The following is a 142,644-nucleotide window of genomic DNA, read 5'->3' on the forward strand; positions in this document are numbered from 1 at the left end:
GCCGCATCACGTCAAATTCGCACTCATACACGATGCATGTACACTCAATAAAGTCGGCACAATACTTTTTTTTCAATACCAAAAATAACCCAAAACTCACCATTTATGAAGAGGCTGTTACTTTCATTTTGGTCGTGAAATATTTGTGAGCAAAGACCAGTCCAATCACCGCGCTGATTACAACGATGGGAACGATCACACCAGCAGCAATCTTAATTGCGTCATTTCTTGGCAGATTCGTTGCTCCCACTGAAACAAAACCTCAACATTGAGAAGAAAGAAAAGAACGAGAACATGTTTAAAAAAGAAAGGTTTAATACCAATTGAAAAATGATCCCCCCCCAAAAAAAAAACAACTTAAAAAACCACACATCTTGGCTAGAAGCATACAGCAACTTTCGATTTCATTAGTGTCTACTGCATTTAATACGATTGATTAAGATCGCTTTGCTTTGATCCCTAGGCATCCATTTTTTTATATTTTTATTTTATCACGTTTAAATAGATAAATCAACCCAAAAATATTGTTAACAAATAAAATACAATAAAATCAAATTTAAGTCCATTTAAAAAGAGGCCCATTATTTGTACTTGTGTCAAAGGGCACCAGCTAGAAGCAACCGGTCTTTCTTTGATGTTGATTTGTGTTTGTGAATACCTTGAGGCTATGACCAACCAAATCCACTCAGAAAGAAGCTATTTTATGGCCGCCACAAAAACCAAGTAGAGACGCTTCGATCAATACCTTTATAAGTCTTTACAATGCATTGTCTGCGAGACCCAATTTTTACCATGAAGCAGGCAACTATACGCGTCAATATTTCTCATTGATACGTCATTGAATATAATTAGGGCATAATGTATGTCACCAAGGAGACGGTAAAGGCGATACATCACGTCTCAAATATTTTTAACAATAGAGTGAGCCACCTTCCCTTTCATGCAAAGAAATGCATCATTGGATTTTGCCCACATGCAGAATAGAGGCCAATTTTAAAAGCTGGGTTTGGGTGTTTTTTGTAACGCAAAACACAATGATCACTACAATAAACTTACACAGTTTGACGATGTTGGTAGTTACGGAGAAAGCTTCCCTGAAAATATTAATTGCTGAGGGGGATGTAGTTTTTGAGAAATGGGTAAAACAATGCCATGAAAATTTGTTTCACATGCTGAAGCAATTGTCGTCTTTAGAGACGAAAATTATTTTCGAGACTTGTTTTACTACATCACCTCAGTTATAGTAATAAAATGTCAGTTAATTATGACTTTTCCTTAAGAGTATAAGAAAAAAGATGTACAAACCTTTAGAAGTGGTAGTTGCAGACGTAGTTTGTGTATCTGGAGGATGAGAAGAAACTGTTTGTTGAGAAAGGCCGTGTGTGGTATCAGCAGCTTCAGTTCCTGGACTTGGTTCTGGACTATCAGTACTTTCGGTTCCTTGATTTGGTTCCGGACTTTCAGTAGCTTCGGTTCCTGGACTTGGTTCTGGACTATCAGTACTTTCGGTTCCTTGATTTGGTTCCGGACTTTCAGTAGCTTCGGTTCCTGGACTTGGTTCTGGACTATCAGTACTTTCGGTTCCTTGATTTGGTTCCGGACTTTCAGTAGCTTCGGTTCCTGGACTTGGTTCTGGACTATCAGTACTTTCGGTTCCTTGATTTGGTTCCGGACTTTCAGTAGCTTCGGTTCCTGGACTTGGTTCTTGGCTATCAGTAGCTTCGGTTCTTGTAGTTGGTTCCGGACTCTCTGTCTTTATGATGTCCGGCTCATATTCGCAGTTCATGCGTAGAAATTGTGCTGCAGCTAAACCTGCAGCCGAATAGAAATTAGTGCATGCGGGAAAGGGACCATTAATATTACAGCAATATTATAGGAAAATGGTTTGAAACCATTTGTTATCAAATACATATGGTTAGAAAGTAGTTTGAAAGTAGAATACAATGATCCACACAAACATGCCTCAAAATTGCACGGTTTTCCTTCTATTTTGCGAACTAACACGGTCGGTCATTTTGTAAGTGCTATCTCAGTTCACGATGTAAAGGACAACCGTGCAATTTCGATGCATTTTTGTGTGGATCATTATACTCGAATTGTAAATATCTTTCCAACCAAATGCATTTTATAACAAAACGGGTTTCAAACTTATGGTCCAATAAACTTTTGAGGTACTAGTCCTTCGGTCTTTTATGGTGTCAACGATAAGATTTGGTATACGTCGTTGGAAGGGAACTGGATTTGTTGTGAACACGAATAGTGGACCATTAGGAAGTTGCGACAGCAAAAAAAAACTGAACTACAACTCTGCTCTCTACATGGCAGTTAGTAGTGTTATGATAAGTGACCAACTCGGAGGAGCCCGGTATAATTTTGTTCCTCATAGTAAACGATAGGGCGTGTCGCTGCACGGAAATATTGTTACTCTGACTGTTTTTTTTTTTATTTTTTTTAGATAATGTTTCCTTTTTTCTTATTTTTATAACACGGGACCAACATTTAATACAGCTCTTGTGCTGATTTTTGTATTCTGTATAACGACCTTTGAATGACTAAATAAATAAATAAATAGTAAATAAACTTTTTATAAGAAGCAACTTGAGCTAGTTGGGCAACTTTTGAAACAAAACGATGAAAATGCTGTTAGTATTGTTCGTTTTTTTCATCAGTGTTTTTGACATTGACATTGTGTTAAATTTTTGTTAGTCTAATCTTTTTAAACTGGTTGTTTTTAAAGATTCAACTTTCTCAGCTTTCTGTATGAATCTAGTTTATTTTATTGAATTTTATTGTTGTTCTTTCCTAGCACCTTGAGGCGGATTATTTCTGCTATCGTTTTTGCGCTTTATAAATTTCCCTTTATTGTTATTTTTTGTTTATTTAAAAGCATAAAAACAACACCACAACAAACAAGCAGACAAATCTTTTAGACAGATAAATTGGAGGAGATATCAATTTGTTTGTACCTTGATCAGTTTCACATCGGTCCACGACAATATTCTCGCACGGAAAAACTTTGCTGATAAGCTCGTAAAGTTGTGGATCGGCCGCCTTCAGTGTCTCTCGCGTGCAGATGGTGTTATGAATATAGTCCGTAAAACTCCGACACACCTGGACGTTGAAGAATGCCTGGACACCTTCTGCAAAATACTCTGTCACCTTTGAGATGGCGTAGGTATCTTGCCACAGAGTGCTCGTCTTGGCCATGGTGTAAGCGCTCCCTAACTCAGTATCGAAGGTAGAGCTGATCTTTTGTAGCGAGATCAGATGGATTGCATGCGCGAATTCATGAATCAGGATATCCTCTTCAGACCATCGGTCCTCGAAAACTGTTCCACAAACGAGATTCTCTTCTGCGTTTGTTGTTATGGGAATGTTTGGCACACCACCCAACCCACGAGCCCGGTCATCAATGACATCACTGTCCATGTGGCTGTGTTCCGGTATTTCAGTTGTGCGTTCCGATTTAGCAATCACCCCAACCCGGCCGTACTGGTCAAACATGGAATCCCTAATGTCCTTACGATCCGCTAAGAGAAATCTTACTGTGTAGCAAGCACGAATCACGGCCGCATCCCCGCAATTATCAGATGATATGATGGGGATACCATAGGCGTGGGTGTACTTCTGGTAGAACGGGTCCAAGGGAAACTCGGCACGGATATCATCGGGTAGCGGGATGACCGTCTCGCAGGCCCAGGTGTCGAGAGAATTCCCCCGGCCGGTCTTAGCCTCGCGAGGCTCACGGTGGTGAACCCCGGGCTGCTGATACGCGATGTCCACATCTGAAATGGAATGAGAAACAGTCATTTTGTAAAAAAAAATATGTTTTGCTTGATTGAAAATGCAGTGAATGTTGTTACGGATATTGAGTCACGTTACACCCTACATCTTACCAAATATATGGCTGTGGTTGAATACAGAAAGGGGCACACACTCCACGGCAGTAATAACCAAACTTACTAAAAGAAAAACAATAGTAGATCTCGGAAATGAACCCATTCTGTAGCTTATGATACAAGATACCTCCGTTCAAATCATCATACATAATACAGATCCTGCACTGACGATCTCGCTGCTCGGCAACTGACTGCATTTATAACTTTTAAGGGCGCGGGGGGGGGGGGGGTTTCCTCTATGCCATTGCGCAGGTGCAAAAGAAGTAAATTTAATCGATACCATTATTTTCATACACATGGAAAAGCTATAAATGACAAACAAGATAGATGGAATTGTTTTTTTTTTATGATTCTGTGACCGATCTGTGACAGGCAAAATTAAAGCTATTGAACCACTGTTCAGACTTTCTTGGTGTTGGTCTTTATGGTATTTTTCTTTTCATGTTAGTTTTGGATCGTTGCTTCTACAACTACAGCGATGCATGGAGGTAAAGCTTTATTGGGAGTACATGACATGTTTTATGATATCGCACAGAATGGTGACAAGGCGCGGTCATCGAGTGTGTGTACAAGTTGGTTTCAATTCCTCATCCTTTGCTTGAAAGGTATCGGTACACAAGCACTTGTTTTATTTAAAGGGAATGTACACTATTGGTAATTGTCAAAGACCAGTCTTCTCACTTTGTGTATCTCATCATACGCATAACATAAACAAGCCTATGAAAATTTGGGCTCAATCGGTCATCGAAGTTGCGAGAAAATTATGAAAGAAAAAACACCCTTGTTGGACGAATTTGTGTGCTTTCAGATAAGAATAAAAACCTTCTAGCTGGAAGTCTTTTATTATTTTAGTGAGAAATAACCTCTTTCTCAAAAACTACATTACTTCAGAGGGAGTAGTTTCCCATCATGTTTTATACTATCAACAGCTATCAAATGCTCGTTACCAAGTCAGTTTTTAAGTTAATATTTGTTTTGAGAAATTACCAAAACGTGTACCTTCCCTTTAAATGCAAATGATATGCAGTTTTTTATATGGCTGATTTTCTGTATGTCAATTCATTTTTAGATTGCCATTTATGTCCCTAATTGACGGACTCCAGGGGTCATGTTCAAGTCCAAAGATCTTTGTGGAGAAAAGAAAACGTTACTTAGCGGAAATGAAGCCGAGCCAAATGCTGTTTGGAGACAGATATTTACTGGTAAGCATTTTTCCGCTATTAAGCAGAAAAAACAGGCGTAAGCAAAACATGTTTTGCAAAAACGATCAAAAAAAGATTGCCAAGCACGTGAGCACGTTCATAATATAACATTGATTTGTCAATTACTACTTACTAATAACATTGATGCGCCAATTACTGCTTACAACTTGTGCTGCAAATTAACGTTTTAGGCAGTGTTTATGGTCACGTTAAAGATACTGGACTCTAGTCTTCTCTTCAAACCGGTGGAAAGTTACTTCTCTCTCGAAAACTAACGTTTCTTCAGAGAGAACCGTTTCTCACAAAGTTTGTATGCCATCAACAGCTCCCCATTACTCGTTACCAAGTAAGGTGTTATGCTAAAAATTATTTTGAGAAATTACCAATAGAGCCAGTGCCTTTAAGCAGTGTCTATGGTTACGTTAATCAGTATTTATGATTACGCTTAGCGGTGTTTATGGTTACGTGAACATTGTTTATAGTTACGTTGAACAGTAATTATGGTTGCGTGAAACAGTGTTTACAATTACGTTAAGCAATGTTTATGGTTACGTGAAACAGTGTTTATAATTACGTTGAGCAGTGTTTATGGTTACGGGAAACAGTTTTATTATTACGTTATAGGATGACGTCAATGAATGGGGTTTGCTTTTACGCACGAGCTTTTTTTCTGTACCACAACAAACACCTACTTCGCCATCAATCTGTATCAATATTTAAAGAGACAACATAAAGATGACTCTTGAAATTTAAAGGATCATTATAGAATCAGTAAGAAAGAAAGAAATTAACTGAAACTACGTTCTAATGATAGTCGAAAACATCACTTGAAATATTTATGGCTGAAATTTCATATTTAATGAGAACTTAATATGGAAACTAAGTTCCCGTTTGAAGTTTATCGCTCATTCTTTTAAGTCGATGTGTCATGCTAAATGTATAATCGTTTTTTTTCCCCCACTATTTTCTCGTGACCCAATCGTGACCCGATCGATCTCAAACTTCTACAGGTTTGTCAGTTGATGTATATGGTGGATAACTATTAAAGGCACCTGCAAATAGATTTATTTTTTCCTTCAAACATTAGAGTATATGTTCCTGAACAATAAAATAATTTTTTGAGTAATTGTTTTTGACGATTTATATGTTTAAAAAATTAAATAAAGTTGTGCAGGGGGTGACTCCGCCTACCCCTTTTGTGACGTCAATCGAGGAAGACTTTGCCTCGATCGAACATCGAACCCACGTACGTGCAAGTACATTCAAGTCCTAGTCGTGGGTTCGTACGTTTTGAAAAAGTTTTTTTCTTGCATTTACCCGGCAATGTCGACCAGGTGTATTGCTGCTGGATGCAGCAAAGCAACTAAAGATGGTGTCAGTTTGCCAAGTTGTCCGGTCCGACGTCTTTTTCAGCGCTGTGCGCCAAACACTTCGAGCCGTCGTGCTTCGAGAATCCGGAATACACTACACATTTTGTCATGAAGAGAAAAGTTGACGCCATCCCAATAATTTTTCCAGCTAGTGGGGAAGTCGAAGAAGGTACATGAAAGACGTAACGAACCTAAAGGAGCATTTGCCTAACGTAAAAAAAATCAGGTATTTTTCAACTTTTAGGGCATGTTTTTAGCTTGCGCCAAGCGTCACTATGCTGTGTTGACACTGCATGCGATTCACCGCGCCTCGATTGACGTCACGAACAGCGCCCTTTCGGGTCGGGCTTTTTTAAAATTTGTAAATAACATGGAAAATAATTTTTGGAAACCTTAGTTAATTGTTTATTCATATTCCACTCATCAAAACACATATTTTAGTGACAAAAGCTTTATTTTGACAAAATACCATGTCCAGGTGACTTCAAAGTGCTTACATTGTCAGCAACTGTTTTGTTAGCAAAAAAACAATTCTCTAATGTTCCTTAAAAATTATTTCCAGCTTTAGTTATTAATCAATGTATACACGTGCTGTCAATACGACAACCGTTCACAGTGTATACTTTCAATGCCATTAAACGCAGTCTAGACGGCGCCGTTCTAGATGTCCTATTTATTATAGACTTGTGAACAAGTCTTTAAAATAATGTCATGCGGTGACAGTCGAGTCGCGGTGATAGAGCAAATGCAAAGGGCGCTATTGGTAATAACTATAAATATAATAGAGAGGCGTAACATCGTGAGAAACGGATCCCTCTGAAGTATAGTAGTTTTTGAGAAAGAAGTAATTCTTTCAATAAAATAACAATTAAATTGAACAAGAGACCTTATTTAAGGTCTCGAATTCAAGGCATCTGGAAGCACACAACTTGTGCGACAAGGGTGTTTTTTTTCTTCTTCCATTATTCTCTCGCAACTTCGACGACCAAAAATGAGTCCAAATTTTTACACGTTTGTTATTTTATGCATATGTTGAGGAGAATCGAAGACTGCTCTCGCGAGATCACTTTTCTCGCGAGAGGTTTCTGTCTACCGACTGCCAGTAGTCTTACAGGGGCCAACAATCTCGCGAGAAAATTGCCAGCGTTACGAGAAGCACGGAGATAGTCGGAACGCTATCATCGCAACAAAGTACGTGTAACAACTTGTTAACGAGTCTACCATTACATACAGGAACCATTAAGCCCAAGCCGTCAGCCATACGAGACGGGAAGAAAAATTGGTTTTGAAAAGGCTTATAATATAATAGCCCCTCCCAACACTTGATACCCTTTCCCAGTTGACACAATTTTGGTTGACACGCCGGTGTGTGACAGCAAACTATGTCACCCAAGCAGCGAAATGTGTAGCCTGAACGTCTCACGTCATTCTTCGAGGCCGTTATCCCTGCGGATAAAGACAGGGGCCCAGTCTACAAATTGTGTAGGTACTTCGTCTGATAGCGCCCTCTGTGGAATCAGCCTTTATGATTTTATCGTATGGGGGGGGGCACACAAGGCACATGCTCGAAAAAAGACCAGCGCGGAGGCGCTTTAACCCAAATCCGTTATTTATTATATGCAAATTATGCAAGTGACCTTTTAGCGCGCCATTATCCATTAGCAACCAAGAATCTGTGTGTATTGACGACGTGTATATGGATCACAGGGTGTGTCAGGAGATTCTGTCCCCCTTATGGCAAACTGTGTACAAACTACTTCTGATAGCGCCCTCTTCTGAATCATCCTCCTCAGCCCATGTTAATTTCCCATTGGGGGATCGGGACCGAATCTCCGGCGGACAGAATTTCCTGGGACAGGGGCATGCACGCGGTGTGTGATCTTTAAAGGCAGTGGACACCATTGGTAATTACTCAAAATAATTGTTGCCATATTAAACCTTTCTTGGTGACAAGTAATGGGGAGAGGTTGATGGTATAAAACATTGTGAGAAACAACTCCCTCGAAATCAACCATCTGAAAGCGCACAACTTCGTGTGACAAGGGTTTTTTTTTTCATAGTTATCTCGCAACTCCGACGACCGATCGAGCTCAAATTTTCACAGGTTTGTTATTTTATGCATATATTGAGATACACCAAGTGAGAAGACTGGTCTTTGACATTTACCAATAGTGTCCACTGTCTTTAAGGTGCTTCCGCCGCTCGCGCCGGTCTTTTTTCGTTTCTTGATGTCTCGGTCGTTCAACATCCGGGGGTGTCGCGTGCGCCTTGACTAAAGGCTAACATTGTCTTTAAGTATAGCGTGTACGGGCGGCCATGCTACACGAAGCATATACAGTTGAAACATTCCAGGCAGTCTCCACACAGGAAGTTTGTTGTAAATATTATCTTGTCGTGCTCACCAAGATGACCCACGCTAAGAGATGCCTCTTAAAGACAGTGGACACTATTGGTAATTGTCAAAGACCAGTCTTCCCACTTGGTGTACCTCAACATATACATAAAATAACAAACCTGTGAAAATTTGAGCTCGATTGGTCGTCGGGGTTGGGAGATAACAATGAAAGAAAAAACACCCTTGTCACACGAAATTATGTTCTTTCAGATGTTTGATTTTGAGACATGAGGTCTCGAAATCAAATACATGGAAAATTACTTCTTTCTCGAAAACTACGTTACTTCAGAGGGAACTTTTTTCTCACATATTGATAACTACGAAAGAAAAAAAACACCCTTGTCACACGAAGTTGTGTGCTTTCAGATGCTTGATTTCGAGACATCAAATTCTAAACTTGAGGTCTCGAAATCAAATTCGTGAAAAATTACTTCTTTCTCGAAAACTACGTTACTTCAGAGGGAGCCGTTTCCACACCTCTCCCCATTACTCGTTACCAAGTAAGGTTTTATGCTAACAATTATTTTGAGTAATTACCAATAGTGTCCACTGCCTTCAATGTGTGTGAGAAACGCCGCGCCGCGCCGTATCCGAATCGGTAACCAGCGGTCGTATAAGCGCGAGTCATGCAGGGTTTTCGGTACAATGTATAGCTGCCCAACGTACGAATCACACATCATTTGAACTTGGAAGAGTTCATTCATTGATGAGACTCGTTAGTTTTACTTTCCCTATAAAAGTACCCACTAAATACATCATAAAAAGGCTTAAATTGTAGCTGTATATTATTATTGCCCCACAAAATGAAACCGACTGTCGGTGAAGTATACAGACTCTGTCACACAGCAATACAGTCTTGGCTCTATCAGCCGAGATGACGAAGTATACAACAACTGACTGCTTCGAGTGCTATGGTTCTGTTTTCCCGAGGCGGCGGGATAACCAGGACATGTAGTAGGGCGGCAGCGGGGGCAGAACCAATCCTCCTCGGGCACCGAGTAATAGCAGTGAATATTTGTTTTATAACACACCCTAGCAGACTTTGCCATCCTCGTACACGTAACGTTCGTACGCGCATTTCAGATCGAGGTGGGTTCGTGATGACGCGCAAACCTTATAGACACGCAATTGGGCTATTGTTCCATCTACGCTAATTGGTCAGAAACTGTCGGTCAGCACATCCCCATTGGAGTAAGCTACAAGGTGTGCTCTCCGTCTTGGCAAACATTGGGTGCGTTCGTTTAGCTCCCCTGGGTCTACCCCGGTGCGTGGCAGTTTTTTTTTCTAGGACGAACGTGGGTAGTTATCTGTACACGTTCGTCCTGGAAAAAAAAACCGCCGCACGTCGGGGTTGACCCAGGGAAGCTAAACGAACGCACCCGTTGTACAAACCTTTTTGATAGCGCCCTCTTTTGAATCCTCCTCAAGCCCACGTTATTTTTCCGTAAAGGGACCGAATCTCCGGCGGACAGAGTCACCTGGGACACCGGCTTCATCTCTGCTAGCTAGTCTTATAGCAGTGCCGGTGTGGCAGATGTGTACACACTCTCGATGACCGCGGCGTGGTAATTGTCAACGACCAGGGCCCAATTTCACTGCTTACCGTTCGCACAGAATCGGCGCTTACGGAAGCAGGGAATTATGTGCTTACGGCAAGTGTATTTTACGGGTTAGCGGCGAATTTGGGCTTCTGCGCGTGCGTACGCCCCGTTACTATGCATTCTAGGCATACAAGGCTAGCGCAGAAATTCGGCGCTTGCACGTAAGCGGGGATTCGCGATCGTAAGCGCATAATTCGGCGGTAAGCAGAGCCATGAAATTGGGCCCAGTATTCTCACTTGGTTTATCCCGAAATGTGCATTAAATAACAAGCCTGTGAAAATTTGGACTGAATTTGTCATTGAAGTTGCAAGAAAATAACGAAAGGAAAACACTCTTGTTGTACAAAATAGTATGCTTTCAGATGGGAATAAAAGGCTTCTGGCCAGAAGCCTTTTGTTATTTTAGTGAGAAATTACCTCTTTCTCAAAAAACTACGTTACTTCAGAGAGAGTGGTTTCTCATATACTATCAAAACCTCTCCGTTGCTCGTTACCAATAGGTTGCATGCTAGTATATATTTTGAGTAATTACCAAACGTGTGCAGTGCCTTTAACACCAAAACATGTCACGTACTACCCTTGGAAGCTAAGCTCCATGCATAGAAGAGAAGCCTGAAAGATGTTATGAGAAAGGCGTTTCAAGAAGGCAAGAAACCAAACGTTCGAAATGGCCAACTTTACATCAATGGCCAAAAACATGTTCAAAAAACATGTTCCAAAGTAAATTCCCCAGTCTGACTTACTAATCCTACTTCTGTTGTAACCAACCGGTGGTCTTTAAACTTTACTTTTTCAACTTTGGTAGCAGTACTGTCTTTGCTAGATAGGTGTCAATCCATAAATCTATGTATTTATAGTTTCCGTTGCCCTCTTGTGTTTATGTTTAACTTCTGTATTCATAATTTAGTATCAGTGTTTGTAAACTGTTTTGTATCTTGTTTTTTGTGTTTTTTGTTCCATGTTATGTTTGTGAATGTTTATGTGTTCAGGTATAAGACAAAACATCATAATTATGTCTCCCTCATTTACTCAAAATGGTTTCTAATTATATTCAACATATTGAAAAAAGTGTAATGTTATGCTGCTTCAAGTTTTAAATGAATCAAACAAATACTAGCATAGATCCAGATCTAAATTTTGAAGCCCCTGATATTGGCTGTGATTATTATGACCAAGATCAATTCCTTGATAACTTCAGGAGTAACACTGATAGTAAGTTATTACATATTAACGCTCGGAGTTTACCCAAAAATATTTCAAATATTGTTAATTATCTAAATCTATTGGAAAACTGTTTCTCGGTTATTGGGATATCTGAAACGTGGCTAAAGGATATTCAGGATCCACTGATTCAAATTCAAAATTACACAATTGAAGGTATTTGTAGACAAAATAAAAGAGGTGGTGGGGTAGCACTTTATATAAAACAAGATCTTGGATATAGTATTCGTAACGATTTATCTGTCAATGATTCTGAAATTGAGTCTTGTTTTATTGAACTTGTTAATACTCACAGGGTAAATGTTATTATTGGAATTGTATACAAACCACCCTGTGCTTCATGTGAGAATTTTACAGATCAAGTCAATAAAATATTAGGTCATGTTAATGCTGAGAATAAAAAGTGTTATATTATGGGCGATTTCAATATCAATTTACTCCAGTATGATACTGATAATACTGTAAAAAACTTTATCAATGTTCTTTCTTCTCATTCGTTCTATCCCACCATAAGCAAACCAACAAGAATTACAAGTTATAGTTCAACCTTAATTGACAATATATTAACAAATGATTTTCTGAACCATTCTGCTGGTATTTTAGTAACCGACATAAGTGACCATTTACCTGTATTTCTTATTATTGATCAATTTAAAGAAAAAAATCAGGGTGAACGAAAATATGTCAGACGTGATTTTAACATGAATAACGTAAAATGCTTTAATGATGATCTAAATGAGACTGATTGGAATTTTTTAAAGTCTCCAAATGATATTCATGATATATACAATACTTTCCTAGAGCATGTACAAACATTGTATGACAAAAATTTCCCTGTTCAAGAAATCAAATGCCGTTATGATAAATATAAGTCTCCATGGCTATCGGATGGTATTTATAATTCCATAAGAAGGAAAAATTACCTGTATAAAAAATTTCTTAAAAACCCTACTTTACAAAATAAATCTTGTTATACTGTATACAAAAACAAGTTATATTCTTTAATTAGAATATCAAAGAAAATTACTTGAGTAAAAAATTCAACCAAGAAAAAGGCAATGTGAAAGGTACATGGAAGCTCATCAATTCATTATTAAATAAGAACAGGCAAAAAGCAAACCCCTCGTATTTTATTCAGGACGAAAAGAGAATAGATGATAACAAAGAAATTGCCGATTCATTTAGTGATTACTTTGTCAACATTGGCACCAGGCTTGCCAGTAACCTCCCATTGTGTAATACAGCGTTTGAATCTTTTCTGAATAACAGATGTTCACATTCTCTTTTCTTGACGCCCATTACGCAAGAGGAAATAGTGGATATTCTTAACAACATTCCTCATGGTAAAGCGTCTGGCTGTGACGGTTTAAATTCTTTTGTTATTAAACAGGCTAGTTACTCACTAGCGAAGCCATTAGCTGAGCTTTTCAATATGTCTTTAGCTTTAGGAATTTTTCCTGACGGGCTAAAAATAGGCAAAGTTACACCAATACATAAGAAGGGCAAGAAGCATGATATTAACAATTATAGGCCCATAACAGTAGTATCTATTTTCTCAAAAACTTATGAAAAGTTAATATATTCTAGATTAAACTCTTTTATAAGCAAAAACAATATTCTGTCTGAATCACAATTTGGATTCAGAGAAAATCGCTCAACTGACCTAGCAATTACGTATGTAGTTAATAAATTATCACAAGCTATTGATGATAAGAACATCTCTGTTGGTATATTTTTGGACTTGTCCAAGGCTTTCGACACGGTTAATCATGAAATCTTGCTTCGTAAATTAGAACACTACGGTATCCGTGGAATAGCATTGGACTTGTTCAAAAGTTACTTATCAAATAGAAAACAATTTGTTTCGTATAATGCTGTCAATTCTATTGATCAACTTATTTCTTGTGGTGTTCCTCAAGGTTCTGTGTTGGGTCCCTTACTTTTTATTATTTACATCAATGACATTTGTAACTCATCTGATATTATTTCATTTTGCTTATTTGCAGATGACACAAGTTTATTATACAGTCATAATAATGTAGATGCCGCGATTCAGAACCTTAATTTGGAACTTCAAAAAATAAGTACTTGGCTTTTAGCCAATAAGTTATGTATTAATGTCCTAAAATCTAATTATGTTATATTTTGTGCAAATCAATATAAATATACTCAATCTATTCCCTTAGTTCTAAATGGTATCAGTTTGAATCAAGTGAAAGTTACGAAATTCTTAGGTATATATATTGATGAACATCTAACTTGGAAATATCATATCAATGATGTATCAAGTAAATTATCAAAAAATGTGGGTATAATGAATCGTTTAAAGTTTTTCTTACCTAGTAATATTTTATTGACCATCTATAATTCTTTTGTTCTGCCGTATTTAAACTACTGCATTCTCATATGGGGTGGTTCTTCAACTCGGTGTGAGAGACTATTTACTTTGCAAAAGCGGGCTGTTCGCATAATTTCTAATGCTGGTTATCGTGATCATTCAGCCCCACTTTTTAAACAATTTAAACTTCTAAAATTAAATGATCTTTATTGCCTTAATTTAGGTAAATTTATGTATAAATACAACCATAATGCATTACCTTCTTGTTTTAACTCTTTCTTTACATTAACTTCAAATATTCATTCTTATGATACTCGAAGTACTCGTAACAAAAAACTTTATGTCCGTTTTAACAGAACATCATTGTTTAGAAATAGTCTTGTCCAACGTGGTACTACATATTGGAATAGTCTCAGCGATTCGTTAAAATCTTCACCTACTTTGTCAAATTTTGCTAAAAAAATTAAAGCACAGTTCTTTAATTCTTAGTTTTGAATGTAAAGTTATGATATATTTTCCGGATGATGTTTTGTCTTTGTACCTACATGTATCATGTTTCTATGTAAGTCAGTGTTGTGATAGTCTGTTGGTGTGTTTATTTGTTTGTTTGTTTCTTGTCTGTCCGTAGGTACGGGAACAAAAGCTTTTGCTTCACCCTATGCCTAAATGTTGTCCTGTCTGCGATTATTTATTCAACTTCCGTGTAAATTGTTATTGTTTTTATTTTATCTCTGGTTTGTCATTATATACTCATTATCATGTATCGTAACTTTAACGATATACACAAATGTAACTTAATGCATGGCAGCATTGAAATAAATGTGAATGAATGAATGAATATAGTTGTCGAAGCAACGATCCAAAACTAACGTGAAAGTAAAATGTCCATACAAGCCAACAAATAGTACTCTGAACAATAGCTCCCTAGCTTTAAATTCTTTGACGCATTTCCCAGGAGCCAGAAGCATAAAAATAACAATTCTATCCAGGCATCTTGTTTGTCATAATTTATAGGATGCTTTGGTTGGTGAAATAGTATCTATCAAATGTACTTCCTTTGCATCTGCGCAAAAGGGTTAGACCCCCCCCCATACAATTAATAATGCAATCGGTTACCAAGCAGTGAGATCAACAGTGCAGAGTCTATATGTATGATGATTTGAACGGAGGTATCTTGTATCATAAGCTACAGAATGGGTTCATTTCCGAGATCTGCTATTATTTTTCTTATAGTAAGTTTGGTTATTACTGCCGTGGAGTGTGTGCCCCTTTCTGTAATCAACCACAGCCATATGTTTGGTAAGATGTAGAGTATAACGTAACTCAATATCGTAAAACATTCCGGACCAACGAAAAAAAAACCAAAAAATAAAACGACTGATTTCTCATTCCATTTCAGATGTGGAAATCGCGTATCACCAACCCGGGGTTCATCACCGTGAGCCTCGCGGGGCTAGGACCGGACGGGGGAATTCTCTCGACACCTGGGCCTGCGAGACGGTCATCCCGCTACCCGATGATATCCGTGCCGAGTTTCCCTTGGACCCGTTCTACCAGAAGTACACCCACGCCTATGGTATCCCCATCATATCATCTGATAATTGCGGGGATGCGGCCGTGATCCGTGCTTGCTACACGGTACGATTTCTCTTAGCGGATCGTAAGGACATTAGGGATTCCATGTTTGACCAGTACGGCCGGGTTGGGGTGATTGCTCAATCTGAACGCACAACTGAAATACCGGAACATAGCCACCTGGACAGTGATTATTACGATAGCCGGGCTCGTGGGTTAGGCGGTATACCTAGCATTCCAATAACCACGAACGCAGAAGAGAATCTTTTGTGTCGTTTCTTACAAGATCTCTGGTATTTGGAGGATGTCCTTGTCCATGAATTCGCACACTCAATTCACCGCATCTCCCTGGACAAAATAGACCCATCTTTTTCCGAAACCTTGGCAAGTATCTACACCATGGCCAAAGAGGGCAATCTGTTTCCCAATACGTATGCCATCAGCAAGATAACAGAATATTTCGCAGAAGGGGTGCAGTCATTCTTCAACGTTCAGACGTGTACCTCGTTTCAGGACGGCGTACATAACCACATCTGTACGCGAGACGCATTGATGGACTACGATCCACGGCTGTACAATCTCATTGAACAGGTTTTCCCTTGCAAGAATGTTCTCGTGGATCGCTGTGAAACCAACCAGAGTAAGTAACATTTTCGATTTAATAAAGCAAACCCTTCATTATGGATCCTTAATAACACTGGAAATAGACCAGTCTTCTCACTTGGTGTACCTCAACATTATGCACAAAGTAACAAACGGAAGAAACAACAGCCTTGACATTCGACATTTTGGCTTTCGGATGCTTTATTTCGAGACCTCAAAATCTAATTCTGAAGTCTCGAAATCAAATTCAAATATTTTAGTGGAAATGTTTTCATTCTCGAAAACTACGTTACTTCTGAGGGAGCCGTTTCTAACACTGATAATACTCCCAAAAGCTCTCCATTGCTCGTTACCATGGTGATATTTTATGCTAACAATTATTTTGAGTAATTACCAATAGTGCCTTCAATGGTTGGGCATAGATTGGCTTGAGTCGTGTTTTATGCTGATGTAGGTAGAAAGAAACACTACAAGTAAAATATGAACATTTTAGCTGTGTTGCTGAAAACACACTTAAAGGCACACGTTGCCTTGGATCGGACGAGTTGGTCTACAAAAAGCGTTTGAAACCGTTGGTTATGAAATGCATATGTTTAGAAAGATGTTTTAAAGGCAGTGGACACTATTGGTAACTGTCAAAGACTAGCCTTTACAGTTGGTGTATCTCAACATATGCATAAAATAACAAACCTGTGAAAATTTGAGCTCAATCGGTCATCGAACTTGCGAGATAATAACGAAAGAAAAAATACCCTTGTCACAACAAGTTGTCTGCGTTTAGATAGTTGAGTTCGAGACCTCAAATTCTAAACTTGAGGTCTCGAAATTAAATTCATGGAAAATTACTTCTTTCTCGAAAACTATGGCACTTCAGAGGGAGCCATTTCTCACAATGTTTTATACCATCAACCTCTCCCCATTACTCGTCACCAAGAAAGGTTTTACGCTAATAATTATTGTGAGTAATTACCAATAGTGTCCACTGCCTTTAAAAGTAGAATATAACGATCCACACAAGTATCACTCAAAATTGCACGGTTTTCTTTTTACGTCGCGAACTATCACGGTCGGCCTTTTATGGGAAAAATTTTGACTCCCATAAGTAGCCGACCGTGTTATTGGACGAGGTAAAAGAAAACCACGCAATTTCGAGGCATATTTGTGTAGATCATTGTATTCTACTTTTACAACATCTTTCTAACCATATGCATTTTATAACAAACGGTTACAAAACGCTTTTCAAAGACCAACTTGACCGATCCAAGGCAACGTTTCCTTTAATACAAAAACTGTCATGTTATTGTCACAAGAATATCGAATCCATTCATGTTTGGCGAAATTCCAGCGGTCACAAACCGTATCTCTGACCGCAGCATTCGCGAACAAACCCTTTTAAGAAAGGTTTATTTTTTATAATCAAATAAAGTTTTTGTTTTTGTTTTTTTCATATTGGTATATGTTTAAATGAACAGTGTAGTAGCTGAAAGAGTCAAAGTACATCAACAAAAATATCAACAATTACACAATAAAAGGCAAATAGTGTAACAAATACATAACTATACATCTCAGGTTCCAACATGAATCGTTTCTCAGATTCAAATGTTTTGAGGCAACTAAAATGACAATTAATGTATGTTTTATTCACCGTTTGGTAATGACTTTTAAAATATCTCATTGACTCGTGATTTAAACAGCGCTTGCAGCCAACCAGGTAGTAAACATGAGCTGCGATGTCTCCGTCACTACCGAGGATCCAACCACACAAACTACGTCTGCCAGTACCACAGCTGAAGGTGTGTACAACTAAAGGTCTTGTCTTATTATAATGATAAATAAATGAACGTTTTAGATAGAGCATGCGTATCTATCAAAAAAGATACTCAAAGAGCTTAGTATACACTAAACTAAAGAGTTGAATCCAACACTTGCATGAGTTCGGTGAGTGACTACACTTTGAAAGTGTTGAATCCAGCATTTTATATTATATGTTAAATTCAGCATTTTAAAGTATTCGGTCAACAGTTTAACGATTAAAAAGCCGATCCAACAATTCAAAGGAATTTTTTTTGGGAAGTGTTGAAATAAAAAATTAATTGTTGAATTGACCCTTTTTGCGTTGGCGTTGGATCAAAATTTAAAATGTTAGATTTAACCAACAAAACGCTGGATCCAACACTTTCAAAGTGTAGTCACTCACCGAACTCGTGCAAGTGTTGGATTCAACTCTTTAGATTTAAGAGTGATACATATGATTTATTTTACAGATAGAAGGGTTATGAAGTTATGAATTCTGAGACTTTATAAAAGTGTTGCACCTTAAGAGGGTTTCAAGGTGCTACGGCGCATACAGCAGCCACAGCCAGGAACACTGGGTTCTACTACATGTGTTACAAAAGACATGGGACAAACGGCTTCACGTCCCATCCGAAGGACGAAGCAATGGTTAAGAGTGTCTTGCTTAAGGACCCACGTGCCACGGCTAGGGATTCAAACCCACACTCTGCTGATCAGAAACATGCACCAGAGGTTGAATTCGGTGCTCTTAACCGTTTGGCCACGACGCTTATACTCTAAAGGCAATCACAAACACAATTCAAAATTACCGAAGTACCAGTTGCTTCAAAAACATTTGGGTTGATCGAGTTTTTATTTTTTCAGGCTTTAAACACGATCAAGTTTAAAAAGAAACTAAAAGAGGATGACTACAACAAAGCGATCTTAATCACAATCGAAAAGCAATCTACTTTTAAAAATGATATAAAAGTGACAATTTAAAAACATTAAACAAAACATGAAATCATATCAAAACCACCAGATGACGGATCCAGGGGGGGGGGATGGGAAATAATTATTATCAAACAAACCGAAGATAGCAAAATCAAAAGCTGCTGCATGCTTGTAGCCAAAATGTTTTTTCTCTTTTGATTAAAGCCTCTAATTAAACTTTTCCTTTAACCTGTTCTCATTCTTTTCATTTCTTTCATTGTTGAGGTTTTGTTTCAGTGGAAGCAACGAATCTACCAAGAAATGACGCAATTAAGATTGTTGTTGGTGTGATTGTTCCCGTCGTTGCAATCGGCGCGGTGATTGGACTGGTCTTTGTCTACAAACATTTAATGACCAAAAATATTGTAACAGCCGCACAAAATTAATGGTGAGTTAAGGTTATTTTTGGAATTGAAGAAAAAGTATTTGTTATTGATGATTTGAAAAGTTATTGATGATCTCTGTGTATGTTCGTCGAGTGTACGTGTTTTTGTTTTTATTACTTGACGCGGCGTTATATGCCTACAAAATCAAACAAACTTTTGCACTATAATAATAGATGTTAAATTTGCATCGGGGACAAAGAATATTATCTTTGGTTTTTACCCATACACCGATGTGTACCCTTGGATTCTAGAGCAGTGTCTTACCAATTAGACTACCGAGGTTGCCCGGTAGCTAGAGGCAGTTCGAATCCTATGTTTTGGCAGCGGGACTTGTTTAACAAACAAAACAGGTTGTGGTGGCCTTCGTTTCATTCGTGTGAAAGGCCCCAGCCTCTGTGTAAATTGGGCCAGAACGCCAACTTGTTTACATGTATTTTTACCTCCAAAATCGCTTGAATGAACCAGTTGATTGGATGTCAACCAGCTGAATGGATGTCGGGGGAGGGGGGGGGGATTCAATTCGGAAAAACTTTTTATTAAGTTTATTGTTGAAATTGTAAAGCCAATGCCTTTGTGTTGATATTGCCTTTCGTACAACTTACGTAGATTGACATTTCTCAATGTGTTTAATTTCATGTCATTTTTTACACAGTGCACGAGTAAAACCTCCTCAAACGCCGTGTCCGAGTCGAGTGACTTCGGCTACAGTTATGGCTATGGCTTCAACACTATATTGATGAAGAATAGTCCTCTTTTCAATGATCCAGTGACGTAGGAGATTTTACCCCCCCCCCCAATACGGCGAACTGTGTATACACATTTCTTCCGATGAAGCCCCCATTTAAACCAACCTCCTTCAGTCTATGGCCCTTTTCGAAACCACGGCTTCGGCTTTGGATTCGGCTTCAGGCCCCGTCTCGCCTGAAGCCCTGAGCGCGACTTTTGGACGCTAGGTAGCAGCAGACTTACCAGGTAAATTTCCATTGTTTACGTAGTTCTAAGCTTGCGCACATGACCGAGAACAACGGATTTTACCTGGTACTTCTGCTGCCACCAAGCGTCACAAAGTCTCCCATTTCAAAACAACCGCAAGGCCAAGCTAGCCTGAGCCGAATCTGGAACCGAAGCGTGGTTTAGAAAAGCGCCTATGTTAATTTTACGCGAGTGACAGAATCTCTAGTATATTGGCCTATATAAACATTAGTCTTTTTGAGGTATTGAGTATACGCTTGCACAGACAAATCTACCCAAACCTAATCGTGTTTATAGTATTGTGTCCACCGTTCCTCAAAATGAGAAAAACAAAATCAGTTGTGCACACAAATGAAATAAATTGCATTAATAGCTGAAAGGAAACCTTATATGCTGAGTGGATAAGGGGAATGGCGTAAATGGTGGAAAGAGGCTTGGATTCATGAAAGGTGTTGCTTAATTAAAAAAAGAACCATTTATGTGTTTCAGGTTACACCAAAACTAAGCTCAAGTTTATAAAACATATTCATAAATACCCAAGACAGTTGATACATTCTAAATGGTCGAGAGGGCATCACGTGGGGGTATTTAATCGGATGATATAACACCAGTAAAAAGTGTTTAAACATGGGCGTGACACGCGAGCTTGCACCTGTGCTTATAAGACAGTTTATTCAATCCTATTGGTCGAGAGCAACGGCCGGGACAGTGCCACATCACGCGATACGCGCAACGCGCTCATCAATCTCCTTATAAGGAGTTTTCACAAGAGGGCCCTACCTATTATTTCATTGCTAGAGGGTTGAAAGAAATGATTGACAAAAAATGTATTTATGAATGGGAATAAAAGTGTGTTGAATCGGTTTTAAACTAGTGGTTTAAACCCGCAGAGGCCTGGTTCTTGATAATTTATCTCGACTTCGTCTCGGTAAAATTATCAAGTCCAGGCCTCGGTGCGGGTTTAAACCACTAGTTAAAAACCTCTTCACCACACATTGATTCCCTTATTGAAGGTGGACCGGGATCTCACCGCGAGTGAGCGTTTTACCTTATATACTAAGATGAGAAGGAAGGAACACACCCCCCTATCAAGACAGAAACAGTCACCACTAAAGTTAAAGGTAATGAGACAACATGGAAGCTACCTTGTAAATATTGAATATTGTAGAAGTTAAGATGTAAAGTAACTGGTAATTAATATTAATGAGAAGCGTCACCGTAGTTTTCTTGTTTTGTGTGTGTGTGTCGAGGGGGTTGGGTGGAATACTGAAGGTCCTACTTAGGTGAAGTCATGGGTATGTGACATTATGTAAAATAACGTTGTAATCAATTATTGTGTGACTGTAATTTTCAACATTTATATATAAATTTACACATTGTTTGATATGTTTTAATAAAACATGTAAGTGGCAGCTATCCGCTGTTGGTTACAATAATAAATAAATAAATCAAAATATCAAATATAAATTCAAAAATAAGAACAGTAACAGCTGAACAATGAGTTAAAGACAGTGGACACTATTGGTAATTACTCAAAATAATGATTAGCATAAAACCTTTCTTGGTGACGAGTAATGGGGACAGGTTGATGGTATAAAACATTGTGAGAAACGGCTCCCTCTGAAGTGCCATAGTTTCCGAGAAAGAAGTAATTTTCCACTAATTTGATTTCGAGACCTCAGATTTAGAACTTGAGGTCTCGAAATCAACCATTAAATGCACATATGTTCGTGTGACAAGGGTATTTTTTCTTTCAGTATTATCTCGCAACTTCGACGACCAATTTACCTCAAATTTCCACAGGTTTGTTATTTTATGCATATGTGAGATACAGCAAGTGAGAAGACTGGTCTTTGACAATTACCAATAGTGTCCAGTGTCTAATAAAGGGTATATGTACTTTTACCTAACAAAAAACACAATGTCCACAGATTTACATTAAAACTTACACAGTTTGAAGATTATAATAGTAGAAAGCTTCCCTTGAAATTTTACTTACTGAGGTGCTGTAGTTTTTGAGAAATGAGTAAAACAAATAATTTTCATCTCAGTTTTAGCATGTAAAAACGTATTAACCAGTTATGCTATGGTTTTGGTATAATATCATAACTGGTTAAGGGGATTTTACATGCTAAAATAATTTTCAACTGCGGGGCCAAGCTAGCCTGAGCCGAATCAAAAGCCGTGGTTTAGAGGGTATAAATCATAGGCTTCTTTTTGCTTTTGTTTAATGAGATGTCTCTTATTGTTTTCCTAATATTTTTTTTTAACGCATTTTTAGTTTTTGTTGCTGTGTGTTCTTGATGTTTTTAAAGCCTGAACGAATAAATAAATTAAATAGATAAACAAATAAATCACCGGGGGCAGATTTCATTGGGACACCGCCTCTCAGTCTGTTTAAAGGCAGCATTTTAGTCCCGTCCCTCGGAAGGTATCTATCCTCTCTTACTCCTAGACACTTATCAAACTCTCTCATTATCAACAGGCCATCGTATAAAGTAACCAACCAAAACTATTGCAACATGGACAATTTATTTAGTTACACAGCGAAATATAATAACACATCTTGCAATGCACTCCAGCATCTCTTTGGTAATGATCAATTACACAATATTTTAATTTCTAGCAATTTAGCAATTCTGCATCTCTTTGACCGTACGTAAATTTAGTTCACAACATCATTGTAGTATAGGTTTTCTCGGTCAAGTTCGGCAAATGAGCAGCCAATTTCATTTTCATGCGTTCGAATTAAAGCTATTTTGCCTCATCGGTTTTTACTGCGTTTCAAATTCAGAATTCGGTCATTCAATTCAGTTTTGAGGCATTCAAGTTCCTATTACACTCATTCTTTTTCATGACGCACAATCATCATTCAATTTAGCAAAGCTTGTTCGACTAGAGATTTTGCTGATTCAATCATTTTCAATTTCGTAAAGAGGCAATCAATTTCGCTCACCGAGAATTCAAATAAGTACGACTAAAGAAATACGAATAAACAGATAAACTGTATAAGGCAAACCGTTTCGTACCTTCACAGGTTCAAGATGGAATGCTCCCTTCAAAAAGGCGAAGTCGAGTTGAACAATCAATCTTTCAAAAAATGAAAATTTATTTTCTTTATTTTATGTTTCCAGTAGACTTTACCTTGGGCCCCATAAGGGTTGTTTTCTTCTTTATTTTTTTTGGGAGACCTTCAATGGTTAACTGACCAAGACCTGACATTTGAATGTGTTTGAATGGGTTTTTTCCGTGTTTTTTTAAAATGTTTTTCCAGTTTTTGTTTTTTGTAAATATTCACCAACCATCTGTTGGCGTGCCAGAAATCTTGTGTGTTCAAGAGTGCCAAAACATTAACCGCATGCCTTTAACATTCGTATAAGGTAACAACAAGTTAACCAAGCGTTTTTCAGACTGCACAAATATCAGAATTGACTGCCTCAAAATGAAATTGAATGACTAAACACACGCCTCAAAAACACTCATGCGAATTTGAATGCAGCTTCGATGAATTGTTAAATTGAATTATTATTTTGGTAAAACGAGTAACGTAAAAGTAGATTTGACTAGTCTTAAAATGAAATCGAATGACCTTTTTTTAGTAGCATTCGATTTCGTGCGAAATAGAATAGGCTGGTGGTTAAATTGGCTGCTCTTTTTCCGAAATTGACCGAAAAAACCTATATTAATAGATGTTAAATTTGCATCGGGGATAAAAAATATTCATTTGGGTTTTTACCCATACACCGATTTGTGTTAGAACTGTATGTATAGGTTTTCTCGGTCAATTTCGGCAAATGAGCAGTCAATTTAACCACCAAGCTATTCTATTTCGCGCGAAATCGAATGCTACTGAAAAGGGTCACTCGATTTCGTTTTTTGATTTGTCAAATGTAATGTTGCGTCATTCGATTTAACAAAATAATCATTCAATTTAACAATTCATCAAAGCAGCATTCAAATTCACAGACACCTCTTGAAGCGTGTGTGTCACGAAAAAGAATGACGATTCGCTAAGTTGAACAGAGTGCTAAAGGAATTCGACTCGACTTAAAACGAAATTGCATGGCCGAATTCTGAATTTGAAACGCAGTAACAACTGGAGAGGCAAAACAGCTTGAACTCGAACGCATGAAAATGAAATTGGCAGGCCATTTACCGAATTTGACCGAGCAAACCTATACTTACCCGAGTTCTGTGAAAGTTTACACATGCATATTACTAGGTTGGGATTCGAACCTAAGACCGTCGTAATTCTAGAGTAGTGTCATACCAAAAACTACCACCGAGGTTGCCCGGTAGCTAGAGGCATTGTAATAATTTCATGGTAGATTCACTGTATAAACAATAGCAACAAACAGCTGCAGTGTCCAGTTGAACTATCTAGTTGATGGATGACCATAAATAAATACTGATTTTTTCATTGGGTGAATAATCAATAATTTTATATAAAAAAACTACTGTATAGTAAACAGATTCACCCTAAGTATAGGAAATTCACCACAGGATCGCACAACAAATACTACAGCATTACGCTAAAAACCTGAATATAGACTTGATTCAAGTCCCGTTCTCGTGTGAGAGGTCCCATTTCGCGCCACCTAATGCAGCCTACTAGCAGACAAGCCGTACAGCAGTGCGCGCTCGCCATCAAATGAGGTCCTGAGAATGGGTGCGGGACAGGTTGGAGAATGCAGAGCATTAAAATAAAACAATAGTTTTCTGGCGATGGCACCGGATTGGGACTTGAGCCAAGTCTAACCTGAATAATCAGGTCGTGTATCATCTGTGACCGGTATCCAAGACCTGCTTGAACGAAAATGTCAAGTCGTGAACTTTGCTGAATTCCACTTAAAATGTTTTCGATGAATAAGGAAATCGAGTCATATGATTATAAATAGGTTTCAACTGTGTAAAAAAACCAATCATTTTGTATGCCCTTGTCCAGAGCTTTTCTGCGAGATTTGCGAAAAGCCCCGTTACGTAATCACTCTCAAAACGTCATAAGTAAATAAAGCCGCTTTGTTGCAGCGTGAATGTATAACAAAGCAAACTCCCACAAATGACGTCAGCGGCATTGTCCTTTGACGCCCGCTCTCAACGGCAGAAGTGTTTTTAGTTTTTCAAAAAACCTTTAGGTTGGAGCCTGATTTTTTAATCGATAATTATACGAAAAGTTCAGAAGTGTACACATATCAAAATTACATTAAAATGGTGAACAAGTGCATTATAAACAAGTAAAAATACAATTTCTGTTGAAAACATTGCGCTCAGGTAGCTGTTTGAAAATATATGAGTAATATTTTCTGCTGAAAGAGCACAATGGAATTGGGAACTATTTCAGAATGAAATAAAGTGTATAGGATTTGAGGCATTGCATGGTGAGGATCAATAATATATTTGTTTTGTTGATCGTGAGAAACGGCTAACCTTAAAGTAACGTAGTTTTTGAGAAATAAGCAATTTCTCACTTATTTTCTCAAATATTTGAATTGAATTCGAGACCTCAACTTCTGCGACAAGGGTGTTTTTTCTTCCATTTTTCTCTCGCAACGTCGACAACCATTTGAGCTCAAACTTATGCACAATGTTGAGATACACCAATTGAGAAGACTGGTCTATGACAATGACCACAGGTGTCCACTGCCTTTAAACACATTTTGTTCAAGTATAAACTGGTCAATAACAATACCCATGGAGAGCAAACGACAGATGGAGGGTATTAAATCGACGATATGTTTTATTGTTAAATACAAGTCTGTCATTTGCATAATAAATGAGTTGAGTGAGTGAACCGCTTACACTATTTGGAGATTTAGTCGACAATCTGTACAGACACCACGATGAAGGGAAACCTGTAAGTGTTACATTTTGTTGTTATATTATTTTTAATGTTTGAGCTAAAGTTTGGAATAATGTCCAAATTGAAGTTGTTACTTGATAGCGGGAGTCTGTGGTGTATCGAAGTCGGTACTACAGGCTCATGGGGGGCGGAGCTCTGCTGGCCCCCGCAAATAATCTCCCACGAAGGCCTGCGACGGAAATACATCATGGACACCACGTGAATGCCCAACTCTCAGTATAAAATGTGTATCAAATTATATTTATCAGAAAGTGATTTCACGTTTTGATGTCAAGTATTGTTTTTGTGGGTTGTTCGCTTTTTAGATATTCTATTTAATTTAATATACACATTCAACTACAACTTCCGAATTGTTACTGTTAGTAGAATATTATTGTAAATGGTGGACAGCATTTTGCAAAAACATTGAGCTTTGCGGCCTAATGAATTTGAACGATGTTATTTGACCAGTGAATGCTAAACTGTTGAAATATTATTACTCATTATGACTAATGAATGGTGACCACACGGAGTGATAATTTCCAAGCTAGATGTAATTTTTGTTTTTAAATTTATTTAAAGGTGGACACTATTGTTAATTACTCAAAATAATTATTACTCAAAATAATGATTAGCATACAATCTTACTTGGTAATGAGTAATGGGGAGAGGTTGATAGTATAAAACATTGTGAAAAACCGCTCCCTCTGAAGTGACGTAGTTTTCAGAAAGAAGTAATTTTCCGCGAATTTGATTTCGAGACCTCAAGTTTGGAATTATTTTGAGGTCATGAAATCAAGCATTTGAAAACATACGACTTCGTGTGACAAGGGTGTTTTTTCTTTCATTGTTATATATCTCGCAACTTCGATGACCAATTGAGCTCAAATTGTCCCAGGTTAGTTATTTTATGCATATGTTGAGATACAAAAAAGTGAGATGACTGGTCTTTGACAATTACCAAAAGTGTCCACTGGCTTTAATTAGCCATTAACAACTCGTTTTGTTTGTTCTATTCACCAGAAGCATCCGATTATTCTTCGGGCTTTGTATTGCGGGTACCTTTCTGATGTTTGCCTTGTACCTTCTTGTTTCTGTTGGCTCACCAAGAAAGCCTGTGGACGCCACCGCACTTATGTAAGTCACACTATTGAATTTTTTATTTTATTTAATAGGTGTTAAGTTTGCATCGGGGATAAAGAATATTTGTTTTAAAACCATACACCGATGTGTGTTAGCACTGTATGCTCAGTACTTTTTCCCGAGTACTTAAACAAAACATCACTGGCACATTTACTCCATTGGGATTCGAACCCACTGTTTGATTTAGTAAGAACAGTAATAACAAGAGTTTTTGTATTTGCGCCAAAATCCATCAAATTAAGAGGCTCCTGATTGCTACTCTGTGCTCATCAAGAAAGCGTCTGCACTGTAAGCCACATGGTACAAACATGTTTGATTTAATAAGAACAATAATAATAGAGTTGTTGTATTTGCGCCAAAATCCACCAAAAGGGCTCATAGCGCACAAGAGTGGATCCTCACAAAGTAAAAAAAAGAGGAAAATCAGACAAAGAACAATAATAACACATACAGCCCAACAATTTCCAAACAATTTTTTAGGGAAAGGTTTCATTTGAGTTTATTAACAGTTCTCTCCTTTCACATTTCTACGTTTATAGCTTACATGTAGATTCTGTTGCTGCTTCAACAAAAGAAAATTACATCAAAGATGGAAATGTTGCTGCAACAAAAGAAAACGACAATAAAGATAGAATTGCGGCTATAACAAAAGAAAATGACAATAAAGATGGAATTGCGGCTTCAACTGAAGAACAAAACAATAAAGACAGAAATGCTGCTTTAATTAAAGAAAAGAATACAAAAGATGGAAATGCTGTTTCAACAAAAGAACATGACAATAAAGACGGAAATTCTGCTTCAACAAAAGAAAACAACAATAAAGATGGAAATCCTGCTTTAACAAAAGAAAAGAACATCAAATATGAAAATGTTACGTCAACAAAAGAAAACGACAACAAAGATGGAAATGCTGCTTCAACAAAAGAAAATGACAATAAGGACAGTAATGCTGCATCAACAAAAGAAAATGACAACAAAGATGGAAATGCTGCTTCAACAAAAGAAAATGACAATCAAGACAAAAATGCTGCTTCAACAAAAGAACAAAATAACAAAGACGGAAATTCTACATGGCCGAAAAAAATAACGAATGAGCAGATATTCGTCACAAATGTGGAAAATTACCTCAAGGGTCTTACTGAAGGGAACCATTGTAAGACTTTCTTGCGGAAAGTTATTCAAAGGGCAAAATCAAGAACGAACGGATGGCAATCTTTTCAGAACCATTCGTTGCTCGACAGCCAGTTCATTCGTTATTTGGTAAGTGTATACAAACACTGCTCTTAAAGGTCGTGTGTTCGAATCCCGCCCGAGTAATATGCCTGTGATTTTTGGTTCACTGAGCTCTGGAAAGTACTGAGTATGCAGTGCTAACACACATCGGTGTATAATTATGGGGAAACCAACATCAATTTACTTCATCCCAGATGCAAATTTCCATCTAAACCACTACTTTAACAAGATGCAAATTTCCATCTAAACAACTACTTTAACAATGGTCTGTAAACAATTCCATTGAATCAGGAGAACAAAGGAAGGACGTACTCAGTTTGGTTTTACCGTTTTTAGTTTAACGAGAAAGAAGGTCACATATAAATAGTATAAAGTTAAAGGAACACGTTGCCTTGGATCGGTCGAGTTGGTCTTTAAAAAGCGTTCTGTAACCGTTTGTTATAAAATGCATATGGGTAGAAAGATGTTGTAAACGTAGAATACAATGATTTACACAAACATGCCTCGAAATTGCGTGGTTTTCTTTTTACCTCGTCAACTAACACGGTCGGCCATTATGAGAGTCAATTTTTTGACTCCCATAAATAGCCGACCGTGTTAGTTCGCGACCTAAAAGGAAAACCGTGCAATTTTGAGTGATACTTGTGTGGATCATTATATTCTACTTTTAAAACATCTTTCTTACCATATAATGCATTTCATAACAAACGTTTTCAAACGCTTTTTATAGACCAACTCGTCCGATCCAATGCAACGTGTTCCTTGAAAGGCACTGGACACTATTGGCAATTACTCAAAATAATTGTTAGCATAAAACTTACTTGGTAACGAGCAATGGGGAGCTATTGATAGTATGACACATTGTATAGTATAACAAGCATCTGAAAGCACACGACTTGGGCGACAAGGATGTTTTTCCCCCCAATTATTCGCTCGCAAGTTCGACGACAACATTTTCACAGGTTTGTTATTTTATGCATAATGTGGAGATACACAAAGTCAGTGGCAACTATACCAAAGGTGTCCAGTGCCATTAATTTAATCATGCAACAACCCCATCGGAATGTGTCAGTCTGATTTTAAATCATGGAAATAATAAGCCCCACATATTTATCGATCCATAATCGATCCATATCGATCAACATTAAATGCAATTTTTCCTATTTATATTTTGGTCCTAGCCGAGTGGCGTGTATTGGCCAGGCGGTCAAAGCGCACAGGACTCTAAGTCTAGTGTTTCTGTTCAGCAGAGTGTGGGTTCGGGTATTGACCCAGTTCCATGGCTCTGTTAAAAACCGTAAACAAATAGTCAGTTTCCGGAATCAGTTTGGGCCCAATTTCATAAAACTGCTATAAACACAAAAGTTTGCCTATATAGCATGAAATTTTAGCCTTGATAAATACAGAAATACCAACCAAATTTTCATGTGATTTTCAGGATAAGCAAACAACAGCTGAAAACCAGTAACAAGCAAATGGACATTTGGTCGGTAATCCTGTTTTTATCAAGGATGAAATTTCATGCTAAGCAAATTTCTGTGCTTAGCAGCTCTATGAAATTGGCCCCTGGTCTCGACATTTCGAACAACACACTCTGCTTGTCTGTAGGAGAACAAAGACAAACATTTTAAAAATAAAAAAAATGCTCTCCTTGTAATTTGTTGTTGACCCAAAACAGATATTTCGTTTTATATAACACCCAAGCAGATCATTGCCATTTGATTGGAGGATTGTCCATCACGTGATAGCAAATAAAAGTACCAATACACGCTGAGTCACTCACCGTGCTTTTTCGTTCCATCCGAAAAGTACCATTGCACGCTGCCAGCGTGCAATGGTACTTTTCGGATGGAACGAAAAAGCTGAGTAAAAACATCACTGCGTGCGTGTGTCTTTGGTAACGCAGCAGTGTTACTGCAAGGCATATTAGTAAACATTACTAGCATTCGGCTTCTACAATTAAAAATTGTAGGCCTACGCTTTGTTTGTTTTGAAAGTTGTATCTTTCAATCAAAATGACAAAGATCTACTTGGATGTTATATAAAACAAATAATGAATGTTTTTCATTCGTGCAATGGTGCGAAAATGTTCATTCGTTGAAAGCTGGAATGTTCCATTCAACTCGGCTCCGCTCCATCTTTCAACTCATGAACATATTCGCACCATTGCACTCATAAACATTCATTATGTGTATAATATTCGTCTCTGGAAGGAGCCGTTGTTGTGTTATCGATATTTTGAACACCGCCCTCTGCTTGTCTTCAGGAGAACACTAAAAAATCATTTAGAAACGGGAAAATGCTCACTCTGCAACTTGTTGTCGACCCTAAACCTGATATATTTCGTCATATTTTGATTTTATGAGACTATGTAAAACTAAAGGTTATTTAACCTCTGTGTGTGATTTTTCTGACAACCCATGTAGAAATGTCCAACATCGGTACGTATGAGAATGATGTCGGACCAACCTGCGAGGCATTTCGCTGCCGAAACACCCATCTTGGCCTGGAATAAACACTACAGCAAGGCAGAGTACCAGCGACTTACCAACTTTGGTGGTACCTTTGGATGGAAAGATATAAAGGAGATGAGTAAGTCGGCTTGTTTCGGCATAGTCTTGGCTCAAGACGACAGTGATGATAGTAGATAGTGTACTATACTACGCTCGGTGTAGTACACTATCCACTATCAGTCAATGTCGTCTTGGGCCAAGACTAGTTCAGGGAAAGCTTCGCTACGTTAAAGGGTTTTTGATACCGTTTGTTTTGGGCCATATTACATTAATCCCTACTCACTGTGTATGAAGATGTATTTAATATAATTTATCTTTCACAAGTTTCAGCTTCATAATTTTTTAGAAAAAAAAGTGAAAATCACAGAGCGATGTTTTTTTTTTAGGAATGTCGCGGAAATACGGTATTATTCTTTTATCAGTACTGGATAGCAGATAGATAATGTTGTCATTTTTCCATTCATCATGAATCTTGAATTCTGAAATGTTATACTCTCCTAAAAGCATTGCTGCTGTCCTGGAGAGGGTGGGCTGCAAAATCCATTTGTGCTCTTTGATTATGCTGTCAATATTGTGCTTAATATCAGATGTGGTGTTGTCAGTTTGTCCTGAGATTTGAAGCTCGATCCTTTCTTAGCTAGCAGTGCTTCTCTCTGGAACCCTTGCAGATTTGTTGCAGTGACTGCAGCCAATGGTAGACTGTTCCAAATCCGAACAGCTCTAAGGAAAGGGCTATAAAGGTAGCAGTCAACTGTTGCCTGTAGGTCAGACTGTTTGATTGGTCTGGTTGATTGGTCATGATGTCACCGTCATGCATTAAATTATCCTCTGGGCCCAAATTCATAGAGCTGCTTAGCACCAAAATTTGCTTAGCATGGCATTTTGCCTTGATAAAAACAAATTTCCACGTGATTTTCATGCTAAGCAAACAACAGCTGAATACCAGTACCACGTAATATGAAACAAATTGAAATGTTGTTGGTAATCCTGTTTTTATCAAGGAAGAAGTTTCATGCTAAGTAAACTGTTGTGCTTAGCAGCGCTATGAAATTGGGCCCAGTTTTTAATTTATTTATTTATTTGTCCATTACTAATGCAATGTTCAGCGCTCTAGAACATGTCAACATGATTATTATTATTATTATTATTATTATTTTTGGTTTTTGCAGGTATCGCTTCTGCCCTCGCTCTCTTAAACTCCTCCCACAACAGATACTTGTTTGACGATCGTATGGTGAAAGGTAGAATTCCTAACGACAAGAAATGCATCCGATGTGCGGTGGTTGGAAATGGTGGCATACTCAACGGTTCGATGATGGGCAAAGAAATCGATGCAAACGATTATGTGTTCAGGTAGGCTGCTTCAAAGGGAATGGCCACTATTGGTTATAACTCAAAATAATTGTTAGCAGAAAACTTAATTGGTAACGAGCATTAGAGAGAGCTGCTGATAGTATAAAGCATTGTGAGAAACGACTCCCTCTGAAGTAACGTATATATTTTTTTATAAAGAGGTAATTTCTCACTCAAATAATAAAATACTTCAGCTGAAGCCTTTTTGTTATGCATCTGAAAGCACACAAAGTAATACAAAAAGGGTGTTTTTTTCTTTCCGTATTGTTTTGCAAATTCGATGACCAATTGAGCCAAAGTTTTCACAGATTTGTTATTATGCATAATGTTGAGATACACCATGTGAGAAGACTGGTCTTTGACAATTACCAAAGGTGTCAATGCCTTAAAACGACAGTACAATGCGCATAGGTAACATAAAGGATAACTTTAAATAGTCATTTCAAGTTCTACTAACTCCATTTGAAAAAACACGCATTTTTCTGTTTTACATGTCAGGGTAAATACAGCTTTAACCAAAGGTCACGAGAACGATGTTGGTACCCGGACGTCTTTCTATTGTTTCACGCTTGTAACCTACTCCAATTCCATCGCTCAACGATTCAGAACCGGGTTCTACGGTGCACCAGCTGACGAGGTAAATGTCATAATGCAGTTCTGTATTCATTGTGTGTTTTGGTTGAGAGAACTTTTCTCTTGTAAGTTTTCTCTTTTTGAAACCACACATTTTAAAACAAAACAAAAAATAATCTTAAAGACACTGGACACTATTGGTAATTGTCAAAGACTAGTCTTCTCACTTGGTGTATCTTAACATATTTATACATAAAATATCAAATCTGTAAAAAAAAAACTGTAGAAAAAATACCCTTGTCACAAGAAGTTGTGTGCTTTCAGATGCTTGATTTCGAGACACCAGTTTGTACACAGTTCGCCGTGTTGGGGAACCAAATCTCTGGGATAGAACCTACTGTCGAACCGAACTTTAGTGTTTTTGAGCAAGACACTAATGGATCGAACATTAAGCCATGTGGCCATTGCACCAGAATGGGAACAGTGCATTTTCAAAATAGCAGAGCTCAGGGGCAATACTACAGTGGGTATAACAACTGCAGTTTATATAGCACACATCCATAAACCATGCTTCTGGGGGCTGAACAATAAACAAACAAACTATTAAAATCCATACAGTTATAACACCTCAGAGAAAATACAGTTAAAATGGAATTAAATGCAGTACCTGTACACAACAATCAATAATTGAAAATCAACAATCAATAATCGCCCCTTCTTCTTCGCCCTTGTCAACTGTAACCCGAAGTATTATTTTGATTATTCTTATTTAAAGGTAGTGGACACTATTGGTAATTACTCAAAATAATTGTTAGCATAAAACCTTACTCGGTGACGAGTAATGGGGAGAGGTTGATGGTATAAAACATTGTGAGAAACGGCTCCGTCTGAAGTGCCATTAGTTTTCGAGAAAGAGATAATTTGCCACGAATTTGATTTCGAGACCTCAGATTTAGAACTTGAGGTCTCGAAATCAACCATCTAATAAACGCACAAACCTTCGTGTGACAAAGGTGTTTTTTTCTTTCATTCATATCTCGCAAATTCGATGACCGATTGAGCTCAAATTTTCACAGGTTCGTTATTTTATGCATATGTTGAGATACACCAACTGTGAAGGCTGGTCTTTGACAATAACCAATAGTGTCCACTGCCTTTAATGTTGTTACATTTTTTTTGCAGGGTATACGATATGTGTTCTTTGCCAATAGTTTATGGACTTACAAATTTATCTCAGCTGTTTTGAACAAACGGCGGCCGCCCAGGGTTTCTTCACGCAAAGGATGGTAAGTATTATATGTGTCTTATAAGAAACCAGAGAAAGCCAATGGGGTTCGATCTTCGTTTGTTAAATAATTACAGATATCAATATAAACCAAAAAGTCGCATCCCCTTAAGGTGATCCCCTAGCTGCCGCTTCCCAGGTTGTATCGTAATTTGGGTGTGATCCCTGGCTACACGGCAGTTAACGGTTGTATGGCTTCTGACTGGCACCCCCGAACAAAGATATTGACAAAAATAGGGACATCGCCAATATAGGGCTAGATAGCTCAGTTGGTAGAGCGCCGGCACGTTAATCCGGAGATCGTTGGTTCGAATCCCACTCTAGGCAATTCTTTGTTCGACCCCAAAAATTAAATAATTTCATTATTATTTCAGATAAACACAGAATGCGAAAGAAAGAAGAAAAACGGAAATTCTGTTCGTGTAGATTCTGTCCCCCACAAGGCAAACTGTGCCCCTTTTCGAAATCACGGCTTTGGCTCTGGATTCGGCTTCAGGCTCCGTCCTCTCGTCTAAAGCCCTGAGCACGTACGCAAAGCACGCTCAACATTGTCAAAACAACTGCGGGCCAAGCTAGTAGGAGCCGAATCCAAAGCAGAATCAGTGGTTTCGAAAAGGGTTTATGTACAAACCTCTTTTGACAGCGCCCTCTTTTGAATCCTCTTCCTCCAAGCCATGCTAATTTCCTGTATGATGGACAAAATCTCAGGCAAACGGAATTCCCTTGGACACCGATAACTCCTCCAGTCCTCGAGAGATCTCAAGTGTCTTCTTAAGGATTCGTATTGTTCACAAAAGCGCAATCTTCTGTAAAAGATCTACCCTCACATTTTGTTCCCTTATTTCGTCCACATGTTTCCCCAGTGCTTTCCGAATGGTGCCAAGCGCTCCAACCACCACAGGAACTACCTTTCACGTTCACTTGCCGAATCCTGAATGGGTTAAACCATATGAATGCCCTTCTGTTTGTGTTTGTTGTTAATCTAGGCTTCTCTTCCCCCTTTTTTTTTTAAATTTAGATTAATCAAAAACTAATTTTAAAGGCACTGGACACTATTGGTCAATACTCAAAATAATTATAAGCAGAAGACTTTTCTTGGTAACGAGTAATGGAGAGCTGTTGATAATATCAAACATTGTGAGAAACGGCTCCCTCTGAAGTGACGTAGTTTTCGAGAAAGAAGTAATTTCTACGAATTTGATTTGGAGACCTCAGAATTAGACTTTGAGGTCACGAAATCAAGCATTTGAAAGCATACAACTTTGTGTGGCAGGGGTGCTTTTTCTCTCATTATTATATCGCAACTTCGACGACTATTTTGTTGTTTGTTGTTTTATGCATATTGAGATACTACAAGTGGGAAGACTGGTCTTTAAAAAGATCGCTACTACCTGTATAGAAAATATACAAATATTTTGTAAGTCATGAATTGAAACAAATGATCTACTTTTGCTTTCTCAATCTGTTTGAACTAATTTCAGGTGGATGATGCCTCCAAAGTTTCCAAAGCAACTAACAGCGAACAACATCAAGCTGGTTCACCCTGACTTCATGAGATATCTTAAACTAAGGTAGTATATCTTCACCGTTAAAATACACATCTCACATTCTGAGTCCCGGGTCGAAATTGGCCACATCTCACACTCTGAGACCCGGGTCGAAATTAAACACATCTCACACTCTGTGTCGAAATTGACCACATCTCACAATCTGAGACCCGGGTCGAAATTAAACACATCTCACACTCTGAGACCCGGGTCGAAATTGACCACATTCCACACTCTGAGACCCGGGCCGAAATTGACAACATCTCACACTCTGAGACCCGGTGTGGCGGTTTCAGATTTCCGCCGTTTTCAGTTTTCCGGGTGACGTAGCCGGAAATTTCGATACGTTGCTAACACGGTTTTAGCTTTCCGGCGTGTTCAGTTTTCCGGGTGACGTAGTCAGGCAAAAATACTGCCGCGAGTACCCTTGCGCCCTCTGTTGCTCTCTCAGTGACCCCCAAGTTGTTCTATTACTATTCTTTTCTGTTTAGTCACATTCTCTTGCCCTATCTTTACATGTATTCATGCGTACAACTTTAAGCAGGTCACACTGCTTGTATAAAAAACAAAGCCCATTTCTCATTTTAAAATTATATAAAGTTTTGTTTTGCATGTGTTACTTTACGGCTACCCTACATGCGAATTTGGCCCAGAAGCAAACATTTATAAATACCCAGCCTTTAAAGAAATAAACAGAGAAAACACTCCAACAAATGGCAAATCACGAGTTTGGTGTATCTATACAATTTAGAATAAAATAAAAAATAAATAAATAACTAAATAAATCAAATAAAAAACGGTAATAAATAAATAAACTAAACCAGAATAAAAATGTTTTTCACAGGTTTATTTATGATTTATTACTCACACATAAGAACACATCTGTAATTACACAGTATTGACTTATAATTGTAGATACAATGTATGTACTTTTTCAAAATGTCCACAGATTTACATTAAACTTACAGGGTTTGAAGATAATGATAGTGGAAAGCTTCCCTTCAAATCTTACTTGCTGAGGTGCTGTAGTTTTTGAGAAATGAGTAAAACAATGTCATGAAAATCCGTTTGTAAATGATTAAAATAATTTTCGTCTCATGAGACGAAAATTATTTTCATGACATTGTTTTACTCATTTCCCAAAAACTACAGCACCTCAGCACATAGTATTTTCAGGGAAGCTTTCTACTATCATAATCTTCAAACTGTGTAAGTTTAATGTAAATCTGTGGACATTGTGTTTTTTGTTAGGAAAAAGTACATATACCCCTTAAGGAAGCAAAGTTTTTTAGAAAACAATTACTCGATGAGATCTATAACAATATGTATAATAACTTTATAGATTGAAAAATCCACGAATATAATACAAATACAGTACATGTATATACCATAAAACCAACCCGTAAAAATTTCATTTCAAAATGTGGTGGCAGCATTCTTGATATAATTGCCGAAAATCTGGAGCAATTATCAACGCAGAAAGAATAACCTGCAACTAGAATACACAGTTTCTGACAGAAACACTTCTCATGAACTTTGTCTGATAAAAACTGATATCTTTTCTTTATGTTTTTCTGTGGCTCTTTTGGTTATGCAGTGACCATCAAGAGTATGACTGTCTTATCAGGAGAAATTGAATTAAACCCAGGCCAAATCATTCCTAATCACCGCAACACTTGGGATACACCAAGTGACAATTACCCAACCTGTCCAGTGCCTTTAAGTGACACAAATCGTGCACCAACATAACCTCGAAATTGTCGTACATGGCAGTGGCGCAGTACACAGGGAGGGATGCCATTTAGAAGCTGCTCTGCAAACTGTAAATAAACATAAACAACCATGTAAAAATGGAGATAAGTCTTTGGGCAGGTTCTCCAAGCTAGCTCTTTATTTATCTCTTACATTCTGACAAATTTTGCTGGCTAAGGGTAAAAGTTTTTATTTTGTTTAATAGAACAAAATCTGACACAAGTGGTGAAAATATATCGGTTTTAAACAAAATTAATGGAGAAGAAGAAAAGAAATTCACCCCCCTTCCCATTTGCCATTGCGATGACCGTAAACAGCAAGCGGCTGCTAGTGACTGATAGCACCTCATCATCCATCCCTCTTTCCCATCATTTCAATACATACACCAGCCTCTAACCCCAACTCCTCCCTTCCACTGTCACATCTTACTCATTACCTAACCCGCCCACTATTTATTTTGTATAGTATAAACACTCCCCTCAATTTTCGTCTTTTCTTTTCCATTATGACATCTTCCCTTACGTAACCAGTATATACAACACAACAGTAACCCTCACCATGGACCTCCATCTCCCCCTCTCCCTGACTACTTCTCCCTCCCCTTTGTTCATCTTTTCCCCTCCCCTTTCTCCTGATACTTGCTCTTCCCCTTCCCCCTCTAATAACATTTCTAACATGTAATCATATTCCCCGATGTATGCATGGTATGCATATAAATAACAAAATACACTTTTTGGTTGGTAAACTAAAAATACAATGTCGTTACAAGAAAATGCCTATACGAATCCTATACACTACTCTAGTACTGTAGTACTACAGAGTACATGTACAGTCAGTAACTAGCATAATAGTACCATAGAAATAGAGCATTGCTCTATAAAGTACAAGTTCCCAAACTACACACCACAGGGTTAAACTGCGTGGTGGTACATGAGGTAAACAAACAGTAACACTACCGCACGGAACATACCAACCAAGGCGGATTATTAATTATTCTATTGAGTACTTACTGGTCTGATCATACGTGTACCGTTTCGATTGGCAACGTACTAGCCTCTTCTGGTTTTCTGAAGCTCCTTCAGTATAAATACCGCTGGTTAAATATAGGATTATTTGCCTGGTTTTTACCCCAAAGTCTCCGAGACGATCCACGCGATCTCCACTTGATGTACTCACGGACGACGCCATGACAGCTACAAAACCGGAGAGTATCACGGACGGATTACTCAATACGGCACGTAAAATGGACTACTTTTGCTCGCTGTGCGCAGACATCGCATGACGTAATGCTACCGTATTTGGTCACCCGGAAAACTGAAAACGGCGGAAGTCTGAAACCGCCACACCGGGTCGAAATGGACCTCATCTCACACTCTGAGACCCGGTCGAAATTGACCACATCTCACACTTTTAGACCCGGGTCGAAATTGACCCGGATCCCAGGGGTCCTGACACATGTCTAGGTCAGGCTGACCAGGAAAAGTGTCAACAAGTGAGTTTTTGACCATGATTCAGCGTCAGTTCGACCCATTTTATTTTTAAGAGTAATACACATTGTGAGAAACGTAGTTTTGAGAAAGAGGTAATTCTCACTCAAATATATTCAAATCAAAATAAATAGACTTCAGGCCTGAAGCCCTTTTTAGGCATTTGAAAGCGTATCACATTATTTTGTAGCAAGGGTGTTTTTTATTTCGTTATTCTTTTGCAACTTCAATGACCAATGGAGTCAAAATATTCACAGATTTGTAATTGCATGCATATGTTGGGATACCCTTAGAGAGAATACTCGTCTTTGACAAATGCTTAAGGTGTCCAGTGGCTAAAATGAGGGGGGAGGGGTAGGGATACCACATAAATAACGGGGTTTTGTTTTAACTTTCAGTTGGGTAAACTCCCCGGCCAAATTTAGAAGCGTTCATACACCTTCAACGGGTGCCAGTATGCTGCTTCTGGCGTTACACACATGTGACGAGGTTTGTATCCTTTACATAACTTATTAATATTCTATTTATTGTGAATCTTGTGGAAACTTAAGCGGCAAGGTTTCAACATAGAAAAGAAGGATCAATTTTTATTTTATTTTTTATTTTTTATTTTCTTATAGATACAGTTGGAAAGTACGAATGATTTGTATGGTGTATAAGTTGGCAATCAAACCTTACTTGGTAACGAGTAATGGGGAGCTGTTGATGGCATAAAACATTGTGAGAAAGCAGAGTTTTCCTGGCCTCGGTGCATATAGGGCCTTTTCGAAATTACGATTTGGGGCTTGACGTATGTTTCTTCAGTGATTTAGAAAACGTGCGTTTTTCATTCAGGGTTTCTATCATGCGAATGAAGCTCAAATTCCATGCCGTGGTTTCGAAAAGGTCCATGGAATTGGGCCATCATGACAATGTTCGCAAGATCAAGATTTAGTCAAATTTTATTTCATAACGCTGTTGTAAAAAAGAAAAAGACAAAAAGAAGAAGTTTATTTCACAATCGAACAAATTTGACTGGACGTCTATAATCAGTCAAAATGTACATGTATTCTTGGGTCCACCCGCGATGACCGATAATAATATATAGCGCTATTCCAGAGAACATGAACATAGCGCTCTACAAAATGTAGCACTCATGTTTTGGGAAAATGGCGGGTCTTGGACGACAACTACCGAAACAACAACCACCATCATTATGCTATTTATTATTACCAGGTAAACGTGTATGGTTTTGGAGGAAGCGACGCCAAGTTTTCCGACCATTATTATGACAAGACCTTCTACAAACGGGTTCATTACGCCAACCACGACTTCAGGGCAGAGGACAAACTATGGCACCTTCTACACGAACGTGGTATTATTAACTTGTACACAAGAGCCTAAAGGCAGTGGACACTATTGGTAATTACTCAAAATAATTATTGGCATCAAACCTTACTTGGTAACGAGTAATGGGGAGCTGTTGATGGCATAAAACATTGTGAGAAACGGCTCCCTCTGAAGTAACGTAGTTTTCGAGAAAGAAGTAATATTCCACGAATTTGATTTCGAGACCTCGGAATTAGATTTTGAGGGTCTCGAAATCAAGCATCTGAAAGCACACAACTTGCGACAAGGGTGTTTTTCTCTTTCATTGTTATCTCGCAACTTAGACGACCAATTGAGCTCAAATTTTCACAGGTTTGTTATTTAAGCCTATGTTGAGATACACCAAGTGGGAAGAAGGGTCTTTGACAATTACAAATAGTGTCCAATGTCCAGCATAAAAATATTAACAAGTTTCAGGTTTGGTCATACATTTCAAAACTTTAGATGTACAATTTTTGTAGAAACAAAAGGTAGGTGTTTGGTTTAGACATGACTGAGGAAGCAAACTTCGTTATTTATAAAATGTATATTTATTTTTGTATATATTTTGTAAGTTAAGACAATTGAACAGTACAAAAAGTACAACTTCAATTACAGTTAGAAATGGCCGGCCATTTTCAGTGCAAATAAAAATGAGAATTCTTATCGAAAACTCACTTAAAACCAGACTATAATGGAATCGAGATCTTAATATCAAAACCATGCTGTGGATTTGAAAATACTCATAAGAAGAAGTTCAAACATAAAATCCCAAAATTTTCATTGACATAAATATTTTCTCTGGTAATATGGTGAACATTTCCTAAATAGATTCCCATCAAAATAAAACTCATTAAAATTAATTGTTTGTTTAGATCAGTAATGACTTATTTATCAAAACAATTCTGAGAAAACTGGGGTATTTTCTAGTGATCTTTATTCACGGATAGTTCGAAGATTTTAGTATCATAATAAAGCCCAATGTCTTCCAAAATTCGAAGATTCCCCTTGTTGCTAAGACCCGATGCTGAAAAAAGTGGTCGCAACAAGACATGTTGCAGAAAAATACTGGATCAACCTAGCCCGGGCAGTGTTTCACCCGTCAGCTCCTGAAGTGACGTCACGGTTTCAAGATGGCGACTATGTTTGCCAGAGAAAGTTAAAATCTCAAAATTCTTCTTGACACAAATACTTTCTCAGGTGATTAGGTGAACATTTCCTAAATAGATTCTCATCAAGTAATTGTAAGTTACCAAAGGCACAATTAATTTTGACACAGCTCCCTGTGTATACCTATAGGGCCTAGTAGTTTAATGGTAACAACATGGTATATTTTTCTGCAAATAAAATATTCTAATCATTATTTAAACTGCACTGTATTACGCAAAACTGTTGTTATGTAAAACATGTAATAAAATGACAATTACGAGCCAATAACACCATTTGTTTTTACTTGTTGCCATCTGACGAGTAGTTGAAGTATTTGTAAACAAAACCACTTCTTATCAGATACATCTACATTTATAGAGACATCACGTATGTTATCGGGTGCACCGTTTAATAAGTGAAGTGCTATTTTATTACACTGGAAATGTGTTTGATGTTGAATAATAGATAAGAAATAGACTTTGGCCATTACTTGACTGTCGACTCCGCCTTTAAGTTTGTTAGTATAATTTTCCACATACGCGAGGCTTGGTGTCTCAGTCGTGAGCTTGTATCTACGAGGCCAAACTCATTCATCCTGAACATGGAATTCGACGACGGCATCAGCAGAATGAAGAAAGGAACAAGTAAAACAACTCTGGCTCTAGTTGTGGTCGTCACATGTGTGGTGGTAACAGCAATCACCGTACCGTTGACTTACTTCCTCCACCCCGATAAGACCAGCCCGGGTTCCTCGGACTCTCAGAAGGGTGACTGCCCCACGGTGGCCCCCACGAGTGGACCATCGCAACCCCCGGTGATGGTGGAAGATCACGAGAGAGTCAACTGCTTCCCCGGGTGGGATGATTACTCCGAAGAAGAATGTCTCAAGAGGGGATGCATCTACTCCGAGCCAGCTATGGATAAAGACGCGCCAATCTGCTACTTCCCTAGTGATTATGGTGGATATCGTATGGTGGGCAAGGAGGAGGTCACGCTCTCCGGGTTAAGGGTCACCCTGGACCGCATCGCGTCGACACCCTCGCTGTTCGGAGGTGATATCGAAAGACTGCTTCTGGACGTGGAATTCCACTCCGAGTATCGACTTCGGATTAAGGTAATTAGATTCTTACTTCTGCACGCCTTACTGCCATGTCACGTGGGAGCAATGTACAGAGGCAACCAGTTCCAGACAATATCCACTCAAAAATGTCTTTCACATTTCTGCGAGTACACAGCTAGCAGATCATGTATATTGTGCTGCCAAAGTGTTTTCTGAGCATAACGTCCACGGTTGCGAAAACGTAACCATCCTCCCGACGACGGGAGGAGGGTAATTACGTTGTCGCAACTGAGAGACGTGCAGTATTGGTTGCCCCCAACTTGCCTGATAGCAATTGCCCTGTGTGACAATGCCCTTTAAGTCTTACCTCTAACTAATTAAACTTTTAATGAGTTTTGATAATCACATTCCAGTCATAGTAAGTAAGAAACAATGAATTTCGTTTGACAACCACCAAGGTATTATTGTGTATCAAAACCCACGCCATGTATTGGCGTGATTGTTACCATTGAGGTAGATTGTTTGTATTGCTTTGCTTTACATTTAAATTATTGCATTTTGGTCATGGCCTATTGAGAGACTTGGAATAGGCCCGGATCCATATGTTCTTCACGTAATCACATTATACAACCAAATCTTAAATAACGGCGAGCTAAGCCTGGTATACTTTATTGATCCTGCTATGTGTACATATTGACTTTGAGGATACTTTAAGGTCGAATTTATAATGACACCTATGGTCTATATAACGATATAAGTTAACAATGCAAAGGTATCCCGCTTGATCTTTGACCCCAAGATCTGGGACAGGTGGCGTAAAGTTGTGTTTGTCCTTCAACTGATAAGGTCCATGCAAAGAAACGATTTGTGAGTGGGGTTTACAGATATCACAGAAATCACCCGTATTCACTTAGCATGAAGGTCTAATTCTACCTCCATGCTTAAAGGAACACGTTGCCCCGGAACGGTCGATTGGTCTTTGACAAGCGTTTGGAGCTGTTTGTTATGAAATGCAAACGGTAAAATAGATAAGTTAAAAGTAGAATATAATGATCCACACAAATATGCCTTGAAATTGCACAGTTTTCCTTTTACGTAGCGAACTAAACACGGTCAGCCATTTTATGGAGTTAAAATTTTGATTGGCAGTCCGTGTTCCTTCGCTACGTTAAAAGGAAAACCGTGCAATTTAGGGGCTCGTTGTGCGGATTATTTGATTCTTCTTAACATTTGCATTTCATAAAAAACGGTTCCAAATGCTTTTCAAAGACCAACTCGACCGATCCAAGGCAACGCGTTCCCTTAATAAAGGCGCTGGACACCTTTGGTGATTTTCAAAGACCAGTATTCTCACTTTGCGGTGTATAACAAAATAATGCACAAAATACTAAACCTGTGAAAATTTGGGCTTAATATTGGTCATTAAATTTGCAAGAGAATAATGGTTATTCCGGATTTTACCTGAAAGTAAATACACTACGTAAATAGTATTAAATGTAGTGTTTATTTCCTTTGTACCATGACCACCTTATCAGATGCTCTAGTGACCTTCTCCATATTTTGCTATTGGATTAAAAGTTATCTTGAACTTTGCTGAATATTAGCATGCACTTGGCGAGTGTCTTTTACATTACCATGTGATCCTTGCCCTAATATCGAAGTCTTTTATAGCGCACGTATCTACCAAACAAGGTACTCAAGGCGCTGAGTATATGCAAACTTTCAGAAAGATAGGTAATTGCAGTGAGGAATTTTGAGACCCAATTATTTAGCACCTAGTGTTTACAAGGTGCTACGGCGCATACAGCAGCCAGGAACACCGGACGAACCCCTTCTCTTTTCGAAAAGTGCACTGGGTTCTTTTACATGCGTTACACAACACATGGGACCAACGGCTTTACGTCCCATCCGAAGGACGAAGCAATAGTTAAGTGTCTTGCTTAAGGACACAAGTGTCACGGCTTGGGATTCGAACCCACACTCTGCTGATTTATGGTGTGATGAAGTAGTTGTTGCTACGAAAGCTCATGAATATTGTTCAAGGTGCAATGTTCTACATTTTTAGGTTTCACATAGGCCTACGGCGTGGTTTAAGGTATGCGTTCTCTAGTGTTTACAAGGTGCTACGGCGCATACAGCAGCCAGGAACACCGGACGAACCCCTTCTCTTTTCGAAAAGTGCACTGGGTTCTTTTACATGCGTTACACAACACATGGGACCAACGGCTTTACGTCCCATCCGAAGGACGAAGCAATAGTTAAGTGTCTTGCTTAAGGACACAAGTGTCACGGCTTGGGATTCGAACCCACACTCTGCTGATTTATGGTGTGATGAAGTAGTTGTTGCTACGAAAGCTCATGAATATTGTTCAAGGTGCAATGTTCTACATTTTTAGGTTTCACATAGGCCTACGGCGTGGTTTAAGGTATGCGTTCTCGTTAAAGGTTATGGACACTATTGATAATTGCTCTAAATAATTATTAGCATAAAACCTTACTTGGTAACGAGTAATGGGGAGAGGTTGATGGTATAAAGCATTGTGAGAAACGGCTCCCTCTGTAGTGACGTAGTTTTCGAGAAAGAAGTAATTGTCCACGAATTTGATTTCGAGACCTCAGATTTAGAATTTGAGGTCTCGAAATCAACCATCTAAACGCACACAACCTCGTGTGACAAGTGTGTTTTTTCTTTCATTATTATCTAACACGAGGACCAATTGACCTAAAATTTTCACAGGTTTGTTATTTTATGCATATGTTGAGAGACACTAAGTGAGAAGACTGGTCTTTGACAATAACCAATAGTGTCCAGTGTCTTTAAAGGTAACACCAAAAATGAGCATTCTCGTTTACAGTAACATCAAAAGTGTGCGACCTCTTATTCTTCTCTGACTGTGATTTTTGATTTTGTTTGTTTACAGTTTTACGACCCAGCTAACTCACGCTTTGAGGTTCCCCTTGCCATCCCAAGACTGTCAGGTACCAAACCAGAGAACACCAAATACCACGTCACCTTCACCCAGAACCCGTTCACCCTAAAAGTCACCCGTAAGGACACCGGAACCGTCTTGTAAGTGCAATGGGAGACTTTCTGGGACGATAGAGGGCAGCAGACTTACCGGGTAAATCCATTGTTCTCAGAATTATGCGCATGTTCAGAACTACGTAAACAATGGAAATTTACCCGGTATGTCTGCTGCCACCTAGCGTTGGAAAGTCTCCTATTGAGAATATTGTTGTGACTTCTCCCCCTTTTATTTTGAGGGGGTGAGGTACAAGACTGTTTACAGCATCGTGTAGGCTATTGCAACCATGAACTTTCAAGAAGGAGCAGTTTGAAATTAGTGAGTAGGATTTCATAGGGGGGAAATCTGTTCCATCTGATCATTTTCACCCCGGAATGTTACGCCAAACTGAACCATCCCAAGTCATTTAGAGATTACCGTTACCATAAAGCTTACTATAACGCCACACCGAATATAAACAATTTATTGTGTCGATGATAGTTCAGGGCCCAAATTCATAAAGCTTGTAGTACCACAGAAAGGATTAGCACAAACAATTTTGCTATTTGTTAAGCAAAAATGGGTTATACCAGCCAGAACACCCGAAAATTTAAACTTGTATTGCAATTTTCGCAATTGTGGTTGAATAGCCGGAAACTTCCTCTAAAGCCTACATTATACATGTAGGTCGGGCAGCCAATGTACTGATGCAAATGTCCATACTTTGTTCAACATAATCATGCCTGCTATTAATAGAGTCTAGGCTGTAAAGCTATTTTCTTTACTTTTTGACCTCGGCAGGTGGGACACGTCTCTCGGACCCCTCATCTTCTCAGACCAGTTCCTTCAGATCACCACGAAGCTACCGTCCTCCAATATCTACGGCTTTGGAGAGAACGAACACCCTTCATTCAGACATGACATCAAATGGAAATCATGGGGAATGTTCTCCAGGGATCAACCGCCAGGTGTAAGTATAAGAATCAATTAAAAGAAATTTATAAAGCGCCAAATTTAAAAGTTTGCTCTAAGGCGCTGATGTATTGGCACTTAAGCGGGAGAAGCGTTATTGATGGTACACCTCCTGAAACAGGTGGACTTCCGGGAGTGTCTTGAATGTATGCAGTGAGGTGGTATCTCTGATGTATTCTGGAAGTTTGTTACAGATTCTGTGTCCGTATAGTATGGCCCATTTCGAAACCACGGCTTCGGCTTTGGATTCGGCTTCAGGCTCCGTCCTCTCGTCTGAAGCCCTGTGCGCGTAAGCGCAAAGCACGCACAATTGGCAAAACAACCGCGGAGCCAAGCTAACCCAAGCCATAGCCGTGGTTTCGAAAAGGGACTATGTTCACATTATGTATTTTCCAATGGACCTGTTCAAGGAAGTTGAGTAAATTTACAAAAGGCGTGGTCGGGACCGTACGAAAAATAGTCATGAGAACGAGGTTTACATCGTAGTGTGCTGGCCTGTATGCTTCGTTTTCGAAAGGACAAGGGCACCAATGCATTTTCTCTTTGCCCTATGAGGAAATCGTTAATTTCTATACTGGAGCATTTCAAGGGCACAGAGCTAATGACCAGAGGGCATGGAGGCAATCGCCTTCGTTGCCTCCGTGGAGTATCGGACCTGAAAATGTGGACTTGAAACACTGTGTGGACTTGCACACAGCCAAGCACACTAAGTGTGTTATGCCTGCCACCTTGGACCTCAAATTGTCCCTTTTTTGCAACAGCTATGATTGGTTTTGTACACGTTTTCTAACTATGGACCTTTCCCGAACCGTGGACCCTGTTTTCCTTATTTTGTTATAGGTTCCCGGTTTGAATGTGTACACCTACTCACACATAACCTTATACGGATCCAGTTTATGAAGTTCTGCGATTGTTGTTCTATCGTACCCTTTTTAAAGAATTCTCTTACGGGGTCCAGTGTGCAAAGTATTCCCTTGTGGGGTCCACTCCTAATAAAGGGTGCCCTTTACCAAGGAGAAAATGCCTTGGTGCCCTTACCCTTTCAAACAAGAAACATACAGGGCTGACATATCCATATTGACTTGTTCTTCTTTTAGTAGTTCTGCGTTGATCTGGGCCCAATTTCATAGAGCTGCTAAGCACAACAAATTTGCTTAGCATGAAATTTCTTCCTTGATAATATACCAGGATTACCAACCAAATTTCCATTTGTTGCATATTGCTTGTTACTTGTATTCAGCTAATGTTTGTTTATCTTGAAAATCACGTGGAAATTTGGTTGATAATCCTGTTTTTATCAAGGAAGAAATTTCATTCTAAGCAAATTGGTGTGCTTAGCAGCTCTACGAAATTGGGCCCTGTTCATTTCAGCGAAACCCTTCCGTTGTAAAGTTTCTACTTAAAGTAAATCTGGATTTGTAATCGTACCATTCCCACAGGGTGACGGCAACCTCTACGGAGTTCATCCATTCTACATGAATCTGGAAGAAGATCACAATGCACATGGAGTCTTTCTACTTAACAGTAACGCTATGGGTGAGTTGAAACTGTTTTATTATTTTTTAATTGGCTGATAAAACCATAGAGTAAGGACCACTTAAACCTTATAAACAATATAATAGGATATTTTAGTTTAAGTTATTTAAATACTTAAATAAGTCAAAGCTCCCGATATTTAATTCCAGGTAATAAATTAGTAAAAGTCTATAATAAAACCTTTTTTTTTGCGATTGGACACATTTTACAAACGTTGTCTTTATTTTGTTTATTTTATTGTTTTGTTATTGACTGTGTTTGGCAGATGTTGCATTGCAGCCAGCCCCTGCACTGACGTATCACACAACGGGTGGAATTCTAGATCTCTACATATTCCTTGGTCCAACACCTGAGAACGTGGTACAGCAGTACACTGAGGTAAGAGATTCCATTGTTTTGTGGAGGGAAAACTTTACCTTTAAGACAGTGAAAACTGTCTACCCCATATAATTTAGTCAAGTTGTGTTAAACGATGCAGACCCCCACGTAGTTGTAATTGCCATAAAACAATTTCATATGGGCTTAGGAATGGACAAACAAAAACCATTTGATCCATAAATATATCGAGTTATAAATATTGAATGGCTTCATAAATAATCTTTACCAGATATTTCACATCAAAGGTCTCGAAAATCAGTTGTTGTCAATGTATTTTTCTGGGTTTAACACTTAAAGTTCATTGTCAAAGACGATGACACTCTCGCCTGCTTGGTCAGCTTGGTATTTTGTCTTCTTCTTTTCCGTTTCTTTATATTATATATAATATTTAAATAAATAAAAATTGATTTCCATCAGTTTCTTCTTTTGAACTAACCACAATTTGTTCAAATATGTACTATTCTAAATGGCCCAACCTTTGAATGTTATTTAAGTGAAAGTGTGGTTCATTTCTATTCTCAGGACGGCTCATTGAGCTTATAAGTTTTGTATCATATACTTAAAGATCTGAACATTGGAGAATGTCCTCATGTTTTTCTTCTTTTTAGATTTATTTTCACTTTACCTAAAAAGATGACGATTGGGTGCGATTTGCGGTCGTAACCAATAATTGTTACGGTTGAATTGGCGATTGGTTAATCACTGGCCAATGACCGAAACTGTTTAGACTGTCAAAACGCAGCCAATGGTAAATGTTACACATCTTAAAAGCTATCGTCTCATTGGATTTACAGGCTATTGGACGACCTGTGATGCCGCCATATTGGTCGCTGGGTTTCCAGCTGTGTCGCTATGGCTACAATTCATTAGACAGAGTTAAAGAAGTAGTGGCGGGAATGAGACAATATGACATCCCACTGGTAGGTATAACATCAGGAAACTTTGAGTATTTGATTTGTTTAATAGTATTTGTCCATAAGACCATGTGACCTTTACAATAAGTGTGACGTGTGACATTGTATATTCTTGGGGCTTTCCACCACGCAAGATACTGCATGGTCATACGGGAAAGTTGACATTTTGTGCAATAATTTATGAATCCAAGGGTTATAAAAGTAACAGTCGAACAAGTTGTGAGATGTGACCCCTTTCGACATATCAAAACTTGTTAAAAATCAGACAGTTGACATAAAATGTAAGATTTTTTTGTTCTTCCATTGAGTCTTGTACAAATCATGCCTGCAGGAAGTCCAGGCTTTGTGGCTCAATATGTGATATGAGAGTTTTTCTGCACTTGTTTTGAGTGGACGTAATCCCCCAATGTAGGCCTACAATGTACACACTTTGTTTTTGTGTACTGTGATGGTTTCGTTTTAAATTGTGCATATTGTTTGTGAATAGAGGAAGCGAAAGTAACAAATAACATCCCATAAACATTTTTTTTAGAATTTACTTGATGATCGTCTATTTGACCTGTAACAGGATATACAGTATGGTGACATCGACTACATGGAGAGACAGATGGATTTCACTGTCAGCGCGGATAGATATGATGGCTTGGGAGAATTTGTGGACGAGTTGAAGAACAACGGAACACATTACATCATTATATTGGTAAGTTGTGTTTTAGAACAAACAAACTTATTTACTTTAAACAATATCCGTGAAATTTACGGCACTTTACCTGGCACCCTAGCTGCTAGGTATTGAAGTGCCGTAAATTTCACGGTGGGAGTTTTGCAAACTTACCCCTTCAAGGCACAATTTACAAAACTTCCACCGTGAAATTTACGGCACCTCACCTGGCAGCTAATTGGTGAAGGTAAAGTGCCGTAGATTTCACGGATTTTTATTGTTTTATGTTTTTTTTACATTGTCGATGATATTAAAAATAGTCGCTGACAGCACTAAGTCTGATACACTGTTTTATAAAGTCTTGTTGGGCGTACGACCTCAGGGTTAGGGGGGGGGGGGGGTCCAACGCCCCTCCAACATTCGGCCAAAACAGTAAAGGGGAAATTTGGGCACTGCAAGAACCCCAAAATGGACAGAGAAAGCAAACAGACTTGGTTTTCTGGTCTTTTATATTCTACTTAAAGACAGTGGACACTATTGGCAATATGCATAAAATAACAAACCTGTGGAAATTTTAGCTCAATCGGTCGTCAAAGTTGCGAGACAATAATGACAGAAAAAACATCGTCATACGATGTTGTGTGCTTTCTGATGCTTGTTTTCGAGACCTCAAATTGTAAACTTGAGGTCTCGAAATCAAATTTGTGGAAAATTACTTTTTTTCTCAAAAATTTCGTCACTTCAGAGGGAGCTGTTTCTCACAATGTTTTATACTAGCAACATCTCCCCATAACTCGTAATCAAGAAAGGTTTTATGATGATAATTATTTTGAGTAATTACCAATAGTGTCCACTACCTTTAAACTATTGTATTGTTTGTTCTTTTACATCCTTTAATTTCCAAATTTTTATAAAAACATTTTGTACCAATAAAATGGAATGAATTGAAATAAAACATAGGACCCAGCCATACCAGCGAACGAGACAGCGGGATCATATCCACCTTATGACCGGGGAGTTATCGATGACGTCTTCATTAAAACAGAGGATGGACAATCAATTCTCTTCGGAAAGGTAAACATTTAAAGTTCATATAACTGCGCTACAGCCGTCGATTTCACTTAACTCTTTCTAACTTAAGATTAATTTAGGACTTAGGACGAGTTAAGTTCCGTAACCATATACGTTAGAACGCATTGAACTCATTATAAAGTAAGGACGATTTACTCGTCCTAACTTGAGATAGGAATAATCATAGCATTTCGTGAAATCGGCTGCAGGGCCCAAGTTAATAAAGCTGCTTAAGCAGAAATATTGCTTAACAACTCTCTGCTAAAGCAAAATGAGCAGGATACCAATCACAAATGGTACTTTTGACTTTTGACATGATGGCTTGGCTGGTAACCTTATTCTGGTAAGCATACTTCTGTTGTGATTAGCATCTTTTTGGTGCTTGAGCAGCTAGCTTTATAAAATTGGGCTCATAATCGTATCTTGTCTCTTTTAACGTTTAAGATTAAGACTTGACTAGTTTGAATTTATTTACATTTTCAATTTATTTACTCTTTGACGTATATTTCATGTGTTTGTGCTGTTCTTTTAACTACTGTATTTTGATTGTTAAGCACCTTTGTACATGTTGTGGTGAAAATAATAAAAATGTTTTTGTTCTTTTTATTTTGTTTTAACTTGCATGATTTACATGGTGCAATCATGCTTAGATGCGCAAACAAAATGAGCTATGGTCGTTATGTATGCTGACGCATTTGTTATTGAGATAGATATGTACACTTGATTGATAATAAGTCATAATATTGTTTAACATTGGATCCTTCACTCGTCATTAATAAATATCTATCTATGTTACTTCTCTTCCAGGTGTGGCCAGACTTGCCGGATATTTTCGTCAACACGAGCAAGGAATGGGAATATCAAGTTGCAGTAAGATTAAATTTAGTTTTTTTTTCTTCTTCAAATTTTGGCTAACAAATAGGCACACATTAAAGGTATTAACACAGGGGTATTAATAGTAGAGCTGACAACATACTCAAAGATTCATTGTGTTATCAACCATATCAAATAACAAACCTGTAAAATAGTAGGCTTAAATTAAGCAACTCATTTGTTCTTCTTTTCTTTGTTTAGGTTTTTAGTACAGTTGACAGATGACATTTCACACAAACAAATGTTTATAATGAAATGAACAAAGATACTTGTATCTTTACCAATCCTGTAAAATACTTATAAGAGCTTTACTATTTTGCACTTTCAACATTAGTTGTTCTCTTACTTAGTTATTACTTTGTTGGTGCTTTTTGATTCATTGGTGCATTTTTTCTTTTTCTTATAGAATTACCGGGCACACGCCGCATTCCCGGACTACATGAAGAAAAGTACAAAAGACTGGTGGGCAAAGCTAATAGATGAATTCCACGACGAGGTTGCGTTTGATGGAATCTGGATTGTAAGTGTCGCTTTTTAGTTATTGACATTTTGAAAGTTCTAATTTTGAATCAAAATGCTGTTAAAGATCTGTAGTTGGTCCAATTATGCAGCTCTATGAAATTTGGCTTTGTCATGGAATAAACCGAATTCATTAGGCCCGGGGTCCTTACCCATTGTAGTGCGCTGACCAATCACAACCGCGAACACGCGTTCAGATCCAAATTTGGATGTGAACAAGTTCCCGCCCAATTTGGATTGTTGGGGTTTTGGCAGAGTACGCGGTCCCCACGTTGGGTGCTATTGATTGGCTATTAATGTGGTGGGTGGGGCTTCTTAGATACAGCGGGCACGGTCTTACCCCTCCCATCTGAAGACAAAATAAAAAACGTACAATGAGGTAACAACCTTTCCACCTGTCCACTTTCGGATAACTAAAAGGACCCCGGTGCCCCATTAGTTGGACTTTAGCGCCCTTCAGGATAATCCTTTAGACTTCACAACATTTTTCCAGGGATCTTTCAGGGAGTTTGAGCAAATTAAGAGGAAATAATCATTACAATGAAGTTATGAACTTTTATTTGTTATTTCACATTCTCGTATTTTTTTCGTATTTTCCCTCACAGGATATGAACGAACCAGCAAGTTTTGTTGAGGGGTCCACGTCAGGATGCTCCGACAATAAATACGACAATGCACCCTTCCATCCAAGTAAGTAACCACTGGAAGCTTGCAATGCAACTCGGCCCCAATTTCCAATAATGGTGCATTGTTTATTTGCGGTTTTCTTTTTAATGAAGAGAACTTTAACGTGTTTAAGTCTTTTATACCACGATGGGATTCATGTAGTCGCAAATTTAGAAGAAAAAGAAAGAAAACAAAGTGTCTAAAAGCAACGTTTTGTCAATGAAAACTTGCCAAAATTTGAAAATACAACCTATTTATTTTTAAAGGCAATGGACACTATTGGTAGTTAATCAAAATAATTTTCATCATAAAACCTTTATTTATTACGAGTAATGGGGGGAGGTTGATAGTATAAAACATTGTGAGAAACAGCTCCCTCTGAAGTGAGGTAGTTTTCGAGAAAGAAGTAATTTTCCACGAATTTGATTTCGAGACCTCAAGTTTAGAATTTGAGGATTCGAAATCAAGCATCAGAAAGCACACAACTTCGTGTGACAAGGGTGTTTTTTCTTTCATTATTATCTCGCAACTTCGATGACCAATTGAGCTCAAATTTTCACAGGTTTGTGATTTTATGCATATGTTGAGATACACGAACTGAGAAGACAAGTCTTTGACAACTACCAATAGTGTCCACTGTCTTTAAGAACAATTAAATTTCCATGGGGGAAAATGCAGTTGCCTATTTAAAAAAATTGCTGTAGATATGACAGTTGAAATACATGTTATCTTTGTTCAGTCTCAACACACAAATTTGCAGAAGAAAGAAACAGAACAGCCATTATTGCATTCATAATTGTTCATAAACATATGGCAGTTTAAGAGATATTGACTAGTATTTTCTCATGTTTTTTTTTGTTTTGTTCTTTTTTACCTCTAGATACAATCAGTAATATAAAACGGGTGTTAAGGTTTCCAGACATTAAAACAAACAAATAATGATTAAAATGGAAAACACATCATTGCACAACACACTGATAACTAAACAGGCGAACACATTTTTGATAACATTGTTTTCACGTTGTTGTGTTTCCCTGAATAGGAATTTACGGGGCCAGACTTGCCGATAAGACCGCCTGCATGAACGCTGTACAGCATGATACCGAACTCACACTAACTCAACATTACAACATGCATAGCCTGTTTGGATGGAGCCAGTCTCACCCTACGCTGGTGTAAGTGTGGACTCATTTGAGATATCTTTTGGAGAACAAGTACCCCCCCCCCCACAAAAAGAAGAAGAAAAAAGAGGGAAAACAAAAGGTCTCCACATACAAATTCTAAAGACAGGGGTGCCCACAAAGAAAATTGTATGTAAAGACTTGATGAGAAGCTATTACGTGCAGAGACATCGGAAAGAACAAAGGTGTGTCCATATTGATGCATTTTATGAGAATGTGTGATCACTGACTGCCCTTGGGAAGGGGCGTGGTAAGGGCCTTGTTTTTTAAGGAGTGTTTGGATGTCACTGTGCCAATTGAATGTTTGAAAAGTTAACGACCCCCTTTGTTTGTCTCTATAGACGATGTGACCTCTGACGTCACACGATAACCATAACATGTGTTTTGGCAACCAGCTAGAAAGTGTACACAATCTTACTATGACTACGCAACTCAGTGCCCGGCGAAACATGACGTATACAGTGTTTTGTCAACAGAGTAGAGGGCAGTTTGAATGCAAACATAGGCCACATCGTCTTTAGGCATACTAGTCGGTTTTCCTGGTCAAGTTAAGAAAATATTAATTCAATATAAGTTATAAATGTTCACGCATGTTTTCATAGTTTGACAATTATACATAGACACTCGCCCTTTTTTTATCTAATATGTGGACACAAATCTCGCAAAATATTTGATAGTAAAACGGCAATTCGACTGAAAAATGGAGAAACTGCAGTCTGGAATATCTATCAATGGAATAGAATGACTGAACGAACTAGCTGGTAAAATGAAATCACGTGTGAACGAAAACGAATTGTATGAATCAAGTTGCTCAAGAAGAAACCCCGAATTTTCAATAGGGAAGATCCTCTGACGTAAATGCGTTTTAATGAATTTAATTTTGTTGTGCATAAATTTGACTTGAAAATACTTTCAAAAGCAGAGGTTCGAAGTGAAGGAACTCGTTCAAAAACAAATGAGGATCCATACCTTTAACAAATACAATTTCTGTCCGACAGGGCCAATGAAGCAGCAACCGGCAAGCGGGGAATCGTGATCTCCAGGTCGACTTATCCAGGAAGCGGTAAATATGTCGGCCATTGGTTGGGAGACAACACTAGTATATGGCCACATATGCACAAATCTATCATTGGTAAGAAACAATTCCATGGGAACCATAACAGTGTCATTTTATGAGTGATTGGAGGTGGCTCGAGCCACTCACAACTATAAGGAGCACAAAATCAATTTGATTTGTATGATCTTCCCATCAACTCAGCAAACTCCCACAAAGGGATATAAACTCCCACAAAGGGATATAAACAGCAACAGCCAATCTCTCTCATACAAACATTGGTTTAAAGGGTCAATGTAACTTTTGTCGGACAAAAAACACAATGTCCACAGATGTACACTAAACCTACACAGTTTGAAGATAATGATAGTAGAAAGCTTCCCTGAAAATACTACGTGCTGAGGTGCTGTAGGTTGTGGGAAATGAGTAAAACAATGTCATGAAAATTATTTAATCATTTACAAACGTATTTTCATGACATTGTTTTACTCTTTTCTCAAAAACTACAGCACCTCAGTAAGTAAGATTTGAAGGGAAGCTTTCCACTATCATTATCTTCAAACCCTGTAAGTTTAATGTAAATATATGGACATTTTGAAAAAGATACCCAAATCCTTTAACGTCTATGATTATAAATTACACATATAAAGAAATTGTGATTCAGTATCTAGACGACAACACTTATTATAGTCATTTGGAAATCAGTGGTTAGCTGGGGGATTCGAACCCACAACCTTGTGGTTGCAAGTCCTGCAGTCTAAAAACTTGGCCACGGTGACCATTGATTATCAAAACATAAATGTTAACAGTGTTTTTATAAACGAGAAATCTCTTAGTTTTTTACATCTCTTTATGTGGGATTGATTGAGATAACAGCTTGGTGTTTTTTGTATTCTATAACAATTAGGAATGATGGAGTTCAATCTGTTTGGAGTTCCCTATGTGAGTATAGTTTTTGTTTTATTAAATATTTCTAATTTTTGTTTTACTAAAAAAAAAAAATGAAATATTGATGGTTACTCCCTCACCAAAAGAATTATATAATAAATAAATAAATCTAGTTTTAAAGAATAAACAAATTTAAAAAATGCTTAAAATAAAATTAACCAATAAATAAATAAATAGAAGAAAAAAACAAGAAAAGAAAAAATCCCGAGAAAAAAAATTACGAAAAAGTAATAACTAAACAAATAAATATGTAAATAAATAAATGAGTAAAAAAAAAAGGATCGTGTTTTTCTTGCAGATTGGCGCTGATATATGCGGCTTCTTCGAAAATACCACCATCGATTTGTGTCGTCGTTGGATGCAGCTGGGAGCATTTTATCCCTTCTCAAGGAATCACAACGGGCTTGGTTTCGAGGTGAGTTTCAGCTTAGCAGAAATGGGCCAGCGTTCAAAGTTGATATTGTTGACACTGGTGCCCACTCATGCCTAGCAAAGTAATTTGTTAAGAAGCATTCTCTGTAAAGCAGCTTCATTACAACTCTGGGCTCAGGCTGTACTTTGACTTACACTGACAGCTTATACCATCTTCATCTCGTAGCCTCAAGATCCAGCCGCTTTTGGTGCTGATTTTGCTAAAGATTCTAGAGACGTTCTGATGATACGCTACACACTGCTGCCTTATCTCTACACGCTGTTTTACGAGGCTAACACCATGGGGTCAACTGTGGTCCGACCACTTATGCATGAGTAAGTACTTCTTATCATACATAAAATAAAAGAGATTCTTCATATAGCAACGATGTCACGTTTAAAAAATATTATCGGTCATTATTTTGTTATTGTATGAATGTCAGTAGTCCTATAATACATTTTTTTTAAACTTTTGTTTTAGGGCTTGTATACCTTAATATAAAATGCGGGTCTGACATATTCTATGGTGACAGGAATTTTAACTTTTCTTTTGAGCCGGACAATTTTTAATGTAAATGTGTGTTTTATCGTGCTCTGAACACAAACTTACTCTCGAATTATAATATATTTTATGTTATTTTAATTTACGTCCTCACTTTTCAAAACATCCGATGAAATTCCCATGTACTACAGTCAACTGATTGTTAACCAATTGTTTAATGTTTTAATTCTTCTTCTTCGTGCTTTCGCCAAAGCTGCGCCTCTCTCTTCGCCAAACAACACCACCCAACAACTTCAAGAGGGAACTCAAAAACACACTTGTTCACTTAGACTTTCATTGTGTTTCATTATGTTTTGTTTATTCTTCATTTTCTATTGTATAGTGTTTTCATTTTGTGTAGGCGCCTTGATCGGTTTTCTGGAAAAGTGCGCATTATAAATCCATATTATTATTATTATTATTATTCATGTTTGCTGGCAAATAAAATGAAATAAAATGAAATGAAATTTGCCCAACAGATTCACTTCAGACAGCGCAACGTGGAGCATTGATACACAGTTTCTGTGGGGTCCAGCCTTGCTCATCAGCCCAGCTTTGGAACAGGTAGGCAAACAGCCCAATAAGTATTGTTGCTGCGCCTTTAAAGGCAGTGGACACTATTGGTAATTACTCAAAATAATTATCAGCATAAAACCTCACTTGGTAAGCATCTGAAAGCACACAACTTCGTGTGACAAGGGTGTTTCTTTCTTTCATAGTTATCTCGCAACTCCGATGACCAATCGAGCTCAAATTTTCACAGGTTTGTAATTTTATGCATGTGTTGGGATACACCAAGTGAGAAGACTGGTCTTTGACAATTACCATTAGTGTCCAGGGGTGGATTTCACAAAGAGTTAGGACTAGTCTTATCTCGAGTTAGGACCAGTTACTCGTCCTAACTTAGGACTATCCATGCAATTTGTATATCTCCTAAGACTAGTCCTAAGTTAGGACTAGGACTAGTCCTAACTCTTTGTGAAATCGACTGCAGTGTCTTTAAAGACGTCTTGTGACACTATTATTAGGCAGCATTTGTCTGCCATGCTCTGTGCAAGAGCACTCGATAACAAATAGAGCACTTTAAACAAGTATAATCTCTTTTGGGTGCAGTACAACACTCTTTTAACCAGGGCCCAATTTCATAGAGCTGCTAAGCACGAAAATTTGCTTAGCATAACATTTCTTTCTTGAAAAAAAAACAGGATTACCAACCAAATTTCCATTTCTTGCATATCGCTTATTACTGGTGTTCAGCCATTGTTTGCTTATCCTGAAAACCATATGGAAACTTGTTTGGTATTCCTGTTTTTATCAAGGCAACAATTTCATGCTAAGCAAATTTGTGTGCTTAGCAGCTCTAAGAAATTGGGTCCAGTAGACACAGCGATTTGTAACAACTGGCGCACAGCTCTTGTTTTAATAACTACATAGTTCGGGTTCATTTGAAAAAGAATCGGTAATGTATTCAACAATAGATCTAAGATAAATTGATGAAACTGCTCTGTTTTCTTGATTATAGGATCAAGTGGTGGTGGATGTGTATGTACCCGAAGGTCCATGGTACGTCTTTCAAACGGTAAGTCAAACCACTGAGCATCTGAGACAAATTGCTTGGAAACATCCCAAGAAAGATGGACTTAAAGAAAACTTCGGTAGGGAAGAGGTCAGAATCTGGCGATACAAGCAAACAATGAGTTATAGATTATTTAGATTTGTGCTGAGAACTTGATAAGGGTTAAAAATCAAGTCCATTGCAGCAATATTTATAATTAAATGGAACTTCTTCGGACTATCTTTTTCCTTTTGAATTCATCATTATGGTAGGGGCAATAATGTAGATGGACAAGTATGACAAGAGTGTGTAAACGAGAACTTTCATTCAGCTTTTACAAAACTGAATAATCTTTGCGACCTAATAAATTTGAATTATCTTATTTGACCAGTGAAAAATAAACTGTTGAGATTAGAAAGGTTCTTTTGACTGTAGATTGTTGTTAAATTGTACTTTGGTAACGAATTGTATGTTGCAAATTGTGAAATTGTACAGTCTTGAGTGCATATACAAATAGTATTACTGAAATGACAAACTTGAAGGAGAAGAACGAAATCATTGTGTGCACGAAAACCAAACTGAGGTTAACAGAAACTAAACAAAAACATAGTAATAATAAACATGCACAAATTTGAATGCGTGTAATGATTCTGAATGAAGTTGCTTATATTGACCCCGGGAAACATGTTAATAGCGACTTTAATGTCAACTCAGGGCGAACAAGTTGATAGAACTGTGGAGAAGACGAAAGTAAAGATACCAACTCCTATGGATCAGATCAATCTTCACGTCAGGGGTGGTTATATTCTACCGACTCAACAACCAGCTAATTCGACAGTGTTCAGGTTGGTACCCAAAGATAGAGTGAAATGGAAACCCCTTTTTGAGTTTGTGACAAATTGACATCTTGGCAGTGTCGTCACTCATGGGAATCTCGTGGTCTTATTACCAGAATTGTTTTAGAATGAAATAGCTTCTAGCGACAAAGATTAAAACATCCAAACGCAAGCACGTTGTCAGCATGATAGCACATGCTGACATTTTGTTTGAATATAGCCATTGTCTACCGCATCATCATGGTCAGCTCATGCCATGGTATCCTTTTGGATAATCCGCTATCATAATGGAGGTGTCTAACATGCGGGGCAGTGGTTTGGATAGAAAGGGCAGCAGGACAAAACTCTGTTATTCGTCATCATCATCATCATCTTCATCATTTAGGCTGTGTTCGTCCAGTGTAAGATGTAGCCCATCTCATGTAGACGCCATTCATATCTATTTCTTGCAGTTCTGGTCCATGTTGTTGATCCTGCATATAACCCGATTTCATCTCTCCATCTTCTTCTCTGTCTACCTCTTTTCCTTTTCCCTGTTTTTGGTTGCCAATCCATTATTCTTGCTGTCCACGTATTGTCATTTCTTATGGCAGTGTTTCCAGTCCCATCTCCTTGTTTTATTGTCTGTTATTATGATGTCCCTTACTCCAGTACTAACTTGTTATTAGGGTTCTAATACATAAACTGTTCTGTTGTCTGAAACATCATTATTCTGGTTCTGTTCTAATAGTCGGGTGCTTCCGTTTGGGCTGATTGTCGCCCTTGATGGGGACCAGAGCGCCAGGGGACGTCTCTACTGGGATGATGGCGAGTCCATAGGTGAGATCAATCAATCAATCAACAAAAATCAATTTATAAAATGCCCGAATCAGAATTGAGGTAATTGTGTAAATCAAAATTGAGAGAGAGAGAGAACAAAATCTTGTTACCAACATTTCTGGGGAAACACGTACTACAATCGTACTTTTTATATAACATTTGTTTGCTATTACAGATCCTCTTGGTACAGGTGACTACAATCTTGTTGACTACTTGGCTGCAAATGTAAGTGATTTTATTTGTCAAGCACTTATGTTGGAATGATTGAGTGTATAACGTGTTGAACTTAAGCATTTCTTCTTATGATTATTATTATAATTATAGGTTTTCTCGGTCAAATTCGGCAAATGAGCCAGTCAATTTAATTTTCATGCGTTCGAATTAAAGTTGTTTTGCTTTTCCAGTTGTTACTGCGTTTCAAATTCAGAATTCGGCCATTCAATTTCGTTTTGGGTCGAGTCAAATTCCTTAAGCACTCTGTTCAATTTAGCGCAGCGTCATTCTTTTTCGTGACACACACGCCCAAAGAAGCGTCTGTGAATTGAATGCTGCTTTGATGAATTGTTAAATTGAATGATCATTTTGTTAATTCGAATGATGCAACATTACATTTGACTAATCCCAAAACGAAATCGAATGACCCTTTTGAGTAGCATTCTATTTTGCGCGAAATAGAATAGCTTGGTGGTTAAATTGGCAGCTCTTTTTCCGAAATTGACCGAGAAAACCTATATTAAAAGTGTGCTCATATTCGCTACCTTCTGGGGGACAAAACATAAAAGGAAAATAAAAGGACTCCATAAGGAAAATCTAAAGACCGGGGTGCTCCACAACACATTTTGTGTACAAAGTCTATGTGAAAATCTTAAAGGAACACGTTGCCTTGGATCGGTCGAGTCGGTCTTTGAAAAGCATTTGTAACAGTTTGTTATAAAATGCATATGGTTAGAAAGATGTTGTAAAAGTAGAATATAATGATCCACACATACATGGCTCGAAATTGCACGGTTTTCCTTTTACCTCGTCGACTAACACGGTCGGCCATTATGAGAGTCAAATTTTTGACTCCCATAAATGGCCGCCGTGTTAGTTCGCAAAAGTAAAAGGAAAACCTTGCAATTTCGAGGCATGTTTGTGTGGATCATTGTATTCTACTATTAAAACATCTTTCCAATCATATGCATTTTATAACAAACGGTTACCGACGCTTTGTATAGACCAACTCGACCGATCCAAGTCAACGTGTTCCTTTACGTACAGGGACAATGGAAAGAGGACAAAAGATGTTTCCACGGGGATGCAAATTTGAGAATGTGCGTATTAATAATTAGTGTGAAGGTGTGGTTTCAACTGTTGGTTTGTTATGATTGAGGCAATCTTGAAATGTGTTGGTTAAGAATAAATTCACACTGATAAAATGGTGTTTTCTTTCTCGATCAGAGAGTTCTACAGTCCACCATCATCCATCCTCTTCCAACACTAATGGCTGACCTTGTCTTAGATGACATCACGATCCACGGGGTCAAGGGTCAAGTGTCAAAGGTCATGTACCAGAACATGGACTTGGAAGGTGATAAGTGGATCATTGATAATGATAAAATGGTAAGTCAAAATATGGTTTAATTTGTTGTTTTTTCCTGGAAGTGTATTATATAACAAGTTTAAAATCAGAGAATGCAAAAGTCTTAAAAGATGGATAATTTGTTGAGACGTGTACAAATTGTGACTGCAGTAAGTCCAGACTCTGTTTTTTTTTTTAGACACGTGATGTCACATGTCACGAGGTCTATACATGACACCATTATTATTTACCTACTTTGTAGGCCTGCAGCTGACGCCACTCAACTATTTTCTTGGTGGACTATTTTTATTTTTATTTTATTTTCTTCTATTTCTCATACCAGATCGTGACAATCAGCAATCTGAATCACCCGATGGATGAAAACTTTCTTATTACTCTGGAAGATTGATCGTCACCGTCTTAAGAAACATACCAAGAAGCATCTCAGCAAGAATAAGCATTTCCTCAAAGACTTGTAATTTTTTATCTCTTGAAATTCAGTTTAGCTTTTTATTTTAAATAAAGTGACATAAAGATCTGATTTAGCATGTCCTTAATTAAGCCTGAAGTCGGTATAGCGAAACGTAATACGGAAGCGTTACATGGAAAAAGGTTTGGCCTAAAATCATAACTCGTTTGCTCTATAGTGCAATTTGTGTGGGTTTCATAAAGGTGCCTTTGAATATTTTTAAGGTCTTGGTAAATGGGGTTTGTTGTCAAGGGTGGTCTTCAATTCATTGTCTTCAATATAGACCTATGCATTGACGTCATCCAGCGGCCATCTCAGTGGAAAAACGGTGACGAAACAATCGAAACGCACAGATTTGTACGCGCGGCGCACAGGATTGACCATTGAACAACCTCCTTTTGACCTCTAGGTGAGGGCGCCCTACTGAAATGACGTCATGTGCATAAGGTCTATTCATTTGATTTAACAATTTTGTTTCTAACGTAATATAGGCCTACACATTTTTTCCACATAACATTGATCTTAGATCATTACGAATACGAAATTACCATTATTTAGCAGGGACGAACTATGACTTGTTCATACAATATATATCCATAATTAATGAGATATATCTCATAAATTTGACTTAATTGGCACAAGCCATAACAATGACTTGTGCTATAATTGGGTACAAATCATCATCATAATGACATCCACTATGCTTATAACAATAATACGAAAGACCAGCTATACAAGTCATGTTTTAAATGTCTCTTAAAGACACAGGACACCTTTGGTATTTGTCAAAGATAAGTCTCCTCACTTGGTGTATCTCAACATATGCACACAATAACAAACCTGTGAAAATTTGAACTCAATTGGCTAACAAAGTTGCGAGATAACAATGGAAGAAAAAACACGAAGTTGTGTGCTTTCAGATGCTTGATTTCGGGACCTCAAAATCTAATTCTGAGGTCTCGAAATCAAATTCGTGGAAAATTACTTCTTTCTCGAAAACTATGTCACTTCAGAAGGAGCCGTTTCTCACAATGTTTTATACTATAGGTTTTCTCGGTCAAATTCGGCAAATGAGCAGTCAATTTCATTTTCATGCGTTCGAGTTAAAGCTGTTTTGCCTCTCCAGTTGTTACTGCGTTTCAAATTCAGAATTCGGCCATTCAATTCCGTTTTGAATCGAGTCAAATTCCTTTAGCACTCTGTTCAATTTAGCGTAGCGTCATTCTTTTTCGTGACACACACGCCCAAAGAAGCGTCTGTGAATTGAATGCTGCTTTGATGAGTTGTTAAATCGAATAACGCAACATTACATTTGACTAATCAAAAACGAAATCGAATGACCCTTTTTAGTAGCATTCGATTTTCGCGCGAAATAGAATAGCTTGGTGGTTAAATTGGCTGTTTATTTGCCGAAATTGACCGAGAAAACCTATATCAACAACACCCCATTGCTTGTTACCAATAAAGTTTTTATGCTAACAATTATTATTATTTTGAGTAGTTACCAATAGTGTCCACTGCCTTTAAACACTTCAGTAGAAACTTGATTACATAACAATAAACCAGCCGTGCGTGACCCCGGGCGTACATCAACTGAATGTTGACTCAGCATTTCAGTCGTATCCTGAATGTGAACCCGAGCTGCTGCGTGTTTTTTCCCTCCCAGGCCGAGGTTCGACTTCACACACTGCCTGCTGTGTGATGTGGTAAATATAGAAACAGTTTTAACTATTTGTTTTTGAATAAGGATTGGAACTATGCAAGTATCATGAAAGAAATTCGAATATCTTTGAAAACATTCGGGTGGCCACATAATTGATACGTAAAGGAAATAAAAAATGGCGCATATATGAATGTTTCAACCGGGATATGTACGGAGTTTTAGGGCATTCACAGGGGCACTCTGATGGGGCCCGGCTGAGCGCTTCTCCCCACCAAGTGGCACGGCCGTTTGGATCACGCCCTAAGGAGGGTGAAGCAGGCATGCTGGGCGAGGGGAAATGGGGTCGTGTGGGCCCAGTTGGGCACTTGCACTGGGATGAGAGGTATGAGAGCCCTCCCGGAAGATACCAATAGTTATGATACTTGCACAGTTATATCCGTCTGCGCATTGGTGGAATGTAGGCTTTCTGATATGTTTGTGTTTTGGGGAAATAAATCTGAATCCCGCCAACAGTTTTTTCCGGAAAAATTGTACGACCTCGCCACTAATTTCTGGCCAAATTTTTGACCATTAAAAACTATTATTTTCCTCTCTCTTTTCTCTGGATGTATGTATGCGGTAACTCTTCTTCTAAGGTAAGAAAACAATTCAGTGAAATTGGAGTTGATTAAGGACGGATAAAGTGGTGGCGACGTGCGGAAAATTATCCGTTTTTCCTTTCATTCTAATGGATGTTAAAGGTCATGGGTTCGAATTCGAATCCCACCCGAGTAAAATATGCATGTGATTTTTGTTCACAGAACTCGGGAAAGTACGGAGTATACAGTGTGAACACACATCGGTGTTATATAGGTAAAATCAAAATGAATATAGTTTTTCATTCGTGTTGAAACAATTATTAGGCCTATCTAATTTTCTCGAACGTGATATGCATTTCGATAATAATAATTAGTGAAAAAGTGGTGGCAGGATATTTCGTGTTTTTGGTTCATTTTGGGTTTGCTTGGTGGGATATTGTTTACAGCGGATGCTGGGTTGAAGGGGGTGCTTGCACGCCGGTTTCAGTTGATTTTGTCCCCGGTCGGTGTCTCCTATATATACGTAATGTTAATTTGCATTTTGTCGTAAACCTATACCCAGTTCTTCAGTACACAGATTTTGTATCAGGGTACACTGAGGTTTACTAATAAAATTCGCTTTTGTTTTACTTTGGGATGTTTTATTTCTGAGGAGTTTGGTGACTTTTATGTTGATTGTGTGTACCGGCCCTCATGGACCATCCAAGCAGTTCAAATGGTCTCTGGAACCTGGTAATTTAAAGGCAGTGGAAACTATTGGTAATTACTCATAATTATTAGCATAAAACCTAACTTGGTAACGAGTAATGGGGATAGGATGATAATAACAAACATTCTGAGAAACGGCTCCCTCTGAAGTGACGTAGTTTTCGAGAAAGAAGTAATTTTCCACGAATTTGATTTCGAGACCTCGTATTTTGAATTTGAAGTCTCGAAATGAAGCACCTGAAAGCACACAACTTCGTGTGACAAGTGTGTTTTTTTCTTTCATAGTTATCTCGCAACTTGGACGACCAATTGAGCTGAAATTTTGACAGGTTTGTTATTTTATGCATATGTTGAGATACATCAAGTGAGAAGACTGGTCTTTGACAATTGGCAGTAGTATCCAGTGTCTTTAATGATGAGTTACTGAAGCCAATATTTTAACCAAAGTCAACACCCAAATGCAGCCTGACATTAAACCTCATCAGAAAGTAAACTACATCTCAGCAAAAAACGGCACGATATTGTTAAGGTATCCAGATTTGATCAGAAATTAAGACAGGTGATCAATTTTAAACATAAACTGTGGTGAAGATCTAATGACATTTGACCCAAATTTTAAAGAAGTTGCAAGCGGTATGCCTAATCAAAGCATTTGAGTCAATTTGTAAAAAAAAAAAAATTAAAAAAATTGAGATGGGACTTTTTGATTTAAAGTCAATTATTACAAAAGCTTTTCACGACCATGCCTAAAATACATCATGACAAAGAAAACAACAATTCCAATAAATGTACTTTGTATGCAGCTTTTAATGTGTAGATTTTGTTGCAAAATTCATTAAATCTGCTTTTATTTGTACAGTTATTCAGTGGTGAGTTTTATATACATACACAAAAGACACATTATTTAAAGGCATCACAAAAACATATGAATACGCAGCTTATCTAAGCCCGCAGGGCATCTAAGGTGCTAATTTGTTTTACGACAGGCATGTTTTTAAATTACAAAATCATGAGTTTGATTGTAGTAATGCACCTTGTAAGGGTTTATAAGGTTCCGTAGCGCAATCTGCAGCCAACCATGCAAAACACACAGGGGCGAACCCCTTCTCTTAATGATAAGTATGCTTGGTACTAACTATAGATAATAACATAAAATAACTATTGGCATAAAACCTTTTCTTGGTGACGAGTAATGGGGAGAGGTTGATGGTATATAACATTGTGAGAAACGGCTCCCTCTGAAGTACCATAGTTTTCGAGAAAGAAGTAATTTTCCACGAATTTGATTTCAAGACCTCAGATTTAGAACTTGAGGTCTCGAAATCAACCATCTAAACGCACACAACTTTGTGTGACAAGGGTTATTTTTCTTTCATTATTATCTCGCCACTTTGATGACAGGTTTGTTATTATATGCATATGTTGAGATACACCAACTGTGAAGACTAGTCTTTGACAATTACCAATAGTGTCCACTGCCTTTAAGGACACAAGTGCCATGACTGGTGCCTGAACTAACACCCTGACAACACCATAACTTGAGTCAGGTGACTAGACCACTCAGCTATAACACTCTAAGCACAATATAACCACAAGTAAACATATACAACTCATATTTACATTGATAAAACATGGCATAGCCTGGATTGGTTAAATTAAACTCAATAAACACATTACTTTTTGGCTTAGTGAAAGTCAAGATAAGAACGCTTAATTTGTCCATACCAAAACATTTTAAAAACTTATTGCAGTTAAAACAAAGCTGGTATAATGCGGATATAAGAAACACTAAAAAATCAAATGCATTTAGTTTGAGTTAGCATCAATAAGTGCAACTAAAAGACCGTCACAAGCAATGTGTGGTTTCTAGGAGCCTTCATGTCAATAGATCGTATTGAATAAACCCTGTTTTGCTATGAAAGTCGCCATCTTGTAGGGCAAACCATATGCGCGTCCAAACGCGTACACATATGAAGCACGCAGCACTCCCGGTTTGACTTCGACGGCACATGCACACACACACACACATGTGCACAGACACCATGTTTGAGCGGTGGCGTCATATTCAATACGGTCTATAACGATATCTCAGGCCCATGGGCTCTTTCATCCCTGGTTTTCTTTCAACCTTAAGATTTTCCAATGGTCGTGCCCTTTGCAAAAGGAAAAATTGCCTTCCCCCCTTAGAGATGAAATTCCTGGCGAGTGTTTGGACATAAATACAGCACTCTTATCTGTCCAAATTTTCTATTTAATGTTATCTTTAAGAGGCGAGTATAGTTTACAAGAAGTTTTCCCAATGAAACATTTCTTTTCTACACCATGTTTAAATTAATAAAGAGTGCTGTAAAACATTGAGTTGTTAACCATCGGTGTTACTACAAAGCTCTCTTAGTTATACTTCATCCATTCAAAGTTTCAAATCCAACCTACTTAGAACTAAACTTAACTCTTACTTTGAGATAAAGTAATTTTGTCCAAGATATACAAAACAAATTCCCTGATCTCTCATCCCACTTCAAATAAAAACTTTGCGATTAAAAAACAAATCTAAACCTGCATCTTATGCAGGTTTTTTCAGCATTTAGTATAAAATGTACAGTGCACCAACAATAGACCGTGTTGAATAACCCTTTTTTTTTGCTATGAAAGTCCCATCAAACCGTATGCGCATCTTAACGCAAACATCAATGAAGCATGCAGCATGAGCAGTCCCGGTTGGATTTCTACATGGCACGTGTACCCACACCCTCATGCACAGGCTCACAAAAGGCATGTTGCAGGGTAGATTTGAATGGTCACGTCATATTCAATACGGTCTACAGGGTAATTTATTGTATGGAATAACAGTATCTAGCGATGATTTGGTCAAAATATAAAAAAAGATAATTTCAAAAGATATAATATGACTGATAATCAGACAATTATTTACTTTAGGTAATAACTTTATCAGGACAAAGCACGGTGCATACATATTTAATTTTTTTTACAAAACCATTGCTTATAATTTGTCAGTGTCATAACTAGTATTATTCAACATATTTTCTACTATGTTTAAAAATAAAAGCAAGCTGTCAAACTGAAAAGAATTTTTAAAAAACATTGCTAATCTTTTTTTTTTTTCAGTCACTGCTGATCATTTTCCAGGATAATAATGTTTCCAATTCCATTGCTGATCTTTTTTCAAAATCATTGCTAGTCATTTCTCAAAAAAAAATTCTAATAATTTTTGCTAATCATTGCTATTTTTTGCTAATCATTGCACCTTTTATTTTGAAGCTGCTAATCCATCCACCTCCTCCTCGTCCCCTCCTAGAGCCCTCCAGAATGCCACCGCAACCTGCTCCGCATACTTCTTCCTGTCATCCCCAGTCATGGCTGACGCTCTCTCTGAAACATGTAACCAAAAAGGTCTATCATAAACATTACACTAGCAATGACAGCCCTTTGTTAAAATTGCTTGTTCAGCTCGTTTCATACTCCAAGCAAATTTTCTTGCATCACAACACAACTGGAAAAACAGCATACTTGTACAAAATTTGCTTTATTCTACCAATATTTTTTCAAAATTGAAAGTGCGATGGCCCAATGGACAAATATCTCTCATGACATACTCCGACTTTGTGCCAAAGTCCAAGTTGCTATCATCAAAGGCTAGGCACAATGCCCCTAATGATTCTCCTATCTGCCCCACTTCTAAAACAATTCCTGTGCCAATTCCATCTGACATTTGTAACTGTCAAAAACCAGTATCTGCACTTTGTGTGACCAATAAACTTTTGAAAATTTAAGCTGAAATGATCACGAGTCACAAGAAAATAGTAAAAAAGCCTTTACACTGTTTTCAAATATCGGATTTTAGACTCAAGAGATCAAACATAAATGTTTTAGTCACTGCTAATAATCTATAGCATTTCAGGCAAATAGATTTCAATTGAATTTTTGTAGTTTGTAGTTTACAAGGTTTCAGAGTTGTGAACTGCAATACTTCAGAACCAATGTCATAATGGTTGCCGGTGTTGCGTTGACTCAGACTTTCACCCAGAATCCTTTGCACGCCTATCATGGACATTGGGACATGCAGAATGGGCTGTAGACCTTTATCATGATGCATCCATCTTGGTCATGTTTCTCGTATCAAACAGTAGTAATGCATGTTAAAATCCACTGCTAAGAAAGGAACCAGACTATTTTTTTCTTCCAGCCTCAGTTTGGTTACAATGGTTCGAATGGTAGAAAAATCAAGATGGCCACACCATGATAAAGGTCTATTGAACAAACTGTAGGACTCCCTCTAGTTTGGCTCACCTTTCATGGCCGCCATTTTTGAGAATAATTCCTCAAAGGATTCACCCCCTGGGTCTTCGCTGCCAATCTCTCTGAAGAGTTGCGTATCATCGTTCAGTAGACTATCTGTATAGGAAAAGAAAGAAATACATCTTAGAGTGAGTTAGGGGTGCAAGGAGTACTGTTCATCCGTTTCTTAGCTTTGATTGATCAAAGAAGATTTACTAAAACGGGAATTGAAGCTGTGACCTTAAAATCAACATGCTGGGGCCCTACCAACTGAGCCACATGACTTTAATAATAATAATATAATAACTACGAAAACTTATATAGCGCCAAAGTCCGCCTAAAAGACGCTCAAGGCGCTTCACAGAGAAACAATTTAAAAAGCAAAGGCTTTAATGTTGTCGATCTCCTTATTTTGTCAATATCTTTGTATGGGGTGCTTGTCAGAAGCCATTCAACTTGTAACTGTTGTACAAGAGAGTGTTTGGGAGCATGGACCAGACTGACGATGCCTTTGTACAAAATAAGACAAGAAGGTGTGACAGATTTTACCTTTTGAGGTTGAGTCCAAAAGGTTGAAAATGGAGGACTTTGTTTTTCAGGTTTGCGGCTGGATTTGGCTATGGCCGGATTGCTAAAAATTTAAATTGTTCAATGTCGGCAGTGTGGACAGAGGCCAAGAGGCGTGGTTGAAACCGCTTGATTCGTCCAATATAAGACCTGCAGACTTACCTATTCTTCCATGTGTTGATGTCGTCCCTCTTTCCTTTTCCGCTGCATTCTCCGCAGCTGAAATAGACTCCCCAGCAGCTGTTAATTTATTCACACCCGTCTCACTCGTGACACCACTAGCAGCAACAGCGTCAAGTCCATTTTGAGATGATGACGTCACAGTCTGTGCGATGTTTTCTTCGCCTGAAGATGTCTCTGTATTTATTCTGAAGTGTGTGTTGGCGGAGTCCCCCGGTTGGACGTCAGCGTCGGGTAAAGAGTTTAGTGATAAATTGTCATCGGAAACTCGTCTATTCCCTGCCAGCATTTCAGACTGTAACATACTGAAGATTCCTCTGCTTTCTAGCATTCAAAAGAAGAAGAAGATTATTTGCACATTAGACCTCTAAAGCGTGCCATTGTTCATCAAACTGTGGGGTTTGTGTTAGGGGACATTCTTTGTGGCAGGACGGCTTTGTGGAGGTGCTGGTCACCTGTTCCTTCTCGCCACTCACTGGCTCGGTATTTTAGCTACTTTGCTTCTTTGTATCTTCATGTATCAATTTGTATATTGTTATGCCAGTGTAAAGTCTAAACTAAACCTCAATGTGTAAAACGCGCCCAACATGTCCGTTCCAGTCAATATAAAAGACATCAACGATTCTGACACACAACTGTAAACAAGTTTCATCGACAGCAAGACAAGCTTTTTTGTTTTGCTTGTAAACACTTGTTTGTAAATGAAACTTCACAGATTTTACTCCAAACAATTCTCGATGAAGTAGCTGTACTGTTAAGTTAATATTAAGGAAAAACTCACAATATTAAAAAGATTGCATGTTAACATGTTCCGTTCTAGTAAATTTGTCTCTGTTGTATCATCAATTGGATTGTTGTGATTTCTGGTGAAAATAGGGAAACTGCCAATGTTAGGGTTAGATACCTCAGTTGGTAGAGCGCTGGCACGTTATCCAGGAGTTTGCAGGTTCAAATCCCATTCGAATAATTTTTTTGGGTTCAATCACTGGTTCTTTTCAGAACCAACACTTCTCAGAAGAGTTTTTCACATGGTGCGTGCTACCGCGATCCTCACCTAATTTCTTGGTTCAACCAAAAATTTATTTACAATTTATCCAGTCAGTTTCCCTTGTGGTGCAAAACATGAGATTTGCTGCCGCTTTTTTACATTTTTTTCCACAACTCATTCAAATAAATCTTGGGTGAGACAACATAAAACCATTTCGATTCTATTATACAAGATATTTTTACCTTTCAACTCCAAGTTGGACCACGTGTGAGCATGAAGGGACGAGATGATTCGTTTCATTCCAGTAATGTCATCTATAAACAACAACAACATCAACAAGATTAGAGAAAATCATCACTGTACATATACCTAGGACCACTTGTCCACAGGTGACCTCAATCCTTCACTATCCTTCACTTTTATGTCACTTTACAATAACATGATAAGATTGGTTTGCCTAGCCCAGTCCAGTGATAAGCAACTGTAAGTCGGGCCTACATTCCTCAATCGTCCACTATACTCAATTCTTATTTCGCTTCACACCAAATGTTCAGACTTGGATAAGAGAGGTACCTGGCCCAGTCATAAGCACTTGTTATTTTGGCCCTACAGTTCTCAATCCTCCTCTATCCTTCACTCTATGGTCAGTCAACGCCTGTATGTTTGGACTTGGATAAGGATTGGTATGCCTGGCCCAGTGATAAGCAATAGTTATGCGGCCCTACAGTTCTCAATCCTCCTCTATCCTCCACTTTTATGTCACTTCAAACCATCATGTTTGGACTTGGATAAGATTTGTATACCTGGCCCAGTGATAAGCAGTTGGTATGCGGGCCTACAGTCATCAATCCTCCACTCTATGGTCACTCAACGCCTGTATGTTCTGACTTGGGTAAGATTGGTATGCCTGGCACAGTGTTAAGCAATTGTTAATTGGGCCTACAGTCCTCAATCGTCCACTATCCTCCACTCTTGTATTACTTCATTTCAGCATGGATAAGATTGGTATACTTGGCCCATTGATAAGTTATATGGCTACTGTTCACTACCATCAGACAATTTCATGAAATGATGGTTTGGAAGGATTAGTGTTAAAGAGTCCCTTTTACACAAATTTTCTGGAGAAAGTGTGTTCATATTTCCTGTTCTGAAGCTTTGAATGTGCACAGATCACTAATAACTTGAAAAAAGGAAAGAATCAATAGAGGGCGCTACTTACATTCATCTTCATCTTCGTCAGCATCTTCTTCAGCTTGCTCCAGCTCTACCAACTCAAACGAGTTGTCTAAGCACCAAAGCTGAGCTTCGTGTCGAGAAACCTCTGTGAAAAAAAGAAACACAAGAAAACAGGGGAGACAAGATGAGAAATAGAAATGAAGATTTCTTTTAAAATTTTTTCATTTGATATAAAACTTGAGTCTGATCCATAGAAAGGTTGAGACTACTAACATCGGACATAGGGGCTAGATGGCTCAGTTGTTGGAGCACTGTTGTGTTTCACTTAAAAAGAAACTAGACTAATGTAAGATGGAAATGAAACTCATATTGGGAAACTGAATTATAGTTTCATCTAATTTTTATAGAAAGGTTTCGCACCTCAGTAAATCACTGAACACACAAAAATAAATACATGTAGTGCAACCTGCACCAGTTCAATGGGCACAGGGTAGTAAACAGGGAGTAAACAATGAGGTCAGAGTGGATTTCCCGAGCTACAGAAAAGGCTCTACAACAGCACTGACAAGTGTCTCACTTAGTTTCCCTTGTGGTGTATTACTTGACCAATAAAAACTGTTACTTGTTTTCCACTATATTCATATCCTGGGCCCAACTTCATAGAGCTGCCTAAGCACAAAATTTTGCTTAAGCCAAAAAATTCTTGCTTAGTAAAATCAGATTACCGGCCAAGACTCCACTCAATTGTTATGCTAAGTAAACAACAGCTGAATACCAGTCACAAGCAGTGTATATGGCACGACATTTTGGCCAGTAACATGTGAAAAATAAACGAGCTGTTTTCATGCTTTGCTTAAGCAGCTCTATGAAATTGGCCCCTGGTCATCCTGTCTTTTCAAGGGTGAATGTGTGTATTTTACCTGCACTTGCTGTGAACTGCTGGCAAGCAAGAATCCTAGAAGAAGGAGAGAGCTGGTTGATGAAGGGCATCCATTGTTTAACTGCCCCGAAACTGCTCGCCTGTGGTCGAAAACAATGAATGAATTGTTAAAAGAAATCTTGATTTATTTTGTTGGTTTCTTCCCACTGAGTCTTATTTTATAGAGCTCCATAAAGGCACTAGACACGCCTGGTAATTGTCAAAGACCAGTTTTCTCACTTGGTGTATCCCAACCCAACATATGTATCAATTAATAAACCTGTGAAAATTTGGGCTTAAATGCTCATCAAAGTCACAAGAGAAAAATGAAAGAAAAAACACCTTTTTGATCGAGAGTAATGGTCAAGAGTAAGTTTGGTGTTCAAAAGAAATACCTTGTCGTCAAATACAATTATGACTGCTTCGAGTCTCTCAGCAAACTCAGCGTCTCCTATAGTCTTTGCTGGTGTACTGCATAGCTGTACATTTGCTGTGTAGTATTTATTCTCTATGGACCAGGGGTATCCAACGATGCCGTCTGTGACTTGCTGCTCTGGGGGGAGTTCATCTTGTCCAAGTATTTCTGTAAAATTTAAATTAACACACCTCTGTGAAATATCACCAGCTTTGTCTGTCACATTCATAAAAAAAATCTTTAACGTTTACTTAATGATGTTTCAGGTGGTCAGAAAGGTTCTTTTGCAAAACACCGTTTACAATTTCCCATAAACAATAACTTCAATAAGCCCATAAATATTGTTGGTCTGCTGACTTTACGCCTAGTTTCCTGTGTCAACCATTGTTGAGAGGTGTTGTATTTTGACAGTTCCTGGTAACTGGTTGCAGTTTTGTTGATGAATCTGAGTGATGGCTTGCCTCTTTCCTGTTTGCTCAAAGTGGTCGATGTCCGATTTGAAATGAAGTTCCATCCTAGTATGTATGGGCAAGATCCATGTTTTCATAGGCAGTTTTTTAAATCCATTTTTTTCTTCACAGCACAGCAAGAAGTCATGTTGATTGATTATTTCTAATTAATAATAAGACACTTTGAATTTCGGTTATGTTTTTTTCAGCACAAGGTATTTGTACTACTTTGTGATGGTGACACTTGAGAATCTTCACTTCATACGGGTCGCACTTAAAAGCGAAAAACTCACGACCGTTCGTTACTAAATTCAAGGGAAAAAAACCACAATTTTATTACAAATAATTTTTTTTTTTTTTTGAGTTGTCTTGAGGTGCGACCGCTTCATTCAATCAATACTGATATCAATTATCATACTCAGTCATAATACAGATAGGGGATCTTGACCAGACATAGGATTTTAGTTTTGGGTACGAAGTGACCGACATTCGTTAATTATTTAAAAAAAGTATGGCTAAGCGGATAGACCAGTGCACTCCACAACATAGTTGCAATAACGTAACCCTCCCCCTCTCGGCCGTCGGGAAGAGGGTCAGTTACGTTATTTAATTTTGCAACTATCCACAACAAACAATCCCCCCTACATACTACTCTACTCTAGTCTAGCTATATAGACAGACTAATCTATAATTATAAACAAGACTCAAGTCAAGAGCATTTAACCATAAAAGCTTCAAACTGTTTACATGCTACATAAGCTACAAACCACATCAGAGCCTCTAACCTCAAAATAATAGTTCAGATTCACTTAGGAACCAAAGCAGGAGTAAAACTTACGTGAAATAATGACAGCAGGATCCAACGAACAGCAACTTGCTACCAGAGCACAGGGCGCCGCCATCTTTAAATGTACCCAGAAGCCTTTGCGCTAAACCAAAAGTTCATTGACCGCGCCCAGCTCACTTTTCCTTCCGTGTTGAATATTTTAAAGGAAACGTTGCCTTGGTCCTGGATCGGTCGAGTTGGTCTTTGAAAAGCGTTTGCAACCGTTTGTTATAAAATGCATATGGGTAGAAAGATGTTATAAAAGTAGAATACAATGATCTACACAAAATTATGCCTCGAAATTGCGTGGTTTTATTTTTACCTCGTCGACTAACACGGTCGGCCACTGAGTCTAATTATTTTTGACCCCATAAAAGTTCAACAAAAACTGAGGTTCAAATTTAGATACATTTTTAACATGTAGGATGGTAAGGATATTGGTATTATTTGATTTGATAGCTACATGCTATTTGAGGTCTTTAAACATTTGCATTAATACAATGATTTTACCAAGAAGACAAAAATTACCGAATCATGCAGCGGCGATCATGATTCCTATAAAACATATTATTTTAAAACATGAAAATTGCAGTGTGGTTCACCACTTCTTATTATAGTCTATTGGAAAATGTAATTTAATCTAAACTTTTTTGGGGCGGCGCGGCGCGCGTGTTATCTTTTTTGCCGCGACTTTTTTTTTCGGTGGCGATTTTTACTAGACGCAATAATGTCTATCAGGGGACTACATTGGGTATTTAGCTTCCCTGGGTCGACCCCGGATGCCCGGTACGTTCGAATAGCTTTGACGGGGCTCACCCGAGTGAGCACTGCGGGGTCAACCCAGGGAAGCTAAACGCACGCACCCATTGTGTCGTATAAAGCGCATACAAAACAATTACAAAACGAAATTTTTGAACTCAAACTTTTTTTATTGTATTCTTTTATCCTTTATTTAGAAAAAACATGGCACCTTCGTTTTAACACAATTAACCACATTACTTCGAAGGAAAATGTTTCTCAAAATGCTCAGTATACTATCAAAAGCTGCAAGTGCATACACTAATCAAGTAAGTGTTTAGTATCATTATTTTGAATGGTTACCAGACGTGTGACATTTCGATGATCCTTTCTTGCCCCTTTTTCAGACATTCATTCATACCAGACACCTCTATACAAGAAAGAAACACCCCAGTACACTTCACATGATCCATCGACTGCATGTTCAACCAAGGTTGCTAAACTTGGCGGCACACTAACTTGTCTGCTCTACCCCCCTACTAACGATGATATAATTATATAGAAAATGTATTGTGTTTTTATAAACGGTGCTAAACAAATGCTGGAACCACTAAGGCATACACTATTGTAACTTCCTTTTATCTGGAGTAACCAAAGCACACATTAAACCCCCTATTCAATAGACAGAACTGCCAAACTTGTTCTCCCAAAATTACGTCATAGTGAAATTGGCCTGCTCTTTTACCAAAAAATCGTTTGGGGGAACAAATACGCCTCCGGCAAAGTCGCCACAGCAAGCTCGCACCTCCATTACAACCCCCCCCCCCTCACTTGATTTAAAGGGTATGAACATTAGGTTGCGAAGGAATTAGCCTTCCAATTTGTGAGAGGTATGTCCTCAGGAGCTTACAAAATTCAATCCAAGATGTCGGCTACTTATTCTTCAGTGAGCAGTGCCCACCCAAGCAAGAATTATTTTCAGACTTTTTGGTGTCACCTAAAAGTTGAGTCCATAATAAGCTATCAATACATAAACCTTTTCCCCCAGAATCATTTATTTTTTTATTCGGCAGCCATTTCAAAAGTGTAGGCCCTAACGTGTTTGTTTAGACACACTGTAGAGGAAAAATGGTCTGAAGGGTTTTAGGTTACAGATTACTGGAAGGGCCGCGAGTCAGCATGGACGGACCAAGATCACCTACTGATGAACAACCTGCACAAACAAAATGAAAAAAATACTCTAGATTATTACTAGTCAAAGACAATTAAAGCCATTCGACACTTTCGGTAAACAGTATTGTCCAAGGCCCACACTTCGTGTATCACAACTTAGTAAAATAACAAACCTGTGAAATTTTAGGCTCAATCGGTCATCGGAGTCGGGAGAAAATAACGGGAAACCCCACCACTGTTTCCGCACGTTTCGCCGTGTCATGACATGTGCTAAAAATAAATCCGTAATTCTCGATATCGAGAATTGATATTGTTTTAATGTTTTCTCAAAGAGTAAAGCATTTCATGGAATAATATTTCAAGAGAAGTCTTTCACCATTACCTTCTGTAAACCCTGTAAGTTAGTTGTAAATCTGTGTGAACTTTTATTTTTTTTTTCTGTTCCGAAAGTATTCAATGGCTTTAACACAGCGTTTCGTGAAAATTATAGACTATTTTGATTAGTCAATTAAATTTGTAAATTTATCAATAAATACTGAATGGAAGCCATTCCAAAATGTCAACAAAATCAGTTCTTACCCACTGCCAAGTATTAAGATTCGAACTGCCTATAGCTACTGGGCTATAGGCTGATCGGTGATCTTGGTAAGACACTGTAGAATGGCAAAGGTCGTGGGTTCGAGTCCAACCAGAGTAATATGCCTGTGATTAATTTTGTGTTCACATAGAGCTCGGGAAAGTACTGAGTATACAGTGCATAACACACATCGGTGTATGTTGTTAAAACAAAACATTAACATTCTTTAACCCCAATGCCAGTTTTCATCTATTAATAATCTTCTACAATGTGATGATTTCTGACGTATAACATAATTGTATAGTCTTCATTCCAGACAAAGAACTATTGTGTACCTGAAAGGGCCATGGCCAGACTCAACTCATCTCGAAGAAGCTCAAGTACTTTCCTCACTCCTTCCTCACCCTGAGAAAAAACAAACAATCATGAAGTAATCCTAACTCTATACATATTACTTCAACTGTGATAGATTGTAAGATGGTGAATTTGAATTTGAACTTGAACTTGACTCACTCCTTCCTCACAGAAAGACTAACAATAATTAAGTCATCTTTACTACATCTAACTTTTTTATTATTATTATAACTATTATTATTATTTATTCGTTGCACAATTGTGTTTATTTCTTTATGTATACAACATAACATGAAAGCAAACACAAACTTGGTTATTAATAAAACGCAGTTGACTATAAGAAGATAACATAATAAGAAGTGGTGATGCAGACATTGTATTACGTACTTTGTAGGTTAGACCCCACCATACAGGTCTTCCAATGAACACTGCTCTTGCTCCTAGAGCTAGTGCCTTCAAGACGTCAGTACCAAGACGGACTCCACCGTCTAAGTATACCTCTACATTAGTGCCTTGAGTTACAGCAATGACTTCTGCTAATGCATCAATCTATATGATGAAGAAATAATGATAGTCAATCTATATGATGAAGAAATAATGATAGTCAATCACTTTTGCATAGATGGGTCGCACATAGCGTCATCGACCGCCATGTTTTATGATAAACGAAAAGTGCACGTCTCTATACCTGTACGCGCTGCCCACAACTCTCACTCTCAGCCATTAGGGAGGTTTAGCACGTTACGCGAACAAAAACGTGAACGTGAATGTCAAAAAATGTTGTTGTACAAATCTCGCCTTTTAAGCATTCGTGAAATTACCATTTCTCCCTTCAGATACGTACGTGCAGACGTCATACAAATAAGCCCAAAGTGGTGACCGACCAGGTTTTTGTTTACGTTCACGTTCACGTCTTTGCTCGCGTAACGTGCTAGCCTTTTCACGCATGCACGTTTCATCAAAGATGGTGGTCAATGACGTCATGTGCAATCCATCTTTAGTGTTGATACAATCTAATAGGTTTTACTGTGACACCAGAGAAAAAGTTTTTCTTCATGAGTTGTAGTTGATCTAAAAGATGTAAGTGTTGTTGATGGGTGGGGTTTTGTTGTTGTTATATCGAAGGAAAGACACAATGGACACCAATTGCTACTCAAAATAACTGTTAGCATAAAAACTTACTTGGAACGAGCAGTAAAGAGCTGTTGATAGTATAAAACATTGTGAAAAATTGCTCCCACTGAAGTGTTGTGTTTTTTGAGAAGGAAGTAATTGTCCACAAAATTGTATTTCGAAACCTCGGAGTTAGATTTTGAGGTCCAAAAATCTAGCATCTGAAAGCACACTTCGTGTGTCAAGGGTGTTTTTTCCTTCTATTATCTTGCAACTTTGACGACCAATTGAGTTCAATTTTTTTGTTTATGCATAGTGACAATTACCAATAGTGTCTAGTGTCTTTAAGATTATCCTAATTTACAAAGAGTTTGATGAAATCAACGGCATGTGTGCCTTTAATAAATATAATATTCCTCTAAACATTGACGTACACTTGCTGGAACACCGTCCAACTGCCGTCCACCATGATTGGACACCAATATCCCATCTACTCCAGCAGCCAGCGCCTCTCTTGCTGAATCTCCTATAAGGGACAAGATCAATAAAAGTGTAAACTCTAGTTTCCTCCGACAAAACTCACTTATTCAGGCTGAAAAAGCATGACAAAATAAATCTGATATCATACCAATGAATCTGTCATTATTTAAATGCAGTGGACACTATTGGACTCAGAATAATTGTTAGCATACAACCTTACTTGGTAACGAGTAATGGGGAGAGATTGATGGTAAAACACATTGTGGGAAACTGCTCCCTATGAAGTGCCATAGTTTTCGAGAAAGAATAATTTTCAACGTATTTGATTTCGAGACCTCAGATTTAGAATTTGGGGTCTCGAAATCAACCATCTAAATGCACACAACTTCGTGAGACAAGGGTGTTTTTTTCTTTCATTTTTTTCTCGCAACTTCGACGACCAATATTGAGCTCAAATTTTCACAGGTTGGTTATTTTATGAATATGTTGAGATACACAAAGTGAGAAGACTGGTATTTGACAATTACCAATAGTGTCCACTGTCTTTAAAGGAAAAACGTTCCCTCGGATCGGGTGAGTTGGTCTATAAAAAAGCGTTTGAAACCGTTTGAATGTATGGTTAGAAATATAGTTTGAGGTGACATGACTCTGGACACTGTCGTACTGTGGAGGTTATCAATGGAATTATTATCTTATCGGCTGCGTAAACCATTTAGAGAATCCGACAATGGAAATGAATTTCTCTTACAGTGTTGAAGTCAAGACCGATTCATCCGATACCAAGATATGTCGAGACTAAAGCCAAGGGGGAGACCGGTTTTGAGACCTACAACACAGTTTCCTGACGATGACTAGAGCAAGCTAGTCAAAACGTTGAGACCAATTCAAGAACTGACTCCCGCGGCAGTTAAATCGACCATTAAACTAAAAAGTAGAACGTAGTCCCAGCCAATGTTCTATACCTTCCGCCCGGGTAGCAGTTAAAAAAGCAGGACTGCTCTTTTCAGAACTGAGAAGTCTCCCGAACATCCACTCCGCGGTAGTATAATAAAGAAAGACAGTTCTCTAATAGCAAACTCTACCTGGCAAGTATGATGCACACATGGTGCAGTGTTACCGCAAATCAAGTAGTATTACCTCACCATGTAATGCTTCAAATCCTATAAATACAGCACCCATTATTTAGTAGTTTAATATCATTATCCTATTAGAATTGTTTTGTTTATTCTCTGTATTGCCTTTATTGGCTTTGATAAATACCTGATAAGATTCCTTTGACTATGACTGGTAGACTTGATAGAGTTTGAACCCATCTTATATCAGACCAAGTAAGTGATTCTGAGAGCTCGTCCGAGCCGTATGCAGGTTGACCAGAACCTGAAACTGGTCTGTAGGAACTTCCTTCTAAGTTTGGTATTCTGGATGTAACAATGTCAAAAAAGTCTTTGGAAGGTTATATTAATATTTTTTTTGTCGTGATAAAAAGAATCTTTACATTATTTTCACTTGCCAATAATTGTTTTCCATAAGCAACAAAGAACATTCAAATACAACAACACACAGAAAAATCATCAAACAAAATTAAACAAAAATGCCTAAAGAGCAGTAAACTTGACATTTTGCCAATAATTTTATTGGGGATGAGGTAGTGCTTTCTGCTCTAGCCAGGCTAAGTTCTGATGGATGATACCCAACCCCAAATCCGTATTATGGGACTGTTAAGGGGTACCCTGTTTCAGCCCAAGATGTGGCAACGGCCCATGGGAAAAATGTGTATTGTAGCCAACATCTTGAAGTGGCATTCAGGCATTGTGTGTCACTCCAGGCAACTTGCACAAACAATTGAAAAAAGAGGATTAGCTTCATGCCTGACGGACCTGAGCGCTCTCTGTACGAGGCCATATACACATGAAATATAGAATAGTTTGCGGTAACACCATGTAATGACTATCTCAAAATGAGTTGGGGCGGTTCTGAAAAGAACCGTTGGGTTAACTCGACGTTTCGATCAGTATGCTCTGATCGTCTTCTGGAGCATCAGAGCATACTGATCGAAACGTAGAGTTAACCCAACGGTTCTTTTCAGAACCACCCCAACTCATTTAGAGATAGTCATTACATGGTGTTACCGCAAACTCTTCTATATCTTATTTCCACCATGCAAAGTTTCAAATCCTACTTATACACATGAAACAAAAATACAATACCTTACAGCAGGGTTAAACCCGCCATATCGCTCATCGTTTAACCTGTTGCCAGCAATTGGAGAGTCAATTGTAACTACAATGGCTTTATAACCAGCCCTCTCTGCCCTGTGTATTAGATCTGCTGTTAACTTCTGATCTGTGAAGAGGTACATCTGTAACCAAAGATGGCCACTGGGTGCTGCATGTGCAACTTCCTCAATGCTACTGGTGGCATAGGTGCTCAGGATCATAATGGTACCCATAGATGAAGCAGCTTTAACAGTGAAAACAAGATTATGTCAATTCAACTATACTATTTACCCATACACCGATGTGTGTTAGCACTGTATACTCAGTACTTTCCCGAGTCCTGTGAAAAAATATCACAGGCATGTTACTCGGGTGGGATTCGAACCCACGACCCTTGCAATTCTAGAGCAGTGTCTTACGAACTAGACTACCGAGGTTGCCCGGCAGCTAGAGGCAGTTCGAATCCTATGTTTTGGCAGCGGGTACCGCAACGATAAGAGATGTTAAATTTGCATCAGGGATAAAGAATATTAATTTTGGTTATAGTCAAAACGAACAGAAAGTTCAGAACCACCCCAACTCATTTAGAGAGTATCATTACATGGTGCATGGAGGTAGCCATGCATGGTGTTACACCTTTATCCTCCCCTTACTAGTTTTCACGGTATTATGCCTTTTCCTTTGAATTGGGAAAAAAATAATGATGCCATATTATATCAACCGATGTCCTAATTATCTTCATTTGTTAATATGAAGTATGCAAACATATATTAAAACTTGATGGACATTGAAATGTTCACACCACTCACCGATCTTCGATGACTTCAACTGGCCCCATTTGTTTTGAGTTTTTCCTGTTTTCACGGCAAACGAGAAAGTATGGTTTCCAGGTGAAGCCATACATGTGGAAGAAACATCTGCAGTGACTAAGTGTTCTTTGAGACTCTGTGTATGACTGTATAGCCAGCAGTTGTCTTCATTTTATTCAAAGTATTTTTTTATAAAATTTTAAAAAATTACCATGGTAACTTGCGAAAACAAAAAGTGTGAATAATTATTGGCTTTCAAATCTGATTTTTATTTATTTTTTCCCCTTTTTTTTCTTAAAATGTATAATAAAGCGTATAAATAAACAGTGATAATTGAATCAACAAGCTGATGTTTAAATTTTAATATTTATTATAATATTGATATGAGGTATAAAAAAAATAAAAATCTCCAAAAATATTAGAAAATGATATAAGGCACATGGCTTCTTTAAGCCTCTGTATTTTTTTTTTCCAGAATGCTCAGCAAAATTAATATTCAGTCACATGATTTGATCATCGTGAATTGTGAATTGAAATAGTGTTTGATGAAACTTTTTCGGTGGGCAAATATTTGTATATGGCCTCAACATTATGACATATTTTTGTACCCTGTAGAAATTCCTAAAACACCAAACTTTTTGCATTTACAAGTGCAAATAACCAGTGGAGCCTTGCGTGTTTCTAAGTTTTGTTCACGGGAGAGGAGACTCTTTGCTTGGCAAATAAAACCACACAATTTTTATCTGGGGACTGTTTACATCGCGCACAGAGAGGTAAAAGATTTGCCACGGATTTTAGGGACACCTCGAAAACAGGACCTCCTACGATGTAATCATATTATGCCCACCATGCAAGAATAGTAAGAGTATTATACGATATTGTTTAACCAACTATATACATGTAGCACTAGGGTTGCGCCTTTTTGTTACTGGGGGAAACGTACATTGAGCCTTCAGCCCTTGACACATACAATACACTGATTCACTAAAGCTTATTGATGCATAAATAATGCTCTGTGCGTACCTCTAGCTGTGGCCGTCTCCCCGTCACTTCCGCTAAGTTTCTGAATGGCTGTTGGGCAAATACCTATAGGAAATGGTACATGCTGTCCAAGAATAGTCGCTGATAAATCTCTCTTGGAAACATCTCTCAAAACCCTTGGGCGGATGCGAAGTCTATTAAAAATGAAATGAAACACTCACATCAGTAATTCACCTCGATGGCTCTCTTTCAAACTCGTAATCATCAGCCATTATATTCCTGGCACTGCACACTTAACCAAATGTTTCAGGTTTACTTTAACGATTACACCATACCTTTTGAATGCACTCCTATTATCATGGAGGGTCTGTTGATCAGCTGCGCCATTGCTGACGTGATTAAAGACTTTTTTAGGAAGATTGTCTCTCGCATACTTCTCAAAGTCATCCAAACTTATCATTTTGCATGATGTGAATCCACTTGGGACATTTTCTGTTGTGGGGATGGGTGCGTCGTCTGCTCAATCCAATGGAAGGGCGCCACCGGACGCCATCGTTTAGTTAGGTGGATCGAATAAAATAGCGCCCTCTACCGGCAACTATGATCTCCATACAAACGTCATACTGACTGGATAGGACATTGCGCTATGCTGCGTGCATAAACACGCGGCCGAACAATGGCGGCGCAATTCCTTCAAACGGGTAAATTAATGTGCATTAAATGCGTTTGGTCGGGTTTGAGTCTGTCAGTTGAAGTTGTAAATTGAGAAAAAGAAATGAGGGGAAACATGACGATCGATAGTTTGATAAGTATGAACAAGTTTCTGCTTGAAATGCAAATAAAGCAAACTAATAATACTTTACATTTTTGTCTATCAAATGCCCTATATATTATTATGATAATGACATTATTTCTAAACAAAAACTCGGACTAGAAACTGTATTGGGATTCAGGTACATGTTTTTTTAAATTCTTTCAGTTCATTGAGAAGCTGACAATAAACCATATAAACTTAAAGACAAAACAAGAGTCTCTCCTATAATTAAAATTCGAGTAGGTCTATGCAAACTACATGCTCGCTAAAATCGAGGGAAAAGGACAAGAAAGATAAAAACAAAATACAATGTGATAATTGAGAGTTGCCTCCATTAACGAATTTAAACTTTTTATTGTTAAAGCCATTGGACCCTTTCGGTAAACAGTGTTGTCCAAGGCCCACACTTTGTGTACCACAACTTCTATATCAAATAACAAACCTGTGAAAATTTAGGCTCAATCGGTCATCAGAGTCGGGAGAAAACAACGGAAAAACCCATCCTTGTTTCCGCGCGTTTCGCCGTGTCATGACATGTGTTTAAAATAAATCCGTAATTCTCGTTAAAGAGTATTTATATTGTTTTGCTGTTTTCTCAAAAAGTAAAGCATTTCATGGAATAATTTCAAGAGAAGTCTTTCACCATTGCCTTCTGTAAACCCTGTAAGTTATTTGTAAATCTGTGAACTTTTATTTTCCTTCTGAACCGAAAGGGTCCAATGGCTTGATCGAAAAACAATCCCAACAGCAAAACTTCCATAACTTTACTGTTTTATCCAGATTTCGGTCACAGATTACGAAGTCGGCTATTTCTGAGACGGCTGATCCTCTCAACGAACTTCTAATGTTTGTACCGTCTTAAATGCTACATAATTCGCATACTTGTCGCTTTCCCGAACCTTTGAATTATTGATGCTATGACGTCCACATTGTTGGATCCCGCCGGGCTTCCCGTCCTCGTCGATTCCAGAAAACCATCTGTAACGGAGCGAAAACAAAAATAGTACCGCTCGATAAAAATAACAAATACTTGGCCTAAATATAATAATTATTTTTATGAATGATAGTTTAAATTTCCTGCCTAAATTTATAACGTTAGATATAATAATAATATGAATCATTAAAACAAATGCAAAGGCCTACTTACTTATGGAAAGACAATCCCTTTGCCGACTCAGTTTTCCCTCCTCCGGCGATTTACAGCCTCGCACACTTTCACCATAAGCATTTAGTTTCTACCTCCATGGTTTGTTTGATCCGATTCATTTTTTTTGAATCCCCAAAATGACAATTAAAAGGACGAAAATATCTCCCTTTGTGCAGCAACTCCGTTTAAAAGTGTACAACGCATTTCGTGTGACGAACGGTCTTCACCCGTTTTAAAAAGTACGCGCGCGGCCTGCGTTGGGACGCGATGTCCTATCCAGTCAGACTCTGAGCAACGTAACGTTTTACGTGCAAGTGCGAACAGTGTGATACTAAAACGAACGACGCCAAAGAAGACTATTATTTTGTTTCTCAGACTTCGAACTTTGAACTTACTGCAATTTCATCACAAGCTGCAACTGTGTAAACAAAATACTGGAATTGCACCATAGGTTAGCAAGAACAGTTTATTTAGAGAATTCCAACAAAAAGGGGGACAAATTTTGGTCGTCTGCTATTCAGTATTTGAGAGGGAATCTCGGAATCCGGAATCTCATCTGTTTTGTGGGAATTAGCTCAACAACCCGCAACCAGCCAGCAGTCGGCGGTGAGTCATTTGTGCACAGCACAGGCGCGCAGGCGTGACAGGTAAGAAAGAAACACTAAGTACTACTTCAGTTGCCGTCAACTCGCCGTCAACTCATTTTCGTGCCGTCAACTCATTAAAATTACATGAAAAATTTACACATGGGGCACGGAAGTGTTAAGTCTGGGCTAGGAGCTAAACTACATATTTCTCATGGTTTGCGGTAAAATTTCATTCACAAAAACGACTTTGTGTTGATAAAAAAAACGGTACCAATCATTGACCATTGACTTTGAGTTGACATCTTGGGGGCATGGGCCAAGACTAATCCATGTGAAAAGCAAGATGGCGGCCGACGGTTTTGCTGCTTCGAGATCATTTTTTTCACGAGAAAAAAACTCAATTTTTATTCCGAAATATTACCTAAAACTTACGCGAATTCTCTTTGAGCTGATACTTTACAGTTCTATGCTTCTTTTGTGGATTTTAAGTATATATTGGTAGAGTTGACGGCGAGTTGACGACGTAAGTGAGTTGACGGCGAGTTGACGGCAAGTAGTACAATGTAGTAGGACCCCACACTTCTTTGCCTTGTTTCCGTTTTATGGTTAAACTATGGTGGTAGTGTTGTCATTCAGTCAATCATGGGTCGTACAACAACCATGCATCCTTGAGAATGGGTAGAAACATTTTTTACACACGGAACGAAGTGATGATTTAGTCAAAGGGTTTGAGGTGCAGAAGTTATTTTTAGACCAAAGAGACACTCGTATTCATTTTCAAAGGTATGTCATGATGTTGGGACATGATTGTTTTCAATCACCTTTTTAGTAGTTTTCGTCATTGCATTGACAAGAGAACCCGTGTGCACAACTAGCTCTCCGTGTAAACAAACCTATGCAAACAACATTGTTTAGATTTTTCGTTTATTTCTTTTCCTCACAATGAACATCAGCAAACTTTATTAGTTATTCTCATGCTTGTTTTAACGTTTTTAACCCCTGGTGATAAATTTATATAAGAAACGCAGGCGCCAATGTAAAAGAAAAGTAGTCATATTTTGGCACTTAAATCTACATTAATATAAGCATTAAAAAAAGGCCCCTGTTGTCCTGTTTTGACTAGTTTTTCCGTAATGAGATTGCCGACATACGACTCATCTAGCTTGATCGCATCTCAAAGTATCCTACTTTTCAAAGGCCAAATATCATGTGTGTAAAATGCTAATAAGTGCTCTAAAATGTTACCTTATAAATTCTCTCAAATAGATTATTGTTACAACAAACGTCAAGTTGGCAGGTAACCCATCGTGCAAGCTATTAACTGAGCTGCAATATAAGGAAATGTCATCAACAGAAACACAAGGAGAAGAGGTTTGTTCTTCTGCACTACAGGAAGACGCAACTTCATCAGTCTCCCAAGATAAACAAGAACCGCCGACTTCAGAACCTGAAGCCCAAGGTTTGTTTGTTTGTTTGAATGATCTTCCCCGTCAAGGGAACTCGGCAAACTCCCACAAAGGGATATAAACACCAAGCTGGCAATATAGCCAATCTCTCTCATACAAACATTGGTTTAACGTCTATGATTATGAATAACGCAAATCAAGAAATTGTGATTCAATAACTAGACGACAATATTTATTCTAGTCATTGTGAAATCAGCGGTCAGTTGGGGGATTCGAACCCACAACCTTGTGATTGCAAGTCCTGCAGTCTAACCACTTGACCACGATTAGCTTGGTAGGGTTGGAACCCACAACCTTGTGATTGCAAGACCTTCAGTCTAGCCACTGGACCACGGTTCGCTTGGTAGGATTCAAACCCACAACCTTGCGATTGAAAGTCCTGCAGTCTAACCACTTGACCACGAGTAGCTTGGTAGGGTTGGAACCCACAACCTTGTGATTGCAAGTCCTGCAGTCTAACCACTTGACCACGCTGACTCATATATCAGAGGTACTCCTAGGGGGAGATGATACCGGAATGATCCTCATTGTTCTAGGAGTGTACCTGAAGAGTCAATGTGGTTTGTTTTATCTACATTTCCTGCGGGGTCTTAATCAGGACATGGCACATTATGAGCCTTTACTATCCCTTAGCCTCTGGGGTCCTTCACAACATAAGTTTTTGTATAAATATATGAATAATCTTTTACCTGCTTGTTTCAACTCCAGTTTTACACTAACCTCAAACATCTACTCCTATTATACCCGTAGCGCTGCTAGGAAAAATCTGTATGTTACCTATCGTAGAACCTCGTTGTCTAAAAATGGTGTTGTCCAGCGTGGCACTTTATTTTGGAATAGTCTAGATGACTCTTTTAAATCATTGCGTACTCTCTCAACTTTTACCCAAAAACTTAAAACTCATTTTCTTAATGAATACTAAGATTCTGATGTTATTTTTGTATATGTAGAAATTGTAACGGCTTTATTTTCTGTCTTACACCTGTCAGTTTTGTCCTGTATTTTTAATGTCTGTCTGTTTTTTGGTCTGTCTGTTCATAGGCTGGGGAACAAAAGCTGTGCTTCTCCCCGGACCTAGATGTTGCCTTTTGTAATATTTTATATTTACATTAATTTTGTCCATATTACTCTGTATTATACACTATTTGCAACTTATTTCCCACCTGATTCCCCATCTGCCCTCTGAGGTCCTGTTCTTAATTAATCCTTCTCCCAACCTTTCACAGCGATATTATTCGCAATTGGGTTGAGCAGGGTTGAACTGCTGCGAATTATTCATTGCAAATTTGTGACGTCAACATTCGTATTGCATTCGCATTTGCAGGAAGTATGAACCAGGCTTTAGTGAGTACTGTCAACTATCTTTATGTGTTAAAAGTTTAAAATCATTAATTTATTAGCTTTATATAAAAATATAGTTCAGTCAGCTTCTGTTTAAGTTTTTGCTCTATAAACATTAACTGAATTTTACGTATCAGGAAAAGATGGAGAATTTGTGTACATATTTTGTTGAAATCTAGCAAATCAGAATGAGTTTACTTTTAAAAATAGGGAACCTCCTCTTTGATAAAGCACTATGAACATTTTGTACTACTTGGCAACGAAACAATTTGTATAAACTCATTATTTATGTTTTTGTTTTTGTTTTAGGTGTGGAAGCTGAAACTAATGAAGTTTTAGAACCGACTGCAACAAGCAGCAAGAAAACACCCAAGTGTCGTTTCTTTAAGAAAAGCGGCAAGTGTCGTTTTGGAGAGGGATGCAAATTTGCACATGAGCTTCAAGAAGGTTCACCAAGAGATGTTTCTAGAGGAGCGATCTCGTCTGGAGGGAGCGAAGATGTGGGTCAGCCTGAAACAACCCCCCAGGGAAAGCCTGATGCCACCTCTCTGGGAAAGCCTGTATCATCGGCAGCAGAGGCAGAGAAGAAAGCCTGTCGGTTTTACTTGAAAGGATCGTGCCGTTCCGGCCAGAGGTGCAAGTTCCTCCACGAAAAGAAAAAAGCCATCAATAAGACGGATGTTTCCTCCAAAAAAGATGAAACTACCGGAGGTACCCCGAGAGAAGAGCCGTCCGATCTAAAGTCCGGGGATGCGAAGACGAAGAAAGAGAAACCCCAAAAGATCTGCCGCTTCTTCAAGGCTGGTCACTGCAACGCCGGAGAACGGTGTAAATTCCGTCATCCAGAGGATTATCATGATCAAGCTGCCCAAGCCAAGGCGGCGAAGTTGGAAAAAGTGAGGGCCACAGAAAGAAAGCCCAATGTCCCTCAGACTGCGCTGATGACCATGAAGATCGCAGATGCTAGCGTTGAGGATTTACAGAAGTTGAGAGAGACGGAGATTACGCAGTTGATGAAAAGATTCACTGAAGAGTGTTTGACAGTGATGGAGAATGAAGGAGAGAGTGTTTACAGAGTTACCGTCAACCCTACAGACCCTGACTGGGTAAGGAATTAAAACATTTAAAAGTTTAAACAAATTTTGGGTTTAATCTGATGCATGGTCTATTTTTGGAAGAAATGGTGACTCGAAGGGGCCTTGCCACACGAGGCAACTTTTACAGGCAATTTTGAGGCAACCAACCGCAGTGCATGCTACAGGATCCCTTTGGTAGCACATGAGAATTTTTTGTTAACAATGTTTGAAACACCTATGAAAATGTAATTTAGACTTTGAGAAAGACTCTGCTAGGGTCGACACATTCACTTTTGTTTGTATTTATACCACAAAGGTCTTTTTGGTTGGCAAGCAGTTTGCAACAGCTAATTCTATTTTGTCATCCTTTAGGCCTATCTCAATTAATGGAAGTGTCGTGGCCGAGCGGTTAAGAGCACCGAATTCAAACTCTGATGTTTCTGATCAGCAGAGTGTGGGTTCGAATCCCCAGCCGTGACACTTGTGTCCCTAAGCAAGACACTTAACCATTGCTTCGTCCTTCGGATGGGACGTAAAGCCGTTGGTGCTATATGTGTTTAATTGTGTAACGCATGTAAAAGAACCCAGTGCACTTATCGAAAAGAGAAGGGGTTCGTCCCCGTGTTCCTGGCTGTGGCTGCCGTAGCACCTTGTAAACCCTTATAACATGCTACATAATTGGGTCTCAGATTTCATTGCAATAACCTAATGTATCTTTCTGAAAGTTTGTATATACTCAGCGCCTTGAGTACCTTGTTTGGTAGATACGTGCGCTATATATAAGACTTTGATATTATTTTTACTATCAAATGTTTTAACACCACTCAGCAATTTTGCTGTTCTTTTATTCTTGCAGCCTTTTGATGTTCGAGACTTTGAGTTAGAGGTGACATTCCCAGCCTCGTATCCTGTTGATCCGTTTACAGTCACTATGCCTGAAGATCAAGTACTTCCTAACACAGTTCTAGAGTAAGTCAAAAGTTTCCTAAAGACAGAGTTTACCTTGGAACTGTTATAGTGTTTTAAACCTTTATAAAAGTAAATGTGTACAATAAGACTATTTTATGAAAATTTCATTTCAAGCGTCGGTAGCGCATTTGAGATATGGGCGAAAATCTTGGGGGGTTATGTCCACGTATAAATAATTTCGGCCTGTATGCTCGTTTTTGAAGGACAAGGGCACCAAGGCATTTTCTCTTTGGCAAAGGGCACCCTATACCGAAATTGTAAATTCTACTGGAGCATTTCAAGGGCACCAAGGCAATGACAAGAGGCAACGGAGGCAATCGCCTCCGTTGCCTCCATGAAGTTTCAGGCCTGAATTATCCATAATTGATAACACACAATCTGAGAAGCATTACTGATTTGAACCTACACCCACAACCAGAACCCGAGTACATTGCAACTAAACCGCTCGGCTAAAAAACGCCAGAACAAAAAGTGTCATGATGGAAACTTATTAAACAGCTGAGATGGAAAAAAACACAAACCAAATTGATTTCTAAATGTAATTGGATTTCTTTTGTATTTTCTTGTAACTTCAATTTAGAGCAGTGTCTTACCAACTAGACCACCGAGATTGCCTGATCCCACCCGAGTAATATATTTGTGTTCACAGGTTTTGGGAAAGTGCTGAGTATTATACACATAATGAATGTTTATGAGTGCAATGGTGCGAATATGTTCATGAGTTGAAAGATGGAATGTTCCATTCAACGAGGCGGAGCCGAGTTGAATGGAACATTCCAGCTTTCAACGAATGAACATATTCGCACCATTGCACGAATGAAAAACATTCATTATTTGTTTTATATAACATCCAAGTAGAACTTTGTCATTTTGATTGAAAGAAACAACTTTCAAAACAAACAATTTCAACTGTAGAAGCCGAATGCTAGTAATTTTACTATGCCTTCTTGCAGTAACACCTGCTGCGTTACCAAAGACACGCGCATGCAGTGATGTTTTTACTCAGCTTTTTCGTTCCATCCGAAAAGTACCATTGCACGCTGGCAGCGTGCCAGCGTGCAATGGTACTTTTCGGATGGAACGAAAAAGCACGGCGAGTGACTCAGCGTGCAATGGTACTTTTATTTGCTATCACGTGACGGACAATCCTCCAATCAAATGGCAAGGATCTGCTTGGGTGTTATATAAACAGTGCCAACACACATGTATAAAACCAGAATTAATATTCTTTATCCCCAATGCAATTTTCCATCTATTTACTTCTACCTCAACCAGGCACATGGGTGAAAGCATTAGCGAGTGGGTACTAGCCAGACACGGAACCAATCAAATCTCAGGGAAAGTGGAATTGATGTTCCGTCCATTCTTAAGATGGTTGGACAGAGGTCTTGAGAGGATGTTCACTGATGCAGCAAAGAAGGTACACATAGGTCTCAAGAATATACTCCCTGACTTGGCTGCCATCTCTGAGGTCAAACAATTGAAGCGGAATTTTTTTTTAATTTGGATCAAACTTGTTTGAAAATTAAGATAAAATCATTATGGAACGTCCTGCATTGCAGAGTAGGGTTTTTCAAACCAAAGATAAATGTTTCTTTTTTTTTTTTGGGGGGGGGGGGTCAACCGCCTATCACATCCCTGGTGTATGCATGTACTCTCTGTACATAACTCTTACTTATAGAAGAACAAGATCAACATGGAAACTCGCCCATCCCACACTCTGAAAATTCAAAAAGCCCCTTCTGAACAATGTGGCTGACTCCATATGGACTATAACCTTTTCCGCCAGACACAACCTTGTCTCATTTAAACTAACAACCGAGAATAAATTTTTCGGAAATGACGCAGCAAGTGTCCAATAGTTATCCATATTGGACTCCAATACATAGCAAAATAGTGGATGACATGTGCCGTGCCGTCCAAATCATTTGACAAGGATCGGTGTTGTTATATAAAAGTTTTCAATTGTATCGTGCAAATTTGGTTTCTAGTTCCGAACTGCTTTTCTTTAGACAACATTTTCTCACTGGATGAGCATTTCTGCTGAACGGATAACCGCAAATTGTTTTTACATGTGTTTGAATTCACAGTTCAAGAAAGTAGTGGATGCCAAGGTAGCTGGTTTTGAGTTTGTGGCCTACTCAAAACAGCCGCCACAACAGAGTGAGAACACCAATGCTCCACGTTACGACGATTCTGTTCTCGGTCCAGAGGGAGTAACCATTGCACTTGAAAGATCTACACTATCGGACCAGGGTGCAGTAGATGATGACCAGTCTACCGATGCAGTATTAGGTGTCACACCCTCTGAAGAGAAAACCACAAAGCATGATGACATTTCTAATGTTCAGCGCAAAGGAACGGAGATCAAACTGAGCGGACTCCAGCTGTCGGAGAGTTTATCGACCCTGGTAGCGCAGAAAATTGGTGTTACCATTCAGTGCACACGGTGTAAGAGCAGTTGTGACGTCATCACGCCCCCGAGGCGACTGAACTCGGCTCGCTGCGGGAAATGCCATCATCAGCAACTGGTGACCTTCAGGCCAAGCCTCATTCATCACTTCTCATCGACCTTGGGGTTTCTGGACCTCGAAGGATGCACGACCTTTGATCTCTTATCGACCGAATGCATCTTCGCCATTGGATGTCTTAATTGCTCGGAAGAAGCAAAAATTGAGGTAAGTAAAGTTTGTAGAAAAAAACATTTAAATCGGAATTTGTTCTCATTTACTCTTTAGTTGACCCCCTTCCTTCTGCCCAGCCTTATTCTCAATCATAATTGCTATTAACAGGGGTTACAGTTTGGACAGATCAAGGCCCACTGGTGTGAGAAATGCCATGCCAAGATGACGGTTCAAATGGAAACAGCAAAATTCCAGCGTCTGCAAGCATCAGACTGTCTTCGTAAGTAAAATTAGTTTCAAGTAGGTCGAGTTATTCTAGATACAATAGACATTCACGGGAGGAGCAACACATTTTATGTGACCCAAAAAAATTCATGAAATAACAAACCTTTGAAAATTTTAACTTCATCAATTGGTCGCCAGAGACAAAAGCAAATAGTAAGAAAAACCTTTCACTTCTTTTAAACATGGAGTTTTCCTTTTGTGAGATCAAAAACTATATTTCAGGCAAAACTCTTTCAAGGGAAGTTTTCCACCATGATCATCTATACCAGGGTTTGTTTAGGCAGTCATAACCAATGACTGTTTTGGTGAAATTGGCCGGTGGTTAATCACTTTCCAATGACCGAAACAGTTATTGGCTACAATCGCCAAAATGCAACCCATGTAAGGTTGGCGAATCAAGGAAAATTTATTTGCTCAACCCTTAACAAGTCATCTTTATCCCATGCTTATACTACAGCCGCAGACAAAGCACACGTCATCCCAGTGAAGTCCATAAGAAAACAAGTCCACCCAGACATCCATGAAGGCCATCCACTTCCGCAGAACGGCACCTGCAAACACTACAAGAAGAGCTTCCGCTGGCTGCGCTTTCCCTGCTGCGGCAAGTGCTACCCTTGTGATGAGTGTCACGGTGCGTTGGAGACGGACCATGAGATGAAGTATGCTACACGTATGATCTGTGGCTTCTGCTGCAAAGAGCAGGTGAGAGTCTGTATTGCGACTTAAGCGCCCAAAGGTGGCATGGTTTGGCCGAGTGGATAAGAATAATGGAATCTGCTGTCGATTTCACAAAGAGTTAGGACTCGTCTTATCTCGCGTTAGGACGAGGAACTCGTCCTAACTTAGGATTAATCTTAAGGTCTGCATGCTGCAGTGCAGGGTTGGGACTCGTCCTAAGTCGTAAGATTAGTCTTAAGTTAGGAAGAGTTTTGTGATATCAACGGCTGGTGTTTCTGATCAGCAGAGTGTGGGTTTGAGCCCTAGTCATGTCCTTGAGCAAGACACTTAACCGTTATTGTTTCGTCCTTTGACTGGAACCAAAACTTGTAGGTCCTGTGTGATTTGTAATGCACGTAAAAGAACCCAGTGCGCTTATCAAAAAGAGAAGGGTTTCGCCCCAGTGTTTCTGGTTTGATCGACAGCATTGCACCACTGACCTTATAAACCATTACATGGCGCTATAAAGGAATAGGTCTCATACTTCAAAGATGTAGATCCGCATAACTTGCAGGAAAAAATACTGAGCATTTTGATACATCCATACGGGTGTGATAACAAGGGATACTGACTGGGTAAATTTTGTTGAAGTGTGAATGTGATTTTGTTTCTCCAACAGCAATTCTCACCGGATAAACCCTGCATCTCGTGTAACTCCCTGACCACCAGAGGAAGGACAACTCACTGGGAGGGAGGTTTGGGATGTCGAAATAAGACCAAGATGAGCAAGTAAGTACCAGGGCCCAATTTTATGGCTCTGCTTACCGAAGTACAGAATCGGCGCTTATGGGCAGCAGGGAATTCTGTTGCTTACGGCAAGTGTATTTCAAAGGTTAGCAGAGAAACCCACGCTACTAGGTATTCGACGCTTACAAGGCTAGCGCAGAAATTAGGCGCTTGCACGTAAGCGGGGAGTCATGATCGTGAGTGCAGACTTCGGCAGTAAGCAGAGCCATGAAATTGGGCCCCAGCGGACCACATGTTATTTTGCCTTTATAATTTGTATTATATATTTCTGGTGATGAAACTAAGGATAAGAAGGATTTGAAACTTTGCATGGTGCATAGAATATATAGAAGAGTTTGCGGTAACACCATATAATGACTATCTCTAAATAAGTTGGGGTGGTTCTAAAAAGAACCGTTGGATTGACTCGACACTTTGATCAGTATGCTCTGATCGTCTTCTGGAGAATGCTGGACTCTGATGCTGCATGCTGCTTAAGTACTGGGCGGCGGAGAAGCTTGGTGATGCACGAAGGCCGGAAATACAGGCGGGAAGTTGAACTCGATGATGCGTGGTAAAACCTGCTGTGGAGCGAAGGATGTCTCATCTGTGAACTTGAGAACGGTGAAAGGGGTAACTCTGTCTTAGCCTTTTAGGTGGCAACTGAAATGAATTCCACTTGTGGTTACTTTTTTTGTTTCAAGAAGCTGTTAAGCAGAAAATTCTGCTTGATAAACTAGTTTACTTACGAAAAATTGCATGGGACACCAGTCACAACAATGTAAACCTAAATCTGTTAGGCAATATTTTGTTGTGCTTCGTGAAATTTTGCTAATAAGGTTTTATCGCGATTCAGAAACGCAATGCATTGTGGGAAGGAATATGGGGCGGTTTCTATGCAGTGTCTACGACTCGCGCACACAACGCCTATACCTTTGTGTGGGTTCAACGGCGCCTTCTCTTGATATTTTGCTGTTCGCGATAAACCTTATGTGTGAGTCTCTTATGGGACGATTGTTTCAGAGAAGTTTTTGTGATTAAATTATACTCCGGTACTTGGTTGTTACCTTAGACCTTACTAGATTTAATATAGCTCCATTATACAAAGTTTCAAATCCTACTACAATTCTGCTTCTATGTATTAAAGGAACACATATTTTGGAATATATATTTTGAGGTGAAATTTTTACAGTAGAGTGCAAATACCAATGGTCAAATGTTGTTGTTATTCTTGTTGTTTCAGAACAGATAAACAGAAGTACAGTAACATCTCCAAGACAGTCTCAAGGAAACAGCAGAACATACAAAACGACAAGAAAGCCGTGAAATAAAGGTGTAAACTCAACTCAGGCCCTTTGTCCAGTACGAGCATTATTATTAACTGTTTACTAAAAGAGTAATTTCATAGTATTTTGCCGGTACAGAGTGTTACTTTCCATCCTGTAGTTTCTGTTATCAAAAGCAACAATGTGGGAAATATTGATAGCTGAATAATAATGATAATAGACCAAAATTTGTATCCAGGTAGGTCCAAAATTTAAAAAATCAGAAGTCCCGCATTTTTATCAAAATGAGATAAAAAATTGAAAAAAATTACAAGGGGTTAGTCCAGCATTTGTTTTCATTTTTGGGTACAAAATTGAAAAAAACAAACAAAGGGGTAAGTCCTGCATTTTTATCAAATTTGGGTCCAAAATTTGAAAAAATCACCAGAGGTCAGTCAAGCATTTTTATCATTTGTGGTTAGAAATTGAAAAAACAAGCATTTTTATAAAATTTGGGTCCAAAATGGAAAAAATCACAAGGGGTAAAATCCAGCATTTTTATCAAATTTGGGTCCAAAATGGACAAAAATCACAAGGGGTAAGTTCAACATTTTTATCAAATTTGGGTCCAAAATGGAAAAAATCACAAGGGGTAAGTCCAGCATTTTCATCAAATTTGGGTCCAAAATGGAAAAAATCACAAGGGGTAAGTCCAGCATTTTTATCAAATTTGGGTCCAAAATAGAAAAAATCACAAGGGGTAAGTCCAGCCTTTTTATCAAATTTGGGTCCAAAATGGAAAAAATCACAAGGGGTAAGTCCAGCATTTTTATCAAATTTGGGTCCAAAATGGAAAAAATCACAAGGGGTAAGTCCAACATTTTTATCAAATTTGGGTCCAAAATGGAAAAAATCACAAGGGGTAAGTCCAGCCTTTTTATCAAATTTGGGTCCAAAATGGAAAAAATCACAAGGGGTAAGTCCAGCCTTTTTATCAAATTTGGGTCCAAAATGGAAAAAATCACAAGGGGTAAGTCCAGCCTTTTTATCAAATTTGGGTCCAAAATGGAAAAAATCACAAGGGGTAAGTCCAGCATTTTTATAAAAATTTGGGTCCAAAATGGAAAAAATCACAAGGGGCAAGTCCAGCATTTTTATCAAATTTGGGTCCAAAATGGAAAAAATCACAAGGGGCAAGTCCAGCATTTTTATCAAACTTGATCCAAAATGGAAAAAATCACAAGGGGTAAGTCCAGCATTTTTATCAAATTTGGGTCCAAAATGGAAAAAATCACAAGGGGTTAGTCCGGTTTTTTTATCAAATTTGGGTCCAAAGTAGAAAAAATCACATGGGGTAAGTCCAGCATTTTTATCAAATTAAAGTCAAAAATGGAAAAAAATCAAAAGTCAAGCATTTCTTTAATTTCTGGTCACAAATGGAAAAAAAGGAAAAGGGGAAAGTCCATTATTTTAAACAAATTTGGGTCCAAAATGGAAAAAATCACAAGGGGGTAACTCTAGCATTTTATCAAATTTGGGTCAAAAATTGAAAAAGGCGCAAGGGGTAAGTCCATTTTTTATAGCAAATTTTGGTCCAAATTGAAAAAAATCACAAGGGGTATCGTCAAGCATTTTTATAAAACCATACTGATCCTGTTTAAAAACATTAGTAACAATCTCAGTACTTCATTCGTTTAATGTGATGAAAAGTTTATACCAAGTTGAGGCACAAAGTATTTCTTCCTGAAAGGATTAAACAAACTAAATAAATGCAAAATTTGTTTAATAGTTATCTAAACGATGACACTCCTCTTTCCATTATTGCAATTTTACTTCCATATATTTTAACCCAAAGTGTACCCAACCCTTCAAAATCCAAAAGCATGATTTTCATTGATTCTTTTTGGACCAAAGACTCCATTGATCTCTTGCATTTCGTTGGAATCAAGCATACTACCACGATCAGAGTCCACCAGTAAGGGTTTGAATCAAAAGACAGTGTTGGATTTTGTTAGGTTGAGAACGGATTCTTGTAAATCTCTCAAGTGAGTTTTATGGGATGTTAAAAGCTTTTTTCAAGCAAGCTCAAAAATACAGCATGACATTTTGGGAATAAATATTGAGTTTTAGGATTTATTTATCTGAAATATCAACTCAAAAAGAATCAATGTACTTATGTTTGCTTTCGTTTGTTCTTATAAAAGTATTTTTATATTGCCAACAAAATATAAAATATTTTTGCTGTCAGGATGTCATTAAGAGCACACATGAAATAATGTGCAGTGATTTTCTATAATGACAAAAATTGTAAGAATATGTATTGTTGTAAAGTAGATTAATGAACAGAATCCTGGATGAAATTGAATTGTACTTTAAAGAATTTAACAGAAGGTGCAGTGCTACTCCAAGCCTTTGAAAACATACGTGTACCAATCAACACCTCAAACTCAACGGGGCCAATTTCATAAAGCCATTTATGGCTAAGCAAGTATTTGTGCTTGCCTTCAGCAGAAACAAAAATTTTCATTTTGTTAAATCTTTTTGATCGTTTATGAAATACACTTTTGGTTATTCTGATAGTTTATAAAAAAAAATACTTTTGCTTATGATAAGCAAAAGGGTATATTAATTAAAGGTGTATGTACTTTTTGTAGGACAAAAAACACAATGTCCACAGATTTACACTAAACTTACAGTTACGTACAAATATTGCGTGCTGAGGTGCTGTAGTTTTTGGGAAATGAGTAAAACAATGTCATGAAAATAATTTTCGTCTCATGAGACGAAAATTATTTTGAGCATTTACAAACTTGTTTTCATGACATTGTTTTACTCATTTCTCAAAAACTACAGCACCTCAGTAAGTGACATTTGAAGGGAAGCTTTCCACTATCATTATCTTCAAACCCTGTAAGTTAAATGTAAATCTATGGACATTTTGAAAAAGTACCCAAATTGATTTAGTGGTGCATGTATTTGTTTGAATGGTCAGTTTTTCTACCGACAAAAATTTCGTAAATTTTGTGTGCTGTTTGTTTTTGCCTATGGTACGCAGTACCTGTTAAGTAGAAACTCTGCTAAGAGCCACTCTGTAAGTGAAAAACGCGTCTGCTAAACAGGCTTTAAGTAATTGGACCAAGGTTTTTAGATTTTCTCTTTGCATAGAGTTAGAATTTGTTCTCTTCTGGCATTACATTAAAAACCTACGAGGTAAAACGCTCTTCTTTGGTTTGAACAATTTCAACTTGAAAAGGTGTAAACGATTTATGAAAGTTAAATAAGAAATTAATTTTTACATCAAAGAGATTCTTTGTAATAATGCTATATTGATACTAAAATAGATTTGTTTACTAAAAATTTACAGCTGGACGGAATGTAGATCAACAAACAAAATGTACAAATATCAGTTTAGTAATAATAAAAAAAAACAAATTCATTGTACAAATATTTACAAGTGAACAATAGAAAGCTACACTTTTTACATGTGTTTTTAGGAACAAAAAGTTATTTTACTTTAAAGGAACACATTGCCTTTGAATGGTCGTTTTGGTCTTTGAAAAGCGTTTGTAACTATTTGTTATAAATGCATATGGTTAGAAAAGTTTTAAAAGTAGAATACAATGATCAACACAATATGCCTCGAAATTGCATGGTTTTCCTTTTACTTTGCGAACTAACACGGTCGGCCATTAATGAGAGTAAAAAATTTGACTCCCATAAATGGCCGACATGTTAGTCGACGACGAAAAAGGTAAACCGACCGATCCAAGGCAACGTGTTCCTTTAACCAAACAGGTGGGCCTCTTAATAAATTATGTTTTAATCATACATTTAGGATTGGCAGGGTTCTCCCCATACACAAGCTAGCTTCTCAGGCCGTTGCGGCAAACTGCGGCTGGTACAATTTTCTTTAGTTTGCAAAATCTTGAAACCAAGCCTAACCAAGCCAATAACCAGAAGACTGCAAGAATCTTGTTTATAATTACTTGGAAGTCTAACTATCCTTACTCACAGTAGAGAAGCTGAACTGTGAAGGACGTTGGTGCAACATGGTCAAGCTGTATGGACCCATCATGGAGTTACAGCCCAAGATCAAAATTGTTTGATTTTTCCGGAGAGGGAAATCGGAACGGCTCACAAAAACTCCTGGCACGGGAGAGAACCGAGGTGCAGTAAAAGTTTTTAAAGGCACTTGCCTGGTGCGTTAAAAACACCCATGTAAAATATCAGAAGATTTACAAATTGTTATGGAAGGATGAATGTGTCGGTGGGAGGATGGTGGGAAGGGACATTCTAGGGAAGCTTTTCAAGATGAGGGGATGACCTAGTTGACTTCTTGTAGCTCGTCCTCCGGTCGATCCATGTTCTGGATAGTCGTACCAAGGATCCCCTCGATATCTTCAATCACAGCCTGAAACAGATTTAAGAAAGGTGAACATTTTGTAAGAAATAAACAGCTCAAAATATTTACACAATGGCGCCCAATTTCATGACTCCACTTTGCAAGGTGGGAGTGTAATTAGATGAGGTATGCGGTAGCACCATGTGTAAATCTTTTATGAGTGGTGTTGGTTCTGAAAAAGAAATGGGCCCAATTTTATGGCTCTGCTTACCGTAAGCACAGAATCGGCGCTTACGGAAGCAGGGAACTCTGTGCTTATGGCAAGAGTATTTCACAGGTTAGTGGCGAATTTTGGCTTCTGCGCGTGCGTACTCCGCTTACTAAGGCTAGCCCGGAAATTTGGCACTTGCTTGTAAGCGGGGAATCGTGATCGTAAATGCAGAATTCGGCGGTAAGCAGAGCCTTGGAATTGGGCCTAGGTGGTTGGCAACTCAACGTTTCTCCATTCTCCCAAAGACGATCAGAGCATACTTAATAAAACGTTGAGTTGTCAACCACTGGTTCTTTTCAGAAACAAACACCACTCAAAAAAGATTTATACATGATTCTTCTGCACACCTCACCCAATTCTTTTGATGCAACAATAAATCAATTTAGACAATGACCAATACTTTAAAAAAGTATGTGCAAGTCGAAACAACACTTTTGCCATACTTCACATTCCGTGTTTCATATTCAACAATAGATAAAGCTTAAAGGCACTGGACACTATTGGTAGTTACTCAAAATAATTGTAAGCAATGGAGAGATGTTGATAGTATAAAACATTGTGAAAAACTGCTCCTCTGAAGTAACATAGTTTTTGAGAAAGAAGTAATTTTACACAAATTTGATTTCAAGACCTCAGAATAAGATTTTGAGGTCCCAAAATCAAGGATCTGAAAGCACCCAACTTTATGTGACAAGGGTGTTTTTTCTTTGATTGTTTTCTCGCAACTTCGACAACCAATCAAGTTAAAATTTTCACAGGTTTGTTACTTTGTGCATATGTTGAGGTACACCAAGTGAGAAGACTGGTCTTTGACAATTACCAAAGGTGTCCAGTGTCTTTAAGTGCCCTGTTTTACGGCGCTCTATAACCTTTGACCCAAGACCTACCTTGAAGTTTGACGTGCCCTGCATATTGGGTGCCGATATCTCTTGATGAATGACGGAGAGATTCCGAGCGAATGACGCTAGAGTTCCTTGAAGCTCTTCTCCCACTGTCATCATCCCGATACCTTCTCGCTTGTAACTGTCTATCAACGTAAACGCTGTGCCTTGCTTTTCCTGAGTGGATCATCAAAGAGTATCGTTAAAGGCAAAGGGTCTGGCTACTTTTTTTGCGACACAAAAGACAATGTCCACGGATTTACATTAAACTTACACGTTTTGAAGATAATGATGGTAGAAAGCTTCCCTTAAAATTAATAATGCTTGCTAAGGTGCTGTCATTTTGAAAATGTGTAAATAATGTACCAAAAATAGTTTTTGCCTCAGGAGACGTGACGAAAACTAAAAGCAATCTCTTGAAAACATCGCTCTTCATTCAAAATGAGTAGAGATTCATGTCATGACAAAATAAATTATCTACAAAAGGCATCAAAACCATTTAAGCCTATAGCCTATACAAATGTAGATACACACAATAAAACTTGCATCTGAAAATTTCATTTGAAAAGGAAAGAACTTTTTCCGTTGTGTGCGAAACAAAAATGGAGGTGCAGCCACAGTTGCTTGTCACTGTTATTTAGCTCAATGGGAGGCAAGTCTGAGCAGTGTGAAATTCATTTAGCCTTTCTCCAATCTCGGCTAAGGCTCTGACTCCAAGCTGTGAATGCTGATATTTGTGCAATTAGCGCTGCTCCAAAATGCAGGTTAAAGGCCGAGATGTGTATGCGGCACAAAACCTAAGCCTGAGCCGGATCGAGCCCACGCCAAGGTTTGAGAAAGGCCCCTGGATACCATGGAAGACTTTCGGCTGTGGCTGAAGGCCAAGGTTCAGCTTGTATTTCCTTTGTCAAGTCTGGATTTCATTGTGGCAACGATATCTTCACGGGAGAATGATTGCTCAAGAAGCTCAAAAAACTTCAGGAAAATAATACCGTGGGTGGTTACACAAATTTTTCAAAATGCTGACGTGAAATGGTTAAGCCTACCTTTATATCAAAGCCAATGCCATGCGCTCGGCACATCTGAAAGAAGACACTGTAGTGAACCACTGCAAGGTTGGTATGTAAGAGGCGGGTGCTCATTACCGCATAGCGATTCGTATTGGGAGGTTCCTGAAAGACAAAATGTGAAACAAAAATTAAGAAATTGTATTTCAATGTTTGGTGTGACTGGTATACAGGGTGCTGTAGTACAAGTTGCAGCCCTCCATGCTGGAAACACCAGGGTATAAAGCCCCCTTCCCTTATACAAAAAAAAGTGTCCTGGATTATTTAGGGCTGGAAATTTACACTGGCACACCGGCCTGATTTTAGTGCGGGCCATTAAGCCCAAGACAGGACTGGTCTTAGTATGGATTTGATTCATACTAAGACCAGTAATGGCCCGCACTAAAATCAGGCCGGTGTGCCAGTGTAAATTTCCAGCCCTAAATAATCCAGGACACTTTTTTTGTGACGAGTCCCAAACACTGCACTGTAGCATGCAGACCTTAAGATTAATCCTCAGTTAAGACGAGTTGCTCGTCCTAACTTGAGATAAGACGAGTCCTAACTCGTTGTGAAATCGACGGCTCAGCTACAAGTCGTGCAGTCTTATGGTTTTTTTTCCCCAGATTCTAGTCCTGTTATTTTATAACCTCCAGTACACAACAAGCAAGATCTACAGCTTGACATCCCATCACATTACAGGTCTTGCTTAATGCTTATCATGCTGCCTCCATCTTGGTCATGAACCTCGTGTTGAACAGCAGTAAAGAATGCTAATAATCATTTTGCAAATAGGAACCAGATTAGTTTGTTCTTCCATTCTCGAATTGGTAACATAAATATCAATGGGAGAAACTCAAGATGATCAAGGTCAATACAAGAGCTTGAGCCTGATGAACTAGACCACCCGACCGGGCAAATCAAGACCACTTTACCATCACACTCACAAGGAGAATATAGGCCTACACCTCTGTTGTTAAGGTGTACACTCACCTCAGGCTCTAGGTCTTCATATCTCCTTCTGATACTCTTCTTCCGTTCCTTCTTAGGAGGCGGTACGTGAAACTCGCACGTCTTATTATTCAGCACTCCTCCAGTCACATACAGCATGAGACTCGTTAAGGAGACGGTGTCATCGTACCAGAGGTTAAGGTCCACGGCCCACAGCTTTTGTTCTCTCTGAGTAAAATTACAAGAAAGAAGAAAGAATAAGAAAGTTATTATTATGTATTATATTATGCTATGTGAACCAGAAACACTGGGTGAAAAAAAAGAGGAAAATTTTCAAAGGCACAAGGCAAGTGCGGAGCGAGGCAGCCGAAACGCCACGGGACATGATACCCACAATGGTACCCTAGAAAATGTTGAGGTTTCCAGCATGTACTATGTAAAAAAAAACAAAAAAACGCGGTATTCCGCGGAAAGGCAGAAGAGTTGCATGCCTGTTTATGTGAGCTGCCAATCCTACTGGTATCACTGATTAATGTATCATCCCAAGGAAAAAAGAATGGCGGTAAAGTATCTTGCTCATGGACCCGATTGCCGAGACTTGAACTCAAACACACACCCTGATCAGAAGCACCAGGGCCCAATTTCATAAATCTGTTCAGCAGAAAACAATGCTTAGCAAATTGCTTTGCTATTAGGGCAAAAAATGAGTGGATCACCAGTTTCAACATTGTAAACTTTATGGAATTTTGGCTGGTAACAAGCTTCTGTTAAGCAAGATTTGTCGCTAGGGGCCTTTCTTAAACCTCGGCTCGTGCTCCAAGTGCTGATGTTCATTGAATGCGTGCTGCTCCAAAGTGAATGTTACAGGCCGAGCTGTGTACCCTGCGTGCAGAGCCTAAGCCAGAGCCGGAGTCCAAGCCGAGGTTTTGAGAAAGGCCCAAGGTGAGTTCTCCCTTTTCCTTTTATGACATGAAAGCAACTCTCTGCCCTCACAGGTACCCATTTACCCCTGGGTGGAGAGAAGCTTATGGTTAAGTGTCCTGCTCAAAGACACAAGTGTCATGACCGGGGTTCGAACCCATACTCTGCTGAACAGAAACACCAGAGCTTGAATTCGGTGCTCTTATCCGCTCGGCCACGACACCCTACAATGAAAAAAATTATGAAACTAGACTTACCGTGGTAGGATCAATAAACGTGACCAGATCAACGGTGATGTATCCCATGACGCTTCGTTGTAAACAACTCTTAGCGATCTTAGCGCACGCCTGATTCAACGGGACCGGATCAACAGAGGATTGAGGGACGGATAATCCCCAGCTGTGGAAGGGACTATGGGCGTGAATCTGATCCCCGGAGGAGATTAGCGTCACTCTGTTGTCAGGTGCGATCAGGATGTTGACTGTGATGGCCGTTACACTCTCAGAGGGGGGACAGGCTTCTATTACACCCCCTGGAGAAAGAAGGGAACATTCAACAATGTTTGAGAGATAGAATAATTGCATTAGGATTAAAAAATACTGTCTTTGATTTTACCGCACACAGATATTCTGATTTATGCAGGGAAATATCCCTGGCAACTGGCTCATTTATTAGATGTTAGTTTTGGCTCATGATACTGCTAGACCACCGAGCTATGCCCGATGGCTAATGCTAAGCATCTGCTCTAGCAATGCAAAGGTTGTGGGTTTGTATCCCATCCGAGTGTTTTGCATATGGAATTTTCTTTAAGAACTTGGGAAAGTACTGAGTTTAAAGTGCTTAATACCATAACTATTATACACATACAAAAAATATGTTAAAAAAGGGTAAAAACAAAGCTGGCTCATGACAAAAAAATCATGGAAATCTAAAACTAAACAATTCTTGACAGGATGGATTTGTGGCACAAGTCCAGAAATCGGCGAAGCAACCTATGGTATCATCACTGCATTCGGTGTGTGACCTCCGCTTGCAAAAGCATTGGAACCAAAAGGACGAGCATTAATGGGAGGAATTACTCCATGAATAACCAATTCATTTGTGCGCTGTACCTTGACTAAGAAACGCTTCCAGGAATTTCGCCCATGTCGGGAACAGTTTCTTGTTGACTGGTGTGGCATTAGTGGCAAGAATATCTGCTATCTCAGCATGGATCTTTATATAAGCTGGCTCCTGTTCGGAAACAAACAATTGGAGTACAATTACTTCCATGGAAAAGCAAACACAAATTGTTTGTAATAAGTCAAGTTACAACATTACAGGTACATAAAAGTCACGGTAGTGCAGTAAATTTAAAATGTGACCCTCCCCAGCCACGCTGTAGCTGCGACAAAGCATCGCAGCAAAAAATTGTGCATGTCCATTTTTTTTTCCACGTAGGAAAATGAATGCTACACTGGGATCAGCTTGAAATTACATTGGGTAGTATGCCCCGGCCAACCAAGGAGGGCCACGTACAACACAAACAATTTCAACGTGGACCCCTCGGGATGAGAGCATGGCTTTAGAAGCAGATTATTTTACAAGGGACAACATTGAAGATTGGCTGAAGCAAAACGCTTTGTGCCCTAACCTAGAGACAAAGCTAACTACATATGAATCTTACAATCACAGACTTTTTTTTACAGCAATCAGGGAGGTATTAGAACAACATTTAACATAATAGGGGGAAAAGGGTTGGTTGATAGGATCGTGGAAAGATTGGTTAATTTTCAGAAAATTTTCTGCAGAATCAGGTAGAACTCTGCAGTATGGCGTAACAAAATCTAAAATTTAATTTATAACAGAATTTGATATAATTGTGATTGTCTCTTCCCCATACCTGTGCCCACTTCTTGGACCACTTCTCCCCGTATCGAGCAGCTTCTTTCTTGGCCCAGGCGTGGCATCTCAGATGCGGTGTGATGTCACAGTAGGCAATACCCCGCCCGTCAAACTCGTCGTCCAGCTTAAACAGGTAGCGTTTGACGTCCAGGTTGTCGGTTACCAGTTGGGCAAGACTCTCGTGAAGCTGGGAAACAAATTGCAAAAAATACCAATAATTTGCATTTAATAAGGGAATCAATGTGTGGTGAAGAGGTTTTCAACTAGTAGTTTAATCCCAACGAGGCCTGGTTCTTGATAACTTTACCGAGATGAAGTCCAGGTAAATTATAAAGAACCAGGCCTCGGCGGGTTTAAACCACTAGTTGAAAACCGATTCAACACTTTGATTCCCATTCATACCTTTTCGGTCAAAAACATCATCACTTTTTGGTTTAAAAGTCAAATAAATGCAAAAATTATAATTGTTAAATGATTTCTTTCAACACAACACCCCTCCAGCTATGAAATGGTAAAGCCCTCCGCCGCCCTCGGGTAAACAACTCCTTACAAGGGAATGCTGTGCGCGTCGCGCGTATCGCGTGATGTGGCACAACTGTTTCAGCCGTTGCTCTTGACCAATAGGAATAAAGAAACTGTCTTATAAGAACAGGTGCAAGGTCGCGTGTCACGCCCATGAATTAACACTTTTTACCGGTCATAAACAAAGATTTATACACACCCACGTGACGCCCTCTCCACCAATAGGACAGCGAAACTGTCTGAGGTATTAATGAATGTTTTTTTAATAGAGAGATCGCCGCAAATCACAAGGCTGGATGGCCACCTCAAGGCGACGGCTATACACTAAACGAATTGAAGCATGTTGCCACCTACCTCCCTTCATATCAACTATCATTTGTGTGTTTTTACATTATTTCTAATGATTTTTTTTCTGAGATATCACCCAACTCACAATGCCGATGTATCAGCCGTGCCCTGTAATAGAAATACTTCATCTCATACTTCATTCCCTCTTCTAAATGGTAGGTCTCGTCTGAACTACCAACCTGTTCTGAACTGTAGACATCATAATCTGACGGCGGAACGTCAACATTTGCACTGACAAAGATTCTCTTGGAGCCTGATTTGGTGGAGTAGAGATGAGAAACCTCTGGTTCACATCCCAGTATTGGCAAATCTAGAAATGGTTAACAATAGGTGCACAACAATGAAAGGATAAGATAACTTTTCACAAGTAATTTTTAACTTAAAGCCATTGGACACTTTCGGTAAACAGTATTGTCCAAGGCCCACACTTTATGTATCACAACTTATATATAAAATAACAAACCTGTGAAAATTTCGGCAAACAGTATTGTCCAAGGCCCACACTTTATGTATCACAACTTATATATAAAATAACAAACCTGTGAAAATTTAGGCTCAATCGGTCATCGGAGTCGGGAGAAAATAACGGGAAACCCACCCTTGTTTCCGCACGTTTCGCCGTGTCATGACATGTGTTTAAAATAAATCTGTAATTCTCGATATCCAGAAATGATAATTGCTTTAATGTTTTCTCAAAAAGTAAAGCATTTCATGGAATAATATTTCAAGAGAAATCTTTCACCATTACCTTCTCTAAACCCTGAAAGTTATTTGTAAATCTGCGAACTTTTATTTTTTTTCTGTTCCGAAAGTGTCCAATGGCTATAAGCCTGTTTCACTCACTCTATTCCCTGGGGGCAAACCCGGGGGCAACCCCGGGGGCAACCCTGGGGGCAACCCCGGGGGACAACGGTCTGCCCTTTCATACTTGGATCGCTGTACCCCTAATTTACCCCAGCAAATCCCCAGGAATATCCACCCCTGCGCTTTATCATGACAGAGAAAGTCTTTAAAGCGCAAAGTATTCAGAGCTATGTTTGAAAAATAAGACCCAATCATTGCTTTGCCATTTCGAATCACCAGAGTAATATGCCTTGTGATTTTTTTCACAAAAGGTCCGAGTATACAGTGCTAACACTCATCGGTGTATATAAAACCAAAACTAATATTCTTTATCCCCGATGCAAAATTTCCATCTATTAAAATTTCCATCCATGTAACCATACATTGTAAACGTCTCTGCATAGAGGACGGCAATCCTTTGAGTGTGATATAATTCTTGGTTAATTTAAAAACCTACTCAGTTCATCAGCTAGGGAAAGATCATCCTTGTGCATCACTCCGGGTACAATGTACGCCTCCTTCCCCGCGATCAGATTGCGTATTCTCTGCAATGCTCGAGGACTGTACTTCAGTAACGTTGAAAGACACATACTGTGAGTCTGTGGGGGAAAAAAGCAACGCCAAGTCCATTGAAAACGTAACAAATTTGCGTTGACACCTTGTAGTTAGTTTCTCTTTTGAGTGATTGATGGCTCTATGATGAGAAGAACTGGAAGACTCAACGTTTCATATCTCCAAGAATCTCTTTCAATACATCTGTCTATGCTACTCGCTCATCATTCAACAAAACACAACTCTATAGCCCCCTAACTACGTTGCGTACTAAAGATCCTGCCTTTCAAGACGATCTAGAGTTAGAAGCCAAAAGCTCATCAGACAAAAACTAAAAACCCATTTATTTTTGCGTTTTAAAAACGCAAGGTGGCAGCAGACGTACTAGATATATTTCAAATGTTTATGTAGTTCAAAGCAACACACATTGGATTTTCCTGGTAAGTCTGCCCAATAGTTCCACATTGGTGGAAACTACCGCTACGAGAATTACTATTACTTTTTTTTTTTCAGAAGAAAATTGGTAAAACTGATTATACTAACAGGGAAGCTATTGATGGCCTCAGGTACGATGATCTTGAACCGATCCGACATATCTTTCTGATCTTCCACATTGCCGCTCTCTACAGCCGGCCTGAGTCCAAGCAGCTTGTTGTAATACTGGAGAGTCTCATCGTTGATGTTGACCGGCGATACGTAGATCACCTCCACGTTGGGATCTGTGAAGCACATGACAAGGAAAAGTTGGGGTATTAGTCAACTTACACAAATGTCAATGAGGTTAATAATCTCACACCCAAACGTAACATTCGTGATAACAATAATAATAATAATATCAAAGTCTTATATAGCGCACGTATCTACCAAACAAGGTACTCAAGGCGCTGAGTGTATACAACTTTTCAGAAAGATAGGTAATTGCAGTGATGAAATTTGAGACCCAATTATTTAGCACCTTATAAGGGTTTACAAGGTGCTACGGCGCATACAGCAGCCACAGCCAGGAACACCGGGGCGAACCCCTTCTCTTTTCGAAAAGTGCACTGGGTTCTTTTCAGGCATGCAACTGCCCGTTGAAAAAAAAAGAGGAAAATTTTCAAAGGCACAACGCAAGTGCGGAGCGAGGCAGCCGAAACGCCACGGGACATGATACCCACAATGGTACCCTAGAAAATGTGGAGGTTTATTATGCTCTTAGGTGCATTTTTAGCATGTACTAGGCTTACATGATTGTAGCTGTACACTGTTAATGCCAGGCATATATTAGGCTAAAAAAAAAATATCATTTTTTTTTTTTTTTTTTCACGTAAAAAAAAAAACAAAAACGCGGAATTCAGCGGAAACGCGGAAGAGTTGCATGCCTGTTCTTTTACATGCGTTACACAACACATGGGACCAACGGCTTTACGTCCCATCCGAAATATGAAGCAACGGTTAAGTGTCTTGATTAAGGACACATGTGTCATGATAAGGTACATAAGTTCATGGTTTGTAATGGAGGTAATTGGGTTGAACATTGAGGGCCCTCCAGGTACCTCAAACAATTTTTCTACTAAAAAAAAAACGAAGAAAATTGGGTCACTAAGGCCAAGACCAGGGGCAACAGAGGCCAGGGGCCGATTTCACACAGATCTAAGATTCATCATAACTGCAATCAATCGTAGTTGCTAAGTAAAAACTGATGTCACAATTACAAATCACTATGGTAAAACTGAAAATGTGTCTTGCGATGAACTTTATTGCTTTGTGAAATCTGCCCCTGGGCCTCTGTGAAATTCCAGGCCAGTCAGTACATTCATGACCAGATCAGGGCAGCAGGACAATTAACAAGTTTTTGTCAGTGTAATCCCAACTAATCTGTCAATTAAGTTTGACCAGTTGCATATATTGTTGACTATTCATGGATCGGGCTTCTCCTATTCGCAACATCTAACGACCTACAAACCTGGAGTTACTGAGAGCCAACAAATTAACGTTGTGTTCTTTCATACATTCTGGTTGCCAAGGACTCTCAGAAAAGCGAACTTAATTCACTGTACTAGCCAATAACCCACAAGGAGAAGACCACGGCCCAATTTCATAGAGCTGCTAAGCACACAAATTTGATTAGCATGAAATTGTTGCCTTGATTAAAAACAGGATTACTAAACAAATTTCCACATGATTTTGGAGAAGCAAAGAATAGCTGAACACTAAAGCGATATGCAAGAAATGGAAATTTGGTTGGTAATCCTGTTTTTTTTTCAAGGAAGAAATTTCACGCTAAGCAAATTTTCGTGCTTAGCAGCTCTATGAAATTGGGCCCAGGAAATATCTTTCAGTTTTAGATGTGGGATGAAAACTCCAAAAAAACTTTGCAGGGAAAATCAAGGGTAAAGTAGGGACTGAAAACCCAATCCACAAAGTGCGTAAGCCTTATTTTAACTGTGGTCCTAGTTGTGTAAGGCGAGGAAAGATACCACTACGCCAAACCCAACCAGAAATTGATGTCCTCCTTAAACCTAAAGTGATTGCCACTCACCCTGTAAGTCGCATAACCTTGCCATCTGCTGATTCTGCTGGATATTGAAATCTCCGATAGTCGTTCTGATCTTGTGGGAGTAGCCGAGGGATGGAATGTGGATGATAACTCGGCGATTCTTCTGAATTCGCTCCCAGGATGACGCAAACTCCTACATGAGGTAAAAAGTAAAAAAAGTTTACAGAACATCTGCAAAATTGCCTCCTATGGACACTATAAATGAGATTTCTACATCTATTATTAATTGTTATTTGTAACAATTTAATTTAAAAAAAAAATGATCTGTGAGTAGGTTTTAATTTGGCTGTTATTAGGTTAATTTGTAAATGCTACACTTTTAACAATTGCAAGATCAGTTTGTCTTAACAAAACTAGTGTAGAAAGAAACAGACGTTACAATCTACTAAATTTTGATTTGGGACATGCTTCAAAATTAAGCTGGTGGTCAATTTCGGTTCTTAGATATTTGTATTCAGACACTGTTTCCACATGTACACCTTGAACAAAAAGTAGCGCAACAAGAGATCTATTTTTACCTTGGATTTCCTCCTGAATTCGTCCAGCTGAATGCGTCTCGTCTCCTTGAGCTGTTTCCTGACCTTAGCCATCTTGACATGCATAACCCACGAGATGGCAATCACCCCCGCAGCCCACTTCTTCCTCCGGTACTCCAGGTACAACGCCCGGTCTTTGTAGCGTCTAAACGTCGCTTGGATCTTTGTGGCTGCGACATCATCTCCGTCCGGTCCCAGAAACCTCCGACCGGGCCGATTAATGAGGGCCATGACATCGTCGATGTTTAGTACGACACCTAGAAGGGCCTTGGTTGTAGGAGGCTTGTCCAGCTCAAACTCCACTGCTAAATCAGCTAATCTGTTATGAAACAGTCCCAAAATGTAAGTAAATGTAAGCCACTCTGAAAAAAAAATTAGTTCAAAGTTGCAGGAATTTCTTTAAATAGGCAACAAGTCCTTAAAATGTTCAAAAAGTGTCAAACTAGCTTTCAATATTATATAGCATTTTGAGAAACATTTCTTTTCGAAGTAATGTGGTTATAAAAAAATGTATCAGTCTTATCTCCCAAATTTGAATCTAAGAAACCTTTCAGTCAGGTATGAGTCCAATTATGGATCATTCTTCCTGCATGGAAATAATGGCTCCGGACTTTCGGCGATATCTCAAAAACTCTACTATCTTTTGAAATGAACTTTTCACAGGTTAGTTTTATTGTATTGATATATATTTACTTAGGATTTAAAACCAAAAGGGTTGACCCAGTAGGGGTAGGCCTGCTAAACTCCTACGGTTGATGACTTACTTGTCTCCGCTGACAAAAGCCAGAGGCACAGCGTAGTTAGTGAGCAGTCTCTCTAGATGTCTCAACATGGTCACGATATTGCCCCAAGATAAGCAGTAATGCTGCTTGAAAGCTAAGAAGTCTTTGGACGCCTCTCGTAGTTTGCCGTGCTGGATGGCAAAGCGGTGGTGGAGATGCTTAAATTCACTGGCGGGCGTTGTGGGAGGCGGCTGTGATTAAAACATCAAATAAGTGAGTTCAATAAGCGATTTTTGGGGTCTGTACAATTCCTAGAAATTGACAATGTCATGCAGGACTCCAACATCAGACTCCAGGCCAAAGGCTATTGATTTTAGCATTGGGCTTGTAAACTGACTTCTCTGGCAGTCTTGAGTTTTCAATCGAATAAAAATACTGTGTGGTATCTCCCTTTAAAAAAAAAAATGAAATGATGTTCAAATGTTAGCTTGGAGTCTGATAATTTATTTTTTTAATTCAGTATTGATGTAAACTTATACAGTTAAAGATAAAAGAGATTAATTTTCTCTCAGTCTTTCTTTTGAACGTTGACACACTTTTTCTGTTAGTATTATCCCAAACCACAGTTGAGTGTATTGAAAGGTCATCCTGTGTAAGACATGATAATATTGTAATCAGGCAAATAGCTTCCCAAACCCACAGTAAGGATACTGAATGGTCAGACTTGGAGAGTGTATTAATAAACTGAGCCCCTGTCTTTATCCGCAAGGATAAAGACAGGTCCCAGCTCCTCAGATCCAGTGATTCCATTGGATACAATGATATTGGATAAACATGCACAGTGACACGAGCTTTCCATAGATGCCCAAACAGTTCATTCCTGTCACGTACGCAACAGAATTTGACTGCGTATCACGCTGTGAAATGTCTTGGGTCAAAGGTCAAAACACTGCACACGCCGGTTTTGTTGCCGGTCTCTGGCGTTATTCACGCACAAGCCTCGCAGTGTGACTGAAGATGTTCAGGCTAAGTTATTAAAGGCTCACAGCTCAAGCAGTTGACTTACCAGCGGCTCCATGTTCCTGACGGGTACCAGGGACTTATTGGATTTGGCTGAAGCTGCCCCAGACCTTGGTGAGGCCCATATCGGATCTGCATCACTGCTGGATATTGGTCGTCTCATGATCTGTGGTTTCATGACGGCCATGGTCTCAAGAGGGTAAGGGTCAAGGTCTAGTTTGACTGATGCTATGTTGTAGCTACCATCTGAGAAACAAATGAAATCGGACAACCATGATGGATTAGTTGTATTGACATGAGTTTTGGAGGCTTGATTATGAAAACAAGGGGAATGTTTATCTTGTATGGGGAGGAGGAAAATGTGTTCAAAACAGTTTGGGTTCTCCTTTAAAAGTTCCTAAACGTTTCCATACATAACAGTGTGTGTGAGCCGTAAACACTTTTAGTCACGAATAATGAAAACCTATACTCATACTATCGCTTCAACCCCCCCCCCTTTATGTAGGCAAGTGGGCCTAGGGAGTATAGGGTTTTAAACATACCTCCAAAACTTCCAGGGGGTCCTTTAGGAATGTCTTTTTTGTCCTGTGGGTCATGTAAGGTCACCAGCTTCTGTCTGACTGGGCTGGGGTCGAGGGTCAACTCGGCAGCAGGGGGTATGAGACCCCTCTCCATTAGGCTCAGAATTCCCTTTCTGGCATCCTTCTCTGTGATGGGTGGTGGTATCAACTGAAAAAACATCAGATCAAAACGTCATCAGTTAAAACGAACCATAGATAATAATAATTCAGTTCAATTCATTTCAATTCAATATGATGTTTATTCCATACCCTTTTTGGAAAATAATTCAACATGAGAATTTATCAGTACATAGAACGATAACAAAATCAAAAGCGCATACAAGTATACAAAAGACAGAGGTCGGCCTAAGCTGTCCCTCTATAGACGAGGTGACCTCTGACGTCACTCGAAAACCATGATTCGCGCGCATACGGCCGGGCAAAACCTTTGTGTTTTGGCAGCCAGCTAGAAAGTGTATGCAATCTCACCATGACTACGCGTCGTTTTGCCCTGCTAAACATGACGTATACAGTGTTTTGTCAACAGAGGGTGGTTTGAATGTAAACATAGACAGTGTAACAAAGAGGAGTAGTAGAAGCGTAGGAGAGCTGAGAAGAGCAGCGATTGAAAGAGACCAGGTGAGCGACTCCAGGAGTGCGCCCCCATTACAATTTGAGGATGAGGCAGCCACGGATGCAAGTCTTTGCCGATTGATGATGATGATGATGATGCCAGAAACGAGGTAAACTAAGAAATAATACAACTGCTTACCTGGGGGTCCACTCTGTTTGCTCTCGGTAAGACAGCCAAGTGATCCACGTTGGAACCCATTACAACTTTCTGTGTTGGAACCTGAGAAAAAAAAGAAGCCATTTACAAATACTGCATAGATCTAGCTCCTCATTTGGGTCTGTAAACGTTTAAAGATTACTCGGAAAATTATTTGCAATAAATATTTAGGCCTACTTGGTGAGAAGTGCAGCACCTTTCGATAGTATAATGCATTTTGAGAAACTTTTCACTTTTAAATACTGCGGTTATGGAAAAAGATATCACCGTTTATCCTCACAACTTCGAATCCATTACATGGTGCTTTAAAGGAATTAGTGTATTGGACGTGCCCAAATAGACCGATCCATTAGGCTCCGCCCACGGAAACCAGGTTAGCCAAGAACACGTGAGCCTCTCCAATGCCATTCTGCACAACTCTACCGCGCGCGCCAAGCATACGCGCACGCATGTCAAACCTTATTTTGTCAGACTTTTGGTGGCTCAATGGGTCAATACGCAATGGGGCGGAGCTTAATGAAGCTGTCTATTGGCAGCTACAGCTAAGACATTTGCTAGATTTCCGCGTCGTCATGCGTTGAAGTGTAGGTCGTCCCTAACAACACAATTAGCAACAGTCGTAGCTGTAGATGCCAATTTGGATACGGCCTAATACTTCAAGCTCCACAATACCTTGCAGGAAAATATTGAATATTGACTCGCCTTGTGCATCACTGAGTGACGAATGTGAGTGCCATATAAGAAGTCACTATTATTATTATTAGTAGTAGTATTTGGTGTAGGCTATAATTGACCCACCTTGTGTTGTCTCCTGTCTACAATGACTGGAAGTGACACTCCATAGTTCTCACTGACTGCTTTCCTGTTCTGAGTACTCGTTGGATCGGTTATTGCTTTTAGGCTGTACTGTAACTTGGCCTGTTAATCACAAAATATCATTCAGGCATTAGACATAAGTCAATTACTTAGATTTAAGAACCACATCCAAATGTTCCTATACTTTTTCTTCTTGTACAGAAATACGACCCCTCCAAAAAAAAAAGAAAAAAAAAGAAAAAAAAAAAAAAAAAATCCCTGAGATTCCAATAACACAATGAAGACATAGTAGGGGTGTGCACCATGCCACATGTGGAACATTCTATTTTTTGACAAGTGTAACTTGGTCGTTTCTAATAGTTAATAAAGTAGGCCCTACGTTGTGGGAAATGGCTCCCTCTGAAGAATAGTTTTTGAGAAAGAAGTAATTTTCCACTAAAATATTTTAGCTTGATTTCAAGACCTCAGAATTAGATTTTGAGGTCCCAAATGGTCAAGCATCTGATAGCGCACAAATTTATGTGACAAGGGTTTTTTTCTTCCACTATTATCTCGCAATTTAGACGACCAATTGGGTTCAAATTTTCACAGGTTTTTTATTTTGTGCATACGTTGAGATACACCAAGTGAGAAGACTGGTCTTTGACAATTACCAAAGATGTCCAGTGTCTTAAAAGTAAAAACTTGAGCAGCTAATATAAAGTGGTCTCACCTGTTGGCCTGGTGATGGGCCGTGTGGTCCTCCACCACCCACTGGATCAACTGCTGTATAGCGGGCTATCAACTTCCTGTTAAAGAGAATGGTATATTTGGTAATCACTCTTGAAATTAATGGCAAAAAAACCCAAAGCAATAATGGTCTAGTGCCTTGTTAAAGGACACAAGTGTCAAGACCTGGACTCGAACCATCACTCTGCTGATCAGAAACACCAGAGCTCGGGTCTAGTGAACGTGACCGCTTGGACACAACAAGCCACAAATTATGAAATTAAGAAATTAAATGAGAGTCTTGCAGATGTATTCCCATGGAAGTTACCTGTCTACAATCCCTTTGTTACTGATTCTTCTCAAAGGTAGATCAGATCCAAGTCCACCGAGATCGAATACAGACTCCCTGTTGAGAAAGAACAAGAAATTATTGTAAGTGGTGTCTGGATTGGTAAGTAAGGGAATAAAAGAGTAGGCGACAAGGTCTTGAACAGCCGTTTGAAAAAAGGCAGGGTCATTGGCAAAGTCCTTAATCACTTGGCCAGTTTTTACTGGTCCTCAGATCAGGGCCAAATTTCGTAGAGCTGCTAAGCACACACATTTGCTAAGCATGAAAGTTCTTCCTTGATAAAAACAGGGTTACCAACCAAATTTCCATTTGTTGCATATTGCTTGTTACTGGTTTCCAGCAGTTGTTTGCTCATCCTGAAAGTCACATGGAAATTTGTTTGGAAATCCTGTTTTTATCATGGCAATAAAAATCATGCTAAGCAAATTTTTGTGCTTAGCAGCTCTATGAAATTGGGCCCAGCAGGTGTTTTAATTGCCATTTGGCCAGCGGACCACTTTAAAGGAAAAACACTGCTGTACATTCAACATAATAGGGGAAAAGGATCCATAATCAGACACATTATTAATTAAGTTCATCAGAACACGAAAAAACTGGTTTATTTTTAGGGCTGCAGAATCAGGGATATTTGGCAGCTCTTTATCATGCAGGAAAATTATCTGTTAAATTAAATTGATTATAACTTACTGTGAGTATGATGACGGCTCGACCGATTTTCCCTTAGACGCGTCAACAGAGGGCAGTGTTGTGACTCGGTTATTGACAACTTGAATGATCCTCTCAGACTGGACCTGAAGAATAAAGAACAACCCAAAAATATTTAAATTTAAGAATTTTCAGAGGCCTTGGCCCAACTTCATAGAGCTTTATGAGAAAATACTGTGTAGGCCTCGACGATCCAAACTACATTTGAGATGATTCAAAAGTTGGGCCAGTGTGATTTAGTCCCCTCCCTTTTTTTATGGCAAACTGTGTACAAACTACTTCTGATAGTGCACTCTTTTGAATCAAGGGGACACATTTCTCAACGCTCTTATTAGAGCATTTCCCATGAGGGCGACAGAATCTCCGGGAGACTGAATTCTACTAAAAACTGACCTTGATTCCTTCTTCTGTTTTCTGGATGGCATTCTGCAAGGCTGTAATGTCAAGCACGTCTCTGTGACCGTCTGACAGGCTTTTTTGCAGGAGATGTTCTTTCAGATGTTGCAGATCTTCTTGTACCTATACAGCCATAGAAAATAATTTTATGACTTTGTGTAAGAAAAAAGTTTTACTTCACTTTATGACACGACTTTCAAGTTCCAGACTATTTTTTTGCATACAAAATCTAAAAGCTGTTGGGCGTTAATCAAACAAATTGTATCGTAAATTAAATATTATTAATTATAAGTTGATTTAGTTAGATTAACTATAAATGGTACATAACATCTTTCAATCCTTATTTTGATTTGATGATAAATCAATTCTGAATATGCCTATACAGTTGGCAAAATAGATCCTACGTCAGCAAAGTGGAATCAAACCACTGGACTACCGACTAGTCCAGACTAGCCCGAGTCCACAAAAATGAAAGAGATGGAAGTTCTTCCTCCATGATGTTGATATGATAGGAGAAGGAACTACTGAATATGCCAACCTGACTGTCGACCCATGTCCTGCCCAGTCATCTATTCTCACTTCTGTTATTTTTATTAAGTAAAGCTGCCTGATAAACTCAAAAATAGTTAGAAAAAGAAAGATATATGCTTCTTCAGCAACCAGAAGCTCAGCGAATGCTAATCTGCTAATTGATCATTTTGATATAATCTTTCTCTTTCCCCCCCTTTTTTCTATTATTTATGATACTATTATTTATTATTATTATTTATTTGGCAATTCACATAAAAATACAAAAATACAAATAATTTATACAAAAAGGATAAAACTCTTATCCTTTATATTTTATATAATGAATAGGGTAGATGGCCTTAGCTTTCGATCCAATCCGGACCTTCTTCTTTATATTTTATAATAATTATATTTTTTTATAATTAATGGTGCTCAAAATTTAATTTATTAAAGTTAGGGCTTAGTTAGGCTAACAATTTAAATAAAAGGATTTAACAGAAACCTCTTATTTTTAATTAGCAGGCTTCCAGTCATAGGCTTTATTTAAATGGTGTTTTAATAAACCACTCCATACTTTTCAAAAACAACGATCCAGCAACAGTGCTGGGCTGGAGGAAAAATAAATATTGTGCTTTGTCCGGATATTGGGCACTATCCTATGCAATACCGCACCACACTCTGCTCACCTTCACCAAGATCTCCCCGACATCCTCCGGTCGTCTTTCCACTTCTGTCATGTTTAAAGCTGTCCGGTGAACTCAAAAATACTTAGAACGACATGCTTCTTCGGCCCGGCTTATTTATTCATAAAAATTATGTCTTAGATATATGAAAAATTGTAGGTTTTTGATGGACCAAACTGGACCGTTCGTAGATTCAGTAGTGCAAAGGTCTCTCGGCAACCTCTAAACATTCTAACTGCGCATGCGTCATGCATTTTGTCCCGGTAAAACTTTTGACAGCCGATATACGGCCGGCCGGGCGCGTGGCGGAGATGTCGATAGCTTTATTTGGGTCAAATGATTGATGAATTGTTAAGAAAAAGTCACTCATTCTTAATTAAAGACAATTGAACAAAAAAATGCCATGACAAGAAGTATGCTATTTCTCACTTGACGACGACTTATACGAGAAATGTTGTCAACAAATAATGCATGGAAACAATTGTCATTCCATGCCGCAACAGACAAAGTTAAATTGTATTACTTTCTTTTCAGTGGTTTCGTTTTCGGCTTTCTTTACCTCATTTACATGTTCCACCCCTTACTATTATTACTGGTGTAAGAGGTCAATAAAATCAAACTCAAATGAAACCTAGAAGTAACATTTTCCTACCAAAACATGTCTAGAAATATATGGCTTCTACAGACAGGTAATAATTTATACCGCCCCCCCCCCCCCCCTGCTTAAAAAGGCAGTGGACACTATTGGTATTACTCAAAAAAATTATTATCATAAAACCTTTCTTGGTGACGAGTAATGGGGAGAGGTTTATGGCATAAGACATCGTGAGAAACGGCTTCCTCTGAAGTGCCATAGTTTTCGAGAAAGACGTACTTTTCCACGAATTTGATTTCGAGACCTCAGATTTAGAACTTGAGGTCTCGAAATCAACCATCTAATCGCACACAACTTCGTGTGACAAGGGTGTTTTTTCTTTCATTGTTATCTCGCCACTTCGATGACCTATTGAGCTCAAATTTTCACAGGTTTGTTATTTTATGCATGTGTTGCGATACACCAACTGTAAAGGCTAGTCTTTGACAATTACCAATAGTGTCCACTGCATTTAATTAATCAGTTACTTTTCTCTCCCTCTGTCCATTATTGACTTTTTCTTTTGTGTTCCTACCCCCTGTGGTCAACAAGCTCCTCCCCTTTTGTATTCTCCTCTCTGTTCATCCCCTGCTTTCTCTGTGTGCTTTTTATCTCTATCATCTATTTCCACTTGATTGCTTTTGTTACAGCAGTAGGGCCTAGTTACCTATTTATCTTTGTGTTTTCATTTGGCCTTCCAGAAATATTCTCTCAGGTTGAAGCGTTTGGCAACACCAACTTTTATTTTTGCTGGCTAAAAAATTCAGATTAAGAAACAAAATGCACTCCATTTTGAAAGCCCTTTTTTAACCCTGCCCCGCCCCCCCCCCTCCCCCCAAAAAAGGGGGAAAAAACCAGCCAGACATAAACAAAAGGTAAGAATTTAGATAAATACTTGAAATTTCCAATCTTTGCAGAAAGCAGTTGTATTGGTAACTAACTGTTTTTAAGGGAATATCAGTGCACTGTACACGCATACAAAACTTTGGGCTATCCATAACTATATGTGACAACAAACACTGTTAAACAACAAACTAATAAAACAATTAATTAGAAAAACTATTTCTTTATTACTTTAAAGAAAATTCGGAATACACCTTGTGTCAAATTTACGAAAGAAATAAAAACATGTACATATATTTCCAGTGCTGCTGATTTTTATAACATTAAGTCACTTCAGTATCGGTTTACTATTAGGTATTACGCCTTGTCCAATCTATAACTTTGAAATCACTGGCTGGGGAGCTGGGGGTACGAGCCCCTGGCACAACAAAATAAATACCTAAATAAACAACTCCTGTCCCCCCCCCCCCTGAAAAATCCAGATACATGTGGTGCCCTAAAAAAACGGGAACAAATTGCCCAATCCTCCCCGGTGATAATTCCTTGCTTCGCCAGTGTTTGAAATGTAAGGTTTGAAGCTTTGAATGGCAGACAATTTGTTATAAAATGTGATAGTGTCAACTCCGAGTGTTTTGGAAGGTCTAAAAAGCTGTTAAATTACATAAAATGTTCTGCAATTGTACCATCAACCCAGTTTAAAACTACAACTGAACCAAGTGTCACAGGGAGCTGTGATCCAAGATTTATGAAATAAACAATGGGAGACTTTCCAACGCTAGGTGGCAGCAGATCTACCGGATAAATTTCCATTGTTTACGTAGTTCTGAACATGCGCATCATTCTGAGAACAATGGATTTACCTGGTAAGTCTGCTGCCCTCTATCGTCACAGAAAGTCTCCTACTAAGTATGGATGACACGACATTGGGGAGAAATATTTCAAGACAAGTCAGTTAAAAAACATCTTCTGAAGACGAATTCTTAAATACAAAAATATACATTTTTACATGTGTCAACTTTTCTAAAGAGAAGATTTTAAATTTAAAATGGACACTATTCTTACACCGTTGTCTACTATAGAACATCCAAATAGATCCTTTTTATTCGTTGGAGGATTGTAGGTCACAAGCCATTCCTTAGTCAAACCAATACACAGCCTTGGTCATAAACCACACATTTCGGTGTTGCATTTTCATCATTTCTTTGCCTATAAGTCATCATTACTTTGACAACAATCTGTGAGCTTACAAATAAATAATGATTTCTCAACCATACCCTGTATCAAGTTGTATTTCAATCTATACTGTATTATGTGTCAGACCTGGTACTTCGCAGGTACCTGGCAGTATTTTCTTAATATAGGGCACCTAAATCAAGGACATTTGAACACTGCAAGGGGCAGTGGGGCACCCAGCTAATGACGAAGAGGCATGGAGGCAATTCCGGGTCCAATTTCATAGGGCTGCTTAAGCAGAAATTATTGCTTAACAAATTTCTGCTTTAAAGCAAAAATGAGCAGGATACCAGTCACAAAGTGTACTTGTGATATGGTAAGTTTGGCTGGTAACCTTAATCTGGTAAGCATAACTTTGTTGTGCAAAAATACTTTTTGTGCTTAAACAGCCAATAAAGGATGATCTAAATATTTCAACTATTACCTTTTTATGGCCAAATAGACATCGTAGATACCGGGGGGTCTTAAGGTTTTAGGATGATCAGGGCGGTGAGGAGGATTGAGCCCCTTCCCATCCATTGAAATGTCCCATATGATCAGCGTCTCAAAGAGCCTCTCCTAATTCAAACTCCTAGGTGTGAAGGCGAATTTCTGGCGCCTTTAAACCAGATTGCTCCGGGCAGGTGGAGCTCGTTAACCATGGGAGGTAGTCTATTATAATGACCCCTTGACGCCAGTGACGATTTTCCCCTAATTGGGTTTGAACACAGTTCTCCAGCTTTGGAAAACTGGGGGCGCTATTTTCCAACCAAATAGCCGCCACTGACGTCACGATTCCTTTGTCACGCAGGTTTGTTTGACCCCTCGTTTTTCAGAAAATTGGCTTAGAGCGTTCTGGAGAAAAACCCATTTTGACCATGTTTTAACGTGAGGTAAGAGACTCGTTATATTTTGTTTAATGTTTCCTATGGACTGCATCTATTAGAAAACTGTAATATCTATATATTTGAGATCATCCTTTATTGGCTGTTTAAGCAGCTCCATGAAATTGGGGCCTGGTCTGTTTAATACAAATGCATCCATCGTGTTCACATTCCTGACAAGAAACCAGTTCCAACTTGTGATGTGATCAAATCAGATTGTCTACATTACATTTGCATACAGAAGATTTTACCAATGCTGCAGAGGTATAATGAAAAGAAAACTGTCTTTCAGCACCGAACTAGCTAGCATTCCTGTATGGCTCTCTTCTATTGGTTGAAAAGGTGAAGCCAAGGATCAACTAGCCAATCAAAAGTTGGCTACCAGGCTGACACTATCAAACGATGCTTGGGTTCATATCGTCTCTGCTTTCAGTGGTAACCTCATCTGATACATACCAGCAACGACCAACGCTGTACTGTATATCATATCCCGGCGCGAGACGCCGGTGAATGCGACGTGCCAGTCGCCGTGATTCACTCCGGGTGTGTTGCTCTCTATCACCTCACCCACAGTCACGGCGAGACCGGACCAGCGCAATGAATAATCGGGCGGGGTCTGTGATTGGGCGGCAGTGATGAGGTCAATCGGGATGGGTGTTGCTTGGGTGAATGTCTCAAGAGTGATGTTATTAATGGGGTCTTGAAGTATAATGCAGCCAATGTCAAACCACCTGAAGGAAAGCAAGACATGTCAGTTAGATTGTGTCAATTCACACTAATCAATACCCTGGGGTTGCCCCAAGTGAACACTGACGACCTCTTCACACCATATGGGTATACTATAGGGAATAGTCACCCAAGTCTATTTTGACTATAATGAAAGTTAAGATTAATGACAGTCCTCTTTAAGATTTCTTTTTCTTCTTCTCATTAGTATTACTTTAGGTTTACGCGATAACTTACTTGTCAGGCAAAAGTTCCACGATGAAATTCTCTACCGACACCACCGTCTGCGTCTCGTCCACGACACCGTTCCTTCGCAGGTTCTCTATCCTCTCCTGCGCCCCTTTGCTCCCCGCTGCATACCCCTCTGGCTGGGGTGCGATGTTAGATTGACCAGGCTTGCCTACGACAGTGGCGAGACCGAATACCTTCTGGAAAGCGTCTCTTATGGGTGCCACTTTCACGTCCTTGTCGGAAGCGACGATGATGTAGATGTCACCTCCTGATTCTGTAGATCGAGACATTGTAGAAATGATTTAAGTTAGATGTAATGATTGTGCAAAGGACATGGTTTTAGAGAGGGGGGGGGGTTGATATAAATCTATGGCCTCTAAAACTGCTTCAGGGATTAAGAGTAAATTGCTTGCAGTACCTGCTGATAATTACAGGATTCATACTGATGTCACATCACTGGGCACACTCAGGCATTCTAGCAGTTACATGTAAGACATGTGTGCTCTGGAATGAGGGGGTTGTTTAAACATCCAACACAATTAGCCTTCGGATTCCAACAAGATATAAAGAATATTTTAATTGGGGTTGACATTGAACCATTTTCTCTAATCACAATATACTTACTTATTATAGGTGCCATGCCTGGGTCTAACGTTGTGATCATCGTATCCACGGAATTCTGAAATACAAAATAAATCAGTAGAAGATCAGTGGAATTAATGTAGCTGTAGCTCTAATATTGCCAATAATTTAAAGACTAGTTACCAAACACATACCTTCCCTTTAAAGACATTGGACAACTTTGGTAATTGTCAAAGACCAGTCTTCTCACTTGGTGTATCTCAACAGATGCATAAAATAACAAACCTGTGAAAATTTGAACCCAATTGGTCGTCGGAGTTGCGAGATAATAATGGAAGAAAAAACACCCTTGTCACACAAAGTTGTGTGCTTTCAGATGCTCGATTTTGGGACCTCAAAATCTAGGTCTGAGGTCTCAAAATCAAATTTAGATATTTTAGTGGAAAATAACTTCTTTCTCAAAAACTACGTGACTTCAGAGAGAGCTGTTTCTCACAATGTTTTATACTAACAACAGCTCTCCATTGCTTGTTACAAAATTAGTTTTTATGCTAACAATTATTTTGAGTAATAACCATTAGATAAATCACACTTCAGAGATTCTTACGTACCTTTGTCTTCTCCACCATCTTCTTCATGAAGTTACTTCCCCAGCCGAACAGTCCCCCTCCTCCTCCTCCTGCCCCTCCCTCACTGTGGTAGTCACCCTGTAGGGTGGAAGCGGAGTCCTCAGCATTCGTCACCTGGAACAAAATAATGTTTCTTTAATTTTTTTAAAATGTCTCTCTCTTTCCATTCAAGGCATTTTATTAGCATATAAATCATCACTCAGTGAACAAATTCCATTGTATAGCACAGGAAACAGCTACACAAAATGTTTCAATTGCTACTAAAAAAAACCCAGCATTTGCTACTGCATATTAGCATTCAGTGTGCACAAAATAAGCTTAAATAGTAATTTCTTGCTATGCAACATTGCTGGCCGAAATCATTCTCCATCATTCATAAAAAAACTCATAATAAAACTGTGTTTTATTATTTGATACCTTAAATAAGAAGTTGCATCCCCTGAAAGTATTTCCCTGGTCGCTGCTTCCCTGGTTGTTTCTTAAACTTGGGTGTGATATAGCCTTCAATGGTTTTTAATAATGTATGGCTTCTGACTGACACGTCCCCGAACAAAGATATTGACAAAATAAGGAGACCGAAAACAAAGGGCTAGATAGCTCAGTTGGAAGAGCGCAGGTACAATAATCAAGAGGTCACAATTATCCATTGTTTGTCTGTCTCTTGTTTTGTACTGTTCATGTTTATATTTAATTCTCTTTTTAATAGTCCAGAAACATCACACCAACAAGAAGTCCTAGACTGCGACAAAGTACTACTCAGCAATGGAATTTCATGGAGGCCTTGGAGGCATGTTCTCTCCTGTTGCCCTGGGCCCAATTTCATAGCGCTGCTAAGAACACAAATTTGCTTAGCATGAAATTTCTTCCTCGATAAAACAGGATTACCAACCATATTTCCATTTGTTGCATATTGCTTGTTACTTGTATTCAGCTGTTGTTTGTTAATCCTCAAAACCATGTGGAAATTTGGTTGGTAATTCTGTTTTTATCGAGGCCCAAATTTCATGCTAAGCAAATTTTTTGTGCTTAGCAGCGCTATGAAATTTGCCCCGTATCTTAGCCTTGGTGTCCCTTAACAAAATTCCCTTAGACTTTAAGATTTGCAAATGGAAGTGTTCTTAGGCCTGAGTAACGGAATGAATAAAAATAAAACAATGAATAATTACCTCCTTTGGCTGCGGATCTGGAACCATCGACTGATGAGAAGACGTTGACATCTGTGACTGTGGTAATGAAGGCTCCTTGGACGGAGTGAAGAGCTGGGGCTGGGGTGAGTCTTGAGGCGGGGGAATGTACAGCTGAGACGGTTGTGGAGGGGGAACGTAAGTAGTAACAGGATTCACTGGGGCTGCAACACCTGAAAGAAAAGAAATTCCTAATTGAGATCTACGTAGACTTACAACAGGCCTTGAACTTCACTCTTGAAGGGGCACAGCATTTTCACTCAGCCACTTTTACGAGAGAAATGTAAATTTGCATTGGATTTTTGCTAAGGGCACCACAGCAAAAACAAAAGGCACCACAGTAGACACAATAGACCCTTCCCATGAAATATGTAAATTGCACATAGCGCGTGCGCACTAACATTTTGGTTGGCAAAATGAGGGAATATCGCGCTGTTTTGTACCTATGGCTAATGGCTGCATGACGCAAGCGCGATTGCGCGTCTGCTTAGTGCACAACTCTATTGCATTTGCCAGCCAACAGGGTCTGTACGCATGCGTGAAGGTAATTAGCATCATGGGAAGGGTGCATTGCTGTGGGTGCCGTGGTTTAAACCGAGCCCTGTTACAAGGTGAACATAATGGGTGAACATAATGTTGGGTAAGACTTGAAATTAATATACCCCTCAGGCCTGGTATAACATCAGTTTTATTTAGATGTGGGAGAAAAAAAACCCAGAAAATTATGCCAGAGAAAAACCACACAGTCAAGTAGGGACTGAAAACCCAATCCGCTTAGTGCCCCCTGTGGGATTCGAACCAGGGCCCCAGAGGTGGAAGGTGAAGGCAAGACACCACTACACCAACCTGACTGCCCAGTACAAGGGGGGGGCGGATGAATCAAGGGGGGGGTAACTTACTACTTATCGGTGCTGCAGCTGGGGGTATTGAGGAATGTCCCTCACCATGATCTCCAGTTACTTCCTCCATCATTGTGATGTGTTGATTCTAGAAGTTAATAGTACCCTCTCCTGAAAATAAGTTTACAACACCATAATAATTGCACTAACCTAAGTTTATCAACAACTTTTGGATTTAATTCAATAACATAAACACAGGCACAGGAAACCTGAGTGAGTACATTTTAAATGGCGCCACCATTTATTCATTCGATATGAAATAATATAGTATCTAATTTACCTATTAAATGAGATATCCCTTTTTGTAAAAATGAGTGAAAAAGTGGTGGCGCCATACGGAAAGTTATCCTGAACTTTAATTGTAAAGGCTTAAAGCCATTGGACCCTTTCGGTTCAGAAAAAAAAAAAAAAGTTCACAGATTTACAAATAACTTACAGGGTTTACAGAAGGCAATGGTGAAAGACTTCTCTTGAAATATTATTCCATGAAATGCTTTACTTTTTGAGAAAACAGCAAAACAATATAAATTCTCGTTAACGAGAATTACGGATTTATTTGAAACACATGTCATGACACGGCGAAACGCGCGGAAACAAGGGTGGGTTTTTCCGTTGTTTTCTCCCGACTCCGATGACCGATTGAGCCTAAATGTTCACAGGTTTGTTATTTGATATAGAAGTTGTGGTACACAAAGTGTGGGCCTTGGACAACACTGTTTACCGAAAGGGTCCAATGGCTTTAACAAATTTATTCAAAATAACTCGCAGTGAGATGAAAAACAATGCCATATTGATAGCATACGTAGGCCATCAGATCAGATTCAGGGTACAAACACTTTTCGTATCCCATAACACTCTGACTCACGACTCAGGCATAATATTATTAATAATCGTGTCAACCCTTTTCATTCACTCATTTTTACAAAAAGGAACATCTCATTTGACTTGAGCATGAACACTTTAGATACTATTTTATCTCATAACGAATGAAAAACTGGTGGCAGGATATGAACAATTTTCTAATTGGAAAAGTTTCCGTATGGCGCCACCACTTTTTCATTCGAAATTAAATAATATAGTATCTAATTTACCTAATTGATATATCCCTTTTTGTAAAAATTAGTGAAAAAGTGGTGGCGCCATACAGACAGTTGTCCCTCTAATTTTTACGGCCGCTGGAATGGGAGGAATAGTGCCCAGCAGTGGTTATTTATTGCAAATTGTAATACCGCAACTGGTTAAGGGAAAAGTAAATGCAATCACTACTAAAAAAGGATAACTTTACTAAAGTTATCCTCACTTGCACTTCATTTCACTAAAGTCTTTAGTGAAATGAAGTGTTTTTTACACAATAACTAGAAAAACAACAGTAACAAACTGAATCAATACAACAAATGGAGAACGAAAAATATCAGAACTTACATACAAAAGCTCTCCGAAGAGTAGTTTTCGGCAATTCCAAACCAAATGTTACGCATGTGTGTACGTTACGGCCGCTGATGATGATGATGTAAACACAATATCATCATGTAACAGCCGTTGACTGTGCCACGTCGCTCACATAAAGTGATGCGTATAGAGGAGTTCAACTCACTCAGTTAGATGTGGGGACCCGACTAGTTAGAGGAAAGGCGGCACCCGGGAAATTCACTTAAAACTTTAATTAGGGGCGTGCGGAGGGGAGGTGTGAAAAAAAAAACCAAAAACCACCAAAACATGTAGTTTCCGTTCAATTTGTTCATTCATTATTATCTCGCAACTTTGACGACCGATTGAGCTCAAATTTTCACAGGTTTGTTATTTTATGCATAATGTTGAGATACACCAAGTGAGAAGGCTGGTCTTTGACAACTACCAATATAGCGTCTGATGTCTTTAAACAAATGTTGGGTTTATTCTTACGCATGGTCTCTTTTTTGAAGAAATTTGGACTCGAAGACTTTTCACTCGAGGCAACTTTTACAGGCAACTTGGAGGCAACCAACTACAGTGCATGCTACAAGACCTCTTCGAGCACACGGGTAAACTTTTTAAATAACGTCTTACGATCCACATGTGAACATTCAAATGTGAATTCACTTTCTTCTTAGAGATTGCCTGGAACTGGTTGCCAGTAAATTGCCTTGTGTGACATATAGCTTACGGCTACGGCTGGATCGCCGCGTCATCATGCATTGAAGTATAGGACGCCCTTAGCAACTTCCCTGGCAACGGTCGTAGCCGCTGCCGTAGCCACCAATTCGGATACGGCCTTACAATGTACAGCACAGAGGAAGAGTCATATAGTGTAAAGCAAGTGTGAAGGAGAAGTACACAATCAACGACATTGGCAAAAATAAATGTTATGTTTATTCACAGGTTTAAAGGGAATGTCACGTTTGGTAATTACTCATAACAAATATTAACTTAAAAACTGACTTGGTAACGAGCATTGGAGAGCTGTTGATAGTATAAACCATTGTGGCAAACGACTCCCTTTGAAGTAACCTAGTTTTTGAGAAAGAGGTAATTTCTCACTAAAATAATAAAAGTCTTCTAGCTAGAATTCTTTCATTCTTATCTCTGAAAGCACACATTAATTCGTCCAACAAGGATGTTTTTTCTTTCATCATTTTTCTCGCAACTTCGATGACCAATTGAGCCCAAATTTTCACAGGCTTGTTGTTTTATGGTTATAATGGGATACACCAAGTGAGAAGACTGGTCTTTGACAATTACCAAACCTGTACCTTCCCTTTAAATTATTCGCTACATTCTAATACTGTATACGTCATACAAAACAGTTGACAGCTACAAAATAAATCGTCATACTAATCCAATGGGATTACCTTTTAGCTTGACATAATTCAAATTAGATTTGAGTTATAACTTCATAGACATTCCTTTATGATAAATCCTGAAGAAGTAAACTGAAGGAGTAACAATGAATGAATTGTTTTTACAAAGCAGAATTACTACAGTATGGATGTTTCTTCTAGGTTTATTTTCATAGTGTATTTCCTTGCATTTGTTTGGTGAGGTATTTTTACTATTACTATTTTATGGTTCAGCGCATTTGAACAAATTTATATTTTATATATATATAAATGCATTTATTAATTATATTATAAAAGCTGTGGCTTGGAGTGCCTGATAAGCAGAAACCAGAACATTGACACAGTGACGCCTTGATAAGTTCAACTAGTCTGATAAATTATGCATTTAAAGCCAATTATACACTTATCGGTACAGACAAAAAGTTAAAAGTTCACAGATTTACAAATAATTTACAGGGTTTACAGAAGGTAATGGTGAAAGACTTCTCTTGAAATATTATTTCATGAAATGCTTTACTTTTTGAGAAGACGTTAAAACAATATCAATTCTCGATAGCGAGAATTACGGATTTATTTTAAACACATGTCATGACACGGCGAAACGTGTGGGGAAACAAGGGTGGGTTTTCCCGTTATTTTCGCCCGACTCCGATGACCGACTGAGCCTAAATTTTCACAGGTTTGTTATTTTATATATAAGTTGTGGTACACGAAGTGCGGCCCTTGGACAACACTGTTTAAAAGGCATGCAACAGAATACCATATTAATTTACCCCAAGTAATTTTGAACCTAAATAATGCAATGTTTGGTTTGAAAACTGCCCAGAAGTGCAGTGTGACGAGATGTTTATGTAGGCTACTAAGCGTTGAGATTGTATTTCTGGTTTAAAAACGTCATCACATACTAATAAATATGATACACGATTCCATTACACAATTACATTTTTATTGAACTGTGAAATTAACCCATACAGCTATTACATATAGCTCTTTGAATTAACCATATCCAATTGGATTTATAACCAATATCTGGTCTTCAGAATCATTCAGTTTGTTTTCATGCTGCCACAAATGGCCCGCAGAAAATCTTTAAAAACAGGTAAGTTTTGTTGTACATAATATAATATTAATAAGAGTTTTAACCAGTCGAATGGTTCCAAAAAATAAAGGTATACTTTTCTTTTAAAGAATAACCAACTGTATAGCCAAACAAAAACAAACAAGAAAAGTTTGAGCAATATATATGAATAAAGTATAATTAATTATATTAATTATGGACAGTTAGCATCTCCCTCTGTACATATGCCCACATTCTCCAGCTCACACGCCTCACCCTGTAAACATAAACAAACGAGGTTAGTAAAATGAAATCAGTTTTCATGACCCAAAATTTTAATCTGTGAATTCTGATAGGGATTATTCTGTCTACATAGACACATAAAATAGTATACGCATCGGATTATCGGCGATATCTAAAAAAAATAAATCGACCACCTTTTGAAATGATTTTTTTTACAAGTTTTATTGTATACATCTACAAGTATATGGAATTAAAACAAGCGACAAGTTCCAAAAAACAAAGGTATACATTGCCGTAGCATATCTTTTGCCGTTAATTACTGCGTATTTTGCCGTCAGAGGGGTCACACATTATAACCGTGATCTTTTTCCATCCAAATATTATTTAAATATTGTTTATTGTGATTTTTACTTACTACTTTTTTCAGCCATTCGTCCCGACGAAACTGGTACGAAGCAACATTGTCGTCGAAGCATGCAATTTCCTTTAATTCTCCCTCTGTCGCATTGAATTTAGCTAAAGAAGGAGACATATTAAATGAGACTGATCAACTGGTAACCGATAAATCAATTTGGTGGTTTAATTTCCGATGTATCCTCTTCAAACTTCTCTTCATAATTAGCTTCTTGTTAGGTAAATATTACCCATTCTTCCCCTTATTCACACATTTTTCTTTCTTCATGCTTGCTTTGTTTAATTTGTGTTGTATTCAAAGAGACGTCTGGGTGCAGCACTTAAAATAGTGTACTCCGGTCAATACAGGCCCTTTTCGAAACCACGGCTTCTGCTTTGGATTCGGCTTGCGGCTCCGTTCTCTCGTCTGAAGCCCCTTATATAGCGCGTATACCTGAAGCACGCGCAATGGGAAACTTTAGACTATCTGCCAATCACCAAGAGAGGGTAATGTCAGGTAATGTCAACAACTTAGGTATAGGAGAAGCATGAGTGACGGTCACTGACAGCAAATAACTTGTGTTTTGCGTGTTTTTGAATTTGTATTTAGATTTAGCCAAACTGTATTTTTGTTTTTCGTAACACAATGCCAGCATAAACCAAACTGTTCTGGAACAGGGCGTACTGGACACGAGTTCCCCAAGGATAACAAGCGGTGTGCATGAGTTTTTGGGAGTGTTTCTTCTAGGGTAATTAGCAAATATTCCAAAATGCTGACCTACCAAAAATTGTGAAGAAATCTGAAGTTTAGTTTTAGTTGTATGACAATGTATCTGATTTAATTTTCAAGAGGCTGAGAGACTTCTAAATATTTTTTGAGTATTTTTGAATTTTTACCATTTACCATTTTTTGCTATAGGAGTTGTGCACCCTTACCTGGTAGGTCTGCTGCCCTCTAGTGGCAGAGCTTTCAAAAAGTCTCCCCCCAAAAAAGTCAAAACACCGGCGGAGCCAAGCTAGCCCATAGCCTAAGCCGAATCAAAAGCCAAATCCAGTCGTTTGGAAAAGGGCCATAATCGGGACCTAAACGTAGCTTTATACGCAGTCTTGGTTATAAGACTTTAGGTTAAAGGGGGTTTGGGCTGCATTTAGGTAAGCTGACATTTTGGATAGGGCTAATAATTTGGGTCCAGGGAGTTTTGGGCTCTAATTATCTAGCCAGCCCACAGGCTAAAACTGTGCGATGCAAGGGGTTTGGGCTAAAGGTAAGTTAGCTGACATCTAGGCCCAGGCTAACTTATTGCTTCACCCAGGCTTAGTCCACATTCAATGCCCTTTTGATTAAGCCGATTGCAGAGATGTTTCTGTTTCTATTTTCTTTTATTTCTGGCTTTAAAAGACACTGGACACTACTGGTAATTGTCAAAAACATATGCATAAAATAAAAAACCTGTGAAAATTTTAGCTAAATCGGTCGTCGAAGTTGCGAGATATTAATGAAAGAAACAAACAAACATCTTTGTCGCACCATGGTCACACGAAGTTGTGTGTTTTCAGATGCTTGATTTCGAGACCCCAAATTAATTATAAATCCGAGGTCTCGAAATCAAGTTCGTGGAAAATTACTTCTTTCTAGAAAACTACGTCACTTCAGAGGGAGCTGTTTCTCACAACGTTTTATACTATCAACCTATCCCCATTACTCTTAATCAAGAAAGGTTTTATGATAATAATTATTTTGAGTAATTACCAATAGTGTCCACTGCCTTTAAGGCACAACGTCACATATTTATTATTATATCTTACCTGATCGATCTATAGCCACTGCAAAGCTTCTTGTTTCAACAACACCATTATCAAGCGCGACACTGATGGAGTACTTCATCGATTCATTTGAAGCTGAGGCATCGATGGTTACGAACAGAAACTCGGTTCCGTCAGCGGAAACTGACTTGGACAAGTTTGTGTATAGCTGCATGGTTGAACAACTCACGCAGTCCAAACCGACGAATCGAAGGTTTCTCCCTGCTTCGGCGGTGAGGAACGCGCGAACAGGCTGGTTGGTAATATTAGTTGCACGGGTAAGATCTGATGGTGCCTTGTGAATTGTGATCGTTTCTGAAAGTAGCAACATACATGCAAGAGTTAAAGACACTGGACACTATTGGTAATTGTCAAAGACCAGTGAGTCTTCTCACTTAATAGTTATATAGGTGCCATGCCTGGGTCTAACGTTGTGATCATTGTATCCACGGAACTCTGAAATACAAAATAAATCAGTAGAATCAGTATAGAATATATCCGTAGCTCTAATATTGCCAATAATTTTATGAGTGGTAACGTAACACATACCTTCCCTTTAAAGACAATGGGCACCTTTGGTAATTGTCAAAGACCAGTCTTCTCACTTGCTGTATCAAAACATATGCATACAAATACAAACCTGTGAAAAGTTAAGCTCAATCGGTCTTCGAAGTTGCGAGATAATAATAAAAGAAAAATAACCCTTGTCACTCAAAGTTGTGTGCTTTCACATGCTTGATTTCAATACCTCAATTTCTAAATCTGAGGTCTCGAAATCAAATTCGTGCAAAATTACTTTTTTCTCGAAAACTACGTTACTTCAGAGGGAGCCGTTTCTCATATTTTTTTTCATACTATCAACAGCTCCACATTACATACATACATACATATAGGGCATTTATATAGCGCCACTACGTCAAGAACGCAGCGCATTAGATAGGATATAGAGAATGTTTGATACACTTCTTAAATGTTCGAAGAGAGTCGGATTTCCTGATTGAGGGGGAGAGTGCATTCCAGGTGTGTGGAGCAAAATGTGAGAATGTGCGACTTGAGGCCGACTTAAGAAGCTTGATTGAGTTAGGTTCCATGAGGCGAGTAGTGTCGGATGCTGAGCGTAGACTTGAGCGCCCAGGCCGATGGAGAGACAGGCAAGAGGATAAATAGCCAGGAGCTGTGTTGTTAAGGCATTTATACACATAAACCAAGATCTTGAAGGTTATCCTCTCCCTAATCGGCAGCCAGTGAAGATCTTGTAAGTATGGTGTGGCGTGGTCATGCTTTGGGGCACGACAGACAAGTTTAGCAGCCCAGTTTTGTAGCCGTTGTAGTCGTTGTATGTCTGTTGAGTTGGACCCAAACAGCAAGGCATTACCATAGTCAAGCCTGGTAAGAATCAGAGCACTGACAACAAGATGACAGGTGTCCTTATCGAGGAATCTTTTGATTCTAGAGATATTGCGCATCTGGTTGTTGAGACCTTTGCACAGGGATGTTACTTGAGCATTCATACTCAAGGAAGTGTCAAACACAATACCGAGATTGCACACTCGTTACCAAGTATAACTTTGTTATGCTAATAATTATTTTGATATAAACCACAAGGGAAACTGACTGGGTAAATTATGAAATGATTTTTGGGGCTGAACAAAGAATTGATAAGAGTGGGATTCGAACCAACGACCTCCGGATTAACGTGCCGGCGCTCTACCAACTGAACTATCTAGCCCTATATTGGTGGTGTCCCTATTTTGTCAATATCTTTGTTCGGGGGTGCCAGTCAGAAGCCATACAACCGTTAACTGCCGTGTAGCCAGGGATCACACCCAAATTACGATACAACCTGGGAAGCGGCAGCCACGGGATCACCTTAAGGGGATGCGACTTTTTTGTTTCAGATATCAATATAAACCACAAGGGAAACTGACTGGGTAAATTATGAAATGATTTTGGGGGTTGAACAAAGGATTGACTAGAGTCAATGTTGGTATGGTATTTGTTTATTGTTGTTCTTCTGTTTAACAGCCTTCAAAATACTTCCTTGATGAAAAAAATCAGATAGTTGTGCGAGAAATTTCGGAATCTTTTGCAGGAAATTCGGGATCTGAACACCGGTATCTGGTGTTTTTCAGAGCATCTAAGTATAAACGTCAGATGTAAGAACAAGTTAAAACACTCCCTTTTGCGAGATCAGTATCTCAAACCAAGATGCTCATCATTAATTGGCTGAGAAAGAGCCAACAAATAATTGGACTTACCAAACATGGTTTCCCCAGAGCAACTTGACAAATCTTGCTGCCTGTATAAAGGTAACATTAAGTATTACATCATATTAATTAGTACTTCGTGGAGAAGCGAGAATTCTATTTAGTTTGTCAACACTTTGGATAACAATCTTAAAGCAACGTTCATGAAAAGTGAAGAGTATAGTAATAGCAACAATGAAACTTTACAGAAATGCACAAAGTTAAGGTATAATGACGATGATGTAAGTATTCTCGCTCGAGGGGGTGAAGGAAAGGGCGGGCATGTTGTTTAAACCCCGAGGCCACTTGGACACGGTAGCAGTTGATTTGGATCGATAGCCCTAATCATTTTTGGTGTAGCTCTCACCTTGAAGTGGCCGTCCGGCTGTATTATAGGGCGCTTTCTTATTTTTAAAGACACTGGACACTATTGGTAATTGTCAAAGACCAGGGCCCAATTTCATAGAGCTGCTTAACGGTAAGCTATTTTTTTTGCTTAACGTAGCAAAAATAATTGCTTAAAACCATTCGGATTCCATGCTAAACGTACACGAGCTTAAGCACGTAAACAATCTGCGCGCGGAGATTTTAGATCGTTTGCTTAAGCAAAACAGAAGAAGGCAGTGTATTTTGCACTGTGTGCATGGCCTAGGGTTGCTTAACAGTAAGCAAATATGTTGGCTTAACGTAGCAACAGAAATTGCTTAAGCGTAAACCTATTTCACCAGCGGTTGCTAGCTTAAGCACGTAAACAAACTGCGCGCGCAACATTTTAGATCGTTTGCTTAAGCGAAAAAGAAGAAGGTGCTGACAAAATGGCGGGCGAAATAAATGCGGAGTGCACTCGAGTGGCGATAAAAAAAATTCATCACCTTCTGTGTCTGATATGTATTATTTGTAATGGTTCAAAGTGCCCCTCGAAAGGTTTACACACTAACTTGAAAGTAAACAAGAAGATAATACATTGTACAGCATGATTCTGAAGCATTTTAGACACTCGTTTATTCGCTACACCTACCATACAAACGCACATACAATCACCGCTGTGCCGGCACAATAACATCGTTTGCAATGAGTGTTGCACTATGCGCTGTGTGAATAGGGTGCTTAAGAAAAATAGAGGCTTTAAGGACCCTTTTTGTTTGCTTACCTATGTAAGCAAAAAACCTTGCTTAAGCAAGGCCGAGAAATGAACAATTTGCTAGGTGCGCCCGTTAAGCACAAAATCGACCGTTACGGGATGCAGCTCTTTGAAAATGGGGCTTTAAGGACCCTTTTTGCTTGCTTGCCTCGCCGTTTCAAGCAAAAAACCTTGCTTAAGCAAGGCTAGAAATGAAAAACTTGCTAGGTGCACCCGTTAAGCACAAAATCGACCGTTAAGCAGCTCTATGAAATTGGGCCCAGACTTGCAACTTGGTGAATCTCAACATATGCACAAAGTTACAAACCTGTGAAAATTTGAGCTCAATAGGTCGTCGAAGTTGCGAGATAATAATGAAAGAAAAAACACCCCTGTCACACGAAGTTGTGTGCTTTCGGATGCTTGATTTCGAGACCTCAAATCTAATTCTGAGGTCTCGAAATCAAATTCGTGGAAAATTACTTCTTTCTCGAAAACTGCGTTACTTCGGAGGGAGCCGTTTCTCACAATGTTTCATACTTACTATCAACAACTCTCCATTTCTCGTTACCAAGTAAGGTTTTATGCTAATAATTATTTTGAGTAATTACCAATAGTGTCCACTACCTTTCAAAGGTCATCACAATACTAACCTACACAAATTTTAAAACCAGTAATAGTAATGGATATCTTACCAGTCACCCGTCACTATTGATTTGCAGTATGGATCTCCGGCATCAGACAGATTTCTGAGGATGTAGTCACAGCAATGCACGAAGGGTATTTTGTACACCCTGGAGTCGGTCCCAACAAACACGGCTTGTTCCGTGTCACTCTTTACCATTGTGAGGACAGGCTGAATTTGGTTTGAGAAAAGAGGATGAAAGAGAGAGACACAAACCACTACAGCGTTTTGTAACCGTTTGTTATAAAATGCATATTGGTCAAAAATTTGACTCCCATTAATGGCCGACCATGTTAGTCGACGAGATAAAAGGAAAACCACGCAATTTCGAGAGATACTTGTGTGGATCATTATATTCTACTTTTAGAAATATCTTTCTAATTATATACATTTTATATCAAAAGTTTGGTTAGAAACGCTTTTCAAAGACCAACTCTCGACCGATCCAAGGCAACGTGTTCCTTTAAGGCTAGTCCAAAGACGAGTAACTCGTCCTAAGTCGAGATAAGACTAGTCCTAACTCTTTGTGAAATCCACCGGAACAACAAAGTCATTTGTCTTATTGATAGTATTTTTTTTAAAAACCAGTACAGGGTGTCATGGCCGAGTGGTTTTAGAACACTGTGTCAAGTTCTTCTGGTAGTTTAACAAAAGTCTCAATGGTTTAGGGTTCAAATCCCGGTCTTAACAGCACTTACTGCAAAGTTCAAAGGTAAGCATGACTTTTCAATAAGCAATATTTATTTCTCACCTTGACTCCATCGGTGTTTAAACTGATCTCTTCTACAACCAAAGCTTCGGACCGATCTTCATTCAGATATGCCTTCAGCACAGTTCCGTTCTCTACATAATTAACGTGAAAAGGGGAGCTCTGTTAGGTCTCCGTATTTCGAGCAGCGCACTCTACTTTGCCTTCGATGAAAATAAAAATTATGCAAAAACTTTATCACATTTTCATCAAATTAAGCGGTCTGAGTGAAATAAACAATTAGTTCAATTTTCGAAGGGAGTCAAGCATATACTTGTTTCAATTGCAACAATTGAAATAACATTTTGTAATTTAATGGTGGGTTGGGTGAGGGGGGGGGGCTTATTCATACTAAATAATACCACTCTGACACTTATGATTTGCTATTTTCATCGTGGTCATCACACTTGTATTCTTAAAGAAAGATGCTTCACTATGATTGCTTCTTTTCCCACAGGGGTAAATTGATAACTATGTTTGAAAAAGCCTTGCAGCCTATAGGGCTGTATACTCCCTAGGGAGCCGAGAAAGATCGCCGGAATGGTATTGTCTCAATGACAAGGACCAAACACATTGATACGCTATTGTAAAATGCACTATTATCGACTTCTTCTGATTCTTCTTTTTTTTATCATAATATCTTTTCAAATTACCTGTTCCAACATAAAATACATCTATCGAGTCGGTACAATTCGAGTTGTCAACAATGATCTGAGAGAAGCGTTCTTCTGTCGAGATGAGAAGGGGGTTACTCAACGCCGATCCCTTGCTCTCATAGTGAAGTTTATTATCAGCCACCTCATCCAATAATAAAGTGAATGTCTTGATGTTTAAGAGCTCCATTGTTGAATACGTTTGAGTGTCCACCGATGGACACTGTATAGAGTCAAAGTGAACATTAAAGTTATTTGTTTGTTTGTTTGTTTGTTTGTTTGTTTGTTTGTTTGTTTGTTTGTTTGTTTGTTTGTTTGTTTGTTTGTTTGTTTGTTTGTTTGTTTGTTTGTTTGTTTGTTTGTTTGTTTGAATGATCTTCCCGTCAAGGAACTTGGCAAACTCCCACAAAGGGATATAAACACCAAGCTGGTAATAGCCAATCTCTCTCATACAAACATTGGTTTGACGTCTATGATTATGAATTACGCAAATCAAGAAATTGTGATTCAGTAACTAGACGACAATCTTTATTCTAGTCATTTGGAAATCAGCGGTTAGCCTGGGGGATTCGAACCCACAACCTTGTGATTGCAAGTCCTGCAGTCAACCACTTGACTTGACATTATGTGGGTTTCAGGGCAATAATGGTATGATGATGTCACAAAACTCAAGAACAAACTAGACAATCATTCAGTTTTTGTAACAAGGTGTCGTGAGTGATGTCATCAAATTATGATTGAATGAAATTACGACATAATTTATTGTACCGTATCAACCGAGAGGGGTTCAGGAGTTTTTCCCCCAATATAAAACTGGTTTGAACAGGTTTTCAATAGCCAATGAGGTCACACTATGTTAAGTCTTTCTAATTTTATTTTATTTTTATTTTAAATTTTCGGACATAATTCTTTGTTGGCAAGGGCCGTCCAGGAATAGGCAAAAGTTTTAAAAACTGTCATCAAAGCGATGTGCCCTCCCAGATCCCTCCAACCAAAAAAAACCCCAAAAAGCAAGCATGAGTTTAAAAATATATAGATAATAACATATAAAAGTACAAAACACGACATTAAATAAAAATCATGAAACATCGAGCTGGCACAAACATTATGGCAAGATAATGACGTATAGAGGATACAAATTCAAGTTGTGGTTCATCAGTTATCTTTTTTTCTTTCTCAATAATAAAAGTTTCATCTTCCGGCTCGAACCAGAAGACATGCGAAAACAATAGGCTGATCGGTTGTTGGTCGAACACCTAACAAGCCCGACTGTCTTGTGTTTTGCAATTGATTAACAATACCTCACTGTGTGGCAGGAAAAGAAATTATTTTTAAATGCTGATTTTTGGTCTGATAATTACATTTTTAACTCTGTTTAGTAACGAAGAAAGACAAACAAGATTTCTCAGTATTTATTCAAATGAAAGCAGTATTTTGTGAACAGTTTCTATAAACTGGTTAAAACGCCTTACGTGTTGCTCTCTTGACGTAAAAGGTTCATCTGACACTGGCACTGGAGCCCATAGGTTTCCAAACTGCCCATCTCTCGGAGCTCGGTACTGACTGCTGAAGAAAAGTTCGTCTAATTCGTCGAGACGATATGCGCACAGGGCAGAGCTCTGTACACCACTGTGCAGGAAAATAATAATATCAAGTAATAAACCACAAGGGAAATTGTAAATCGTATTCGGTTGGACAAGGTGCTCTACGAAACTGTACTATCGGAGCGCGAGCGCATAGCTGCACAACCAGTGGGAGTTCGTAAAGTCTAAATTTTGCTTGGTTGCCCTCTATTTTGTATAGTAGAAGTGCCGGCTTTAAACGGCCGTGTAAAGCCCGGTTCATACTTCCTGCGAATGCGAATGCGAAGCGAATACTGACGTCACAAATTCGCAACGAACCATTCGCAGCAGTTGAACTCTGCGCTACTCCCTTGCGAATAATCGCTGCGAAAGGAGGGTGTGACGTCAAATTTACGTCAAACTCGCTTCGCATTCGCATTCGCAGGAAGTATGAACCGGGCTTAAGAACTCGTCGCTACCCTTTTATTCCCTTATTCAACTTGCGGGTACAACATTGGGTAAATCTCTTTTGTGGCAGTATACATTGTAAATACTCCGCTCGTCTTCAGGAGCATTCTCCTGAAGACGAGCAAAGAATACTGTTTGAAAAGTCGAGACCGAACCGGCTCTTTTCAGAGCCAACACTCCCACAAAAGAGATTTACACATGGTTATAAACGCAAATTTACTATTTATTTATTGTAGGTTCTTCCTATTAATCCACACCATGCAAAGCTTCCCGAAAAATTATTCAACTCTATTTTATTTTCTATTATTATTATTATTATTATTATTATTATTATTTTTTTTTTTTTGGGGGGGGGACTTTGAATTCCTGTATAGCGCATAATTACATCCACAAATAAGTCCCTATGCGACTTGCATGTATAGTTACAGAAGCACGAAAGAAACACTATCAATATTCATACCTTTTGGACTAAACTCCTTTTTCCTTTTGCCGAAAAAGGACATGGGCGGGTCTGGGTTTTGTGTTTTCTTTTGTTCGCTTACCGTTCAGCTGTGAAAATGGCATATACCACGTTTGCATCAGTGTTTGACTGGTATACATCCTCTGCAATTTGGAGAACATAAAATATGGGAATATTGTTATCGACCCGGTTCAGCATTTCAGTACGCAGTGTTGAAATTGCGGTGCTTATTCATAAAACAAAGAAGGCGCATAGTCCCAGTATCAGAGAATCATGTAACTTATACCACGTAATATAAGTTTAATGTGCAAAAAAATATGTGAACATTATTTTCAATTTAACCAATGTTGTGGACGCTCTTCGAGGGCAAAGTATACACCTGGTTTTGGAACAGTTTGATTGTTTTAAAAATTATTGGCTTTTTAAAACATTCAATTCGGTTGCCACTGGCAAATTTACATTGAGTTTCCAAAGATTTAGTTAATCTAAATGTATAAAATATAACTAACGTGTGAAAATTTATTTATGGTCGCCTCTTTGAGATATCCAAAAATCCGGAGCGATCAAGATCCTGGTTTCCAGGGGACCTGAACCCACTCCTGGGTCAAGCTGACTCGGAACCAGTCAAAAATATGGAACTTTGAATCAGATTCTGCTTCAGTTTGACCAGATTCCGGGTCAGAACTGATTCGGATCTAGTTTCCCGTGGGGCCTGAACCAGTCCTGGGTCAATATAAACAGAAAGCTGTTTAAAACAACCCCAAACTGTGTCAGAATATTTTCATCAAAATCCAAATTTTCAAACAGTTTCTGGATCACAGTCTGACCCAGAGATGGTTTTAGAGTGTTGATGAAAGTTAAAGGCCAAG

At 38.7% G+C, this 142,644-nt stretch overlaps 10 protein-coding genes across 17 annotated transcripts in view; 4 read left to right on the forward strand and 6 right to left on the reverse strand.

The window, feature by feature from the left end:
* Nucleotides 1–4,052, reverse strand: part of LOC117296084 (dextranase-like) — a 6,472-nt gene extending 2,420 nt beyond the window's left edge. The window contains exons 1-4 of one of the 3 annotated variants that reach the window (XM_033778957.1): nucleotides 3,897–4,052; nucleotides 2,967–3,785; nucleotides 1,306–1,812; nucleotides 99–261 (exon numbers count right to left, since the gene is read on the reverse strand). In XM_033778957.1, the coding sequence (XP_033634848.1) occupies nucleotides 104–261; nucleotides 1,306–1,812; nucleotides 2,967–3,785; nucleotides 3,897–4,002 (1,590 nt within the window). In that variant the 5' untranslated portion in view covers nucleotides 4,003–4,052 and the 3' untranslated portion in view covers nucleotides 99–103. The remainder of the gene's footprint in view (nucleotides 1–98; nucleotides 262–1,305; nucleotides 1,813–2,966; nucleotides 3,786–3,896) is intronic. The other 2 variants (XM_033778958.1, XM_033778956.1) reach the window with 2 other exon arrangements.
* A 325-nt stretch (nucleotides 4,053–4,377) lies between these two features.
* Nucleotides 4,378–20,290, forward strand: LOC117296097. Its single transcript, XM_033778968.1, has 6 exons — nucleotides 4,378–4,387; nucleotides 5,003–5,101; nucleotides 15,426–16,241; nucleotides 17,899–17,997; nucleotides 19,196–19,358; nucleotides 20,009–20,290. Exons 1-5 carry the CDS (start codon nucleotides 4,378–4,380, stop codon nucleotides 19,354–19,356), a joined length of 1,185 nt encoding a protein of 394 aa, XP_033634859.1. The 3' UTR covers nucleotides 19,357–19,358; nucleotides 20,009–20,290.
* Nucleotides 20,291–26,168: 5,878 nt separating this feature from the next.
* Nucleotides 26,169–40,493, forward strand: LOC117296098 (alpha-N-acetylgalactosaminide alpha-2,6-sialyltransferase 2-like). The gene is made up of 10 exons (XM_033778969.1): nucleotides 26,169–26,182; nucleotides 27,191–27,304; nucleotides 27,850–28,570; nucleotides 30,970–31,135; nucleotides 32,226–32,409; nucleotides 32,908–33,046; nucleotides 34,165–34,268; nucleotides 35,749–35,838; nucleotides 39,452–39,542; nucleotides 40,269–40,493. The coding sequence occupies exons 1-10, from the start codon at nucleotides 26,169–26,171 to the stop codon at nucleotides 40,434–40,436; spliced, it is 1,791 nt and encodes a 596-aa protein (XP_033634860.1). The 3' UTR covers nucleotides 40,437–40,493.
* A 1,657-nt stretch (nucleotides 40,494–42,150) lies between these two features.
* On the forward strand, nucleotides 42,151–62,931 carry LOC117296099 (maltase-glucoamylase, intestinal-like). Its single transcript, XM_033778971.1, has 23 exons — nucleotides 42,151–42,663; nucleotides 45,531–45,679; nucleotides 46,416–46,584; nucleotides 48,026–48,122; nucleotides 48,388–48,500; nucleotides 49,295–49,420; nucleotides 49,983–50,114; nucleotides 51,036–51,149; nucleotides 51,954–52,016; nucleotides 52,426–52,539; nucleotides 53,144–53,228; nucleotides 54,247–54,379; nucleotides 55,384–55,517; nucleotides 56,347–56,381; nucleotides 56,686–56,802; nucleotides 56,986–57,134; nucleotides 57,819–57,903; nucleotides 58,862–58,918; nucleotides 59,609–59,739; nucleotides 60,461–60,549; nucleotides 60,725–60,774; nucleotides 61,990–62,151; nucleotides 62,454–62,931. The coding sequence occupies exons 1-23, from the start codon at nucleotides 42,151–42,153 to the stop codon at nucleotides 62,517–62,519; spliced, it is 2,883 nt and encodes a 960-aa protein (XP_033634862.1). The 3' UTR covers nucleotides 62,520–62,931.
* Nucleotides 62,932–68,542: 5,611 nt separating this feature from the next.
* Nucleotides 68,543–75,426, reverse strand: LOC117295387 (alpha- and gamma-adaptin-binding protein p34-like). Its single transcript, XM_033778008.1, has 8 exons — nucleotides 75,357–75,426; nucleotides 74,050–74,237; nucleotides 73,656–73,755; nucleotides 72,779–72,880; nucleotides 71,802–71,873; nucleotides 70,554–70,895; nucleotides 69,837–69,941; nucleotides 68,543–68,918 (listed from the first exon to the last, which is right to left on the reverse strand). Exons 1-8 carry the CDS (start codon nucleotides 75,418–75,420, stop codon nucleotides 68,797–68,799), a joined length of 1,095 nt encoding a protein of 364 aa, XP_033633899.1. The 5' UTR covers nucleotides 75,421–75,426; the 3' UTR covers nucleotides 68,543–68,796.
* A 789-nt stretch (nucleotides 75,427–76,215) lies between these two features.
* LOC117295388 (hydroxyacid oxidase 1-like) lies at nucleotides 76,216–84,314 on the reverse strand. 2 transcript variants are annotated; one of them, XM_033778009.1, is made up of 8 exons: nucleotides 84,121–84,314; nucleotides 83,828–83,979; nucleotides 81,987–82,239; nucleotides 81,040–81,197; nucleotides 79,734–79,825; nucleotides 78,574–78,735; nucleotides 78,168–78,237; nucleotides 76,216–77,295 (listed from the first exon to the last, which is right to left on the reverse strand). In XM_033778009.1, the coding sequence occupies exons 1-8, from the start codon at nucleotides 84,243–84,245 to the stop codon at nucleotides 77,231–77,233; spliced, it is 1,077 nt and encodes a 358-aa protein (XP_033633900.1). In that variant the 5' UTR covers nucleotides 84,246–84,314; the 3' UTR covers nucleotides 76,216–77,230. The 2 variants fall into 2 exon arrangements, with proteins under 2 accessions (XP_033633900.1, XP_033633901.1); XM_033778010.1 differs by lacking the exon at nucleotides 83,828–83,979 and having other exon boundaries at nucleotides 84,121–84,189.
* A 1,845-nt stretch (nucleotides 84,315–86,159) lies between these two features.
* LOC117295389 lies at nucleotides 86,160–97,087 on the forward strand. 2 transcript variants are annotated; one of them, XM_033778011.1, is made up of 10 exons: nucleotides 86,160–86,393; nucleotides 87,600–87,792; nucleotides 89,450–90,246; nucleotides 91,073–91,185; nucleotides 92,461–92,605; nucleotides 93,276–93,863; nucleotides 93,978–94,089; nucleotides 94,552–94,796; nucleotides 95,431–95,540; nucleotides 96,781–97,087. In XM_033778011.1, the coding sequence occupies exons 2-10, from the start codon at nucleotides 87,675–87,677 to the stop codon at nucleotides 96,866–96,868; spliced, it is 2,316 nt and encodes a 771-aa protein (XP_033633902.1). In that variant the 5' UTR covers nucleotides 86,160–86,393; nucleotides 87,600–87,674; the 3' UTR covers nucleotides 96,869–97,087. The 2 variants fall into 2 exon arrangements, with proteins under 2 accessions (XP_033633902.1, XP_033633903.1); XM_033778012.1 differs by lacking the exon at nucleotides 86,160–86,393 and adding an exon at nucleotides 86,879–87,116.
* A 3,820-nt stretch (nucleotides 97,088–100,907) lies between these two features.
* Nucleotides 100,908–119,898, reverse strand: LOC117295719 (IQ domain-containing protein H-like). The gene is made up of 22 exons (XM_033778436.1): nucleotides 119,701–119,898; nucleotides 118,502–118,627; nucleotides 118,091–118,194; nucleotides 117,383–117,460; nucleotides 117,059–117,134; nucleotides 116,329–116,448; nucleotides 115,513–115,593; nucleotides 114,723–114,909; nucleotides 114,227–114,426; nucleotides 113,203–113,411; nucleotides 112,421–112,757; nucleotides 111,885–112,035; nucleotides 109,907–110,082; nucleotides 109,269–109,410; nucleotides 108,148–108,278; nucleotides 107,097–107,285; nucleotides 106,327–106,447; nucleotides 105,472–105,746; nucleotides 104,336–104,521; nucleotides 103,343–103,468; nucleotides 102,303–102,473; nucleotides 100,908–101,213 (listed from the first exon to the last, which is right to left on the reverse strand). Exons 1-22 carry the CDS (start codon nucleotides 119,749–119,751, stop codon nucleotides 101,127–101,129), a joined length of 3,324 nt encoding a protein of 1,107 aa, XP_033634327.1. The 5' UTR covers nucleotides 119,752–119,898; the 3' UTR covers nucleotides 100,908–101,126.
* A 3,433-nt stretch (nucleotides 119,899–123,331) lies between these two features.
* On the reverse strand, nucleotides 123,332–129,027 carry LOC117295774 (protein PRRC1-like). 2 transcript variants are annotated; one of them, XM_033778517.1, is made up of 7 exons: nucleotides 128,944–129,027; nucleotides 127,522–127,632; nucleotides 126,605–126,795; nucleotides 125,421–125,552; nucleotides 124,852–124,906; nucleotides 124,234–124,501; nucleotides 123,332–124,001 (listed from the first exon to the last, which is right to left on the reverse strand). In XM_033778517.1, exons 2-7 carry the CDS (start codon nucleotides 127,592–127,594, stop codon nucleotides 123,683–123,685), a joined length of 1,038 nt encoding a protein of 345 aa, XP_033634408.1. In that variant the 5' UTR covers nucleotides 127,595–127,632; nucleotides 128,944–129,027; the 3' UTR covers nucleotides 123,332–123,682. The 2 variants fall into 2 exon arrangements, with proteins under 2 accessions (XP_033634408.1, XP_033634409.1); XM_033778518.1 differs by having other exon boundaries at nucleotides 128,948–129,016.
* A 2,463-nt stretch (nucleotides 129,028–131,490) lies between these two features.
* The window catches only part of LOC117296071 (semaphorin-2A-like), a 20,895-nt gene continuing 9,741 nt past the window's right edge, over nucleotides 131,491–142,644 (reverse strand). For all 3 annotated transcript variants that reach the window (XM_033778940.1, XM_033778941.1, XM_033778943.1), the window contains exons 10-18: nucleotides 141,858–141,918; nucleotides 140,758–140,914; nucleotides 139,286–139,508; nucleotides 138,636–138,727; nucleotides 137,895–138,055; nucleotides 136,092–136,132; nucleotides 133,837–134,148; nucleotides 132,053–132,153; nucleotides 131,491–131,671 (exon numbers count right to left, since the gene is read on the reverse strand). In XM_033778940.1, coding sequence (XP_033634831.1) covers nucleotides 131,609–131,671; nucleotides 132,053–132,153; nucleotides 133,837–134,148; nucleotides 136,092–136,132; nucleotides 137,895–138,055; nucleotides 138,636–138,727; nucleotides 139,286–139,508; nucleotides 140,758–140,914; nucleotides 141,858–141,918 — 1,211 coding nt within the window. In that variant the 3' untranslated portion in view covers nucleotides 131,491–131,608. The remainder of the gene's footprint in view (nucleotides 131,672–132,052; nucleotides 132,154–133,836; nucleotides 134,149–136,091; nucleotides 136,133–137,894; nucleotides 138,056–138,635; nucleotides 138,728–139,285; nucleotides 139,509–140,757; nucleotides 140,915–141,857; nucleotides 141,919–142,644) is intronic.

Source organism: Asterias rubens, chromosome 10, assembly GCF_902459465.1.
Source record: "Asterias rubens chromosome 10, eAstRub1.3, whole genome shotgun sequence".
Classification (NCBI taxonomy): domain Eukaryota; kingdom Metazoa; phylum Echinodermata; class Asteroidea; order Forcipulatida; family Asteriidae; genus Asterias; species Asterias rubens.

What these genes read in the sequence shown, in the direction of transcription:
- LOC117296097 (XM_033778968.1), top strand. An exon ending in TTGGAGACAGATATTTACTG is followed by an intron (nt 5,102 to 15,425) that starts GTAAGCATTTTT and finishes ATTCCATTTCAG; the next exon opens with ATGTGGAAATCGCGTATCAC. An exon ending in TGCCAGTACCACAGCTGAAG is followed by an intron (nt 17,998 to 19,195) that starts GTGTGTACAACT and finishes TTCATTGTTGAG; the next exon opens with GTTTTGTTTCAGTGGAAGCA.
- LOC117296098 (XM_033778969.1), top strand. An exon ending in GTGGACGCCACCGCACTTAT is followed by an intron (nt 27,305 to 27,849) that starts GTAAGTCACACT and finishes CTACGTTTATAG; the next exon opens with CTTACATGTAGATTCTGTTG. An exon ending in ACGGTGCACCAGCTGACGAG is followed by an intron (nt 33,047 to 34,164) that starts GTAAATGTCATA and finishes TTTTTTTTGCAG; the next exon opens with GGTATACGATATGTGTTCTT.
- LOC117296099 (XM_033778971.1), top strand. Translation starts at nt 42,151, where the DNA reads ATGGAATTCGACGACGGCATCAGCAGAATGAAGAAAGGAACAAGTAAA. An exon ending in GACAATATGACATCCCACTG is followed by an intron (nt 49,421 to 49,982) that starts GTAGGTATAACA and finishes GACCTGTAACAG; the next exon opens with GATATACAGTATGGTGACAT. An exon ending in TCATTGATAATGATAAAATG is followed by an intron (nt 62,152 to 62,453) that starts GTAAGTCAAAAT and finishes TTCTCATACCAG; the next exon opens with ATCGTGACAATCAGCAATCT.
- LOC117295387 (XM_033778008.1), bottom strand. Translation starts at nt 75,420, where the DNA reads ATGGCGGCGCCCTGTGCTCTGGTAGCAAGTTGCTGTTCGTTGGATCCT. An exon ending in TGACGAAGATGAAGATGAAT is followed by an intron (nt 71,874 to 72,778) that starts GTAAGTAGCGCC and finishes TGTTGTTTATAG; the next exon opens with ATGACATTACTGGAATGAAA. An exon ending in GTCCAACTTGGAGTTGAAAG is followed by an intron (nt 70,896 to 71,801) that starts GTAAAAATATCT and finishes TTTGAATGCTAG; the next exon opens with AAAGCAGAGGAATCTTCAGT.
- LOC117295388 (XM_033778009.1), bottom strand. Translation starts at nt 84,245, where the DNA reads ATGATAAGTTTGGATGACTTTGAGAAGTATGCGAGAGACAATCTTCCT. An exon ending in AATAGGAGTGCATTCAAAAG is followed by an intron (nt 83,980 to 84,120) that starts GTATGGTGTAAT and finishes CATTTTTAATAG; the next exon opens with ACTTCGCATCCGCCCAAGGG. An exon ending in GGGTTTAACCCTGCTGTAAG is followed by an intron (nt 81,198 to 81,986) that starts GTATTGTATTTT and finishes TGTTACATCCAG; the next exon opens with AATACCAAACTTAGAAGGAA.
- LOC117295389 (XM_033778011.1), top strand. Translation starts at nt 87,675, where the DNA reads ATGTCATCAACAGAAACACAAGGAGAAGAGGTTTGTTCTTCTGCACTA. An exon ending in GCAAGCATCAGACTGTCTTC is followed by an intron (nt 94,090 to 94,551) that starts GTAAGTAAAATT and finishes CTTATACTACAG; the next exon opens with CCGCAGACAAAGCACACGTC. An exon ending in GCTTCTGCTGCAAAGAGCAG is followed by an intron (nt 94,797 to 95,430) that starts GTGAGAGTCTGT and finishes TTTCTCCAACAG; the next exon opens with CAATTCTCACCGGATAAACC.
- LOC117295719 (XM_033778436.1), bottom strand. Translation starts at nt 119,751, where the DNA reads ATGACAGAAGTGGAAAGACGACCGGAGGATGTCGGGGAGATCTTGGTG. An exon ending in TCAGGAACATGGAGCCGCTG is followed by an intron (nt 113,412 to 114,226) that starts GTAAGTCAACTG and finishes TTTTAATCACAG; the next exon opens with CCGCCTCCCACAACGCCCGC. An exon ending in GGAAGCGTTTCTTAGTCAAG is followed by an intron (nt 105,747 to 106,326) that starts GTACAGCGCACA and finishes TTCTTTCTCCAG; the next exon opens with GGGGTGTAATAGAAGCCTGT.
- LOC117295774 (XM_033778517.1), bottom strand. Translation starts at nt 127,594, where the DNA reads ATGATGGAGGAAGTAACTGGAGATCATGGTGAGGGACATTCCTCAATA. An exon ending in AGGCATGGCACCTATAATAA is followed by an intron (nt 124,502 to 124,851) that starts GTAAGTATATTG and finishes CTCGATCTACAG; the next exon opens with AATCAGGAGGTGACATCTAC. An exon ending in GTGGAACTTTTGCCTGACAA is followed by an intron (nt 124,002 to 124,233) that starts GTAAGTTATCGC and finishes GCTTTCCTTCAG; the next exon opens with GTGGTTTGACATTGGCTGCA.